The sequence below is a fragment of the Myxine glutinosa genome, chromosome 3, assembly GCF_964187855.1.
Source record: "Myxine glutinosa chromosome 3, kmMyxGlut1.1, whole genome shotgun sequence".
NCBI lineage: Eukaryota > Metazoa > Chordata > Myxini > Myxiniformes > Myxinidae > Myxine > Myxine glutinosa.
In genome coordinates, this window is record NC_136263.1 from 160,698,238 (window position 1) to 160,842,416 (window position 144,179).

At 47.7% G+C, this 144,179-nt stretch overlaps 1 protein-coding gene across 2 annotated transcripts; it reads right to left on the minus strand.

Moving 5' to 3' along the window:
- Positions 1-18,435: 18,435 nt before the first annotated feature.
- Positions 18,436-98,353, minus strand: ZER1 (zyg-11 related cell cycle regulator). Of its 2 annotated transcripts, none has more exons than XM_068102856.2 (17): positions 98,171-98,353; positions 95,564-95,727; positions 94,792-94,939; positions 89,922-90,074; positions 66,806-67,053; positions 58,024-58,188; positions 49,875-49,989; positions 49,613-49,759; positions 49,302-49,475; positions 48,266-48,481; positions 47,039-47,080; positions 46,638-46,757; positions 46,244-46,359; positions 45,862-46,050; positions 36,620-36,717; positions 28,673-28,775; positions 18,436-19,086 (listed from the first exon to the last, which is right to left on the minus strand). In XM_068102856.2, the coding sequence occupies exons 2-17, from the start codon at positions 95,722-95,724 to the stop codon at positions 19,044-19,046; spliced, it is 2,238 nt and encodes a 745-aa protein (XP_067958957.1). In that variant the 5' UTR covers positions 95,725-95,727; positions 98,171-98,353; the 3' UTR covers positions 18,436-19,043. The 2 variants fall into 2 exon arrangements, with proteins under 2 accessions (XP_067958957.1, XP_067958956.1); XM_068102855.2 differs by having other exon boundaries at positions 47,009-47,080; positions 98,171-98,302.
- Positions 98,354-144,179: the final 45,826 nt, after the last annotated feature.

Here is a 144,179-nt window from a genome sequence, read left to right on the forward strand (position 1 = left end):
CCAAAAGTGCTGAATAGAGAAAATTGAGACATGGCTCATTGTAAAGATCTCTCCATGGGGAATAAAATATATTAATGATGATGTCATAGGTGCCTCCATTATGACGTCATAATTCGACAAGTACAAAACTTAATCCGATCAAGATGAAATTTCTTGAGCATCATCAAGGAATAAATTAGTTTAGAAAACAAATAATGATGACGTCATCGGTCACGTGGTTCGGCCGCCATATTTGTCCAAAATGGCCAATAAAAAAGTACATTCCGGGAAGTCCTCGGTCTCTGACCAATTTTTCATCTGTTTGTCTGTTTGTGCGCAGTACTATGTCTACACCGTTGCACATAGAATCGCCATACTTTACACACATATTTGTCTTGCCCTGGAATAGACTGTGCCCAATTTTTAACTCTCTCGGCCCAAGGCCTCCATTATGACGTCATAATTTGATAATTCGACAAGTACAAAACTTCATCCAATCAAGATGCAATTTCTTGAGTGCCATGTCGGCATAAACTGGTGGAGAAAAAAAAATAATGATGACCTCATCGGTCAGGTGGTTCGGCCGCCATCTTGGAAAAACCGAAAAACTTTGCACCTCTATTTCTCCTAAAGTGCTGAATAGAAAAAATTGAAACAAGGCTCATTGTAAAGAACTCTCCATGGGGAATAAAATATGTTAATGATGATGTCATAGGTGCCTCAATTATGACGTCATAATTCTACAAGTACAAAACTTCATCCGATCAAGATGAAATTTAATGAGCATAATCTAGGAATTAATTGGTTTAGAAAACAAATAATGATGATGTCATCGATCACGTGGTTTGGCCGCCATCTTGGAAAAACCGAAAAACTTGATCCAAAATGGCCGATTTAAAAAAAGTGAATTCCGGCAAGTCCTCGGTCTCTGGCCGATTTTTCATCTGTCTGTCTGTCTGTTACTTGCCGGAAAAGATTCCGGCAAGTATGTTGGTCGGTTGGTTTGTCTGTCTGTCTGTCTGTTTGTCTGTCTGTTTGTGCGCAGTACTATGTCTGCACCGTTGCACATAGAATCGCCATACTTTACACACATATTTGTCTTGCCCTGGAATAGACTGTGCCCAATTATTAACTCTCGAGGTCCAAAGCCTTCATTATGACATCATAATTCGATAATTCCACAAGTACAAAACTTCATCCAATCAAGATGCAATTTCTTGAGCGCCATGTCGGCATAAACTGGTGGAGAAAATAAAACAATGATGATCTCATCAGTCAGGTGGTTCGGCCGCCATCTTGGAAAAACCGAAAAACTTGATCCAACATGGCCGATAAAAAAGTACAATCCGGCAAGTCTTCGGTGTCTGATAGATTTTTCCATTGTTTGTTTGTTTGTTTGTTTGTGAGGGGTATGAGGGAGAGGAAGGGAGGAGTACGAGGGCGAGGAAGGGAGCAGTTTGAGGGAGAGGGAAGGAGGAGTATGAGGGAGAGGGAAGTGTATGAGGGAGAGGGAGGGAGGGCTATGAGGGAGGGGGAGGGAGGGGTATGTGGGAGGAAGGGGTGTGAGGAAGGGAGGAGTATGAGGAAGGGAGCAATATGTGGGAGGGAGGAGTGTGAGGGAGGGTGGGGTATGAGGGAGGGAGGAATGGAGTGAGGAGTATGAGGGAGGGAGTGAGGGGTATGAGGGAGGAAGGAAGGGGTATGAGGGAGGGAGGAGTATGAGGGAGGGAGGAGTGTGAGGGAGAGTTGTTAGGGAGGGGAGGTAGGAGTGTGAGGGAGGGAGGAAGGGGGTGTTAGGGAGGAAGGGAGGGGGTGTTAGGGAGGAAGGGAGGAGAAAGTGGTGAAAGAGATTTTCAGAGATTCGAAGTTTGATTAATCTGTTGGAAGCTCTGTTATTATTAATGGCATGAACGCTCTCTTCCTTACCTCCTTGCGTCTTTCTGTCATTCCTTTCGCTTCACTTTGCTGGGTACTTTCTTTCACTCTCCTTTGCACTTTACGCGAAGCAAAAACAGGGTTAGGCCATCGGGTGCGTACATACGTGTGTTTGCATTTTTAAAATTCATTTCCTGGGCAACCGTTGGTCTGATTCACACGAAATTTTACCATAAGAGCACGTCTCCCTGTAGAATTTTTGTATTCACAATAATGACGTCTTCGGTCACGTGGTACGGGCACCATCCTTGAAAAACGTTACACCTCTATAATCACTGAAACCACTCAATTGAAACAAGGCTCATTGTCCAGTTCTCCCCATGGGGAATAAGATATGTTGATGACGATGTCATCGGTGCCTTCAGTATGATGTCATCATTCGACAAGTACAACGCTTGATCTGATCAGTATGAAAAAAAAATTCGTCTGCAACTGTTCGTTCGATTGGCACGAAATTTTCAGAATATGAGCGGCTCCTCCTGTAGATTATTTTAAAATGATAAGTATGACGTCATAGGTAATGTGGTACAGACGCCATCTTGGAAAAATAAAAAAACGTTGCACCTCTATATTTCCAAATCCTCTCCATGGAAAAAATTGAAACATGGCCCGTTGTCAATTACTCCCCTTGGGTAATAAGATATGTTAATGATGATGTCATTGGTACCTTAATTATGACGTCATAATTCAACAAGTACAACCCTTGATCCATTCAGTATGATTTTTTTTTCTCTGTAATTGTTCGTCTGATGGACACGAAATTTTCATCATTGGATCATCTCTTCCTGTAAAATATTTTAATGGTAAGTATGACATCATAGGTCACGTGGTACAGCCGCCACCTTGTAAAAACTGAGAAACGTTGCACGTCTATATCTCCGAAACCGCTGCATGGAAAAAACTGAAATGTGGCTCATTGTAAAAAAAAGAAACTCCGCATGAATGATAAGTGTTGCTAATGGTGATGTCATTGGTGCTTTAATTATGACGTTGAAGTGCGGTGCTATGCGCACGACTTGTTAGCCAAGAAGAGAAGCAACAACGCAGGGAACCAAAAAGAGTCTTTATTTCAAAGCTCAACTATAGCACTGAGGTGCTCGGGGCTGTGCGCCCCGTGTATATCCCGAGGTCACGCCTACCCCTCGGGCGTGGCCGACACCCTCTTGGTGCGCGGAATGATGTCACCGCGCCAGCGCCATCGTGTCCGTCACACGCGCCCCCCCCCCAGAATTCCCACGCACCTGAAGGGTCAGTATGCGGGGCAAACGGATGACCCGGCCGAAGCGCCCTCTGGCGGCTGGCGGCGGCTGGGATGCCGGGATGTCATCTGGGATGCCTCCGGCGGCACCTGGGATGGGTGCAGGCACGGGGGGGGGGGGGGGGTGCCGGCGGGGCCAGGCGGTGCCGGCGGTCCGCCCGCCGGGGGGCGGCCCCGCCGCGGGGGCCGAGCCACTGGCGGGGGGTGGTCCACGTCGAGGTGGGCCAGCTTGAGGTGGTCCACGGAAACGCGGTCAGGAGTACCGCCGATGTCGTGGGTGAAGTGTTTCGCCCCGGTCTCCAGCACGCGGAAGGGCCCGTCATACGGGGGCCGCAGCGGTGTCCGGTGGGCGTCGTGGCGGACGAACACGTACTCCGCCGTGCGAAGCTCCGGGGCGACGTGCGTTGGCGGGCACCCGTGGTGCGCCGTCGGCACCGGGGCGAACCTCCGGGCGGTCTCCTCAGTGCGGAGCGCTGCTGCGCCGCGGACCATGGTGCCATGGATTCGGAGAGGAACTCGCCCGGCACCCGCAGCGGTTGTCCGAAGACCAACTCCGCCGCAGATGCGCGCAGGTCGTCCTTGGGCGCCGTCCGGAGGCCCAGCAGGACCCAGGGGAGCCTGTCGACCCAGCCGCCGTCGTGGAGGGTGGCCCGGAGCGCAGCCTTCAAGGAGCGGTGGAAGCGCTCGCACAGGCCGTTGGCCTGGGGGTGGTAGGCCGTGGTGCGGTGCAGCTGGATGCCGAGCCCCCGCGCGACGGCCCCCCAGAGCTCCGAGGTGAACTGGGGGCCGCGGTCGGATGAGATGTCCGAGGGGGCGCTGAACCGGGCAACCCAGGTGGTGATGAGCACCTGCGCGACGTCCGCCGCCGTCGTCGCCGCCAAAGGCACGACCTCCGGCCACCGGGTGGTGTGGTCCACCATGGTGAGGACGTGGGTGAAACCCCACGAGGGGGGCAGAGGTCCCACCAAGTCCACGTGAATGTGGTCGAACCGACGTTCGGGCTCCGTGAACGGGGCCAACGGGGCCTGGGTGTGGCGGTGCACCTTCGCACGCTGGCTCGAGAGGCACGTCATGGTCCAATCGCAGACGGCCTTCCGGAGGCCATGCCAGACGAACTTGTCGGCGACCAACCTCTGGGAGTCCTTCGTGCCCGGGTGGGACAGGCCGTAGATGGCGTCAAAAACCCGGCGCTGCCAGCCCGCGGGCACGATGGGGCGAGGCCGCCCGAGGGAGGCATCGCACAAGAGGGCCGTGCCCACGCCGTCGAACGGCACCTCGGTGACGCGGAGGCCCGTGACGGCGGTCCCCAAGGCCTGGACGTCGGGGTCGGCGGTCTGGTCCGCCGCCATCTGGGCATAGTCGATCCCGAGGTGGACCGCGTGGGCGACGGACCGGGAAAGGCAATCCGCCACAGGGTTGTCCTTTCCCGCAACGTGCCGGATGTCCGTCGTGTACTCGGACACGGCCGAGAGGTGACGCTGCTGCCGGGCCGACCATGGCTCGGCGACCTTGGCCATCACGAAGACCAGGGGCTTGTGGTCGACGAAGGCCGTGAACGAACGGCCCTCGAGCAGATGGCGGAAGTGCCGGACCGCCAGGTGGAGCCCGAGCAACTCGCGGTCAAAGGTGCTGTACCGGCGTTCGTGCGGGCGAAGCTGCCGGCTGAAAAAGGCCAGCGGTTGCCAAGCACCACGCACCCATTGCTCGTGCACCGCGCCCACCGCGTAGTCCGACGCGTCGGTGGTGAGGGCGATCGGTGCATCGAGCGCCGGGTGCGCGAGCATGGTGGCGTTAGCCAAGGTGAGCTTCGCGCCCGCGAACGCCGCGTCCATCTGCTCGGTCCAAACAATGTCACCTTTGCCCGGCTTCCCCCGGAGGGCCTCGTGCAGGGGGCGCAGAAGCTGGGCGACGCGGGGCAGGAAACGGTGGTAAAAGTTTATCATGCCCAGGAACTCCTGGAGCCCCCTGATCGTGTGGGGGCGCGGAAACCCCTTGACCGCCTCCACCTTTGCCGGCAAGGGGGTGGCCCCGTGCCTGGTGACGCGGTGCCCCAAATCGATTTCGGCGACGCCGAACCGGCACTTGGCGGGGTTTACGATCAGGCCATGCTGGCCCAGGCGTTCGAAGAGCGTGCGGAGGTGGCGGAGGTGCTCTTCGCACGACGCGCTTGCGACGAGGATGTTGTCCAGGTAGACGTACATGCAATCCAAATCGCGCAAGACGCTGTCCATCAATCGTTGGAACGCCTGAGCCGCATTCTTCAAACCGAAGGGCATCCGAAGAAACTCGAAGAGGCCGAATGGTGTAATGACGGCCGTTTTCGGTACGTCCTCTGGCCTGATGGGGACCTGGTGGTACCCGCGGCTGAGGTCCACCTTAGAAAAGAAGGACATTTTCGCCAACCGGGCGGAAAAGTCCTGAATGTGAGGGACCGGGTAGCGGTCGGGGGTGGTGGCATCATTGAGGCGGCGGTAGTCCCCGCACGGCCGCCATCCACCGCCGGGCTTCGGCACGATGTGCCGTACGATGCCCAGCCGCTCCAGCATAGCGAACTCCGCCTTTGCCACCACGAGCTTCGTCGGCTCGAGGCGGCGTGTCCGGGCGTAGACCAGTGGCCCGACGGTGGGGATGTGATGTTCCACCCCGTGCTTGACGGCCACCGCCGAGAAGGTGGGCCGCGTGAGGGCCGGGAAGCTGGCGAGGAGGCGGGTGAACTCGTCCGCTGCCGAAAGCATGCAGACCAACCTCGCCGGGATCGAACCGCTCAGCAAGCCGCTTGGCGAGCCGCTCGGTGAGCCGCTCAGGGAGCTGCCCAACGAACTGCTCAGCGTGCAAGCAAGCGAGCTGAACGTTTCTGCCTGGACGAGGCATCTGTTCTTCACATCCACCAACAGCCCATTTGCACATAGGAAATCCGCACCGAGCAATGCCATGGGCACGCTGGCGGTTACGAACATCCATTGAAAGCGTTGCCCTCCGAACCGCAGGGAGAGGCAGCGCTTCCCGAATGTGCGTATGGGTGTACCGTTGGCTGCAAGCAACGCGGGGCCCCGGCCCCCGGTTCGCTTGTCGGACGTGGAGGCGGGGATAACGCTCACCTGTGTGCCTGTGTCGCAGAGGAAGCGACGCCCGGACAAGGTGTCCATGACAAAAAGGAGGCTGCCGGAATGGCCGACGCTCAGGGCCGCTACCGAGCGCCGGCTTGCTAGTTTCCCGACTTGCCAAACGAGCACGGCGGGCAACAATTCCTAGCCTTGTGGCCAAACCTGGCGTGGAAACGGCACCAGGTTTGCGGCGAAGGCGGAGGCCGCGGTTTTCGCGGTGGCAGTGGGCGGGGCGTGGCGGCGGCCACGCGGTGTGCATCGGCATCCGCCTCGGGAACCACGAGGTGTGCATGCGCATCAGCCTCGAGATCCGCGACGGCCGCACCGAAGCTCGCCCGCGTCTCACAAGCCGCGAAAAACTTGTCAGCCGCGCGGGGTTCCTTTATTTTGGAACCGGCAAACGCGAGGCGTACCTGTGCCGGCAGCTGGCGTAGAAAGAGCGCCCGGAATAAAAAAAACGGGGCTTTGTCACCCAGTAGCGAAAGCATGTGGTCCATCCGGACCGATGGTCGTGTGTCGCCGAGTTCGGGAAAGTCCAGGAGGCGGTCGGCCCGCTCGCACTCCGTGAGGCCGAACGTGGCGATGAGGAGGCGCTTGAGCGCCTCGTACCTGTGGTCGGCTGGTGGGTTCCGCAGGACGGACACGACTCGGGCGGCTGTGCCGGGCCCGAAGGCGGCGATGACGTGGTAATACCGCGTCTCATCTGCCATTATGCCTCGAAGTCGGAACTGTGCCTCGGCCTGCACGAACCATACTTCGGCCTGAGCTTCCCAAAACTCGGGGAGCTTCACCGCTACCGCGTTGTTGGCCATGGTGCGTTCTGTTGGTCAGCGGTGGCTGAACCAGTGTCGAGGTCACCAGTGAAGTGCGGTGCTATGCGCACGACTTGTTAGCCAAGAAGAGAAGCAACAACGCAGGTAACCAAAAAGAGTCTTTATAACAAAGCTCAACTATAGCACTGAGGTGCTCGGGGCTGCGCGCCCCGTGTACATGCCGAGGCCACGCCTACCCCTCGAGCGTGGCCGACACCCTCTTGGTGCGCGGAATGATGTCACCGCGCCAGCGCCATCGTGTCCGCCACAACGTCATAACTCAACAGGGACAACATTTAGTCTGATCAGTTTGAAATTTATTGAGCGTGATCTACGCAATAATTATATTGGAGAATATAAATTTATAAATTTATAATGTCATCACTCACGTGGTCTGGCAGCCATATTGGATGAAAGAAAAAAAACGTTCAAAAACAGAAGAGTTGGCTTGCACCAAGTTAACTGCCCAAGGTAAGTATTCTATGAATACCTTCTAGTTCTTTCTTGCATCTTCCATCGCCATCCTTTCACTCTCTTCCTCATTTATTTGCATTGCACACCTTTGCTTTTGCATTCCCATGTCCGATAGCTGCGTTGCTGGACCCTCTGCCTCATCTACAGAACCCAAGCATCCTGCCAGGAAATGCATTAAATATGTGCATGGAGTGACACCACTACCCCACAGGGAAACACTGGTGTTGCAGCTGTGCAAAGAGCAGGAGGGGAGCGGAGTGCGAGCAGGAGGGGAGCGCACTTACACTCACGACGTGGGAGCCAGAGTCAACAAGTGTAAAGGTGTGCAGGGGGTCCGTTCTGTCCCCATCTATTTCTCTTTGTTTATCCCATCATTCTTTGCCAATCTCCCATCTCCCTTCCACATCAGATGCATGATCACAGTGTAGAGTGCATATTGTACTGTAGAGTGTTAAGTCATTGATAAGGTTCCGTAAGCGGGTCTGTCGCGTAGGGGTTAAGGGGGGATGAACACGTAGGCCGACTTTGATTAATTGTTGTACATATATCATTCCAGTTTTCTCTGCTTGTAAATACCTGTTTGCCTGACATTGTAAATTTATAGTCTTACCCCGACATTCTCGGTCCCAACATTCATGGGTTCCATATTCGTGGTTGATAAATTGTGAACTGCTTCTGCATTCACGGTCCTGTGTCCAGCATATTCGTGGTTGATAAATTGTGAACTGCTTCTACATTCACGGTCCTGTGTCCAGCATATTCGCAGTTTTTTGCAGGTGCAAAAAAAAGAAATCTCCCACCAGCCTCTCACATGACACTTCTAAAATCATTTTGCACGCTTCACATAAACCGCTTGCAGCCACACATAAACCATCTTCCACCAGGTGTGCACATTAGTTCTAAAAGCATCTTCCATGCATAAAGCAGTCCACCTGCGCAGCCACGCAATTTGACATTTCCTTCGTGGGTGTATTCGCGGTTTTTCGCTGGCATATTCGCCGTTGTTCCTCGACATTCGTGGAATTTTCCACAAATCAGGAACCACCAGGAACCAATCCCCCCTTTTCCCATTGAAACAATGCCCCCACATTTGCGAATTTAATATTGCGGTATTTTCCAGGAACATATCCCCTGCGAATGCCGGCATTTTTATTAATTCCACTAAATACAAGGCGATTTATTTAAGAACCCGGGTCCTGACTTATTTTAGTCGTTCTGATGGTGGCATAAGACTGTTGAGGCATTTAGCCAGCTCAGATTCGTTATCCAAGTTCATCCTCAGATGTGGTTATGTGCCGTTGGTTCCACTCCACCGACTGACTAAAGTGTGTTGCGTAACCGCCGACAAGGTAGCCGCTCGCACTCAGGCTTTTGCGTATGAGAACACCATTCTGAGTGTGGGATCCTATGAGAAGTTCTGGGGCGACTGGCCATCGTGGTCTCTTAGATCCGCCGTCCTCTCGGAATCCAGAGGTGACGTCCCAATCCAGAGCCAGGTACCTCGGCTACTGAATGAATATATCAAGTGCAATGTGCATGCTCCTAAGATCTCCTGTCACACCAATTACAAATGATGTCAATTATTTCTTGAATATTCTGAATTATAAGTCATGCGATAAGTTCCATCATCGCATTTGTAACATTATCAGTTGAAAAATACCCCCAAAACGTCTCTTACCTGTATGTATAGTAAATATCAAGTGGCACATTATTGAAGCCTGGTGTTGGCTTAACGGTGAAGATGGCTGGCTTGAGATCTCAGGGTCCTGAGTTTAAGCTCCTGTCATTCCGTTTAATTCACAGCAGGTGATTTGACTCGGGCTGCAATCCTTCCGAGGTCGGAAAAATGAGTACCAGCTCACAGAGAAGAATGAGCCATTCGAGTATCCTGCATCGGATGTCTGATGCATCCAGAATTGTGCCCAATGGCCTTGACAACTGGTATTTTTTTGTATACAAAGTCGAGGCTCGTGTAAGAGCTAACATTAAAAAAACACATAACACATAAACAGAGACATATACAGTCACATGAAAAAGTAAGTACACCCCATGTAAAGTTTTGACTTTTTCAACATATTTGAACATAGAGCTATTTGATCTTCATTTCAACAATGTTGATAGATAAAGGTGATATAATATAACAAATATCATGAAACATTTACATTTTGTAGTCCATTGTATAATTTAAATAAACATAAATGCAAATTTCGCATGTGGAAAAAGTAAGTACACCCCATGTAAAGTTTTGACTTTTTCAACATATTTGAACATAGAGCTATTTGATCTTCATTTCAACAATGTTGATAGATAAAGGTGATATAATATAACAAATATCATGAAACATTTACATTTTGTAGTCCATTGTATAATTTAAATAAACATAAATGCAAATTTCGCATGTGGAAAAAGTAGATACACCCCCACATTTATCACGACTTCAAATACCTAAAATTAGAATCAGGTGCACCAGCTCAGGTGCAAATGATTAGAACATCGTTGGAGAGGATCTTGGAGGAACCTATCTTATTTAAACCTCAGACATTTCGTTTGGTTTGCTCTTTGTTGTTGACGTGTGCGGCGTCACCATGCCTAGATCAAAAGAGCTCTCTGAGGCCTTCAGAAAGAAGGTTATAGATGCCTACGAGTCTGGGAAGGGATTTAAAAAGATCTCCAAACAATTTGAAATCAATCATTCGACTGTCCGGAAGATCATCTGCAAGTGGAGAAGATTCCAAACATCTGCCAACTTGTTCAGGTCAGGCCGCCCCAGCAAGTTCAGCCCGAGAGCAGACCGCAAGATGCTGAAAGAACTCTCCAAGAACTCCAGAATGTCATCACAGGACCTACAGGTAGCTCTTGCCCCTGTTGATGTCAAAGTGCACGAGTCTACCATTAGAAAGAGGCTGCACAAATTTGATCTACATGGGAGGTGTGCCAGGAGGAAACCTTTGCTGTCCAGAAAGAACATCAGGGCATGACTAACGTTTGCCAATTAACACCAAGGCAAAGACCAGCACTTCTGGAACAATGTGCTCTGGACAGATGAATCAAAGGTAGAGCTATTTGGCCACAGTACCAGAAGACATGTTTGGCGAAAACCAAAGACAGCATTTGACCACAAGAACCTGATTCCAACTGTAAAGCATGGTGGTGGAAATATTATGGTTTGGGGCAGCTTTGCTGCATCAGGGCCTGGGCAGCTCACCATCATAGAATCCACTATGAATTCTTCATTGTACCAGAGGGTGCTTGAGGATAATGTGAGGCCATCTGTTGGAAATTTGAAGCTCAACCGAAGGTGGACCTTGCAACATGACAATGACCCTAAACATACCAGTAAATCCACCAAGGAATGGCTGAAAAGAAAGAAATGGAGGGTTCTGGAATGGCCAAGTCAAAGCCCGGATCTAAATCCCATCGAGATGTTGTGGGGGGATTTGAAACGAGCTGTGCATGCAAGAAACCCCTCAAACATCGCACAGCTGAAAGAATTCTGCATGGAGGAGTGGGAAAAAATTTCTCCCAGTCGATGTCAGAGACTGGTAGACAGTTATAAGAAACGCCTACTTGAGGTTGTTTCTGCCAAAGGGGGCAATACCACCTCTTCGAGCCAAGGGTGTACTTACTTTTTCCACATGCGAAATTTGCATTTATGATTATTTAAATTATACAATGGACTACAAAATGTAAATGTTTCATGATATTTGTTATATTATATCACCTTTATCTATCAACATTGTTGAAATGAAGATCAAATAGCTCTATGTTCAAATATGTTGAAAAAGTCAAAACTTTACATGGGGTGTACTTACTTTTTCACGTGACTGTAACTATAACGGCACTCAGTAGAGAATAAACCTCCGCCTGGTTGACCATATCACTCAATGGTGAAGAATCACTATAAAAATTCTAGTAGACGGATCCGAATCCGGATCTTCACCAAAATCTAATCATTTCGTCCTTGTCCCATGCACTACCTCTCTGCCAAATTTCGTCCGAATCCGTCCACAACTCCGAGATATTTTGTTTCACAAATGGACAGACATGGGTGAAAACATAACCTCCATCCACCTTAGGTGGCAGAGGTAATAAAGGAAGCACGATACAAGAGGGGGAAAGAGAGAGGGAAGCACACACAAGCAACAGTAAAGCAGGGATATTGGGAGAGCTGTGAAAGGGAGAAGGCTGGGGGGGGGGGGGGGGGCAGGGGAAAGGTACAAAACAAATGGACACGAACAGGAATTTCAGGAAAGAAGTCGGAATTTGAAAAAGGTGGATTTGGGGTGTATTAGCGGGGGTAGAAAAGATCAAGGTTTTGGATGGGGGAAGATGGTGGTGAACAGCTGTTTTAAAGACCTGGAGGGAGAAATGCGATTGAAGGAGTTTGTTCCATAAGCGGGAGAAAAGAGGAATGAAAGAGTGAAGGTGAACAGTTTTTTTTGGCAGTTTAACCATAAGAGGGTTGCTGGCAGATATTGTGCGTTCTGAAGGAATATTTGGGGGACAGATCACAGATAGAGCATGGGGAGCAAGGCCGGAGAGGAGTCGGTAGAAAATAGAAAGACCACAGACCTACCTGCGTGAGAGAGTGAAAGGCCCTCAGAGTTGGCTTCATCGCGGGAGATACCGATGATCCTAAAAGCCTTGGTTTCCACAGCGTGAAGCCGATAGTCCATGAGCTAGAGGGGCCCACCCAGCACCCCCTCCCCCCCACAAATCAACGAAACTATATATTTTTTAAACTTTGAAATGTACTGTTTGAGAAATTATATGTTAACATGCGATAAATTGGGACTCAGTATGGATTTTGAGAGACTGAAAGTTGCTATTTCCTCTGTTATGATGGTATATTGGTTATATTGGATGTCATGATGGTTATACACGATGCTTTACAAAAGCAGAGGATTTTGTTTTTTAATCCAACCAAAGATGGCTGACTGGCGGCTTTTAACTACAGTGCATTCAGAAAGTATTCAGACCCCTTTACTTTTTTCACATTTTGTTATGTTGCAGCCTTATGCTCAAATCCTTTAAATTCATTTTTTCCCTCATCAATCTATGCTCAATACCCCATAATGACAAAGAGAATTTTGGAATTTGGAACAAAGAATTTGGAACAAATTTGTTGGAACAAATTTGGAACAAAAAAAATTTGGAATTTGGAACAAAGAATTTGGAACAAATTTGGAACAAAGAGAATTTTGACAAACAGGATTTTAAAAAGTTTTGCAAATTTATTAAAAAGAAAAAACTGAAATATCACATTGACGTCAGTATTCATACCCGTTGCTATGACACTTGAAATTTAGCTCAGGTGCCTCCCATTTCTCTTGATCATCTTTGAGATGTTTCTACACCTTGATTGGAGTCCACCTGTGGTAAATGCAATTGATTGGACATGATTTGGAAAGGCACACACCTGTCTATATAAGATCTCACAGCTGACGATGCATATCAGAGCAAAAACCAAGCCATGAGGTCGAAGGAACTGCCTGCAGAGCTCAGAGACGGGATTGTTTCGAGGCACAGATCTGGGGAAGCCTACAAAAAAAAATTCTGCTGCATTGAAGGTTCCCAAGAGCACAGTGGCCTCCATAATTCTTAAATGGAAGGAGTTTGGAACAACCAGGACTCTTCCTAGAGCTGGCCGCCCGGCCAAACTGAGCAATCGGGGGAGAAGGACCTTGGTAAGAGAGGTGACCAAGAACCCGATGGTCACTCTGGCTGAGCTCCAGAGATCCTGTGTGGAATGAATGAATGAATTTAGGCCATTGAGTTTTAAGGCCATTTTCCCCGCTGGAGCGTGGGTTGGCCTTGCGGGCCCCATGACAATCATGGTTCCCTGTTTGAGGCAATGTTTTATGGCCGGATGCCCTTCCTGACGCCAACCCTCAGTCGCCTTTTACGAGACGCAGGGATACGGTGTACCTATTCTAAATCGGGGTACACACCGGGACCAGAGATCCTGTGTGGATAAGGGAGAAACTTCCAGAAGGACAACCATCATTGCAACACTCCACCGATTTGGGCTTTATGGCAGAGTGGCCAGACAGAAGCCAAACAGTTCAATCTTGGTTTCATCAGACCACAGAATCTTGTTTCTCACAGTCTGATAGTCCCTTAAGTGCTTTTTTGCAAACTCCAAGCGAGCTTTCTGTGTCTTTCACTGAGGAGAGGCTTCCGGTATGATAGACCTGAGCCTCGTCCTGGTAGTGGGGTTGCTATCTTTATCAAAAACTCAAAAACTGTTCTGCCCTCTCTCCACCCCACCCCCAGGAGTACCTCTGGCTACGGCTTCCTCTCTGCTCCCCCCTTTTGATCATATGTGTTCTGTACCGTCCTCCAAACAGTGATGACTCCATTAACATGTCGCTGTCTGACAACATGGACCAACTTCTATCAACTCATCCCAACTCTCCCTTCCTCATATGTGGCGACTTCAACTGCCATCATGCCAGCTGGCTGGGTGTGGGTTGCTCTCTCACCAGCCATGGCACCTCAGCAAAGGACTTCTGTGACTCATTGGGACTGACACATTCTGTCAATTTCCCGACCCGGATCTCAGTCAATGGAGTATCTTCTCTTCTAGACTTGGTTATGACAAACTTCCCTGCAAATGTCTGCTGCTCTTCTTTTGCTCCCATTGGCTCTTCTGGTCATATACTTGTTAAAGTGGACATCTCTCTGGCCATTCTCAGAGAGCCTCCTCAGCGTCAACGAATCATCTGGACTAGTCTCCCATCTCGACTGCCTCTGACTTCAATTCTTCCTGGGAATTCTTCCAAAGCAAACTGCTCTCTCTCATGCACAGATTTATCCCATCTCGTCTTCAGTTGTCTTACCCTTCCTCCCATCCATGGTACACTGAATCTTGTGGTGAGGCAGTTGCCCTGAAACAACTTGCCTTTGCCCCTTGGAAGGCAAATCCAACTGAAGGTAATCTCATTTCCTTCCACCAAGTTCGGAACAAGTGTGTGTCTACCCTCAGGAGTGCCAGAAAGCACTATCTCTCCACACTCAAGAATGAACTCTCAAACCTGTCTCCTTCCTCCAAATCCTGGTGGCGTCTGGTCAAATCCGTTTCTGGTGTTTGTTCCCCCTCCATCCCATCCCTCACCTCAAATGGCTACAGTTGACACCACACGTGACAAAGCCGAATGCCTCAACTCTGTGTTTGCCTCAAAATCCTGTGTCCCAAACCCATCTCTCTCTGTTCCCACCTTACCCAGTCGAACCCAACTGCTCCTGGACTCTGTTTCCTTCTCTCCTGACAAGGTGGAGAAGTTTTTGTCAAACCTCGACTCTGATTCTGCAACTGGACCAGACGGCATCAGCCCACAGGTCCTAAAATCCTGCTCTGCCACTCTATCTCACCCTCTCTCTGTTCTTTTCACCCTCTCTTTTGCTCAAGGTCATCTGCCAGCATCTTGGAAATCAGCAAACATTACCGCTTTACACAGAAAATGTGCAAAAACAGATCCTTGCAACTACAGACCAATCAGCCTGCTCCCAATTATCAGCAAAGTCATGGAATCCATCATTGCTTCGGATATCAAATCCTTCCTCTTCTCCAATGGCTTGATCTCCGATCATCAATTTGGATTCAGACCAGGTCATTCTACTCTGGACATGTTGCTTCTGCTGTCTCAACAATGGATGGAGGTCCTCAATGCCAAACAGGAAATCAGAGCTGTCTCCCTCGACATATCACGTGCCTTCGATACGGTCTGGCACCCCGCTCTGCTTACCAAACTCTCCTCCTATAGTATCCATGGAAATCTCCACGCTTGGCTTGTGGACTTCCTCTCTGGTCGTAGTCAACGTGTGGCCCTGAATGGGTTTCTCTCATCTCCTCTTCCTGTTCTGGCTGGAGTTCCCCAAGGTAGTGTTCTGGGCCCTGTGCTTTTTCTAGTCTTCATCAATGATCTCTCCGACTCTCTGGAAAATCCTCTCTATCTCTTTGCTGATGACTCCACTATCTGCCGCTCCATTCCTCATCCCTCAGATCGGCAGCCTGCAGCCTCCACACTCTCTGCAGACCTGGACAAAATCGCAGACTGGTCAAACAAGTGGAACATGTCTTACAATCCTGACAAAGCTCACACTCTTACGATGTCTCTCCGAAAAGACCGACTGGAAAACCCTCCCATCTACTTTCTCAACAATCCTCTCCAAGAAGTTCTGTCGCTCAAGCTTTTGGGTCTCACTATCTGCCATGATCTTTCTTGGAAAAACCACATTGCCAAGCTGGCCTCCAAAGCAAGTCGCCGACTGGGCATCCTCCGTCGTGCGAAGTCCTCCCTTGGCACACCTGAGCTCCTCACCACATACAAGGCGTTCATCCACAGCTCAATGGAATACTGTTCCCCCCTCAGGGCCGGTGCTCCTGCCTCACACCTACCTCGGCTTCACGCTGTTGAAGCCAAAGCTTTCAGAATCATTGGAATCTCCTGCGATGAAGCTAACTCCGAGGGCCTTTCACTCACCGCAGGCAGGTTGGTGGTCTTTCTGTCTTCTACCGACTCCTCTCCGGCCTTGCTCCCCCAGCTCTCTCTGTGATCTGTCCCCCAAATATTCCTTCAGAACGCACAATATCTGCCAGCAACCCTCTTATGGTTAAACTGCCAAAAAAAACTGTTCACCTTCACTCTTTCATTCCTCTTTTCTCCCGCTTATGGAACAAACTCCTTCAATCGCATTTCTCCCTCCAGGTCTTTAAAACAGCTGTTCACCACCATCTTCCCCCATCCAAAACCTTGATCTTTTCTACCCCCGCTAATACACCCCAAATCCACCTTTTTCAAATTCCGACTTCTTTCCTGAAATTCCTGTTCGTGTCCATTTGTTTTGTACCTTTCCCCTGCCCCCCCCCCCCCCCAGCCTTCTCCCTTTCACAGCTCTCCCAATATCCCTGCTCTACTGTTGCTTGTGTGCTTCCCTCTCTCTTTCCCCCTCTTGTATCGTGCTTCCTTTATTACCTCTGCCACCGAAGGTGGATGGAGGTTATGTTTTCACCCATGTCTGTCCATTTGTGAAACAAAATATCTCGGAGTTGTGGACGGATTCGGACGAAATTTGGCAGAGAGGTAGTGCATGGGACAAGGACGAAATGATTAGATTTTGGTGAAGATCCGGATTCGGATCCGTCTACTAGAATTTTTATAGTGATTCTTCACCATTGAGTGATATGGTCAACCAGGCGGAGGTTTATTCTCTACTGAGTGCCGTTATAGTTACAGTCACGTGAAAAAGTAAGTACACCCCATGTAAAGTTTTGACTTTTTCAACATATTTGAACATAGAGCTATTTGATCTTCATTTCAACAATATTGATAGATAAAGGTGATATAATATAACAAATATCATGAAACATTTACATTTTGTAGTCCATTGTATAATTAAAAAATAAATTGAAGCAGGAGTCGATAAAGGCTATAACGCCAGCCAAGGGCGTTAAGATTATTTCAAAGCTGCCTGCAACCCTCTTCTGGTTAAACTGCCAAAGTCTAGGCTCTCTGCTCACCTTCACTCTTTCATTCCCCTTTTCTCCTGCCTCTGGAACGAACTCCCTCACTCTCTTCAATCCCACTCCACCCTCCAGGTCTTCAAAACAGCTGTTCACCACCATCTCTTATCTTCCCTCATCCAAAACCATGATCTTTTCTACGCCTGCTAATTCACCCCAGATACACTTTTTCGAAATTCCAACTTCTTTCCTGGAAGTCCTTGCAGTGTCCATATGTTTTATACCTCTCCCACCTCCCCCCAAGCCCTCTCCCTCCCACAGTTCTCTCGATGTCCCTGCTCTCAAATGTTGTGTTTGTGTCCTTCCCCCTCTCTCCCCATCTTGTCTACCGCTCCCCTTATTTTGTGTTTTATGTGTCGGTTTGACTTTTTGTGTGATTAATGTTAGCTCTTTCACGAGCCTCGATCTTGTATACAAAAAAAAAAAAAAAAAAAAATTCTCAAACTACATTTCAAAGGTTAAAAAAATATAGTTTCGTTGATTGATGGGTTGGGGGTGCTAGGTGGGCCCCCCTAGCTTATGGACTACAAGCTAGGTGAGATGCAGGAGCACCATCCCAGATGGGAGCGCAGTACTCCATCTAGCTGCAGATGAAAGCTTTGTAAATGGTGAGGAGCTCTGGTGTGCCAAGAAAGGACTTCAAAAGATGGAGGATGCCCAGTCGAAACTGGATTTGGAGGCCGGCTTGGAAATGTGGTTTTCTCAGGAAAGATCATGGCAGATAGTGAGCCCCAAAAGCTTGAGTAACAGAACTTATTGGAGAGGATTGTTGAGAAAGTAAATGGGAGGGTTTTCCAGTTGTCCAGTCGGTCTTTTCGGAGAGACATAGTGAGAGTGTGAGATTTGTCAGGATTGATAGACATGTTCCACTTGTTTGACCAGTTTGTGATTTTATCTAGGTCTGCAGAAAGTGAGGAGGCTGCAGACTGCCGATCTGAGGGTTGAGATATGCATCTGAAGCAAAATGAGTGGTCTTCACACCATTTATTTCAGGAAATAAAAATAATGTGAACTACCGCCGTACCAAGGACGGAATCTTGGCAGAAAGCTTCAAACAACGAGAACTGAACTCCATGGTGATGCACAACAACAACAACAACCACAACGCATGAAATTCATCCAACAATATAATTTCTGCAATTCTCACGAACACTGTCTTTCGTGAGAGATAAACTGTCTGTTTAAATGACTACCTGTCAAACTCAATAACTGAAAAGCTGGAAGTATTTATTGGGCCATCAACGTAAAGCTTATGACAAGAATGCATGAACTGGATTAAATACCGAGTTCTAGTGGTAACGCCACAAAACAGTGATTAAATTCTACAAAAAGAGGAGCAACAGCAAGTATGTCCGATAAAAGTTTATACACAACAAATACAATGTATGCACAGCAAATATAACATAATTCTGGAGAAACCCGACCATCAGCTCACTCAATGAAACATTCAAGGGAAGCATTTTGCAGATGGTACAGTGCTATAAAAAGTTCAGATAACTTGGCCGTTAATCATACGCAATAAATTCCTTTACATTCCATCAAACTTCACTGGAGAGCAAGCTCTTCACAGTGACACCATGGATACAAGAGGCAGTCGCCTTAACGTACTGAATAAATTGTTCAACACGAGAGATTACAGATGTGTATGTGTGTATTTACATCTGTTTTTTTTATTTCAGAAAAAGTTTGCTTGATGCAAAACCCCTCTGCTTCCTGATTTTACTGAGTCTTATGTATAATATTTCTTTTTCGAAACCATCTGTACCCTTAAAACCTTTTGCTGCTGCTCTTCCTGCCACACATTGCTTTTTTCCCTGTGATCGATCCGAGAACTATCTTATTCGCCGTCCTCATCCAATCTCACGCACAAAATTCACAACGTATTTGTATCCCACCATCATCTCAGTTTATTTCCTCATAAACGCCATCATCAAGAAGCAGTCACTCCCTCCCTCTCAAAAGTCCTTAGAGAATGGCTTGCACGCATCCACCACCCGCCTATGGAAGGGGATAGAGTTAGTAGTGAGGGGGAAAGAAGACAAGGCAAGCATGGTGCAACGTTAGGCCCATGGAAATGAATTATGTACCGTACCATAATCAAAGTGAAACCACCACGGTCTTTCCAATCACAAGGTTGAAAAACAAGAGTCCAGATTGTTTTGAGTAGCGAACCAATGTGTTATAATCTGTGATCAATCTGCGTCAGCAGCCAGGTAGAGAAATGGGTGAAAACAGAACGTCGATAGTGGTATGCTAACCACCATAGAAAGCGAGAAGTTGACGTTTTGGACATTGGTCCACTGTCAGAGCAAAAGATCCTTCGGAAGTGAGGAACTCTTTTCGCTCCGATGAAGGGTTAACGCCCTTCTAACTAACCGCTAACCCCCGCCCCAACAGGGAAAATGGCCTTAAAATTCATTTTGTTGTTGTTTGAAGGGTTAACGCCCGAAAAGTTAGCTTCCCGCTTTCCACGGAGTTTAGGATACCTCGATCAACGTTCTGGTGATTGCATCCATTTCCCCACTGAGCATCACAATATAAAGGTGAATGAATGTATTACCCTTTCTGTTGGATATGTATCTGGATAGCACAAAATGTACAGTCACGTGAAAAAGTAAGTACACCCCACGTAAAATTTTGACTTTTTCAACATATTTCAACATACAGCTATTTGATCTTCATTTCAACAATATTGATAGAGAAAGGTGATATAATATAACAAATATCATGAAACATTTACATTTTGTAGTCCATTGTATAATTTAAATAAACATAAATGCAAATTTCGCATGTGGAAAAAGTAAGTACACCCCTACATTTATCACTACTTCAAATACCTAAAATTAGAATCAGGTGCACCAGCTCAGGTGTAAATGATAAGAACATCGTCAGAGAGGATCTTGGAGGTTATGTGAACCTGCCTTATTTAAACCTCAGATATTTAGTTTGGTTTGCTCTTTGTTGTTGAAGTGTGCGGCGCCACCATGCCTCGATCAAAAGAGCTATCTGAGGCCTTCAGAAAGAAGGTTATAGATGCCCACGAGTCTGGGAAGGGGTTTTAAAAAATCTCCAAACAATTTGAAATCAATCATTCGACTGTCCGGAAGATCATCTACAAGTGGAGAAGATTCCAAACAACTGCCAACTTGTTCAGGCCAGGCCGCCTCAGCAAGTTCAGCCCGAGAGCAGACCGCAAGATGCTGAAAGAAGTCTCTAAGAACCCCAGAATGTCATCACGGGACCTACAGGTAGCTCTTGCCACTGTTGATGTCAAAGTGCAAGAGTCTACCATTAGAAAGAGGCTGCACAAATTTGATCTGCATGGGAGGTGTGCCAGGAGGAAACCTTTGCTGTCCAGAAAGAGCATCAGGGCAAGACTAAAGTTTGCCAATGAACACCTAGGCAAAGAACACCTAGGCACTTCTGGAACAATGTGCTCTGGACAGATAAGTCAAAGGTAGAGCTATTTGGCCACAGTACCAGAAGACATGTTTGGCGAAAACCAAAGACAGCATTTGACCACAAGAACCTGATACCAACTGTAAAGCATGGTGGTGGAAATATTATGGTTTGGGGCAGCTTTGCTGCATCAGGGCCTGGGCAGCTCACCATCATAGAATCCACGATGAATTCTTCATTGTGCCAGAGGGTGCTTGAGGATAATATGAGGCCATCTGTTGGAAAGTTGAAGCCAACCGAAGGTGGACCTTGCAACATGACAATGACCCGAAACATACCAATAAATCCACCAAGGAATGGCTGAAAAGAAAGAAATGGAGGGTTCTGGAATGGCCAAGTCAATGCCCGGATCTAAATCTCATCGAGATGTTGTGGGGGGATTTGAAACGAGCTGTGCATGCAAGAAACCCCTCAAACATCGCATAGCTGAAAGAATTCTGCATGGAGGAGTGGGCAAAAATTTCTCGCAGTCAAAGTCAGAGACTGGTAGACAGTTATAAGAAACGCCTACTTGAGGTTGTTTCTGCCAAAGGGGGCAATACCACCTATTAGAGCCAAGGGTGTACTTACTTTTTCCACATGCCAAATTTGCATTTATGTTTATTTAAATTATACAATGGACTACAAAATGTAAATGTTTCATGATATTTGTTCTATTATATCACCTTTATCTATCAATATTGTTGAAATGAAGATCAAATATCTGTATGTTGAAATATGTTGAAAATGTCAAAACTTTACATGGGGTGTGCTTACTTTTTCACGTGACTGTATGTACTATATAAAGCAGCATATTGTTGCGTCGCCGGGGATTAAAACCCCCGGGTGACCCAAACGAGCTTCAACTCTGAGGCGTATTTCAAACTTGGTGGGATTATCTTTTCGCGCATGCGGGAAAGGGCCCGAAGCCTTATCTGATCAGACGGCCAGCACGCAGGGGTTATCCAATCCCCACAGACACAGAAACGAATATACAGGAATGACAAAGAAACGCAATAAGTAATGGGTTGAATAAAAGTAAATGCAATAACAATGAATGGTGAGGTAAAAACTAATATCCTAATGCGAGACGTCTCCAATCCGACTCATATGCAGACAGGGGGGGGAAATAAAATAAAATAAATAATGGCCTTTTGTATCGTGCCGGCATTTATCTCTCTCAATAAGGTCATGGAATGAAATGGCAGTTCTAGGTGGCCTGAAACCGTTCACGCGGGAACCACTCCAACAATGGCGTAGAGTCGCTCTCGGCAGCGCCACGTACATGAGGTAATTCGGGCGGGTGCTCCTCCTTCGCTCCCCACATGGTCCGAAGCGCCAAGAGCCCCACAAACTATCGGCCCCACCTTCTCCTCACGGTCAAACTGAAAGCCGGCCACGAAGGCTAACACTGCTCTTTCTCAGCACCAGTGCACTGAACCAGAACAGCCACAGCCGAACGACCCGAAGTACAAAAAACGACCGTCAGACATGAAGCCAGGACCATAAGAAAGATAGATGTGCTTCTTCTTCTTCTTCCTTTCTCGTCAAAGCTCACAAAACCACGACTCAGCCAAACAAGGAACTCATTTTGCAATAAATGTTCGTTTCCCATAAATCGTACACTTTCAAAAATCCAATCTCACCCCTCCCCTCCAAATCTTCCCCATAACCCCTCCCCTCCAAATCTTCCCCATCACCCCTCCCCTCCAAATCTTCCCCATCACCCATCCCTTTCAAATCTCCCCCCTTGCCCCCTCCCTCCTAAACTACCCCCTCACCCCTCCCCGCCAAGACGCCCCCTCGCCCCTCCCCTCCTAGACTCCTGCCTCACCCCTCCCCTCCAAATCTCCCCCATATCCCATCCCTTTCAAATCCCTCCCCTTGTCCCTTCCCTCCCAAACTCCCCCCTCACCCCTCCCCTTCAAATCTCCCCACCCTCATTGCTTCTCAATTTCCCCCCTCTTACTCCCCCTCCTCAAAGCGTCCTCCCCGCTTCTTCCCCCTTAAAACTCTCACCTCCATCTCCCCCAACCTTCTGCCTCGCTCTTCCCCCTCCTCAAATAACACCTCATTGTGGCTCACCCAATCACCATCAAACCTTTTGTCCGCCCCATCCTTCCCTTTCTCCGAGCTATTCTGAAATCTCTGACACACCTTCAACAGCTCTCCCTATCTCTTCCACCTCTTCCACATCTTACCCTACCCCTCCTCCCCCCTGTTCTGTATCTGATGCTCCCCCTTCCTCTTCATTAACGGTATGGACCTCAAACATCCGGGGCCTTCGTTCAAACTTAACTGATCTCTCCATACAGGTTGCTTCTGTCAAACCAGACGTGATCTGCTTAACAGAAACTTTCCTCCTTTATGATGTCTCTGATTCCATAGTATCTCTCCCGGGCTACTCCCTCCTCCGGTATGATAGACCTGAGCCTCGTCCTGGAGGCGGGGTTGCTATCTTTATCAAAAACTCTCTTCCTCACTCGCCCTGCACTGCACTCTCTCCACCTCACCCCCAGGAATACCTCTGGCTACGGCTTCCCCTTCGCTCCCACCTCTTGTTCATATGTGTGTTGTACCGTCCACCAAACAGTGATGACTCCATCTACATCTCGCTGTCTGATGATATGGACCAACTTCTATCTACTCATCCCAACTCTCTCTTCCTCATATGTGGTGATTTCAATTGTCACCATGCCAGTTGGCTGGGTGTGGGTACCTCTCTCACCAGCCATGGCTCTTCAGCAAAGGACTTCTGCGACTCACTGGGACTGACACAATCTGTCAATTTCCCGACCCGGATCTCAGTCAACGGAACATCTTCTCTTCTGGACTTGGTTATGACTAACTTCCCTGAAAATGTCTGCTGCTCTTCTTCTGCTCCGATCGGATCATCTGATCATGTCCTTGTTAAAGTGGACATCTCTCTGACCATCCTCAGGGAGCCTGCTCAGCGTCGACGAGTCTGGCATTTCACTCAGGCCAACTGGCACGGTCTTCAAGCAGCCATCAATCATCTGGACTGGTCTCCCATCTCTACCACCTCTGACATCAACTCATCCTGGGAATTCTTCCAAAGTAAATTGCTCTCTCTCATGCACAGATTTATCCCATCTCGTCTTCAGTTGTCATACCCTTCCTCCCGTCCATGGTACACGGAATCTTGTGGTGAGGCTGTTGCCCAGAAACAACTTGCCTTCGTCTCCTGGAAAGCAAATCCAACGGAAGGAAATCTCATTTCCTTTCACAAAGCCCGAAACAAGTGTGTGTCCACCCTCAGGAGAGCCAGGAAACAATATCTCTCCGTTCTCAAGACCGAACTCTCTTATCTGTCTCCCTCTTCCAAATCCTGGTGGCGTCTGGTCAAATCCGTTTCTGGTGTTTGTTCCCCCTCCATCCCCTCCCTTACCTCAAACGGCTACACAGCTGACTCCGCACGTGAAAAAGCTGAATGCCTCAACTCTGTGTTTGCCTCTAAATCTTGTGTCCCAAACCCATCCCTCTCTGTACCCACCATACCCAGTCGTACCCTGCTGCTCCTGGACTCCGTGTCCTTTCCTCCTGACAAGGTGGAAAAGTTTCTGTCAACCCTCGACTCTGATTCTGCAACTGGACCCGACGGCATCAGCCCACGGGTCCTAAAATCCTGCTCTGCTGCTCTATCTCACCCTCTCTCTGTTCTCTTCACCCTCTCTTTTGCTCAAGGTCAACTGCCATCTGCTTGGAAATCAGCCAACATCACCGCTTTGCACAAAAAAGGTGCAAAAACAGATCCTAGCAACTACAGACCAATCAGCCTTCTCCCAATTATCAGCAAAGTCATGGAATCCATCATTGCTTCGGATATGAAATCTTTCCTCTTCTCCAATGGCTTGATCTCTGATCATCAATTTGGTTTCAGACCAGGTCACTCTACTCTGGACATGCTGCTTCTGCTGTCTCAACAATGGATGGAGGTCCTCAATGCCAAACAGGAAATTAGAGCCGTCTCCCTCGACATATCACGTGCCTTCGACACGGTCTGGCACCCCGCTCTGCTCACCAAACTCTCCTCCTTTGGTATCCATGGAAATCTCCACGCATGGCTGGCGGACTTCCTCTCTAGTCGTCGTCAACGTGTGGCCCTGAATGGGTTTCTCTCATCTCCTCTTCCTGTTCAGGCTGGAGTTCCCCAAGGCAGTGTTCTGGGCCCCGTGCTTTTTCTGGTCTTCATCAATGATCTCTCTGACTCTCTCGAAAATCCTCTCTATCTCTTTGCTGATGACTCCACTCTCTGCCGCTCCATTCCTCTTCCCTCAGATCGGCAGTCTGCTGCCTCCTCACTCTCTGAAGACCTGGACAAAATCACAGACTGGTCAAACAAGTGGAACATGTCTTTCAATCCTGACAAATCTCACACTCTTACTATGTCTCTCCGAAAAGATCGACTGGACAACCCTCCCATCTACTTTCTCAACAATCCTCTCCAAGAAGTTCTGTCGCTCAAGATTTTGGGTCTCACTATCTGCCATGATCTTTCTTGGGAAAACCACATTTCCAAGCTGGCCTCCAAAGCCAGTCGCCGACTGGGCATCCTCCGTCGTGCGAAGTCCTTCCTCGGCACACCTGAGCTCCTCACCACATACAAGGCTTTCATCCGCAGCTCAATGGAATACTGTTCTCCCCTATGGGCCGGTGCTCCTGCCTCACACCTAGCTCGGCTTCACGCTGTTGAAACCAAAGCTTTCAGAATTATTGGAATCTCCCGCGATGAAGCTATCTCTGAGGGCCTTTCACTCACTCACCGCAGGCAGGTAGGTGGTCTTTCTGTCTTCTACCGACTCCTCTCCGGCCTTGCACCCCCAGCTCTCTCTGTGCTCTGTCCCCCAAATATTCCTACAGGTCGCACAAGATCTGCCAGCAACCCTCTGATGGTTAAACTGCCGAAATCTCGGCTCTCTGCTCACCTTCACTCTTTCATTCCTCTTTTCTCCCGCCTCTGGAACAAACTCCCTCACTCCCTTCAATCCCACTCCTCCCTCCAGGTCTTTAAAACAGCTGTTCACCACCATCTCTTATCTTCCCCCATCCAAAACCTTGATCTTTTCTACCCCCGCTAATTCACCCCAGATCCACCTTGTTTGAAATTCCAACTTCTTTCCTGGAAGTCCTGGCAGTGTCCATATGTTTTATACCTCTCCCACCGCCCCCTTCCCATGCCCCCCCCCCCCCAAAGCCCTCGCCCTCTCTCAGATCTCTCGATGTCTCCATGTCTCTCGGTCCCTGCTCTCAAATGTTGTGTTTGTGTCCTTCCCCCTCTCTCCCCATCTTGTCTACCGCTCCCGATGTTATATGTTTTATGTGTCGGTTTGTCTTTCTGTGTGATTAATGTTCGCTCTTTCACGAGCCTCGATCTTGTATACAAAAAAAAAAAAACAAAAAAAAAAAAAACAACAATGGCTAGCACCCTGCTCGAGGCCATGGGCAAAATCGTTTTTTTTTTTGTTTTTTTTTTGTATACAAGATCGAGGCTCGTGAAAGAGCTAACATTAATCACACAAAAAGTCAAACCGACACATAAAACATATAATAAGGGGAGCGGTAGACAAGATGGGGAGAGAGGGGGAAGGACACAAACACAACATTTGAGAGCAGGGACATCGAGAGATCTGTGGGAGGGAGAGGGCCTGGGGGGAGGAGGCATGGGAAGGGGGGGAGGGTGGGAGAGGTATAAAACATATGGACACTGCAAAGACTTCCAGGAAAGAAGTTGGAATTTCAAAAAAAGTGGATCTGGGGTGAATTAGCAGGGGTAGAAAGGATCAAGGTTTTGGATGGGGGAAGATAAGAGATGGTGGTGAACTGTTTTAAAGACCTGGAGGGAGGAGTGGGATTGAAGGGAGTGAGGGAGTTTGTTCCAGAGGTGGGAGAAAAGAGGAATGAAAGAGTGAAGGTGAGCAGAGAGTCTAGATTTTGGCAGTTTAACCATAAGAGGGTTGCTGGCAGATCTTGTGCGACCTGCAGGAATATTTGGGGGACAAAGCATCGAGAGAGCTGGGGGAGCAAGGCTGGAGAGGAGTCGGTAGAAGACAGAAAGTCCACCTACCTGCCTGCAGTGAGTGAGTGAAAGGCCCTCAGAGTTATCTTCATCGCGGGAGATTCCAATTATTCTGAAAGCTTTGGTTTCAACAGCGTGAAGCCGGTTTCTTTGGTTTCAACAGCGTGAACCAGCACGAACAAAGGAAAATGGCGCCCTTCTTGTTTGTGCAAAGAGACCGAGTCAGAGCCACAGACTCCTTCTCCTCCTTCCTTCCTTCCACGATCGCACACGAGCCAAGAACCGCCAGGCCAGGGACAAAAAGCGACCGCCTTCCCTGAGAGCCAGCATGAGAGCCTACCTCTTTTCACCAGTGTCCCAAAAAGGCCAGCCCTCCAGTCCTTCCTTCCAACAGCACAACAGTCCTTCCAACAGGCGCAAACCAAAGATCGCCAACCTTCCTCCTCAAGCAAAAACCACGGAGCACCCGATTCTTTTGTCCAACTCTCCTTTTTACGATCCCGAACTTTCTCGCTCTCTCACGTCATGCCGTCCAAACACCGAGCATGTTTGTGTCCACCAGTGCGTATGAATTCAAGAACGAAGATCCTGCAGGTTTGCTACCTTGGTGTTGTCGACAACATATTTGACAAACCCCCGCAGAAAGAAAAAAAAAATCAAGGAGGGTTACGTCTGGTGATAGTGGGGGCCAGATGGTTGGTCCATCTCGGCCAATCCAGCGACCTGGAAATTTTTCATTCAGGACGGCTCGAATGACTAAGGCCTAATGAAGGGGAGAGCCGTCCTTTTGAAAAATTATATCGGGTTACAGGTCTTCCATCTATGGGAAAGTGAATCCTTCCAAAATGTTCATGTAAATTGTCGAGGTCACTGTGTCCTCCACAAAGAAAAACGGACCTACCTAGCGGTGATGGAGAAGGCCACCCCACACATTGATCTTTTGACTGTCATGTGTGTGGTCAATGACCATGTGGGGGTTTTCAGATCCCCAGATTCTCACATTGTGCCAGCTGACCTTCCCCGATACAGGAAAGGAAGCTTTGTCTGTGAACACTACCTTTTTCAGGTATTTTTCGTAATCCTCTATGTAACTGAGCATTTCCAAGGCAAACGCCTTGCATTTGGGTCCATCATTTGGTTTGGGTTCCTGCAGAATCTGCACCATAATCGGCATAAAGCTTCAGTCTTTTATGTAAAATCCTGTGCACAGTGGTGGTTGTTAGTTCCAGTTCTCAGGATGTGCGTCTGATTGATTTTCTGGGACTTTGTTGAAAATATTCACGCACTCGTCTGCGTCTGCTGTACTTGTGCTTGGTCGACCAGTACTTTTCCGTTTGTTTCTGACAACTTCCAGTCTGGTTACATCACTTGTACAACTCTCTGATACTAGTCCGCAATAGCGGATTCCTTCCATACCTTGTATGGAAATTACGCTGAACTTACATGTCAGATCTCGGCTCGCTTTCTCCTAATGGAGTCGCCATTTTATTTTGCATGAAACCACAGGACTTGAAAATAAAGAAACCTTTGAGTTTCTGTATCATATAAAACAAAGGGTATTGTATAATTTGTGGTACTAAATATATTAACACCCAAAATTGTCCAGGTCTTTTTAGAACACTATGTCAAATGCAGACCTCAAGGGTCTGACATCTTGTGCATCTCGGTGACCACATCGGCACTTTAAGTGAACAAAAGGAACACTAAATGTCTGCCCGGCAGCCATGACTTCTGTCATCAGGTCGGGAATGTCTATCCAGGGTCCATTTTCCAACTTTGAACATGACACCATCGATGTATTGGCAGGTGGTTGTGCAATGCTTTTAAAATGTCGATAAAACTTTCTGACCCCTTAACTGAAATAAACAGCCGCTGATTTTCTCTATTGAGACCACAGCAGTCAACAATGGCACAGAGTAATGCCATTCTGAATGCTCGACATTTGAGATAAAATGGCCACCCAGAAATTGGCCCTCACAAAAATAATAATAATAATAATAATAATAATAATAATGATAATTGAGGTCAGGAATTATTGGGGTAGGTTGGGTTACCGTAAACTCAACATTGCTTTTTTTAGGCCTAACGAGGGATGACGAGTGAGCTTACGCTGCCATGTCTCGTGTTTCAGGGTGGGTTCCGGGATTCTCCAGCAAGCTTTGTAGAATTTCTGTCCCCCCTTCTCTCACAAGCAAAGGACAGTAACGGGAAGCTGGAAAAGAATATCAGGGCAAGAAAAGAGAGACAAAAATAAATTCAGTTGTTGACATGAATCATGCCACCTTGGATTGATATATAACTTTTATCACAAACTTTATGGATAAAGCTACAACCACGCATTTGAAAGGGTATTTAGGATTGTGCCCTCTGCATTCGATGCATCAAATGTTGGACATAATGGAACAGAAGGATATCTGTTTATCCAGTAGGGGGACATTGTATGACAAATCACTTGTGAAAGAGGAAAGCAGAAATCTTCACATTATTTTTTTTAACGATATAACACATAGGGAATTGGCTCCTTTTTGTATGAAGATTGAAGCATGATCATTTTCACTGGCAATGAGCATAACTACAGGATGTAGCGATAGACAATGATAGTTTGTAAAAAAAAGAAAAAAGAAAAAAAGAAAAAAAAGACCAACAAAGCTTCACAAATCTACCATATAAAACAGTGTGTGTTTGTACATTTATATAGATGTCTGTACCCCCTCATAAGGACCAACCTGATGCCCATGTACCATGTTCATAAAAATCATGGAGTTGTAGGAATTCGAGAAAATGTGATATTGAAAGAGAGGATGGGTTCGATTTAAGAGAGAATACAAGGTTGTGAAATGCTCAGCATAACTAAACGTTTTTCCCATAAATATGCAAAACTGGATTACAAGGTTAATATGGCTGTGAAGGAACTGCGCTCCAACGCGAGTCGAAAGAATTGACGCGACCAAAGACGGAATTCGTCCGAGTTGCTTTATTGAAACAAAACAGCTCAGGTATTCTGACAAGCCCGTTTTTCGGGCAACAATATATATACACATTTATGTCGGGAAGTTTGCCCGGCAAAAGCTATACCGGGCATGCCCGGGTATCAAGGGCGAGCCTTGGAAAGGCGAGTCTGGACCTGCCCGGGTGTGTTTGGCTGCGGCCTGGCAAGTCGAGGCTGGGCGTGCCCGGGCGCTCTGGGCGAGCACTGGAAAGGCGATAGCGGGCATGCCCGGACGCTCTGGGCGAGCCCTGGAAAGGCGATAGCGGGCATGCCCGGACGCTCTGGGCGAGCCCTGGAAAGGCGATAGCGGGCATGCCCGGACGCTCTGGGCGAGCCCTGGAAAGGCGATAGCGGGCATGCCCGGACGCTCTGGGCGAGCCCTGGAAAGGCGAGAGCGGGCATGCCCGGGAAAGACGAGACCGGGCGTGCCCGGGAGGTTCGGGCGTGCCCGGGAACAGTGAGTCCGGGCATGCCCGGGAGAGGCGCGTCTGGCCGTGTTCTGGCGGGTGCAAGGCGATTGTGTGCATCCAGCGGTAACCGCTACACACGCCCCTCCAGAATCGACCTGCACCGGCAGGGTCAATTTAAGGGGGGTCCGGATGACCCGGCCGAAGCGACCCCTGGAGAGTCGTGGGGAGGGGTCTGACGTGGTGGTGGGTGGTCGAGCGGGGGGAACTGTGGACGGGGGGCGGCCTCGCCGCGGAGGAAGGGCCAACCGTGGTGGTCGGTCGACGTCCATGTGCGCCGGTTTGAGGCGGTCCACAGAAATCCGGTCCGGCCGGCCGCCGAAGTCGACGATGAAAGACTTGTCGCCCCGTCGCAGGACCCGGAAGGGCCCATCGTACGGCGGCCGGAGTGGCCCCCGGTGCGCGTCATGACGCACAAAGACGTACTCCGCTGTGCGAAGCGCCGGGGGGACGTAGGACTGGGGGCCACCGTGGCGGGACGTCGGCACGGGGGCAAATCGTCGGGCGGCCTCCTGGAGGTCCGAGCGCTGGCGAGCGGCGGACCAGGGACTGGTAGCGTCAGGCACGAATTCGCCCGGGACGCGGAGTGGCTGGCCGTAGACGAGCTCGGCGGCGGACGCCTGGAGGTCTTCCTTGGGGGCCGTGCGAAGGCCCAAAAGGACCCACGGCAGCCGGTCGGCCCAACCGTCGTCCTGAAGGCCGGCCATGAGTGCGGCCTTCATGGAGCGGTGAAACCGCTCGCACAACCCATTGGCTTGGGGGTGGTAGGCCGTGGTGCGGTGCAGCGTGACCCCCAACGAACGGGCGACCGCGCCCCAAAGCTCAGACGTGAACTGTGGGCCGCGGTCGGACGAGATGTCCGCTGGTGCGCCGAAGCGCGCGACCCAGGTGGCGATGAACGCCTGCGCCACGTCGGCGGTGGTGGTGGAGGTGAGGGGCACGGCCTCCGGCCACCTGGTGGTCCTGTCCACCATGGTGAGCAGGTGGGTGAACCCCCGCGAGGGGGGCAGGGGACCCACCAGGTCCACGTGGACGTGGTCGAAACGCCGTTCAGGCACGGCGAAAGGTGCCAGCGGGGCCTGGGTGTGGCGGTGGACCTTGGCTCGCTGGCAGGCCGTGCAGGCGTTGGCCCAGTCGCGGATGTTTCGTCGAAGGCCGTGCCAGACGAAACGCGCCGACACCAGCTTCTGAGAAGCTTTCCGGCCCGGGTGAGAAAGGCCGTGGATGGAGGCGAAGATGCGGCGCTGCCAGGAAACGGGCACGATGGGGCGAGGCTGGCCCTGGGAGACGTCGCAGAGCAGGACGGTGCCCGCGAAGGGGATGTCGGCCAGGCGGAGGCCCGTGTCCGCCACGCGGAGTGCCTGCACCGAGGCGTCGGTGGTCTGGTCGGCCGCCATGAGCGTGAAGTCCACGCCGAGGTGGACCGCGTTCGCGCTGGCCCGCGAAAGGCAGTCGGCCACGGCGTTGTCTTTGCCGGCGACGTGCTGGATGTCCGTGGTGAACTCCGACACGGCGGAGAGGTGGCGCTGCTGGCGGGCCGACCACGGCTCCGTGACCTTAGCCATTGCGTAGACCAACGGCTTGTGGTCGATGAAAGCCGTGAACGGGCGGCCCTCCAGGAGGTGTCGGAAATGGCGAACGGCCAGGAATAGCCCGAGCAGCTCGCGGTCGAACGTGCTGTAGTTTAACTCGTTCGGCCGGAGTTGCCGGCTGAAAAAAGCGAGTGGCTGCCAAACCCCGTCCACCCATTGCTCATGGACGGCGCCCACCGCGTAGTTGGAGGCGTCCGTAGTGAGGGCGATGGGCGCGTTGAGCACCGGGTGAGCCAGCAGCGTTGCGTCGGCGAGGGCCCGTTTGGCACTGGCGAAGGCCGCGTCCATGGCCGCGGACCAAACAATGTCATGCTTGGCCGGCTTGCCCCGGAGGGCCTCGTAAAGGGGCTGCATGAGCTGAGCAGCGCGGGGCACGAATCGGTGATAAAAATTCACCATGCCGAGGAACTCTTGGAGGGCCTTGATGGAACGGGGACGCGGGAACGTGGTGATGGCCTCGACCTTGGTCGGCAGCGGCACGGCCCCGGTCTTGGTGATGCGGTGGCCCAAAAAGTCAACGGTCGTCGCGCCGAAGTGGCATTTGACCGGGTTGACAATTAAGCCGTGCTCGCTGAGGCGACCGAACAGTGTTCGGAGGTGGAGGAGGTGCTCGGCGCGGGACGTGCTGGCGACGAGGATGTCGTCCAGATAGACGAAAAGAAACGGCAGGTCGCGCAGCACGCCGTCCATCAAGCGCTGGAACGCCTGGGCCGCGTTCTTGAGGCCAAACGGCATCCGCAAAAATTCGAACAGGCCGAACGGCGTGATGACGGCCGTCTTCGGGACGTCGGCCGCCCGGACAGGTACCTAGTGGTAGCCCCGTATCAGGTCAATTTTCGAAAAGATGACCCGTCCCGCCAAACGGGCGGAAAAGTCCTGAATATGCGGGATCGGGTACCTGTCGGGGGTGGTAGCGTCATTGAGACGGCGGTAGTCGCCACACGGGCGCCATCCACCCCCCGGCTTTGGCACGATGTGCAGTGGCGAGGCCCACGCGCTATCGGAGCGCCGCACGATGCCGAGGTGCTCCAACGCGTCAAATTCGGCCTTTGCCACGGCGAGCTTGGCTGGGTTGAGGCGGCGGGCCCTGGCGTAGACCGGCGGGCCCGTAGTGGGTATGTGGTGCTCGATCCCGTGCCGCACCGCGACGGCCGAAAACGTCGGCCGCGTGAGGGCCGGGAATTCCACGAGCAGGCGAGCGAACTCTTTCGTTGCCGGGAGGGCGCACGCCAGTTCGGTCGGCGCGGAGCTGCTCATTGTGCATGCCAGGGAGCTGAAGGTCTCGGCGTGGACAAGGCGACGTCGTTTGACGTCGACCAGCAGCCCGTGCGCGCAGAGGAAGTCGGCGCCCAGCAAAGCCACGGGGACGCTGGCGGTAACAAAAGTCCATTGAAAGCGCTGGCTGCCGAAGCAGAGGGTGACGACGCGTGGGCTGAAAGTGCGTATGGCCGAGCCATTAGCAGCGACCAAAGAGGGGCCGCAAACTGCGTCCAGCCTGTCCTGCTCGGAGGCAGGTATGACGCTCAGTTGGGCGCCGGTGTCGCACAGGAAACGCCGTCCAGACGCTTTGTCCCGAATAAACAGCAAGTTGCCCGAGTGGCCGGCGCTCATGGCTGGGAATGAACGCCGGCCCGGCCGTTTCCCGACCTGCCGAAAGTGCACGGGGGCCGGCACGTCCGAGCCTTGTGTCCGAACCTGGCGTGGTAATAACACCACGCCCGGTCAGGTGGAGGCCCCGGCCGTCGTGTCGGAAGCGGGCGGTGCGGCGTGGCGGCCGCCAGTTGCACCGGCAGTTCGGCCTCCAACCGCGCAGGGTGCTCGGGCGTCGCCTCGGACGGCGGCAGGCTCCAGGTAACCGCGCCGATGTGCTGGCCCGCCGAGGAGATCTTATCGGCTTCCCTGGCGAGGGCGCGGGAATCCGTGATCAACGTGCCAGCCAGGGCGAGGCGTACCGGGTTAGGCAGCTGACGGAGGAACAGCTCCCGGAACAGGAATGCCGGAGAGTGCTCGCCGAGCAACGAGAGCATATAGTCCATGCGCTCGGACGGGCGCGTGTCGCCGAGCTCGGGCAGGTCAAGCAGGCGCCGTGCGCGTGCTGCCGGTGAGAGGGCGAAAGCGCCGAGGAGGAGCGTCTTCAGCGCGTCGTATTTGTCAGCAGCCGGCGGGTGCTGGAGGAGGCTCAAGGCGCGGGCCGCGGTGGCGGGACCGAGCGCCGCCACAACATGGTGGAAGCGGGTGTCGTCCGCGGTGATGCCTCGCAGGGCGAACTGGGAGTCCACCTGGGCGAACCAAACAGCCGCGTGAGCCTCCCAGAAGGTAGGCAGTTTAAGCGTCACTGCCGTATCCATGTCGGTAGGTCACCAATGAAGGAACTGCGCTCCAACGCGAGTCGAAAGAATTGACGCGACCAAAGACGGAATTCGTCCGAGTTGCTTTATTGAAACAAAACAGCTCAGGTATTCTGACAAGCCCGTTTTTCAGGCACAATATATATACACATTTATGTCGGGAAGTTTGCCCGGCAAAAGCTATACCGGGCATGCCCGGGTATCAAGGGCGAGCCTTGGAAAGGCGAGTCTGGACCTGCCCGGGCGTGTTTGGCTGCGGCCTGGCAAGTCGAGGCTGGGCGTGCCCGGGCGCTCTGGGCGAGCACTGTAAAGGCGATAGCGGGCATGCCCGGACGCTCTGGGCGAGCCCTGGAAAGGCGATAGCGGGCATGCCCGGACGCTCTGGGCGAGCCCTGGAAAGGCGATAGCGGGCATGCCCGGACGCTCTGGGCGAGCCCTGGAAAGGCGATAGCGGGCATGCCCGGACGCTCTGGGCGAGCCCTGGAAAGGCGAGAGCGGGCATGCCCGGGAAAGACGAGACCGGGCGTGCCCGGGAGGTTCGGGCGTGCCCGGGAACAGTGAGTCCGGGCATGCCCGGGAGAGGCGCGTCTGGCCGTGTTCTGGCCGGTGCAAGGCGATTGTGTGCATCCAGCGGTAACCGCTACAGCTGTGTCAAATAGAGGTTTGTCACTCTGTAACCACACACAGAATGGGAACACTTTTCTCCCAATTCAAGTTCAGTCTAATTGTGGATGCACTCACTTCACCGTGGCAAGGTGCAGAGCACACCTGGTAGCGTTTCAAACGCTCTGTCGGTATTGTACTGAAAGTCTTTCCAGAGCCAATATTTACATTCAGGGCCAAAGATGCCTTTCTGAAGGATCACGGCTTTATTAGCAAACTAGCAAGGACCCGTGGAACAGAGTTCCACGGAGAACCCTCCCTTTGTTTGGGCAGTGTTTAGGCAATTCGTATAGTATTAATACGTCATTGCGGTACGATATATTATCTTCAACGATAAAAGTCCTTCTTGGCCATGGGAGATAACATCGTGGGTTCTGAAATACACCCCTTTAATAATGAACTTTAGTTATTACAGTATTATTCGCCTGTACGTACTGTGTCGTTGGGAGGCCCATGACGCATATGCTTTCAATATGATTTTAACAATCGCTTTGTTTGTGTTTCACACTGAATGAAAAATGAAAAGGTAGAGCATAGCGATTGTGATATATGATATATTTTAACCTCCAGTATCTTTGCAGTCACCACAAAGGGATTAGTGTTACGATTAGATTTACTCTATTATTAAAATTATTATTATTATTATTATTACCAAAACGATACTACTGTATTAAGAAACCTGGGCTAATTCCTTACTCCCACAGTTATCAGTACCATACACCGTTTATCATCGATTCATGAAACATACACCACTTCAATCCGGTAACTTTGCATTCACGACATTGGGATTAAAGTGTTATGGTTATATTTACTATTATTATTATTATTGTTGTTAACATTATTATTATTATTATGAAAACAATACTACTGTATAAGAAACCTGGGCATAATTTTTCCGAAGTGGCCTGAAGGTGAGGCATGAAGGCACGAAGCCTAAGGCCTATACATACTGTGTCGTTGGAAGACCCGTAACACCTATGCTTTCAATATTTGATGATAATTTCAACAATCGCTTTGTTTGTGTTTCACACTGAATGAAAAACATAAAGGTAGCGCATGGCGATTGTGATATATAACAGGTTTGACCGCTTTGACGACGTGTTCGGCCTGAATGGCATATTGATTAACATGGCGGTTGGTGGAGTCAGCCGTCGTACGTTGTAATGACATCATAGACATAATGACGCAGCATGACAGACGGACACAAAACTGCCGCTACTTTAATATATAGATCAAGTGTACCTAGGAGGTATTTGCTAATCCAAACAAAACTAGAGGGAGAATTGCCTTGTCATACATGTCCCCAAACTGGTCCCAAATGAATGTTATTGTTCCAAGCACTCAGCAATTGTGAGCCATAAGACAAATTGTTTTTTAGGTATGCAAATCTACAGAACAAGTTGCAGTTTCTGAAACTTATCATCATAATAATGCCATGTACCACGTTTCAGGTCAATGTGTTAAAGGGTTAAGGGGGAAAAGTCTGGAAAACCACATATGGTATGGACAAATGGACGGACGGACAGACGGAGAGCAAACCTATAGTCCCCTCTGATGAAACTGGTTGGAGACCAAGAAACTGCATTAGCCAGCTTCCGTCCCCACCCTCCCCCCACCTCTTGGAGACAGAGCACAAGATAGATGCAAAATATGTGAATGCCTCCGTGTAATACATTTGAACTGGAGTGGTGTCCATACCCGCAGCAAACAGCATGTATGTATACCTGGTTTAACTATGCATTGCTCATACTCTATGACATCCAGACTTCCAGACACTTCACTCAATGTGAAGTAATTCCTTCCTCCTGTGAGTATGTATTGCAAAAAGCTTAATCGCTACAAGTTTAAACACAAAACATGCAAATTATTTGAAAGACAGACAATGACGGAGATATAAATGTTTAAATGCAACATTGGATGTGGAAGAAGGTAAGTAACTCCCACTTAGTTATCCCAATGCCCATAGCTATGGAGCTGTGGCTCCCCTCGTGACGTACGGTCAACAATGGTGAGGTTAAGCAGAGCCCATGTTGCCCAGTGCTGGGCAATGGGGGCAACCATGTGAGGGACCAGGCGAAGGATGGGCTCAAAAGAACTGCAAAACACACACATTCAGCATATTGAGGAAGAGGGGGTGAAATAAATCAATACGAGTTCCAGTTACATTTCTATTACAGGCCAACTCTGTCACAATGCCTTTTTGGATTTGCCTTTTTAGTGGTCCCATATACACACTTAGCTCATTATTCTGGGACTCCAGGTTTTCTGGGATACCTAAAGCACTTTGGTAAACGAAGTCAAAAGTCTGGAGACAGATACCACATAAAAAGTATTGGGAAACAAAAATCAACACAACATTCGGTAAAATCTACTCGATCTGAAACGTTGCAGTAAAAGTTGATGTTGCAGTAGTAGTTATAATATGGAAGATTCTAAAGATGGCATGGTGCGGTCGAGAAATAAAATTGAGGTCGGAAGCCCAAAAACACAAGATTATGTTAATCAACTAGATGGTATTCATAGAATGCTTCACTTGGTGCGAGCCAACTCTTCTGTTTTTGAAGGCATTTTAACTTTGATCCAACATGGCTGCCAGACCATGTGTAGGATGACATCATAAATTTATATTCTCTGATATAATTGTTGTGTAGATCACGTTCAATAAATTTCAAACTGATCAGATGTTGTCCCTGTTGAATTATAACGTCATAATTAAGGTATTGTAGCGACCCATGGGTCCCCCAAAGCTCGAGACCAGCAACAGAATCTCCTGGCCCAAGCCGGTGACGTAACCGGCGGCCAAACCGCGGCGCCGAGGTTATAATCCTTTGCACCTGTCGGTCACATCACCACCAAAGCGTGCCTCGCCTGAGAGGCGGGGCTTTGGTTCTGATGTATGCTTTTTGGTTTGGATATATATATGCGAACCCGATAAACGGGTTTTCAGAGTTCCCGAGATGATTATACAATAAACATCTTCTGGGACGAGTTTGTGTCTTGTCCGTCACTTCGTCCGTCTCAAGCAGGAGCGCTGCTCCTTCACTGGTGACCCCGAGTTTACGACACGCGATGGACACGGCAGTGTCCCTCAAACTGCCCACTTTCTGGGAAGCACATGCCGCCGTCTGGTTCGCTCAGGCGGACTCCCAGTTCGCCCTGCGTGGCATTACGGAGGACACCACGAAATACCATTACGTGGTCGCCGCGCTCGGCTCCGTGACCGCCGCCCGCTGCCTGAGCCTCCACCAGAGCCCGCCCGCTGACGGCAAGTACGACACCATCAAGGCACTTCTTCTGGGCGCTTTCGCCCTCTCCCCGGCTGAACGCGCACGACGCCTGCTCGACCTTCCTGAGCTCGGCGATACGCGCCCGTCCGAACGTATGGACTACATGCTCGCATTGCTCGGCGAGCATCCCTCGGATTTCCTTTTCCAAGAGCTTTTTCTCCGCCAGCTCCCGGCCCAGGTCCGGGTCACCCTGGCAAGCACGACCATCACAAACCCCCGCGACCTCGCCAGGGAGGCCGACAACATCGATTCGGCAAGCCAGCTCGTCGGAGCGGCGAGCCAGCTCGTCGGGGTGGCTGCCGGGAGCCCGCCCGCCGCCCAGTCGGCACCCGCGGCGCAGTTTCCCGCCCACCCGCCCGACGCCCGCGACGCAGCTTCCTTCCCGGAGGCTGCCGGGCCGGCGCGACTGGCAGCGGCGACGCCGCGTCGCCCGGTCCCGACGCGTCGACCGGAGCCCCCGCAGGACCCGGCCTGGTGTTATTTCCACGCCAGGTTCGGGCGGCAGGCCCGATTATGTCGACACCCGTGCACGTTCGGCAAGTCGGGAAACGGTCGGGCCGGCGCTCACTACCAGCCATGAGCGCCGGCCGTTCCGGAAACCTGCTATTCATCGCGGACCAAGCGTCGGGGCGGCGTTTTCTCTGCGACACCGGCGCTCAGCTGAGCGTCATTCCCGCTTCGGCGGAGGACAGGCGGGCCGCCATTTGCGGCCCCTCCTTAATCGCGGCCAACGGCTCCGCCATCCGCACCTTCGGCCCACGCACCGTCGCCCTCCGCTTCGGCAGCCAGCTCTTTCGCTGGGAGTTTGTGACGGCGGACGTCCCCATGGCTTTGCTCGGGCCGATTTCCTTTGCGCCCATGGGCTGCTGGTCGACGTTAAACGTCGGCGTCTCGTCAACGCCGAAACTTTCAGCTCGCTGGCGTGCGCCTTGAGCCGTTCCACGCCCACCGAGCTTTCCTGCGTCCTCCCGTTGGCAGACGACTTCGCGCGTCTCCTCGCGGAGTTCCCGGCCCTCACGTGACCGATGTTTTCGGCCGTCGCGGTGCGTCACGGCATCGAGCATCACATTCCCACGACGGGCCCGCCGGTGTACGCCCGAGCTCGCCGTCTCGACCCAGCCAAACTCGCCGTCGCCAAGGCCGAGTTCGCCGCGCTGGAGCGCCTCGGCATCGTGCGGCGCTCCGACAGCGCCTGGGCCTCGCCGCTGCACATCGTCCCGAAGCCGGGGGGCGGATGGCGGCCATGCGGCGACTACCGCCGCCTCAACGACGCCACTACCCCCGACAGGTACCCCGTCCCGCCAGGATTTTCAGCCCGGTTGGTGGGGCGGACCATTTTTTCAAAAGTAGACCTGATTCGGGGGTACCACCAGGTGCCCGTCCGCCCGGCCGACATCCCGAAGACGGCCGTTATTACACCTTTCGGCCTCTTCAAATTCCTCCGGATGCCCTTCAGCCTCAAAAACGCGGCACAGGCGTTCCAGCGCCTGATGGACGGCGTGCTGCGCGACTTGCCGTTTCTCTTTACCTACCTGGACGACATCCTCGTCGCCAGCACGTCCAGAGCCGAGCACCTCCTCCACCTCCGGACACTGTTCGGCCGCCTCAGCGAGCACGGCTTGATCGTCAACCCGGCCAAATGTCACTTTGGTGCGGCGACGATCGACTTTGTGGGCCACCACATCACCCGGAACGGCGCCGTACCGCTACCGGCCAAAGTCGAGGCCATCGCCGCTTTCCCACGCCCCCGCTCCGTCAAGGCGCTGCAGGAGTTCCTCGGGATGGTGAACTTTTACCACCGCTTCGTGCCCCGAGCTGCGCAACTCATGCGGCCCTTGTACACCGCCCTCCGCGGCCAGCCGGCGAAGCGCGACGTCGTCTGGTCCACGGACATGGACGCTGCTTTCACCGGCGCAAAACGGGCCCTCGCCAACGCCACGCTGCTGGCCCACCCGGTACCCCATGCTCCCATCGCCCTCACCACGGACGCCTCCGACTACGCCGTGGGCGCGGTTCATGAGCAATGGGTAAACGGGGCCTGGCAGGCGCTCGCGTTCTTCAGCCGGCAACTCCTGCCCAACGAGTTGAAGTACAGCACTTTCGACCGAGAGCTCCTCGGGCTGTACCTGGCCGTCTGCCATTTTCGCCACCTCCTGGAGGGCCGCCCGTTCACAGCCTTTGTCGACCACAAGCCATTGATTTTCGCCATGGCCAAGGTCACTGAGCCGTGGTCAGCCCGCCAGCAGCGCCACCTCTCCGCCGTGTCGGAATACACCACGGACATCCGGCACGTCGCCGGAAAGGACAACGCCGTGGCCGACTGCCTTTCTCGAGCCGGCGCCAACGACGTCCACCTCGGCGTCAATTTCGCCCTGATGGCGACAGACCAGGCCACCGACGGCACGGTGCAGGTGCTCCGGGTGGCGGACACGGGCCTCCGCTTGGCTGACGTCCCCTTCGCGGACACGGTCCTGCTTTGTGACGTCTCCCAAGGCCGACCTCGCCCCATGGTGCCGGTCACCTGGCGGCGTCGCATTTTTGCTTCGCTCCACGGCCTCTCACACCCGGGCCGGAAGGCGTCCCAGAGGCTGGTGTCGGCACGTTTCGTCTGGCACGGGTTGCGACGGGACGTCCGCGACTGGGCCAACGCCTGCACACCCTGCCAGCCGGCCAAGGTCCACCGTCACACCCAGGCTCCGCTGGCTCCTTTCACCGTGCCCGAGCGACGTTTCGACCACGTCCATGTGGACCTGGTGGGTCCCCTGCCCCCATCGCAGGGGTTCACCCACCTGCTTACCATGGTGGACAGGACCACCAGGTGGCCGGAGGCCGTGCCCCTCGCCTCCACCACCACCGCCGACGTGGCCCAGGCATTCATCGCCACCTGGGTCGCGCGTTTCGGCGCACATCTCGTCGGACCGCGGCCCACAGTTCACGTCCGAACTGTGGGGCGCGGTCGCCCGCACGTTGGGCGTTACCCTGCACCGTACCACGGCCTACCACCCCCAGGCCAACGGGTTGTGCGAGCGGTTCCACCGCTCCATGAAGGCCGCACTCATGGCCGGCCTCCAGGACGACGGCTGGGCCGACCGGCTCCCGTGGGTCCTTTTGGGCCTCCGCACGGCTCCAAAGGAGGACCTCCAGGCGTCCACCGCCGAGCTGGTGTACGGCCAGGCCCTCCGCGTCCCGGGCGAGTTCGTGCCCGACGCCACCAGCCCCTGGTCCGCCGCGCGCCAGCGCATGGACTTCCAGGAGGCCGCCCAACGTTTTGCCCCGGTGCCCACGTCCCGCCACGGCGACCCCCAATCCTACGTCCCCCCAGCACTCCGCATGGCGGAGTACGTCTTTGTGTGCCACGACGCACACCGGGGGCCGCTCCGGCCACCATACGACGGACCCTTCCGGGTCCTACGACGGGACAACAAGTCCTTCGTCGTCAGCATCGGCGGCCGGGCGGACCGGATTTCGGTGGACCGCCTCAAGCCGGCCCACATGGACGTCGGCCAGCCGCGACGGCTGGCTCTCCCACCGCGGCGTGGCCGCCCCCTGTCCACTGCACCCCCCGTACGGGCACCCGCCACCACACCAGACCCCCCCCCCCCCCCCCGCGACCAGCCAGGGGTCGTTTCGGTCGGGTCATCCGGACCCCCCTCAGGTTGACCTTCCTGGACCAAGTCGATTCTGGGGGGGCGTGTGTAGAGACCCATGGGTCCCCCAAAGCTCGAGACCAGCAACAGAATCTCCTGGCCCAAGCCGGTGACGTAACCGGCGGCCAAACCGCGGCGCCGAGGTTATAATCCTTTGCACCTGTCGGTCACATGACCACCAAAGCGTGCCTCGCCTGAGAGGCGGGGCTTTGGTTCTGATGTATGCTTTTTGGTTTGGATATATGTATATATATGCGAACCCGATAAACGGGTTTTCAGAGTTCCCGAGATGATTATACAATAAACATCTTCTCGGACGAGTTTGTGTCTTGTCCGTCACTTCGTCCGTCTCAAGCAGGAGCGCTGCTCCTTCTGTATCAATGACGTCATTGTTAACAACACCTATTTCCCATGTAGAGTTCTTTACAATGAGCCATGTTCAAATTTTTTCCATGGAGCGGTTTCGGAACAGTCAAAATGACTGCTGGAATGGTTCCAGGTAGGAAAACTTTCCAGCCTTCCTCGTGTTAAGGGAGTTGGTTTAGGAAAGGTTAATGGTGCAGGAGGAGGAGGGGGGCGGGGGGGAAGATAATGGGTTAGGATGGGGATAACATGAGGTTACGGTGAACTGCCTGCTTGAAGCTCTGTAGGGAAGAGTGGGAAAGAATGGTCTCCGAAAGGCAGTTCCATCGACAGGAGAACCGAGGAACAAAGGAGTTGAAGTGTCCATTCAGCCTGGACTTTGGAAGTTTAACTAGCAGGGAGTTACTGGAAGAACATATGCATCCTAGAGTTTCTGGGAAGGGTTAGAGAACAGAGCAGCAGAGGGAGAAATATCGGAGAAGAGGCGAAAAAAAACCAAAACAAAAAAAACAGAGACCACCGACTTGCCTGCAATGCGAGAACAACAGACCTTGAGCTTCGGCCTCATCACAGGAGATTTAAATAATGCTGAGGGTATTAAATACCACAGAATCCAGGAGAGACCCTGAAGTGTCAGCCCATAGGGGAGAGCATCATGCCATTGAGCTATGGACAGGAGCCTTGTAGACCGAGGACCCAGGGACCCAGGAGCCTTGTAGACCGAGGAGCTCTGACTTTAAGGAAAGACTTGGATCGACGGAGGATGCTCAGTCTGTGGCTGGCTTTTGAGGCTATGCTTTGCGATGTGGTTGGCCCAGGAACAGTCATGGCAGATAGTAAAGACCTAGAAGTTCAAGAGACTGAACCTATTCCAGTGTCTGACTATGGAAATAGGCAGGAGAGTTAGTTTGACAATCCTTTCGGAGTGAAACGGTGAGACAATGAGGCCAATGGTGAAGCTGCATTGTGTCACCAATTACCAGATCGCAGTTTGTTTGAGTTTGAGGAGGACCTCGTGACATGCTGCCAGCCATTGCTGTTGATCGTGACTGCTGGGATTTTGGGAGACACATTTTGCTGAGACCTTAGACATGTCCAATTGTTCATGAATGATGGTGAAACATTGCCTTGAGAGATTCACAATTATTTGGATATTTTGGTGAGCTCAACAGCGATTCTTCACAATTAATGCCTCAAACTGGGAAACAGTTAATGGGTCGGTTAGATCTGCCATTTGACCTCACCTGGGGTCAAGTTGCATGCTCTACCTCTTGGCAATACCTTGCAACTGAACATCGTGTTCAGATGTTAAACTAAACCTTCATGACAAGGTTGTACAATGTACATATTTAGAAAAATAATTTAAACAACCACATGTTCATGAACTTGAGCTTTAATTTTATGCCATTAATATGCATCTTGCATGCGTTTCCTCAATTCAAACATCCAAGATTTTTGTGAATCTCTCCTAAGTAAGACAAGTCCATCTCCAATGACGGTCATGAACAGTCTGAAGAGAGAGTCAAATAATTAATATATATTCGATGCCCAATGGAACTTTCGGATAGCATTTTAAAACTTCTTGCCAGAAAGTGAGAAACTGTCACTTCATTCGTATGCAGCACAAGTCTGTGGGGCAGCATCATTGGCTGAGGGTGCGGCAGCACAAGTCTGTGGGGCAGCATCATTGGCTGAGGGTGCGCAGCATAAGGCTGTGGGGCAGCATCATTGGCTGAGGGTGCGGCAGCACAAGTCTATGGGGCAGCATCATTGGCTGAGGGTGCGCAGCATAAGGCTGTGGGGCAGCATCATTGGCTGAGGGTGCGGGAGCACAAGGCTGTGGGGCAGCATCATTGGCTGAGGGTGCGGGAGCACAAGGCTGTGGGCCAGCATCATTGGCTGAGGGTGCGGCAGCACAAGGCTGTGGGGCAGCATCATTGGCTGAGGGTGCGGGAGCACAAGGCTGTGGGGCAGCATCATTGGCTGAGGGTGCGGGAGCACAAGGCTGTGGGGCAGCATCATTGGCTGAGGGTGCGGGAGCACAAGGCTGTGGGGTAGCATCATTGGCTGAGGGTGCAGCAGCACAAGGCTGTGGGGCAGCATCATTGGCTGAGGGTGCGGCAGTACAAGGCTGTGGGGCAGCATCATTGGCTGAGGGTGCGGGAGCACAAGGCTGTGGGGCAGCATCATTGGCTGAGGGTGCGGGAGCACAAGGCTGTGGGGCAGCATCATTGGCTGAGGGTGCGGGAGCACAAGGCTGTGGGCCAGCATCATTGGCTGAGGATGCGGCAGCACAAGGCTGTGGGGCAGCATAATTGGATGAGGGTGTAGCTGTGCTGCTGATGCAATGCCCTCTGCTGGTTATGGCACGAACTGGAATTTGTTCATTGCACCGGCGATAGCTCGACTACTCTTCAAGAAGGACACGATGGGATCTTCAACGTCCACCAACGAATGCTGCTGTATGGGACGACCGTTTAACGTCCATCCGCGGGACGACACACACATTGATGAATCACCCTGCCTGCGAAACACCGGAATGACAGTTTATAGGTGGGCTTGGAATTCTAACCCAGGGTAGACAGCCTAGAGGTGAGTGTGCGTAGCTCTCGGCCATCATGACAGGTCAGAAACTGTGACTGAAGTCATGTGAAAATGATCTAAATTATTTATTTTTGGAATTGGTAGAATTGAAACGTTGATGGAAGTAGGAAGAAATCAGAGATTAACATTTGGCCAATATCAACGGGGTAAACTAGCGCTTTTCAATAATACGAGTTACGACTGATGGTGCAAGGTGGTGAAAACCACCAAAGATGCACTTGGGTCTTCGAATCTTTGCTTCCCACCAATCTGAAATGAGTTAGTTCAATGAAACAACAAGTAATCCTCTATTTACGCTCATTCTGTGTATGGTTTTTCAACTTAATGCCATTAACAAAGTACTGAACACTTTTCTATTTATGCTTCAATTTTCACTCGGTGTAACTTTGCCAAGCCGCACCACAACATATACGCTGCTTTCCCATGCTGCACACACAACCAAATAGGCGCATGTTTTGCTCCGTGTGCCCAGGGCAGCATCGGGTCGAGGATGTTCCAATCGGTCTCACTCGGTTTTTCGCCAAACATTTCAAAAATCCTTCATCACGAGTGGAAACCGACTAGCAAATACTCCGCCAAAACGGCTCGTAAAGCTATTAGTTTGGACATCAAATTCGATGTTATGAAACGGCACGAGCGGAGGGAGCGTCTCGTCGACATAGGCCGCGGGGTCGGGTGACCTGCCTTGATGGTGAGGACAATTATTACTAAAAGCGCAAAAATAAAGTTAAGTGCTGAAAGTGTGACCCCAGGAAGTGCTGTTAGAATTGTGAAGCGATGGAAAATATGAAGGAACCCTCAATAATTTGTATCGAGGATCAAAGTTAATGAAATGTGCTCATGGATGAGTACGATAATGATCCAGGCTGTCCAGGTGCATGGGAATAACAATGTAATACATTTGTCTTGTAAGCATTGGAAACTTCAAAGAAAATTCTTCAAATCTTGTTTTTGGTTTTTGGGATAGAACAAAGGAATTTGTGATCCTTTCAGGATACTTGTCTTGTCTTGTTCCACCTTGCAAACAAAAAACAAAAAGCATCGTTTGTTTGGGATAATAAGCAACTCTCTTCATTAACCCCTCCCCATCCTCCTCCATTCGAGCACATGACTTGGTGCACGTGTTTGATTGGTAGTTTCAGAGCGTGCTGGAACTAAAAGCTATTTCCACAGTATAGCTTGAACAATAGTGCACTAAAAGTTTTCATCTCAACCATATGGATATTTTAATTCACCCAAGGTAGGATTTTGATTCAGCACAAGGTGGCACCACACAATTCTACTACAATGGTCACATAATCTTCCACGAACATGGAAATGCTTGCATGCAAATCTCACCGGTAGTTGATGTTTCGGGATGCATGCACATCCCACGAGGTGATGGCTGACCACATCCTGTCCTCCACTGCTTGACGAGAAGGCTCTTCGATTAGCCATGCCTCAGGTCCATCCGCCATTATGTGCGAAAGCACTCCACAGGCATTGTACGATACCTCGATCCCATCAGTCGTACTTTCAAGGAGTTTGCTGAGGAATGAGAGGGGAGTTTAAGCAGAAGGCAAAGCTTCCTGACTATCCAGCTTGATAAACAGAAAATTGGTCTCATCAAATAATCTTGGGGGTGGAGGTTAGAAACGAATGAGTTAGTAGGACAAAATGTCGCTAGGTTATTCGATATACAAGTCACCAAAAACCAATGAAACAAGCAAAAAAAGCAAACCTAAAAATTGAGATGTACTGTGTTGTGAGGAGATGAGGTCGAAGTTCATGAACTTCCGCCACATTACCCAAAAGTCCAAGCAAGTTTGTATGCAGCACAGGCTTGTTGGGAAACACCTGACGAAAATGACAAAGCAATGATGATGTATTCAGATTTGATAATCGGGTCGACTCTCGCAATTCCAACACCTCGTCTAGATTCTAGAACGAAGAAATTGAGTGAAAAACGTCTGGACACAAGTTCAAGGAAAACTGTGATGTACTCACAATAATTTCATTATTCACGTCATTAAACGATGGAGGAAAAAATAAATCGATGGGTTTTCTTCATCTTTTTACATTAAATGGACCCCCATCTTGGCACGACAGACGATTCACATTCCGGCCAAACTCACCGAAAGACAAGTCAAGAAGTAATCCATCCCTCTGAGATGAAGGAACAGCTCGCAGTTAGACGGCGTCTCGTCTGTGATGTTCCACAGGGCACTCCATGACAATTCCATGACATGGTCACACTGGCACCACAACCCGTAACCAAACATCAAACTTCGCATAAAAACTATCCAACAAAAAGCAAGTCAAATATACTTTCGATACATTTCATAACCCAAAGATGTGAATGCTCCTAAAAACTAATCCTGGTGCGGCACAAGAAAGGCGCAACATTTAACATCAAGAGGTAAGAGCAACCCATCACATACGTCTACCAGAGCAAATTCAAATTGGAAGTCTCTCCATGTTCCACTCACTGTACAATTCCACATACCCTGCTTGCATCATCACAATGCACCCTCACCGTGTTTTTTTCAAGTCGGCCATTGATCAGTGCCAGCATCACCTGATTCGAAACACGCACGAGATACAAAATGTGATTTACTTCAGGTCAGTTTTGTTTCAATTCTTTAATCCCTTACTTTCTTTGCTGAACTCAGATGTCCTAATTTAATGTTACATGTACCAAAATCTCACAGAATAACTTTCGTACTTTTAATCTTTTGACCAAGCCAGGCCTCATCCTGCACAGCACGACTTCATGTCATATGTATATAATAACATCCAGTGGCTGTGTCATTTTTGCATCTCCTCCAAAACCACTCGTCACACAAAGTTCAAAATGGCACCATATTTACTCGCCAAGGCCCCAGCCAGGTGGTTTTTTTTTTTTTTTTTTTTGATTTGGACAAAAGCATTTTCATTATTCACATCGATAAATGCTCAGACAATGCAAACGTTGACTTGGAAATAAGTCAAACAGTGACGGCATTGATTGGCTGTGTGATGCTTGGTGTACTGTGATTGGCTCCTGGCGAATGACATCAATATGCTCCAACGGTACATATTTTTCTGCTGTGGCAACCTTCCCCATTCTAAGAATTCTGTAATTTAAAAAAATTTGAGCTACAAACAACGCAACAAAAAGTGTAGTTGGGGTCCACGGTCTTGCTTGTATAATTAAACTAGCAGAAGTACCCGGCGTTGCCGGGTGGGGAAGGGATGGGGAGGACGGGGGCAGGGGGGGAGGGGGTGGGAAGGTAGGGGGAAGGGGAGGGGAAGGGGGGAATGGGGCGTAGGGGGCGGGGGGGTGAAAGGGGAAGAGGGTGGGAAGGGAGAGGGAGGGGGGGAAAGGGGAGTGAAGGGGTAGGGGGAGGAAGGGGAGGGGAGGGGAGTGGAGGGGGGAGAGGAGGAAGGGGGGGGGGGGGAAGCGGGGAAGCACTATCAAGTTTTTTTTTTTAACTCCAAAAAAACGATCTTTTTTTTTTTTTTATAATTTTTTTTTTTTTTGCCTAAAAAACTCCCAAGCACTCACTGATGAACCTCTGAAAGATTGACGAAGATCCGTTCAGCCATCTCTGAGAAAAATGGCGACACAGACAGACAGACAGACATCTCTCTTCTATAGTAGATTACGATTTACACTCTATTTAAATTTGCTTTCCAAAAAAAGTATTTGCCATAAAGACTTCTGTTATTCAAAGGACTTCCATGATGATAGATTCAGATCTCAATGCTTCCCATCCCTTACCTGCACAAAGCCCATGCGGCCGACTTCGCACTTGCGTGCACTGTCCAACTGGCACACTAGCGCATTGCACAAGTGCACAGCTATGCGATGTGTGGCCGCATCACAACCTTCAGTACGAAGTACCTCAAGGAGCACTGTACTCGTACGTGCGTACCACGGACACAGCTCATCCGAAATAGAGAAGTTGCAGAGAGTGAGACACCAGTTCTTTTGGAGCTGGAAAGTTGAAAAAATAATAATAAAAAAGAGAGAGGTTAACATGATGAGAGAATGGCTGTCATTAAAAGAAAAATCATTTTGACATGTCACATTATCTGTTTAACCAAACTCAGGAGCCTCGTGGTTAGAGGATTCGCTCTGAGTTTGGGACATCAGCAATTCAAATCCAGGCAAAGTCGTACCAACCACTAGTACGTGCTGCTTCCTTGCTTCACGTCCAGCATTAAAAAAAAAAAATGGGGGCAATACTACTGGGCACTCACCTGGTAGAATAATCCCCCCCCACCCCCACAATCCGTTAAACCCAGATTTTTTAAATGCCGTGAACAATCTCATTGATGCATCACAGGTGATGAAGGTTGTGGTCAAGTTTCATCAAAATAGTGTGTGTAGTTTCAGAAAAGAAAGCAAATACCTATTTTGGGGGGAGGGTCAAACCTGGATCCACTTTGACCCCCCAGTAGACCCCTTAGATCCTGATTTTTATTGCCATGAACAAACTTGAATTGCCACATACCAAATATCATTCGTACCAAGTTTGGTCACAATACCATCAGCAGTTTCAGAGATCTTGTAACAAACCCAAACTGTCCACTAAGTTTTGTCTGAATCCATCCCTATATTTTGAGCTATCCTGGTCACAGACAGACAAACAAACAAATAGGGGTGAAAACATATCCTCCGTCCACCTTATATAGCGGAGGTAATCAGTAGGTAATAACACCATCAAAAGGTATTAATTGAAGACTGAGTTTTCTTCACTTTCACACGGTAGTCTTATCCCCAAATATCTCAATGTTCTGCCCCCTTTTCTTACCATGATGTCAGATGCATACTTCAGGCCAGAGAGTAAAGTGGCTAGGGCAGCACGGCGTGCCATAGGCCCCTGAGCAGCACGGTACTCCAAGCATGTGAGGTAGTACAGCACACCTGAGCCAAGAGTTTGCACTGCTGGATCGGTATGGTTCCGGTGCAGGACAGTTATCACCAGCTAAGGTGGAAGAGAAGGGTTTAATGTTGTATTTAAGTATAAATGGTAGTTGTGACATCACAGGTTGAGGGAAATATGGTATTGCAAGATGAAAAGGTGATAGATAAGGTTGCTGTTGTAGTTGGTGCTTTATATACCATGAGGGCTCTGTGGGGATGGTTACAGGTTCCATGGCAAACTAGGTTGAATAAACACTTGAGCGCAGCAACAGTGACACTTGGCCACAGGCTTGAGTATGCGTCCAGAGCATTCAGAATATGCACTTCGCACTCATCCCCTGTCACCTGGAAATAAGTATGAAGAAGAAAAAGTAAGAGTCAAGGAAGAGGTCAGTTTCCGGCCAACAAGATGGACGAGTGCAATATTGATGTATAAAATGCAATATGAACAATACACTACCACATGTGCAGGGAGGTGTGGAAATTCACATCCATTGGAGTGGAACAGGCCAAGAAAGTGCAGTGGCCTCTTAAGAACGCGCAGAGGAAGTAAACTGCTCATCGCTGGCTCTATGCTGGGAAATAAATAATAATTTAGTGGTTATTAATAGCCATCAGGATCACAAATACATAAAGTAGATTTAAAAAATCACAATATGGAACTGGAAAGAAAGAGCAAAGTACAGAAAAACAAGAAAGAGCAATCAGAGATAGCAGACCCTCGCCAGGACGCGTTTTCAGTGTTTTTTTTTTAAGGCCTTTGTATTAAAACAAATACGGCGGCCAAACCATGTGACCGATGACCTCAACATTTTTTTTTTCCTCCACCAATTTCTCCCTCGAAGATGCTCAATAAATTTCATCTTCATCGGATGAAGTTTTGTACTTGTCGAATTATGACGTCATAATGGAGGCACCTATGACATCATCATTAACATATGTTATTGCACATGGAGAATTCTTTACAATGTTCCATGTCTCAATTTTTCTACGCAGCGCTTTCGGAGATATAGAGGTGCAAAAGTTTTTCGTTTTTTCCAAGGTGGCACCCATACCAGGTGACCAATGGTGGTGAATAATGAATAATCAATGGTGAATAATGACTACAAATTCTAATATCCGGATCCAGATCCAGATCTTCACCAAAATTTAATCATTTCTTCCATGTCACACACCCAACCTAGCCACGGAATTTCAACCGATTCCATCCATAACTTTTAGAGAAATCCTGTTTGCAGACAGAGAGACAGACAGACATTGGTGAAAACATGAAATGAAAAAGCTCGTACAGCCATTTGCTTTGCCAGCACAATATTCTTTATAAAACATAGTACATGCAACATGATCGAAACGCCTACAATGTTTTTACTTTGAGTTAAATGAATTTCATTGCTGAGCAATTATCCACAAACAACAGATTAATAAGCTATTACTTCTTCTTAAATATCTTGATCTTAAATATCGTTCTTAAGTATGTGAATTATTGAATTGGACATGTGGTTTTCACATGACGCAAGCGGTAAATGTATGCTTTGTAACAATAAATCACTATCACCGTAATTTGTTGAAACATCTGTATTTGCCCTTAAAATTCTCATTTCAAGATTCCTCATCTCATCTGATGTGTATCTCGCGAGTAATATTTGTATCTCAAACTTTATCAAAAAACAACTACAAACAAAATGTAGATGGATAATCTAACTGCAAGCTGTTAGAAAACACGTGTAAATGTGTGTGTTTGACATAACTTTGTCTTTTCTAGGCACAACCATTATTCAAAGAAAGATGTAGGGATGGTTTCACATAATAATTTCTTGTGATCATCCCTACCTTGTTTACATACTTTTTGGAGTAACATCCCTACATCCTTTTACATTAAAAAAAAATGCTTTACAACTTGTTTCTTTCCTTTTTTAGAAATATATACTTAGATAGATGTTGTACTACCGATTTACAAATGTTGTAGTACAAACTTTATAGACGTGCTCATTGTAAAGGTACTGTTGTAGGAGCTATGCTCCAACGTAAATTGAAAGAATGTACGCGACAAAAAGCTGGAATTCGTCCGAGTTTCTTTATTGTGTCAAATCAACTCGGGTACTCTGAAAAGCCCGTTTATCGGGCAGCAATATATATAAACATTATCCCGGAGCGTTTGCCCGGGAAAGGCGAGAGGAGGCGTGCCCGGGCGTCCTGGACGCGGCCTGGCAAGTCGAGAGCGGGCATGTCTGAGCATGTCTGGACATGCCCGGGCGTCCCGGACGAGGCCTGGCAAGTCGAGAGCGGGCATGCCCGGGCGTCCTGGACGAGCCCGGCATGGTGATCGCTCCGCGTCCTCGGTAGGTGCAAGGCGATTGTGTATACCCAGCGGTAGCCGCTACACACGTCCCCCCAGAATCGACTTGCACCGGCAGGGTCAATTTAAGGGGGGTCCTGATGACCTGGCCGAAGCGACCCCTGGTGGGTCATGGGGGGGGGGGGTCCGGTGTGGTGGTGGGCGGTCGAGTGGGGGGCACTGTGGACGGGGGGCGGCCTCGCCGCGGCGGAAGGGCCAACTGTGACGGTTGGTCATGTCCACGTGCGCCGGCTTAAGGCGGTCCACCGCAATCCGGTCCGACCTGCCGCCGATGTCGACGACGAACGACTTGTCGTCCCGTCGCAGGACCCGGAAGGGCCCGTCGTACGGCGGCCGGAGTGGCCCCCGATGTGCGTCGTGACGCACAAAAACGTACTCCGCTGTGCGAAGCGCTGGGGGGACGTAGGACTGGGGGTCACCGTGGTGGGACGTTGGCACGGGGGCAAACCGTCGGGCGGTCTCCTGGAGGTCCGAGCGCTGGTGAGCTGCGGACCAGGGACTGGTAGCGTCGGGCACGAATTCGCCCGGGACGCGTAGCGCCTGGCCGTAGACAAGCTCGGCGGTGGACGCCCGAAGGTCCTCCTTGGGGGCCGTGCGGAGGCCCAAAAGGACCCACGGCAGCCGGTCGGCCCAACCGCCGTCCTGAAGGCCGGCCATGAGCGCGGCCTTCATGGAGCGGTGGAAACGCTCGCACAACCCGTTGGCTTGGGGGTGGTAGGCCGTAGTACGGTGGAGCTTGACCCCCAGGTTGCGGGCGACCGCGCCCCACAGCTCGGAGGTGAACTGCTGTCCGCGGTCCGACGAGATGTCCGCCGGTGCGCCGAAGCGGGCGACCCAGGTGGAGATGAAAGCCTGCGCCACGTCGGCGGTGGTGGTGGAGACGAGGGGAACGGCCTCCGGCCACCTGGTGGTCCTGTCCACCATGGTGAGCAGGTGTGTGAAACCCCGTGATGGGGGGAAGGGGCCCACCAGGTCCACGTTGACGTGGTCGAAACGTCGTTCGGGCACGGTGAAAGGTGCCAGCGGGGCCTGGGTGTGTCGGTGGACCTTGGCCTGTTGGCAGGCTGTGCAGGTGCTGGTCCAATCACGGACGTCCCGTCGAAGGCCGTGCCAGACGAATCGCGCCGACACCAGCTTCTGGGAAGCTTTCCGGCCCGGGTGGGAAAGGCCGTGGAGGGAGGCGAAGATGCGGCGTTGCCAGGTAACGGGCACGATGGGGCGAGGCTGGCCTTGGGAGACGTCGCAGAGCAGGACAGTGTCTGCGAAGGGGATGTCGGCCAGGCGGAGGCCCGTGTCTGCCGCCCGGAGGGCTTGCACCGTGGTGTCGGTGGTTTGGTCCGCCGCCATAAGCGCGAAGTCCACGCCGAGGTGGACCGCGTTCGCGCTGGCCCGAGAAAGACAGTCGGCCACGGCGTTGTCTTTGCCGGCGACGTGCCGGATGTCCGTGGTAAACTCCGACACGGCGGAGAGGTGGCGTTGTTGGCGGGCCGACCACGGCTCCGTGACCTTGGCCATTGCGTAAACCAACGGCTTGTGGTCGACGAACGCCGTGAAGGATCGGCCCTCCAGGAGGTGGCGGAAATGGCGAACGGCCAGGTGTAGACCGAGGAGCTCACGGTCAAACGTGCTATATTTGAGCTCGTTCGGCCGGAGTTGCCGGCTGAAAAAAGTGAGTGGCTGCCAAACCCCGTTCACCCATTGCTCATGTACGGCGCCCACCGCGTAGTCGGAGGCATCCGTGGTGAGGGCGATGGGAGCGTTGAGCACCGGGTGAGCGAGCAGTGTTGCGTCGGCGAGGGCCCGCTTTGAGCTTTTAAAGGCCGCGTCCATTGCTGCAGACCAGACGACGTCGTTGGCCGGCTTGCCCCGGAGGGCTTCGTAGAGGGGCCGCATGAGTTGAGCAGCGCGGGGCACGAAGCGGTGATAGAAATTCACCATTCCCAGGAATTCCTGCAGGGCCTTTATGGAGCGGGGACGCGGAAACGTGGTGATGGCCTCGACCTTGGTTGGCAGCGGCACGGCCCCGTTCTTGGTGATGTGGTGGCCCAAAAAATCAACGGCCGTCGTGCCGAAGTGGCATTTGGCCGGGTTGACGATGAGGCCGTGCTCTCTGAGGTGCCCGAACAGTGTTCGGAGGTGGAGGAGGTGCTCGGCCCGGGACGTGCTGGCGACGAGGATGTCGTCCAGGTAAACGAAGAGGAACGGCAGGTCGCGCAGCACGCCGTCCATCAAGCGCTGGAACGCCTGAGCCGCGTTCTTGAGGCCAAACGGCATTCGCAGGAATTCGAATAAGCCGAACGGCGTGAGGTCGGCCGTTTTTGGGCCGCCGGCCGCCCTGACAGGTACCTGGTGATATCCCCGTATTAAATCGATCTTTGAAAAAATGACCCGTCCTGCCAAACGGGCGGAGAAGTCTTGGATGTGCGAGATCGGATACCTGTCGGTGGTGGTAGCGTCGTTAAGGCGGCGGTAGTCGCCACATGGGCGCCAGCCGCCCCCTGGTTTTGGGACGATGTGTAGTGGCGAAGCCCACGCGCTATCGGAGCGCCGCACGATGCCGAGGTGTTCCAAAGCGTCGAACTCGGCTTTGGCCACGGCGAGCTTGGCTGGGTCGAGGCGGCGGGCTCTGCCGTAGACCGGCGGGCCCGTGGTTGGTATGTGGTGCTCGATCCCATGTCGTACTGCGACGGCCGAAAACGTCGGCCGCGTGAGGGCCGGGAACTCCGTGAGCAGGCGAGCAAACTCGTTCGCCGCCGGGAGGGCGCATGCCAGCTCGGTCGGAGCGGAGCTGCTCAATGTGCATGCCAGGGAGCTGAAGGTCTCGGCGTTGATGAGGCGTCGCCGTTGGACGTCCACCAGCAGTCCGTGTGCGCAGAGGACGTCGGCGCCTAGCAGAGCCATGGGCACGCTTGCGGTTACAAAAGTCCAATTAAAGTGTTGGCCGCCGAAGCAGAGGGTGACGTTGCGTGGGCCGAAGGTGTGGATGGCCGATCCGTTGGCCGCAACCAAGGAGGGGCCGCAAACCGTGGACTGCCTGTCCTGATCGGAGGCGGGTATGACGCTCAGTTGGGCGCCGGTGTCACACAGGAAGCGCCGTCTGGACGCTTTGTCCGTGATGAAAAGTAAGTTGCCCGTGTGGCCGGCGCTCATGGCTGGTAATGAACGCCGGCCCGGCCGTTTCCCGGCTTGCCGAAGGTGCACGGGGGTCGGCATGTCCGGGCCTTCTGTCCGAACCTGGCATGATAATAGCACCACGCCTGGTCAGGTGGAGGCTCCGGTCGTCGTGCTGGAGGTGGTCGGCGCGGCCGCCAATTGCGTCGGCAGTTCGGTCGTCGACCGTGCCGGGTGCTCGGGCGCCATGGGCGTTGCTTCAGACGGCGGTGGGCTCCAGGTCGCTGCTCCAATGCGTTGGCCTGCCGCGGAGATCTTGTAGGCTTCCCTGGCGAGGGCGCGGGGATCCGTGATCGTCGTGCTTGCCAGGGCGAGGCGTACCGGGCTAGGCAGCTGACGGAGGAACAGCTCCCGGAACAGGGATGCCGGAGAGTGCTTGCCGAGCAGCGAAAGCATGTAGTCCATTCGCTCGGACGGGCACGTGTCGCCGAGCTCGGGCAGGTCGAGCAGGCGCCGTGCGCGTTCCACCGATGAGAGGGCGAAAGCGTCGAGGAGGAGCTTTTTAATCGCGCCGTATTTGTCAGCGGCTGGCGGGCTCTCGAGGAGGCTCAGGGCGCGGGCCGCGGTGGCTGAGCCGAGTGCTGCTACCACATGGTGGAAGCGGGTGACGTCGGCCGTGATGCCTCGCAGGGCGAACAGGGAGTCCGCCTGGGCGAACCAAACCGCCGCGTGAGCCTCCCAGAAGGTAGGCAGTTTGAGGGCAACTGCCGTGTCCATGTAGGGTCACCAATGTAGGAGCTATGCTCCAATGTAAATCGAAAGAATGGACGCGACAAAAAGCTGGAATTCGTCCGAGTTTCTTTATTGTGTCAAATCAACTCGGGTACTCTGAAAAGCCCGTTTATCAGGCAGAAATGTATATACACATTATCCGGGAGCGTTTGCCCGGGAAAGGCGAGAGGGGGCGTGCCCGGGCGTCCTGGACGCGGCCTGGCAAGTCGAGAGCGGGCATGCCCGGGCGTGTCTGGGCATGCCCGGGCGTCCCGGACGAGGCCTGGCAAGTCGAGAGCGGGCATGCCCGGGCGTGTCTGGACATGCCCTGGCGTCCCGGACGAGGCCTGGCAAGTCGAGAGCGGGCATGCCCGGGCGTCCTGGACGAGCCCGGCATGGTGATCGCTCCGCGTCCTCGGTAGGTGCAAGGCGATTGTGTATACCCAGCGGTAGCTGCTACACTGTACATATTTTATAGACGATCTAATATTCTAAAGAGTACGTCCTTTATAGAAATACTAGTAAAAAAAAAAAAAAGGCAGTCAAAAATGACGGGTTGGAACAGTTTATTCGAGGGTGGAGCCTTGTTAGCATGCCAAAGTCTGAAGCCTTGGCCTAGTGTCAGGTGTGCTTATATCTTATTTATTTATTAGACATCCTACGGATGTAAATGAATGCTTGTTTTACTCTGCACGCTTTGCACATCATGTACAGCAAATTTCACCTCCCTGCACCTTGTATTTATTGGTATATATTTTTTAGACCGCTTCTGTACACCACCCTCGAGGCTCGGTTTTCAAGCCACCGTCTACAATTCCATTAGACATAATTACTCTTTTATGGAAAATCTTTTTCGAGTTTGTTTTATCCTCAAAAATAGACCGTAGTGAACAAACATTAGTGTTAAAAGATTGGCCTTTAAAACTTACCCTTATGAAGGGGGACAGACATCTGTACAAACACACAAACTAACATTTTGTTAATTCATATAGGAGATGTGCGAGTTGTTACTGTTACCGATTTCCTGATAATGTTCCACTGTTAAACACATCTGTATAAGGTATGATTGGCCCTAGGGCAAATGTGTCTCGCGACCCTGCACCCATCCGGCTGATTGACAGTCGTAGTCTCGTCCACCCATCTGATTTCTTCCTATTCCTTTACAAAGGAATGCAGGTTTGCGTACTTTTCAGGGAATCCTTTCAAGTTACTAAAATTTACGATAGCAAAGGATGCTGCACCAAGTAAAACTCTGTCGGGTGGTACCAGGATCATTACCATTGAGAGGCAGCTCGGAAATACGCCGTCTGAAGATTATTATTATGATGAACGAGTTGATTTCCCGGTTTTTACCGATCTCAGTTTTTTTTTTTTTTTTTTGCTTTTGCTATGGTCTGGAGTATTGAAAAGTGATCCCTGCCTAGACAATCAGCTGACCAGACCAGATAGGCTCTCATATGTAGCCTAAGCAACTTTTTGAAGAAGATACTCCAACTTTAGTTTTCTATGTAGCGGATAGGACTGACTTTTATTTCCGCGCGATCCTTACAGAGTACTAGCGCACTCTCTGATGTTGCAGATATGAACAATGTTCCAACATTTCTGATGCATGCAATACCTAGTTGACAACATGAGATGCTTTAAAATGAGAACAACAGTAAGTTTCATCTGGCAATCTAAGGTGTCATCCGAGGATCCCAAAGAAAGCTGGCGCATTCCTTCCACAACAAATTTATGAATCAATCCAAGTAATTCATACAAAGTGTGGTTGAGTGGTTAAATTTTTTCATTTCGTTCTCCAATGGCTGGTGTGGATCTGCAAATACACAATCTCATCAACTTGGACTTACTATGCATGACAAGCATGCCAAACACTCCTCATCATTAGGTGAGGGAGGCCTTTGTCTTACAGTGCACTCAAATAGAATTGCTGTTTTTCACTAGTGGTTTGTTTCAATGTTTACATATTACACAAGGAGTCAGTTACAAGATGGACCCACGGACATGCTCCATTCTCAAAGGGCCAAAGTTGGGCCGCAGATGTAGTGCTTCCTGTAGTTTTGGGTAATAATTTGTCATTTGCTCAGGGTGACAGCAATAGCTCACATTCTCTTCAAAACGAATACCATGGGATCTTTCACGTCCACCAACTAATGCTGGCAGATGGGACGCCCAGTTTAACGTCCATCCAAGGGTCGACACACTGATGCTTCGCCTGCCTACGAAACACCAAGGTGACAGCTTACAGCTGGGTGGGATTCAAATGCAGGCTAGATGGCTTAGCGGCGAATGTAACCTTGTGCAACTGTCTTATCCTGCAATTGCGCTTTTGGGTAATGTCTGGACAATCATAATTACATGTCATCAGTACCTGGGCTCCTCTTTCCCTGGTGCTACAAGCCAGTCATCACGTAGCAACTGCCCAGAGAGGTCGAGGGATTGGAGATGAGGCAACCGAGACAAGAGCTCGGAGAACAGGCCAGCATTCAGTGGTAGCTGCCTTGTCTTGTCCTTTTCCACAGACAGGTCCAAGTGCCTAACAGGTTCAATAAAGGCACACATTAGGATGCGGTACACATTAGGATGCAGTACACATTAGGATGTGCAGACCAGTACAATGCAGATATGTTCAAGATATTGAGAGGAGGTCAGACTAACAGGTTCTGCTTCCGGTCCCTCGAGCGACGGGGCTTGCTTTGATCTCTCCACGGCATCAAAGTTTGAGTGTTTTCCCGTTCGTTTCTTTGTCAAATTTCCGCTGCGTATTTTGTTGTGTATGTGTTATTGTGTGTTTCTATTTGGTTTTGGTTTTGTAGTTGTTGCAAATTTGTGTGTAATTAGTCGTTTCTTTGTCCGCGCCTCGTGCGGCCTGGTGTCTCGTGCGGCCTCCTCGTCTCGACTTGTGCCCTGCCCCCTATATTCTCGTTTATTCTTTCACCTCTGCTCCTGCTTTCTCAAATCCACGTTCTCACTTAGAGACTTTTCCCAGATTGTTTTCATGGTTTTGTTTAAATATTTATTTAAATATGTTTAAACCGCAGCGGTGATCCCCCCCCAGGATTTCCATGTTTAAAACGTTTCCCAGTGTGTACCCTGGATAAGAATAGGTACGCCGTATCCCTGCGTGTCGTAGGAGGCGACTAAGAGGGTTGGCGTCAGGAAGGGCATCCGGCCATAAAAAACATTGCCTCAAAAAGAGAACCATGACAATTACAACTACATGTGGGCAGGGTACAGCCCGAAGTGATCGGTTTCTGAGGTTTGGGACATGGAATGTAGGGACAATGACAGGGAGATCAGGAGAAGTGGTGGAAGTATTGGTCAGAAGAAGAGTGGACATATGTTGTGTGCAAGAGACGAGATGGAAGGGAAGTGGTGTGAGAATGGTGAAGGGTAGGCAGGGACAGAAATACAAGTTTGTGTGGCAAGGGTGCCTGGAGGGCGTGAATGGTGTTGGTGTCCTGGTTTCTGAGGAGTTTATAGACAGTGTGGTGAGTGTGACTAGAGTGAGTGATAGGTTGATGATGGTGAAAATGATGATTGGAAAGCTCTTGGTGAACGTCATCTCGGGATATGCTCCGCAGGTTGGTCGGAGCGATGAAGCGGACAAGTTCTGGTGTGCGATAGAGAAGCTGATGGAAAACGTGAAAGATAAGGAAGTTGTTGTGGTAGGAGGAGACCTAAATGGACATGTGGGAAGGAGTATGGATGGTTTTGACGGAGTTCATGGGGGTTACGGATATGGTGTGAGAAATGGAGAAGGTGAAAGGATTTTGGAGTTTGCTGATGGAGCTGATTTGTTGATTTGTAATACTCAGTTCCAGAAAGAGGATAATAAGCTCGTTACATACACGTCAGGTGGGTCGACGACAACCGTTGACTACCTGATGGTGCGTAGGCGAGATAGGGGGCACCTCCGAGACACAAAGGTGATCCCGGGGGAGCAGGCTGTTTCACAGCACCACTTGGTTGTCTGTGACGTAAGGGTGAAACGTGCGAGGAGAGCTCGGCGGGTGAAGTACCAACCGAGAATGAAGGTGTGGAGGTTGAAAGAGGTGACAGTAAGGGAGGCATTAAAAGAGAGGCTGAGTAGGGTCGAGGATGATGTGGTTGAGCTTGAACGTGGTTGGATGTCAATGAAAGCTAGTCTGTTGGGAGCCGTTGGTGAGGTATGTGGATGGACAAAAGGACCACCGAGGCACTCGGAAACATGGTGGTGGGATGATGAAGTTGGAAAGAGGATTGACGAGAAGAGGAAGAAGTTCAAGGAGTGGCAGAAGGCGAAGGGTACGGGAGCAGAAACAGCAGAGCATGAAAGTTATAAGGCAGCCAGGAAGGCTGCAAAGAAAGAGGTAGCAAAGGCGCAGGAGGCATGTAGGAAAATGTTCGGAGAACGCTTGGATTCGGAAGAGGGTCAGAAAGCAGTATTCAGGATTGCAAAGCAGATAGCGAAAGAGAGGTGTGATGTGATGGGGGTGGGCTGCTTGAAGGATGAAGTGGGACAAATCGTTGTCGACCCAGATGGAATTAAAGGAAGATGGAAAAGCTATATGGAAATGCTGTTGAATACAGAGAATGAATGGGATGGCAACATAGAGAGTAACCCAGTTTTAGGACCGGCAGAGAAGATAACTGAGAAGGAAGTTGAGGAAGCGATAAAAGCAATGAAGGGTAGAAAAGCGGGAGGGCCGACGGGAGTTGTGGGAGATATGTTGAAGGCAGCAGGAAGTTGGGGTGTGAAGAGAATGACAGAGATCTGTAATCTGGTGGTGAAAGAAGGCCGCATTCCAGTGGTTTGGGAACTGAGTACCCTCGTCCCTCTATACAAGGGGAAAGGTGACCCTCTGGAGTGTGGCTCGTACTGAGCGATAAAGTTATTGGAGCATGGAATGAAGGTATTGGAAAGGGTGTTGGAGAGGAGGATAAGGAAGAAAGTGAAGATCGACGAAATGCAGTTTGGATTTATGCCAGGAAGAGGAACGACAGACGCGCTTTTCATTGTGAGGCAGTTGCAGGAGAAGTACATGGAGAAGAGGAAGAAGTTGTTTCTTGGGTTTGTTGATCTGGTTGATCTCACCAACATGGATGCTGTGAAGAGGAACAGGTTGAGATGGTTTGGTCATGTGTTGAGGAAGGATGAAAGTGACTGGTTGAGAAGAGTGATGGAAATGAATGTAGAAGGAAGTAGAAGACGGGGAAGACCGAGAAAGACTTGGCTAAAGATGGTGGAAGAAGAAATGCGGGCAAGGGGGTTAACAAGGAGAGATGCAGAAAATAGGGCAAAATGGAGAAGATTGTCATGGCGACCGCAAGGCTAACCCCCGCTCTAGCAGGGAAAATGGCCTTTAAAATGCATGTTGTTGTTGTTTGTCAGACTACATTACATCTACAGTCACGTGAAAAAGTAAGTACACCCCATGTAAAGTTTTGACTTTTTCAACATATTTCAACATACAGCTATTTGATCTTCATTTCAACAATATTGATAGATAAAGCTGATATAATATAACAAATATCATGAAACATTTATATTTTGTAGTTCATTGTATAATTTAAATAAACATAAATGCAAATTTCGCATGTGGAAAAAGTAAGTACACCCCTACATTTATCACGACTTCAAATACCTAAAATTAGAATCAGGTGCACCAGCTCAGGTGCAAATGATTAGAACATCGTTAGAGGGGATCTTGGAGGAAACTGTCTAATTTAAACCTCAGACATTGAGTTTGGTTTGCTCTTTGTTGTCGAAGTGTGCGGCGTCACCATGCCTAGATCAAAAGAGCTCTCTGAGGCCTTCAGAAAGAATGTTATAGATGCCTACGATTCTGGGAAGGGATTTAAAAAGATCTCCAAACAATTTGAAATCAATAATTCGACTGTCCGGAAGATCATCTACAAGTGGAGAAGATTCCAAACAACTGCCAACTTGTTCAGGCCAGGCCGCCCCAGCAAGTTCAGCCCGAGAGCAGACCGCAAGATGCTGAAAGAAGTCTCTAAGAACCCCAGAATGTCATCACGGGACCTACAGGTAGCTCTTGGCACTGATGATGTCAAAGTGCACGAGTCTACCATTAGAAAGAGGCTGCACAAATTTGATCTACGTGGGAGGTGTGCCAGGAGGAAACCTTTGCTGTCCAGAAAGAACATCAGGGCAAGACTAAAGTTTGCCAATGAACACCGAGGCAAAGACCAGCACTTCTGGAACAATGTGCTCTGGACAAATGAGTCAAAGGTAGAGATATTTGGCCACAGTACCAGAAGACATGTTTGGTGAAAACCAAAGACAGCATTTGACCACAAGAACCTGATACCAACTGTAAAGCATGTTGGTGGAAATATTATGGTTTGGGGCAGCTATGCTGCATCAGGGCCAGTGCAGCTCACCATCATAGAATCCACGATGAATTCTTCATTGTACCAGAGAGTGCTTGAGAATAATGTGAGGCCATCTGTCGGAAAGTTGAAACTCAACCGAAGGTGAACCTTGCAACATGACAATGACCCTAAACATACCAGTAAATCCACCAAGGAATGGCTGAAAAGAAAGAAATGGAGGGTTCTGGAATGGCCAAGTCAAAGCCCGGATCTAAATCCCATCGAGATGTTGTGGGGGGATTTGAAACGAGCTGTGCATGCAAGAAACCCCTCAAACATCGCACAGCTGAAAGAATTCTGCATGGAGGAGTGGGCAAAAATTTCTCCCAGTCGATGTCAGAGACTGGTAGACAGTTATAAGAAATGCCTACTTGAGGTTGTTTCTGCCAAAGGGGGCAATACCACCTATTAGAGCCAAGGGTGTACTTACTTTTTCCACATGCGAAATTTGCATTTATGATTATTTAAATTATACAATGGACTACAAAATGTAAATGTTTCATGATATTTGTTGTATTATATCACCTTTAACTGTCAATATTGTTGAAATGAAGATCAAATAGCTATATGTTGAAATATGTTGAAAAAGTCAAAACTTTACATGGGGTGTACTTACTTTTTCACATGACTGTATGTATGTTAGAAGCAACCTTCTTCCATTCGAAGGACCCTATATTGTGTCATCAAAAGGAATTTATGCATTCTCTCATTCTCTTTAAATATGGATAGCTTAAAGGTGTTGCCCCGACCACTGTCCATGGTATGTCTGCAAATGGTGAGTCATATCCCCCTCCCCTCCAAGGTATCGGTGCAAATGGTGAGTCATCGCTTTCAACTCCGCTCCAGCCAATCGGAACCCAGGACAGTGGAGACTGAGTCAACCAAAGGGTGTTCAGATTACCAATTACGTCATGACTGATGAACCAATCGGTGTCGCTCTTCCATAAACATGCTTATATATGCACAACATTTGACTTTCTCTTTCTCTTGCTGTGAATTACCTTGAGGAGTACAGCACAAAAACCTTGGGTTATTCTTATTATGTCATGTTTGTTTTCTTGTATTTTAAAATTTCCATTTCCTCAAGCATCTTGAGTCTCACAGTCTTCTATCTGACCATCAATATGGCTTTTGCAAGGAAAGATCTACCAGTAATATCCTTTTTTACATTACAAATGTCTGGGCCTCTTCTCTGAGAGAGTTTGGGCAATCCTTTGTTGTAGGCATTGATATCTCAAAAGCCTTTGACAGAGTTTGGCATCGGGGTCTGATATCCAAGTTTCCCTCTTTCAGCTTTCCTCCTTCACTCTGCTTTCTCATATTGAGCTTTCTCTCTGACCGCTCTATCTCTAATTGTTGATGGTTCAACATCTTCCTCCTTCCCCATCAACATCAGTGTCCCCCAGGGTTCTGTCCTGTCTCCAACACACTTCCTTCTTTTTATCAATGACCTTCTTTCTTCTAAAAACAACCAAATGCACTCGTATGCTGATGACTCAACATTACATTCCTCCATATTTTTCCCATCTGCCCCATATTCCCTCATTCGATCTACATCTTGTTTCATCACAGACACCTCTTTAAATTCAGATTTGGAGAAGATTACCCAGTGGGGCAAATGTAATCAGGTTAACGTTAATGCTTCTAAAACTCAATTTCTTCCCATCTCTTTCTAAAACTCCTCTCAACTTTCCAATCTCCTTTGAAAGTTCCACAATTACACCATACGATTCAATAAACCTACTAGGTATTACCCTAACATCAAATTTATCCTGCAATCCACACATTACACAAATAGCTAAGTCTGCTTCGAAGAAACTAGGAGTCTGTTCAGAGGTTGAAGAATCTTCTCTTCTCAACAGTTGTTTCAACTATATAAAGGATCGATTCGTCCTTGTATAGAGTACTGCTCTCATATCTGGGGAGGTCCTAGTTCCACATACTTACTGGACAGAATTGAATCCAAAGTAATCCGACTTATCAACTCTCCCAATCTTACCTCAAAACTCGACCCACTTCAATTACGCCGCAAATTTGGCTCTCTTTCTCTTTTCTACAGATATTGCTTCAGTTTCTGTTCGCAAGAACTTGCTGCTTGTATACCTCCGCCATTAACGAGACCACGGAATACTCGACAAGCCACTACATCTCATGATTATTGTGTGGCCATTGGCAACTCAAGGGTGGGTCATTTTGATATTCGTTTCTTCCCCTCCACTGTCAAACTATAGAACTCTTTACCTTCCCATGTATTTCCAAACACATACGACTTTCCCCTTTTCAAAACGCAGATTTTTTTTTACTCCCTCAAAAACTCTTGGACTAGTCTATCTTTCTTCACATTTCTATCAATGCAGCCCTTATATTTAAGGCGTGGCCTCGATGAGGGCTATATAGTCAGTGACTGGAGCCTTCAATATAAAAAAAAACAAAAAAAACACACACACACACACACACACACACACACACACACACACACACACACACACACACTATCGTGTTCACGGGCCGGTTAATACTGCCCTGAACGGATGGACTAAACAAACTTTAACCCCCTCCGAGGCTCTGTTCAATTCATGGCAATATTATGCCCGCACGCACGGGACTGAGGAGAATCACGAGAACCTTATAGTTATAGCTTTTAGAAAACCAAACGGGTCTATTCCCAAACAACAAAAGCAGCAGAAAATGAATTCAATAATAACGATATACAATGAGGTAAAATAAATCCTATAAAAACTAGAATCCGGGCACTCGGTAGAGCGCATACCTTCGCCGCAGCTACTGTTCTGTACTTGGCATGGGAGTGTATGCGATGTGAAACTTTATGTGAAATGCGATCGATTTTTAAAAATCAGAATTTGAGCAAATCTGTTTCATTCGTCTGTTAATATGCCTCCCCGATTGACAAATCTGCAATTTGAATTTCATTTGAGGTTGAAATGATTGCGGGAGATCGCGTTATAGTGATGACGTCTTGGATGGACATCCTCTTCTTCAGTCGCTCATAACTTTGAGTGAAATACGATCGAGTTAAAAATAGTCAGAATTTGAGCAAATCTGTTTCATTCGTTTTTTTAATATGCCTCATCTCTTGACAAATCTGCAATTATAATTTTTTTTGAGGTTGAAATGATCGCGGGAGATTGCGTTATAGTGATGACGTCCTGGATGGACATCTTCTTCTTCAGTCGCGCATAACTTTGAGTGAAATACGATCGAGTTAAAAATAGTCAGAATTTGAGCAAATCTGTTTCATTCGTTTGTTAATATGCCTCATCTATTGTCAAATCTGCAATTATAATTTTTTTTGAGGTTGAAATGATCGCGGGAGATCGCGTTATAGTGATGACGTCCTGGATGGACATCTTCTTCTTCAGTCGCTCATAACTTTGAGTGAAATACGATCGAGTTAAAAATAGTCAGAATTTGAGCAAATCTGTTTCCCAAAATCTAATCAAATGTGTCCCGTATAATAACCAATCATCCCACCAAATTTCATGCAATTCGGTTGAATACTTTTTGAGTTATGCGATTAACATACACACACACAGACATACAAATAAATACACAGCGATCAAAACATAACCTTCCGCTTTTGCGAAGGTAACTAAGGCGCCTCATTGCAGTCAAAAGCACAGATGGGGAAAGGTACAAAACCGGGTGACTTATCCCTGTCTGGTGGTGGTGGTAACGGAAGAGGATGATGGCAGTCATGAAGCAGGTGATGAGGAGGGATGATGAGAAAATCAGGACGACAAAGAGGTGATGAGACGAGGACAATGAACAAGCAAGGTGGAGGGGGTGGGGGAGGAGGGAGTAACGAGAACAGCACCATGCCCAAGGCAGGCAGGATGACCTTCTTAAAGCTCTCATTGGTCTTCACCCCCTTCAGGAGATGATCATAGTCCCCCCCCTATCTCTTATCTCATACAAGCACCGTAAAGAGGCATCCCCGATAGTTGCTGAGTAAAAAGGTACTTTGTTGTGTACCGTACAGCATTGGAGTTTTGAGTTACTGTTTTTGCTTTGACTTTGAAATAATCTCAAGATTGGAGTTCACCCGCCTGTGAGTTTCACTGATCGATTAAGGATCCTTAGGGTTTTGTGGCAACAAGGTTTCTGAATTGAGGCTGGGAAATAATATATTTAACTTAACGTGCACCACCATCCGGCTTAGTGCATTCAGAGAAAGACACAAAATCACCCGGTGTCAGCTGCTACACAGCTAACCACAGTATTTGTCAGCCTGGAGGCTTTTAAAGCCTTTCTGGTGATTATTCAATGTACGGTAAGTCCACACAGGACAACTTTCAGCTCAAATGTTTGGGGGTAGGGGAGGGGAAGGGAGGGTTAGGGAGGGGGAATCTACTCGGCACTTATGATGCCTGGTGAGCCAGAAACATTTGTGGAATGGGGTGGAGGGGAGGTGGCCTGCCATTGTTGCAAAGGCATGTGCACGCTCACATGCAAAACATCCGTCCTGCATTCATTGACGACGACGTCAGTATCAGTACATTCTTGAATCTGCAAATGTGTGGGACTGAGGAGACCAAGTAATGTTTTAAATATGAGGCATGCAGGACGGATGTTTCACAGAATGCTTTATTACACTGTTTGCGAGCCAAACGTAAACAAGACTAAAGTAAATGAACAATAATGGAGAAAATAAACAAAGACAGTGAGTGAGCCTCAGGGTGAAGACTTACTCAAACTAAACCCCAGGGTGAAAACCTGCCCGAATAACTGCCAGACCCCAGATTAGCTCCTCATACCTCAATTGCTCGAGCAAACGAATGATGTGTAGATATGCTACAGGTATGTCACAGTTTGCGAGAGACAGAGACACAAGCTGAGTCCGCCAACGAAGAAGGAAGGTCGGCTGATGGGGAAGAGAAATGTCAGACAGGTGCAAAGCCAAGAGCGAGGGCAGGGAGCCAAGCGTTGTGGCCAAACTCCTTCCGGGAGGCAGTAGGCTAAGCCACAGCTCCCGCAGCCTGTCAAAACCTTCAAAGGTGAAAGCCTGAGACAGTGAGAACATGCCTGCTATTAGCAAGAAAAGAAAATTAAAAAATAATTCATACAATGACTAAACATGAAAAACAAGTTGTTTTCTTTTATTTCCTCCAATGATAGATATGCCAGGTATGACATCAGACCATGGGGAATTCAAATGACTGGTATTTCCTCCAATACCCATATTAGGGGGCATCAAGTACAAAGTCACCTACACTTTTGTAGCCAAAATATCATTCACATTTATCAGCATTAGCCTACCTGAAGTGCAGGCAGAACAACACCCTCCCCCTTTCTGGAGTGTGTCTCAAGCCTCCATCACTCGTGCTCTGTTAATCCTTTAAATTGTTTCCCTTTGTAATCTGTCCTTTTTTTTGTTTTTTTTTAGAAAGCGCTCTGCAGTTCCACAACAAGCAAGTCCCAGATAAGAGATGTAAGAGACAAGCCTGCAAAGTGGCAATCCCTTCGGAGACTCAAAGCCGCTACGAGCACTCTTGAGGTTATAAAAAGCGAGATGGACGGGACAAGCTCGGTGAGCACAATAACCACAGTGATGTGCAAGTGAAGTCACATGCTGGGTGGTGAAGGACAGTCGTGGAAGGAGCGGTGGAGTACGGTCACACAGAGGGTGGTGGAGAAGCGAGTCCCAGAGTCGGATTCTGTAAGTACGCGTGTGAGTTGAGATCGAGCCACGAAGCCTAACCATGATGCTGCCTGCCATCTCCCTCCCATCAAGACAACCGCCACGAATCCATCACCAACCAGGGCAAGCATTGCATGTGGAGAAGGCTTCATTCAGTCTCCTGACCTTTAATCCTGACTCGGGACATGCGAGTGTGAAAGGGTCATTAAGATGTCGCTTCAAGCAAGTGAAGTATCGTGGAGAAGTTTCTGGCACCTTCAGTTGTGATTCTGCAACTAGACAGGCCGGCATCAGCTCACGTGTCCAAGAAAACTGCTCCGCTGCTCTTGCACATCCATCCTCTTTCTGCTCTTTTCACCCAAACATTTGCCCGAGGTCCATCTGCTTGGAAGTCAGTCAACATAATCACATTACGTAGGCAAGGAGCAAAAACCGAGCTACTTCCCAATCATCATCATCATCATCAAGGTCATGGAATCCATCATCGCAGTTAATATGAAATCCTTCCTTTTCTCCCATGGCCTCATCTCATCAATTGGGATTTAAACCACTTCTAAGTTTCTAGTTTTTCCTTTCTGAGAGTTTGCGGCTGTTTCCATCCTGTCCATACTGTGTCCTCCCCGACCCTGCTTTCCTCCCGGCTTCCCTTATTTGTCCATATCTCCTTCTATTTTATGCTTTAACTCTGCCGTTGATGTTTCCCTCCTTCCCCCACCCCTTGTACTTTTTATACAAGGGCAGAGTCTCATAATCAAGCTGCCACTCACACATACAGTGCCATCAGAAAGTATTCACACCCCTTGACTTTTTCACATTTTGACGGCAGAGGGTGGAATCATCAGCAAAAACGATATAGGACAAACTCAAACTTATAAGGTGACTTGAGAATGTTGAAAGTTCAGCATACACATCTTTAACATCAATCTTCACACCAATGGCTGACATCTCATGTCTCTCCTGCCTCACCAGTTTAAGATGTGTGTATGTACAGTGCCTTCAGAAAGTATTGACACCCCTTGCCTTTTTCAAATTTTGTTATGTCACAGCCTGAATTAAAAATGGCTTAAATTGAGATTTTTTTTGTCACTGATCTACACATAATATCAAAGTGGAATTTTTTATACAGACATTTTTACAAATTTATTAAAAATGAAACAGAAATATCTAATTTACATAAGTATTCAACCCCAAGTCAATACTTCAAATAAGCACCTTTGGCAACGATTACAGCTTAGTCTCATTGGGTATGTCTGTATCAGCTTTGCACATCTGGATTTGGGGAGTTTATCCCATTATTCATTACAGATTTGCTCAAACTCTGTCAAGTTGGATGGGGGGTGTCGGTGAACAGCAATCTTCAAGTCTTTCCACATATTCTCAATGGGATTCAAATCTGGGCTTTGGCTGGACCATTCAAGGACTTTCACATTCTTGTTCTAAAGCTATTCCAATGTTGCTTTGGCTGCATGCTTAAGGTCATTGTCCTGTTGGAACACAAATCATCGCTGCAGTCTGAGGTCTTTTGCATTCTGAAGCAGGTTCTCCTCAAGGATTTGCCTGTATTTGGCTCCATTCATTGTTCCCTCAATCCTTACAAGTCTCCCAATCCTTGCTGCTGAAAAACATCTCCATAGCACGATGCTGCCACCACCATGTTTTACGGTAGGTACGGTGTTAGATGGGTGATGAGCTGTGCTCAGTTTCCACCAGATGTAGTGCTTTGCATTCAGGTCAAAGAGTTCTTTTTTTGTCTCATCAGACCACAGACTATTTTGCCTCATGCTCAGAATCTTTCATGTGCCTTTTTGCAAACACCAGGCGTGCTGTCATGTGCCTTTTTCTCAGAAGTGGCTTCCGTCTGGCCACTTTTTTTTTTTGTATAACAAGTCAAGGGTCATGTAAGAGCTAACACACAGAACATATAATAAAGGGAGCAGGAGCCAACAGGGGGAGAAAGAGAGGGAAACACAACAACAGGAAAGAACATGGACATCGGGAGATCTGTGGAAGGGAGAGGGCTGCGGCGTGGTAAACAGGATAAACAAGATGGACACTACAAGGACTTTCAGGAAAGAAAATGGAATTTGAAGGAGGTAGATTTAGGGTGGATTAACGGGGGTAGAAAAGATCAAAGTTTTTGGATGGGGCTTCCAACAGGACATAAGAGATGGTGGTGAACAGCTGTTTTGAACACCTGGAGGGAGGAGTGGGATTGAAGAGAGTGTGGGAGTTTGTTCCAGAGGTAGGAAAACAGAGGATTGAAAGAGTGAAGGTAAGCAGAGAGTCTTGGTTTTGGGAGTTTCACCAGAAGAGGGTTGCTGGCTGATCTTGTGCATCCTGCAGGAATATTTGCGCAACAGAGCACAGACGGAGCAAGGGGTGCAAGGCCGATGAGGAGTGGATAAAAGATAGAAAGACCACCAACTTGCCTGTGTGGTGAGCGAGTTAAAGGCCCTCAGAATCAGCTTTGTCGCAGGAGATATCAATGATGCTGAGAGCCTTGGTTTCTACCGCATGATGCCGAGCTAGGTGTGAGGCAGGAGCACCAGCCCATAGGGGAGAGCACTATTCCATCAAGCTGCGGATGAAAGCTTTGTATGTGGTGAGGAGCTCAGAGGTGCCAAGGAAGGATGTTGTTGCCTAGTCGGTGACTGGCTTTGTAGGCCAGCTTGGAAATATGGTTTTCCCAGGAAAGATCATGGCAGATAGTGAGACCCAAAAGCTTGAGAGACAGAACTTCTTGGAGAGGATTGTTGAGAAAGTAGATGGGAGGGTTGTCCAGATGGTCTTTTCGGAGAGACAGTGAGAGTGTGAGATTTGTCAGGATTGAAAGGCATGCTCCACTTGTTTGACCAGTTTGTGATTTTATACAGATCTGCAGAGAGTGAGGAGGCTGCAGACTGCCGATCTGAGGGTTGAGATATGAAGTGGCAGAGGGTGGAGTCATCAGCAAAAAGATAGAGAGGATTTTCCAGAGAGGTGGAGAGATCATTGATGAAGACCAGAAAAGGCACAGGGCACAGAACACTGCCTTGAGGAACTCCAGCCTGGACAGAAAAAGGAGATGAGAGAATTCCATTTGGAGCCACACTTTGACTATGAGGGGAGAGGAGGTCCACGAGCCATGCATGGTGATTTCTAAGGATACCATAAGAGGAGAGTTTGGTGAGCAGGGCGGGGTGCCAGACAGTATCGAAGGAATGATATATGTCAAGGGAGACCTCTCTGATTTCCTGTTTGGCATTGAGAACCTCCATCCATTGTTGAGACAGCAGAAGCAGCAGGTCCAGAGGAGAATGGCCTGGTCTGAATCCAAATTGATGATCAGAGATGAAGCCGTTGGAGAAGAGGAGGGATTTAATATCAGAAGCGATGATGGATTCCATGAGGGGTGAGGGTGGAGTTTTGAAGGGGAGGTGTGAGGGAGAAGTTTTGAAGGGGAGGGGCAAGGAGGGAGATTTGAAGTGGAGGAGTTAAGGGGAGGAGTGAGGGGGGAGTTTTGATGGGGAGGAGTTTTGAAAGTTTTGAACGATTAATGAAAAATCGAACATCTATTACAAACTGGGTTTCTTGAGATTTTCAAGTCAGAGATATGTTTGAAAACATTAGAGGAGGGGTAGAATGAAGGTGAGTGTAGATAATGTAGAAAGGAAGAACTGGAAGTGTTGCAATGATAGAAGGCTTTATTTGAAAGCAAACTTTTGAAAAGGAAGAAGAACAGTGAATTGTAAGAGAATAGAGAATTCAACACAGGAGAAAGAGAAAGTTTGAACATTGCGAAGGCACCGTGAATAACATTTCGGTTAGTTGTGGTGTATATAAGTAAATGGTTGGCACGGTGGGAGCAAATACCTTTTTTCAATTATTATTATTTATTTATGTTGATGGTTAAGCAAAAGAGGAGAAAAGCAACTGGTTGAAGAAATAAAGTTTAGTTATGTGATGAAAACATTCATGATAACAGTGGGAAATGCCGAGTGGAAAACGGCAAAAATTGTAGAGAGCAGGAAGTAGGGTGGTCCATAAGGTTTCAGGTTGAAGGTAAGGAAATTGAAAAAAAAAAAAAACGGGGTTATTTCAGAGAAATTGAAGGAGAAGTAAGGGGATTGAGGAGAAAACAAGAGGACCGAGGGTGGAAGAGAGAAAAGACAATAAAAAGCCAATGTGGACTGAAACTAGGAATAGTTAGGCCTCAAATAATCCGCTTCAAAAAATTCAACGAATACTCACAAATTGGCAGAAATTTGAAAACAAAACCGAACTCAGAGCACACAGCAAAGACAGAGACAACAAAATAAACAGTAAGAATGCAATAAAAACGACCGGGAAAGACTTATCTTTGAGGAAGTTGGCAGAGGTGAAAAATCACACATCCACAAATCAGACGGGAACCGGAAGTCTCCCATAAAGCCTAGATTTGTGAAGGGCTGCAGAAGCAGGTCTCCAATCTCAGCCAAGGAACTTTATAGTTCTGTCATCGTGGTCATTGGGTTCTTGGTGACCTCCTTGACCGAGGTCCTTTTTGCCCGATTGCTCAGTTTGGTCAGACGGTCAGCCCTAGGAAGAGTCTGGGTAGTTCCATATTCTTTCCATTGCCTAATGATGGAGCCCACTGTGCTCTTGAAAACTTTTAACACTAGTAATTGTTTTATACCTTTCCCCAGATCTATGCGTCTTCAGCATTCTATCTCAGAGTTCCACAGACAGTTCCTTGGACTTCATGGTGGAGTTTCTGCTCTGACATGCACTGTCATCTGTGGGACCTTATATAGAAAGATATGTTTCTTTCTAAATCATGTCCAATCAACTGAATTGGCCACAGTTTGATTCCAATAAAGTTGTAGAGACATCTCAAGGATGATCAAAGGAAATTGGATGCACCTGAGCTCAATTTGAAGTGCCATAGCAAAGGGGTTGAATACTTATTGACAAGACATTTCAGCTTATAATTTAAAAAATTCCACTTTCACATTATGGAGTATTATATGTGTAGATCAGTGACAAAAAAAAAATCACAATGAAATCCATTTTAAATTCAGGATAAACAACAAAACGTGAAAAAGTCAAGGGATGTGAATACTTTCTGAATGCACTGTACATGGACATACTGACGATACAAACACTTAACAGAGTCACTGAGCTTGGAGGGACGTGCCGTCACTTCCCGGGATACTCTGTGTATCAGCGAGGTCATAACAATGGCGTCGATTTTCTCACTGCACTTAGCGGGGTATTTCCTAATGAGGAATTTCCTCCCCATGGATGTCAACCTATCCTGTTCCTTTTGTTCTGTTACTTTCTGATCCATTCCATGCTCTAGCTCTGACATGAGGCGCAAAATTGTATACAAAAAAGGGAAGAACTGATGTAACGAATAAAATCCTCAACAAGGAAATGAAGGCAACACATGATGGCAAAAGTTTAATTGCCACGTAAAACAAATATTTTCGAAATTACTGCGGCCGTCACTTAAACATATTTTTTTAAATGTGTAGAATGGTCAGGGGGAGAGGACATGCGAGGTAACTACCCCAGAGTCCAGATCTAACAGGGACCCGCAATTATTCCTTCAACTTTTTGTTTCATATTGTTGCGGATATGGGATTTGCATCCATCCATATCCGCTTGTAAATATTCCCCTATTTCCTCAATACTTCCCAACTATCCCCAATCCCCCATTCCCCAGTCCCATTTTCTGTAAACAACACTCTGTAGATCCGACCTCCCCCTATTTCCCCCATTAAATGTCGTGCCCAGGTTCACCGCATCTCATGTAAGACAACTATAGGACATCTTGCTAGTTATTCTTAGTCTATGTCAGTTAAGGACTCGTTTCCATTAATTCTGACCCTTCGTTGCACCAGAATGTGATTGTATGGCACCGTTAGGAAGTGTAGGACCTCCCAATACCTCCCCGCAGCTCTTCCTCACGGTTCAGCAACTACAACAACAACAACAGCAACGGCAGCGGCGGGCACGGGAAGTGCGCGTCCTCACTCCGGCTTGGTTGGTAGGGGGTGTTGGGAGGGCACCAGGCCTCCCCAACGAGCTGCCATCGAACATGTGCTCGACGGGGTTACCAAATAGGGGCTCCCTGTCAGCTCCTCGTCAAGGGCGGAGCCCGGTAACCCCCGCACCCAATGGAAGCGGCGGACCGGCCCCAGTGGGGCGGAGCCAACCAGCCGAGGGCGTGTCACTCCCCGCTGAGCATGCGCAGGAAGAGGGAGGTGACGTCAGATGCGCGCTGAGCTTGGAGCAAGCAAGACCACCTCCGAGCGCTGTGAGGCCTCCCCGCATCTTCTGGACTGGACCGTGCTTTATCCTGTCCCCGAGCCAAGGTGCACCTTGTGCCATCGAACTACCTGTCCCTCCCTGCCATCAATCCCTGTGTAAGTCAGCCTTGTTCCGTTTGTCTGTGGTCTGTCCGGGAATAGATAAGATTGTATTTAAGTGCCCATCTCTTCTGTGTCTTTTACCTCACTCTGCCGTGTAATCTACCCCCTTTTCTCCACCACTGTAATTATACCCTCCTCCAGAGGTCTTGAGAACTGTACCCCTTGCGTCGTTTCCTCTTTCCCAGTCGTCATGTCCTTTCCATCATTGATTTGGCATAGCGCGATTTGGTCAACGTCTGGGTGAATCGGGTGAGTTGGGGAAGAATCGGGGGAACTGTTAGGTCGCGGCAATACCACCGCTCGGTAAATAACATCTAAACCGCGTCCGTAACAATTGGTGTCAGGAGTGGGATACGGACCCGAAGCGCACTTAACGCGCTCAAAATTCCAAGTCACCGAAATTTGATTTTGTTTTACAAAAAACCCGAATTTTGAAAGTCGCGCTATGGGAGATCACGACGGCTGGGTTCCGGTAGAGGAGAGTGAGGCAGGGTCGATCCAGGACCAAATTGAGGGACATGAGGAGAGCGTAGCAGTGAGGGCGGCAGGTTCGCAAAATGGCGTCCTCGCGCACGAGGTTATGGGCGCGCAAAATGGCGCCTCGCACATGGCTACGGCGACCGCGCCCGTGACCGTAGCAGCGCCGCTGGTGGATTCGAACCTTTTTTTTTTCCTGCAAATGAGGGCCCTTATGGGACAAATGGGAGACCAAATTGGAGGTTTGAAAAACAGTATAGAGGCTCAGAGTGAGCAAATGGGGGTAATGAGGGCTGATAGTGAGCGATTGGGGAGCGAAATGGGGAACCGGATGGATGCTCAGAGTGAGCAAATAAGGGCTCAGAGTGAGCAATTGGGGGTAATGGGGGGCGAAATGGGGGGCAAAATGGGAGAAATGGGGGGCAAAATGGGAGAAATGGGGGAACGGCTAGAAGCTAAATTTGAGGGGTTAGACAATGGGATCAAAGGGGTGAAACATGGGTTAACGGGGGTAGAAAACAGAATGGCCGCTCAAGAGAATCAAATAGAAGGGGTGAAACCTGGGTTAACGGGGGTAGAAAACAGAATGGCCGCTCAAGAGAATCAAATAGAAGGGGTGAAACATGGGTTAACGGGGGTAGAAAACAGAATGGCCGCTCAAGAGAATCAAATGGAAGGGATGAAAAAGGGGTTAGAGGGGTTAGAAAACAGTATGGAAGGCAAATTGAGGGACATGAGGGACCAAGCGGAAAGGGAAGTTAAACAAATGGGGCAGCAGATAGAGGGGGTCAGAATGGGGGTAGAAACTAAATTGGATGCTCACAGGGAAGAAATGGAGCAGATGAGGGTGGCGTCTGGGCAGGAGATGCAAGTGATGGGAGAGGAGATCAGAAGAGGTGTGAGTGAGGAGGTCGGAGGAGTGCGCGAGGAGGTGAGGCACTGTGAGGAGCGCATGGAGAAGGAGGTGAGAAAGGGGACTCTAAAATTGCAAGGTGGTATAGAGGAGTTGACGCTGGGAGTAGAACAACTGACAGTGGGACAAAAGGAGTTGGGGGACCAGGTAAAGAAGAACACAGCGGTAATAGAGGGTTTAAAATCGACACAGAAGGAGATGAAAAAGGACGTAGGGGTAATTAAAAAAGAGTGTCAGACGGTACATGAGAACCTGACGAGGAAAATGAACAAGGTGGTAGAGGTAATGGAGACGAAGGACCGGCAGATGAGGACGCACATAGAAACGGTCAAGGGGGCCTTAGAGGACGAGCTTGAGGAGACGCACCGGGAAATAAAAGAGGTGAGGCAGAAATTAGAAGAAGTGGAAGAAGGGGTAAGCGAAATTAAGAAGCGACGGAGAGGGGATAAGAAAGAGATAAAAGAGGAAGTAAAAGAATTGGTCCAAAGTCTGTGTTCGGATCGTGATGATGTGCTCATTAACCGGATGAGGGATTCGCAGGTGATGGAGGAGAAGCGAAGAGAAAGAGGACCCGGTGTAAGTGGTGACCAATATGGTCGTGCGTGTGATGCGCCAGGTGATTTAATAAGCTTGGGGGTCGAGATGGACCCGGGTGTTCGTGAGAGGCCGTTGGTGAAGTGTGCGACAGGTCTGGTGTGCGAAAAAGGAGGTGTGTGAGAAAGTCCGACTCTGGGGTGCATGAGGAAAGAGTGCGCTGTCAAAAGTAAGGAAGAGTGTACACCTGTGGTGAGTGTTACGGAGGAAGTAACGAAAGAGTGTGCGCAAGAAAGGTGTGTAATGGACGGGTGCATGAGGAAAGAGTGCGCTGTCGAGAGTAAGGGTGAGTGCGCTGTCAAGAATGGAGGTGAAAGTAGTGAGAGTGACACGGAGCGTGAGTTGGTTGTGACAGGTGAGCGAGGATGTACACCTGGAATGGAAGTATGCACACCTGGAATGGTAGAGCGTGTGTGGGAATGCACACTTGAGTTGGTCGTGAGGCACGTGGTTGGGTGTGCGAGTGAGAGCACACCTGTGATTGTCACAGAGGAGGTGACCGAGGAGGGGGCGCGAAGAGGTGTGTTGGTGAGGTGTGCGAGCGACGAATGTGTGCCAAGGTGTTCGGTGGTCAGGTGTGTGACCACGTCTGTGAGCGGAATGAGTGTACCTGGGTGTGTTGGAGAAGGTACGACGAGGAGCATGGAAACAGCTGGATGTATGAGCAAGAAAGGGGTAGCGTATGCGTGTAAGCATGCAGGTGAGGCATCGACGGTAACCAGGTTAGCGGTTAGAGCGACCTATAGCCGAATCGGGCCCTCGGTGCGTGCCGGGCTTCGCGTGCCACGAGAACCAGCGGGGATCCGAGCCACGGCGGGTTCGAAAGGACCGCCGTACGCGATCCATGCCGGGCCGCGCTTTGAACGGCCGCGTCCGTGCTCCACTAAGCGGAGCGGGCAGCCCGATAGGAAGGGTCGTCATGGCGACCACTTTTTGTTGAGGCATTCCGGCAGGTCGAGATCGGGCCATGGGATGGGTCCGTGCCGAGATGGTGCGTGGGATCTCGGCCCGGGTAAACCTCCTTCCCTGCACCGAATGCGGGACGTATCCAGCCGCTGGCACCAAACAACCCGCATTCATTGATTTATTTTCCGTTTGATTTTTGATTTTGATTGATTTTCAATTGATTTTCAATCAAAATCAAAATTTTCAAACAATCAAATTGATTTTCCGTTTCCGGTCCGGCCGTGAGAGGACGCTGGCGTCACTTGCTCGCCGCTTCTCTGACTGGACCATTGTCCGTATCTTGCTTTCCTGGTGGTCGTGGCGGATTTTTGGCCATTGAGTCTGCCCTCTGCACGGTCCCGGCTCTGCTCTGCTGCTCCTGGCTTCACCTGCTCGGCTCCTTCGCTGTTTCCTCGGGCTCACTCTCGTGGGTTGTGCCCATTGTTTGCAGCGGCGGTGGTGGCGGTTTGCCGCCGTGATCTTGATTAGCGGCGGCGGTCGTTTGCCGCTGCATTTGCCGCTTTGCCTCCTCAACCTTGGCCTCGTGCTCGTCTCTTCGCTCCTGTCTGCCCTCTGCATGGTCCCGGCTCTGCTCCTGGCTTCACCTGCTCGGCTCCTTCGCTGTTTCCTCGGGCCCACTCCCGTGGGTTGTGACGATTGTTTCGCCTCCTCACCCTTGGCCTCGTGCTCGTCCCTTCGCTCCTGCTGGCATGGCTCTGCGGTACTCCGCCGCAAGGCTTCTCCTGCTTAAGACCCGCTCCACCCCATCATGCATCTCTGCAATTAAATCGAATGGACTCCTGTGTCGACCCAGGTACATTCACCGTGGCTCCGGTCGTAAGTTTGTTTATTTACAATCAGGTCACTCCATCCCCATCCTCTGGTCGGCTCAGCGCACTCCCACTCATCGTCCCAACACACCTGGTCACAACAATGCACAAAATCGCACCTCCTGTCTGCGAACCCTGGCCAAATCACCTGGATTCATACCCGCCGTACAAAACAACATCAAGCTCACCCTGTTCAATACCCGGTCCCTCAACAACAATTGCCTCATCCTGAACGACTACATCCTGGAAAATAAACTGGACTTTCTCTGTCTCACTGAGACCTGGCAACAACCACTGGACTACTACACGCTCAACCTCGCCACACCCAATGGATATTCTTACATCAATAAACCACGCTCGGAGGGCCGAGGTGGTGGAATTGCCGTTATTCACTGACAAGACATCAAGACCAACCTCATCTCCATCTCATCTGCTCCATCATTTGAACACCTGGCTTTTAAACTCTCTGGTCACACACAGTCAGTCATGGCTGTTGTCTACCGCCCTCCCAAACCACACCCATCATTCCTGTCTGACTTCTCCTACTTTCTGACCCAGCTATGTTCCCTCTCCCCCTCAATCCTCCTCCTTGGTGATTTCAATATCCACATGGACTCCACTGACTCCACGCTAACCACTGACTTCACTGATTTACTCACCTGCTTTAACCTCACTCAACATGTCAACTTTCCTACCCATAACCGTGGTCACATTTTGGACCTTGTCTGCTCTACTGGACTAATTTTGCACCATCTCTCTGGCTCCGACCTCACTCTCTCTGACCACCTAGCCATCACTCTGACCATCAACATCCCCACCCCAGCACCAAGGCATTATCGCACTATCAACTTCCGTAAGCTAAACGCTCTTTCACCTACCTCATTCTCATCGACCCTCTCTGAAAAAATGTCCACTTCTCCCTTCGTTGACCTCCACACCCCTTCTGACCTCACTGACTACTACAACCACACTCTCTCCTCCTGCCTTGACCAACTTGCGCCTATAAAAACCAAAACAGTTTCTTTCACCCATTCTGCTCCCTGGTTTACCCCTGAACTCCGCCTGATGAAAACTCGTGCTCGCCAACTTGAAAGACTCCGCAATAAAACAGGTCTCACAGTTCACTCCCAGGCCTACAAGGACCACATACAACACTATAAAGATGTCCTCTCCCGCGCCCGCTCCGCCTACTACTCTCAAATTATCCACTCTGGCTCCGGAAACCCAAAAGCACTCTTCTCTACAATAAACAAACTCCTCAGCCCCCTGAACACCACCACCCAGTCATTCACAATAGACAACTGCATCTCCTTCCTTTCATTCTTCCAACGCAAAATTGAAAACATCTACAACAGCTTGACCACCGCCGCACCCGCTCCCCCTCAAACCACCTGCCCCCCCTTATCCTGCCATCCCCTGTCTCAATTCTCCCCAGTCTCCCCTACTGACCTCTCTGAACTCCTCATCGGAATGAAAACTGCCACCTGCACTCTTGACCCCATCCCCTCCAGCTTTGTCAAGGCCTCCCTTCCTGCTCTCTCTCCACTTATCATTGCAACAATAAACTCCTCCCTGTCTACAGGCATCGTCCCACCATCCCTCAAAATTGCTGCTGTTACCCCCATTCTGAAAAAACCTGGACTAAACCCTGACACCCTAAATAACTTCAGACCCATCTCCAACCTACCCTTTCTGTCAAAGGTTTTGGAACGCGCTGTAGCCACTCAACTCAAACATCACCTCTCTGCCAATAACCTGTATGAAACATTCCAATCCGGATTCCGCTCCAACCACAGTACTGAAACGGCTCTCCTCAAAATCACCAACGACCTTCTCCTCTCCTCTGACGCTGGCAACCTCAACATTCTCATCCTCCTCGACCTCAGCGCCGCCTTTGACACCATCGATCACACCATCCTCCTCACCCGACTTGAAACCACCTTTAACATTACCGGCACTGCCCTCTCTTGGATTAAATCATACCTCTCTGACAGACGTCAGTTAATCTCCATCAATAACTGCAAATCCCCCACTGCTCCCCTCCCCCAAGGTGTCCCCCAAGGTTCAGTTCTTGGCCCCCTCCTCTTCATCCTTTACCTGTCCCCCCTCGGTCACTTAATCCGCCGTCATGGTCTCCAATTCCACTGCTTCGCTGATGACATCCAGCTTTTCATCTCCACCAAGTCCATCTCCACCGCCACCCACTCTATCCTGACAAACTGCATCACTGAAATAAAATCCTGGCTTCAAATCAACTTCCTCAAACTTAACTGTGATAAATCTGAAATAATCATCATTGGCCCAAAAACGCTCACCAAGTCCACCCATAACTTTGCCCTCAACATCGACGGTTTCCCAGTATCCACCTCCCCTCACATCCGGAATCTTGGCATCATCTTTGACCAAACCCTCTCCTTCGACAAATACACTAAACAGATCACAAAGACAGCCTTCTTTCACCTGAAAAACACCGCCCGTCTCCGTCCATCCCTCTCCTCCGTGGCTGCAGAAACCCTCATCCACGCCTTCATCACTTCCCGTCTGGACTACTGCAATAGCCTCCTTTATGGTTCACCCTCAACAATCACCAATAAACTCCAATACATTCAGAACTCCGCTGCCCGTCTACTCACCCATTCCCGGACCCGTGACCACATCACCCCCGTCCTTTACAAGCTTCACTGGCTCCCCATCTCCCAGAGAATCCAGTACAAAATCCTCCTCTTGACCTACAAAGCCCTCCATAACCTGGCCCCATCCTACCTGGCTGACCTCCTCTCCAGACACACTCCCACCCGCAACCTCCGCTCTGCTGGTACCAACCTCCTGACCCCACCCATCCGGACCAAATTTAGATCCTGGGGGGACAGGGCCTTCTCCATCGCTGCTCCCACCCTCTGGAACTCGCTACCTCACACCATCAGAGACTCCTCCTCACTCACCACATTCAAAACATCACTCAAGACCCACCTGTTCAACACTGCATTCAACATTTAACCCACAGCATCTAACCCCTGACTATCTCCTCTCCTTCTCCCTCCTTTGTGCTTTGAATATTTCCCTATTGATTCTTCTTTTTTTGCAATTGTTTTTATGTTTTGCGATGCATTATGTTTTGCACTCTGTCAAAGCGTCTTTGGGCTTCCTGAAAAGCGCTATATAAAATAAATGCATTATTATTATTATTATTATTCATTGCTCGGCTGTACGAAGCCGGGCTTTGGAAGGGAATTGGCGCACCGAGAGGATCTAATAAGTAGACGGGTGATGAGGTTAGTGTTTTGGACCCAAAAATTAGAAAAAGGCAAAATTTGATGATTGGTAATGGTACAGTGATTGGCAGATGATTGGCAAATTTTTGATTTGTTGGATTCGGTGTGCAAAATTGATAGTGGGACCTCCCCGATGTGGTGGGATGGGCAATCCACCATCCCTCACAGAAGGGGGGGGCAAAGGAGCACTAGCTTATGGGGTTGATGGCAGTGAAAACTAGCCCGGGAGGGTTAGGATATATCGTGTGTAGGGATCTAGAGATTGACATTAGGTAACGTTAAGGTTAGTTAGTGACTGATACCTGTAGTGGGGACGCAGGTAGATTAGTGTGGATGATAATGACGTGGGAGCGCTGAGTGTAAGGGAAGACGGAGGAGCGCGAGTTTTAGAAGGGAGTAGACAGGGCAGATGATGCAGTGTGAACGGAAGTGCTGGTGAGCAGCTTCAAATGAGGCATCGGTGAGGCAATGCTCCGAGGTGTGTGTGAGTGTACAAGTGATGAATGAGAGAGCATTGCGGATGAGTATCATGGTGAGTAGTGAGTGTTGTGGATCAGCGCGAATGCGCTTGGGGGAGAGAAGGGTGCAGGCGGCACCAAGTATGAGAGCACAGGTGTGCAAGTACAGGTGTGTGGAATATATGGAGCAGAGAATGAGTGGTGTGGAGAGAGTTGGAGTAAGTGGTACTGAGTGGTGTGCATGGTGCGAAGGTGTGGATGGGGGAAGAGTGGACCCCTTTTCACGAGTACCCGGGGAGGGTAGTTTAAAGAATAGTTAGAAGGTATAGGTAAATTGTGGTTGGATATTGGCATTTGTGGTGCGGTTGCAGAATGGTATTGTGGATGGGTGCATTGGTGTGGTGAAATTGGCTGGTCGTGTGGCCTGTTAGTATGAGTGTGAATGGTTGGGCACTCCACCACTGTTAGATGTCGGCCAGGTGAGGCCGCAGGTGGGCTCTGGGAGCCGTTAGTGTCAGTGGGTGCCTGAGGATCCCGGGTGTGGATCGGGCAGCCCGTGCCAGAGAGGGCACTGAGGGGGTGAGAGTGCGAGAGGGCCTTCCCCAGTTAGTTAGGTTAGGGTGAGGAGGAGGTGAGCTCGGAAGGCAACAACAGTGGTGGAGGTGTGCAGGTGGGCGGACCAGCTGGGAGCGTCACACGACCCTGCCACCGAAATTGTGTGGGGGCACCGAGTGTTGAATCAGGGAGTGAGACCCAAATTGATGGTGTGCACCACAGATGGTCAATGGGATTTTGGTTCTTCGAACCACATAGAGTAATGAGGGCCAATGGTTTGGCAGGAGAAAGACCCCGGGTAATGTAAAGTTGTTAAAGTCATTTAGGAAATAGTTAGGATTGATGAACCTGTCGCACCATACGCAGCCACTTACCTGAGGTGATGATGATGACTCCACACCAGTGTTTTCTTTGTTTTGTGTTGCAGGAAATGAGAATTGCTGTTTGGATTTGTGAGACGCATCACGACGTGGATAAGACATTGGGGTGATTCCATCTCTCCCTCCTTAGGAGGGACTGATGATGAATTGGTGATTGCAGATTTTGATGTTGAGTTGGAGATGGAAGATTTTGATGAGAGTTGGAAATGGCAAATTTGATTGGTTAGGAGGGAGAGAAGACGAATTTGTTTTTTTTTGTTTGTTTGTTTTTGTTTTTTTTGTATACAAGATCGAGGCTCGTGAAAGAGCGAACATTAATCACACAGAAAGACAAACCGACACATAAAACATATAACATAGGGAGCGGTAGACAAGATGGGGAGAGAGGGGGAAGGACACAAACACAACATTTGAGAGCAGGGACCGAGAGACATGGAGACATCGAGAGATCTGAGAGAGGGCGAGGGCTTTGGGGGGGGGGGGGGGCGTGGGAAGGGGGCGGTGGGAGAGGTATAAAACATATGGACACTGCCAGGACTTCCAGGAAAGAAGTTGGAATTTCAAACAAGGTGGATCTGGGGTGAATTAGCGGGGGTAGAAAAGATCAAGGTTTTGGATGGGGGAAGATAAGAGATGGTGGTGAACAGCTGTTTTAAAGACCTGGAGGGAGGAGTGGGATTGAAGGGAGTGAGGGAGTTTGTTCCAGAGGCGGGAGAAAAGAGGAATGAAAGAGTGAAGGTGAGCAGAGAGCCGAGATTTCGGCAGTTTAACCATCAGAGGGTTGCTGGCAGATCTTGTGCGACCTGTAGGAATATTTGGGGGACAGAGCAAAGAGAGAGCTGGGGGTGCAAGGCCGGAGAGGAGTCGGTAGAAGACAGAAAGACCACCTACCTGCCTGCGGTGAGTGAGTGAAAGGCCCTCAGAGATAGCTTCATCGCGGGAGATTCCAATAATTCTGAAAGCTTTGGTTTCAACAGCGTGAAGCCGAGCTAGGTGTGAGGCAGGAGCACCGGCCCATAGGGGAGAACAGTATTCCATTGAGCTGCGGATGAAAGCCTTGTATGTGGTGAGGAGCTCAGGTGTGCCGAGGAAGGACTTCGCACGACGGAGGATGCCCAGTCGGCGACTGGCTTTGGAGGCCAGCTTGGAAATGTGGTTTTCCCAAGAAAGATCATGGCAGATAGTGAGACCCAAAATCTTGAGCGACAGAACTTCTTGGAGAGGATTGTTGAGAAAGTAGATGGGAGGGTTGTCCAGTCGATCTTTTCGGAGAGACATAGTAAGAGTGTGAGATTTGTCAGGATTGAAAGACATGTTCCACTTGTTTGACCAGTCTGTGATTTTGTCCAGGTCTTCAGAGAGTGAGGAGGCAGCAGACTGCCGATCTGAGGGAAGAGGAATGGAGTGGCAGAGAGTGGAGTCATCAGCAAAGAGATAGAGACGATTTTCGAGAGAGTCAGAGAGATCATTGATGAAGACCAGAAAAAGCACGGGGCCCAGAACACTGCCTTGGGGAACTCCAGCCTGAACAGGAAGAGGAGATGAGAGAAACCCATTCAGGGCCACACGTTGACGACGACTAGAGAGGAAGTCCGCCAGCCATGCGTGGAGATTTCCATGGATACCAAAGGAGGAGAGTTTGGTGAGCAGAGCGGGGTGCCAGACCGTGTCGAAGGCACGTGATATGTCGAGGGAGACAGCTCTAATTTCCTGTTTGGCATTGAGAACCTCCATCCATTGTTGAGACAGCAGAAGCAGCATGTCCAGAGTAGAGTGACCTGGTCTGAAACCAAATTGATGATCAGAGATCAAGCCATTGGAGAAGAGGAAAGATTTCATATCCGAAGCAATGATGGATTCCATGACTTTGCTGATAATTGGGAGAAGGCTGATTGGTCTGTAGTTGCTAGGATCTGTTTTTGCACCTTTTTTGTGCAAAGCGGTGATGTTGGCTGATTTCCAAGCAGATGGCAGTTGACCTTGAGCAAAAGAGAGGGTGAAGAGAACAGAGAGAGGGTGAGATAGAGCAGCAGAGCAGGATTTTAGGACCCGTGGGCTGATGCCGTCGGGTCCAGTTGCAGAATCAGAGTCGAGGGTTGACAGAAACTTTTCCACCTTGTCAGGAGGAAAGGACACGGAGTCCAGGAGCAGCAGGGTACGACTGGGTATGGTGGGTACAGAAAGGGATGGGTTTGGGACACAAGATTTAGAGGCAAACACAGAGTTGAGGCATTCAGCTTTTTCACGTGCGGAGTCAGCTGTGTAGCCATTTGAGGTAAGGGAGGGGATGGAGGGGGAACAAACACCAGAAACGGATTTGACCAGACGCCACCAGGATTTGGAAGAGGGAGACAGATAAGAGAGTTCGGTCTTGAGAACGGAGAGAGATTGTTTCCTGGCTCTCCTGAGGGTGGACACACACTTGTTTCGGGCTTTGTGAAAGGAAATGAGATTTCCTTCCGTTGGATTTGCTTTCCAGGAGACGAAGGCAAGTTGTTTCTGGGCAACAGCCTCACCACAAGATTCCGTGTACCATGGACGGGAGGAAGGGTATGACAACTGAAGACGAGATGGGATAAATCTGTGCATGAGAGAGAGCAATTTACTTTGGAAGAATTCCCAGGATGAGTTGATGTCAGAGGTGGTAGAGATGGGAGACCAGTCCAGATGATTGATGGCTGCTTGAAGACCGTGCCAGTTGGCCTGAGTGAAATGCCAGACTCGTCGACGCTGAGCAGGCTCCCTGAGGATGGTCAGAGAGATGTCCACTTTAACAAGGACATGATCAGATGATCCGATCGGAGCAGAAGAAGAGCAGCAGACATTTTCAGGGAAGTTAGTTATAACCAAGTCCAGAAGAGAAGATGTTCCGTTGACTGAGATCCGGGTCGGGAAATTGACAGATTGTGTCAGTCCCAGTGAGTCGCAGAAGTCCTTTGCTGAGGAGCCATGGCTGGTGAGAGAGGTACCCACACCCAGCCAACTGGCATGATGACAGTTGAAATCACCACATATGAGGAAGAGAGAGTTGGGATGAGTAGATAGAAGTTGGTCCATATCATCAGACAGCGAGATGTAGATGGAGTCATCACTGTTTGGTGGACGGTACAACACACATATGAACAAGAGGTGGGAGCGAAGGGGAAGCCGTAGCCAGAGGTATTCCTGGGGGTGAGGTGGAGAGAGTGCAGTGCAGGGCGAGTGAGGAAGAGAGTTTTTGATAAAGATAGCAACCCCGCCTCCAGGACGAGGCTCAGGTCTATCATACCGGAGGAGGGAGTAGCCCGGGAGAGATACTATGGAATCAGAGACATCATAAAGGAGGAAAGTTTCTGTTAAGCAGATCACGTCTGGTTTGACAGAAGCAACCTGTATGGAGAGATCAGTTAAGTTTGAACGAAGGCCCCGGATGTTTGAGGTCCATACCGTTAATGAAGAGGAAGGGGGAGCATCAGATACAGAACAGGGGGGAGGAGGGGTAGGGTAAGATGTGGAAGAGGTGGAAGAGGTAGGGAGAGCTGTTGAAGGTGTGTCAGAGATTTCAGAATAGCTCGGAGAAAGGGAAGGATGGGGCGGACAAAAGGTTTGATGGTGATTGGGTGAGCCACAATGAGGTGTTATTTGAGGAGGGGGAAGAGCGAGGCAGAAGGTTGGGGGAGATGGAGGTGAGAGTTTGAAGGGGGAAGAAGCGGGGAGGACGCTTTGAGGAGGGGGAGTGAGAGGGGGGAAATTGAGAAGCAATGAGGGTGGGGAGATTTGAAGGGGAGGGGTGAGGGGGGAGTTTGGGAGGGAAGGGACAAGGGGAGGGATTTGAAAGGGATGGGATATGGGGGAGATTTGGAGGGGAGGGGTGAGGCAGGAGTCTAGGAGGGGAGGGGCGAGGGGGCGTCTTGGCGGGGAGGGGTGAGGGGGTAGTTTAGGAGGGAGGGGGCAAGGGGGGAGATTTGAAAGGGATGGGTGATGGGGAAGATTTGGAGGGGAGGGGTGATGGGGAAGATTTGGAGGGGAGGGGTTATGGGGAAGATTTGGAGGGGAGGGGTGAGATTGGATTTTTGAAAGTGTACGATTTATGGGAAACGAACATTTATTGCAAAATGAGTTTCTTGTGACCTTCGAGTTAAAAATACGTTTAAGGACGCTGGATGGAGGATGGAGTGCAGGAGAGTTTAGGGAATGTAGAAAAAAGGCACTATAGGAGATGGATTTTTTTTTGGGATGAATTGATTTGGTGAGCAAGTCGAAAGCAGCCTTTTAAAGAAGAAGAAGAAAAAGGTGTTATAAAATATGACGGAATACATAACTTGAGGGGAAAGTGTAAACATTGAAAGTTAATGAGTGAAAACTATCTGGGGAAATGGGGGAGAAACACGTGGTCGAAGAACGAACGAACGAATAAGAATGGTTTATGGGAGGAACGGGGAAGACAGTAGGGACGTTTGTTGATGTGTAAAGTAGATGTTTATGGGTAGTGTTGTGTTTTGTGGATACAGTAAGGGGTAAGGGAGGGGCAATGTAGGTTACCTGGTGGGGGGGGGGGCATACGGTAGGAACGTACCTGTCTCACCTGGTTCCCATGTGCCCCCAGTGTGCATTACCTTGTATTGCGTGCACTTTTGCGCCCTTACCACCTTACTCACTTGTCTTCTTTTGTCTCCCACCTCCGAGGATCTGGCTTTGGGGCAGAGAGAGAGGAGAGAGAGGTGCTGGCTCCGCAGTTGTGGGCCTGTACTTCCGCTGCTTGCTGCCTGGATCGATACACCATATGGACCGCAATTTTTGTGGCCGCCCACAATGGACCGCAGTTCTTTTGCGGTCAAGCACCACCCGTGGATGGACCTGGGTCAACGTGGCACCTATGCCATACAGGTGAACCACTTTTAGTTGGCCCCCTGACGGCCACAATTAAGAAATGGACGCGGTTGGCGCCTTTCTTTATTTCTAAAGAAGCCAGAAGGCCAAGTGCACTCCATGAAGGCAAGACCAGCGGCAGAACATCGGCCGGCTGCGACACCACCGGTGACCATGGACACTTAATTGTGCATTTTTATGAACACTTTATTGGTGCACCGGATGGTGCTGACTGTGCGTAATGGGGTGGTGCTTTTGGTGCTTGGACGGGGTGCTCTGCACATTATTAAAGGCTGTAGGGCCACAGGGCACTCGTGGGTTGGTGTATCGATGCTGGCATGCGTGCTCTCCCTATGCATAACATCTGCATGTGTTCCTCAAAGAACAGGTCCTGGATCGTAGTGTAAATATCAGTGTAGTCTTGTATAAATGATGCTCCCTACCGGCTGTATGTTTAGTTTGAGGATGCTTTCCGCGATTCGGTTATCCTGTGGGTGTGTTTCTGTTAGGAGAAGGGTGCAACGTCGCAGGGGGACATATTTACTCATTTGTGAACATCTGTAAAACTGTCGCACTCAGGGTTGAGTTAATAGCAGAGGGAACTACATCTGAGTGCCACACTAAAGTAGGTAAAAATTTATCGGGTCGGGCCGCCCCGAGGTAGAGAAGGGTGCAATGTTGCGGATATGGGATTTGCATCCATCCATATCCGCTTGTAAATATTCCCCTATTTCCTCAATACTTCCCAACTATCCCCAATCCCCCATTCCCTAGTCCCATTTTCTGTAAACAACACTCTGTAGACCCGACCTCCCCCTATTTCCCCCATTAAATGTCGTGCCCAGGTTCACCGCATCTCATGTAAGACAACTATAGGACATCTTGCTAGTTATTCTTAGTCTATGTCAGTTAAGGACTCGTTTCCATTAATTCTGACCCTTTGTTGCACCAGAATGTGATTGTATGGCACCGTTAGGAAGTGTAGGACCTCCCAATACCTCCCCGCAGCTCTTCCTCACGGTTCAGCAACAACAACAACAACAACAACAACAGCAACGGCAGCGGCGGGCGCGGGAAGTGCGCGTCCTCACTCCGGCTTGGTTGGTAGGGGGTGTTGGGAGGGCACCAGGCCTCCCCAACGAGCCGCCATCGAACATGTGCTCGACGGGGTTACCAAATAGGGGCTCCCTGTCAGCTCCTCGTCAAGGGCGGAGCCCGGTAACCCCTGCACCCAATGGAAGCGGCGGACCGGCCCCAGTGGGGCGGAGCCAACCAGCTGAGGGCGTGTCACTCCCCGCTGAGCATGCGCAGGAAGAGGGAGGTGACGTCAGATGCGCGCTGAGCTTGGAGCAAGCAAGACCACCTCTGAGCGCTGTGAGGCCTCCCCGCATCTTCTGGACTGGACCGTGCTTTATCCTGTCCCCGAGCCAAGGTGCACCTTGTGCCATCGAACTACCTGTCCCTCCCTGCCATCAATCCCTGTGTAAGTCAGCCTTGTTCCGTTTGTCTGTGGTCTGTCCGGGAATAGATAAGATTGTATTTAAGTGCCCATCTCTTCTGTGTCTTTTACCTCACTCTGCCGTGTAATCTACCCCCTTTTCTCCACCACTGTAATTATACCCTCCTCCGGAGGTCTTGAGAACTGTACCCCTTGCGTCGTTTCCTCTTTCCCAGTCGTCATGTCCTTTCCATCATTGATTTGGCATAGCGCGATTTGGTCAACGTCTGGGTGAATCGGGTGAGTTGGGGAAGAATCGGGGGAACTGTTAGGTCGCGGCAATACCACCGCTCGGTAAATAACATCCTAATCCGCATCCGTAACAATATAATGTTTGTTTGACGATAAAAACCTGTTGGCAGCTTTATTTTGTCTCCCCCTCAAAGCCACTCAGGGAGATTCCTGGGCATGCCCATTCTCATGGGGGAGGTGGGGATAACACCCTCCTTCATAAAATAAAGTACTGTGAGACTAATTTACATAATGATAATCGCAGTTATGATGTAATGACATAAATGAACACAAGTGTTGGTCACACCCCCATCCGGATGATTTGGGTTAAGAAACGAATCCGCATATAGGAATAAGTAACTAACACCCCAATTTCTCTTAAACACGGCATGTGTTTCTGACGCGGAAATACGGAAACCTGCGTATAGGTCGTTTAAAAAAATAGAAACATTTGAAGGGCGCCCTTAACTTCGTATTGCCCCGGTGCCCATTCTGGCTCTCGGCGGTTCTCAGCCCTGAGAACCGTACCATTATTCGACAATGTTGGTTCTACAACAGTGCAATACAAAAAGGTGTTATAGCCGGCTTGATCGAAACGGAAACCATCAATCTTATTAATGTCATAATCAATAAATAAAAAGCTGCTTCAATATGTTTGTAGAGGATCATGATTGAGCTGCTGCTCTGATCTGGAATACACCCTGCATTGTTGTTTAACCAATTAAATATGGTATTTCAAAATACCATGAATGGACAATAACTTGATGTGCAAACGTGGTAAAAAAAAACAAAAAAAAAACTATCTTCTCTGCTTGCGACATCCCCAGCGGTCTCACCTCATTTGACATTTCTTCTTCTTCATCCTTATTAAACCTCGGTGTGCACCCATAAAGAGACAGCACAGTGAGAGATCCACGGAGAGTAAGGAGATACCGCCAAGCTCTTAGCCCCACGTTATCACACTGTGTCAAGTCCAGCACTGTCAGTTCCTATGAGAGGGAGATAAGGGCGGTATAATCGAATATCAAGGGTTCACAAAAGGCATCAATCAAAACCTCTTTTGTTTGATGGGAAAAGGCTGAGAAAATGATAACACCATTGAGGTTCAAGATTCATTGGAAAAAAGGAGAACAAGTACAGATACATTCAAAGCACACCGCCCCCATGCCAAATAAATAAATATCCTCCGGCGCCGGGCAATACCGCCGTGCAGCTCAAAGAGACTGCATTGGGTGGGAGAGGTGTTCAATAATTGATTGATTAATTGCAAAATTAAAATCAATAAATAATATTCATAAAATATTTTCTTAATCAATTGGCCAATAGCATACCTAAACCACCAGTGCTTCATCCGAAGCTGTAACTTTTTGAAAATTAATTTAACTCGCAACGGTACCCGCCCTATGGGCGGGGCTTCAATTGGGAAGCCGAAATGAAAAGGCAAAATATCAGAAATTGAAGGCAGAAATTTTTTATTTTAAACGATTCATATAAACATCCGTCAAATCATATCACACGTAAATCATCAAAATCAAAACAGTATCTTTAGAATTTCAATAAAAGCCACATCACTGTTCATATCGGTAAATATTATTCCATTGTGTTTCAAATCGTGTTTTCAAACGCGCGCTACACTGGCCCGTCCAGTGTAGCGCGTGTGGGGCCCCGGACATCGAAGAGCATTAAACATTCATTAAACATTAAATGTTCATTAAAGGATTACGAAACTAAAAACATTACGAAATTACGTTCACACCGTTACGTCAAACACTACCGTGAACACATACATCGTCACAACATCGTCACAATGAGAACATCGTCACAATGAACGTTATGCGAACGCGAATGTTATGCGGGAGTCCAAACCTGAGAATGCTGGAGACCAAAGCTGAAATTGGGAAAACTAAATAGCCTATTTTACTCCCAGGGGTCCCAGGATTACCCACCCAAAATATCTTTGCGATCGGTTCAGCAGTTTTTATGGTACCTTCGAACAGACAGAAGGACATTCGGTGAATTATAGTAAGATGGGTCATTAATCGGGAATTTTATTTATTTACTAATTAATTAAAAAATAATTAATCGATTCATTGATTGATCAATAAATCAAAAATACCCTTTACAGTCAAATCACTTGGTCATTGTCATGTCCAAATATCAGCTTCCTAACTCAAAAGGTTCCTGAGATATTGCCCAGATGAGAAAGAAAATAAATAAATAATAGTCATAAAATAATGAATCAATTGGCTAATAGCATACCTAAACACAAGGGCTGCATCCGAAGCTGCAACTTGTAGAAATTTAATTAAATAAGTCATTAATCGGAAAAATGAAATAATTAATTTATTAATCAATAAATAATTAATCGATTAATTGATTCATCAATAAATCAAAAATATCCTTTATAGCCAAATCACTTGGTCATTGGCATGTCCAAATATCAGCTTCCTAACTCAAAAGGTGCCTGAGATATTGCCCAGAAGAGAAAGGAAATATATAAGTACTTAATTACAAAAAGAAGAACCAACTATAGAGGCCATTTTTCCCCACAAAGCAGGGGATGGCCTTTTTAGGGCACCGTGGTCCCCTTTTTTGAAGCAATGTTTTATGGCCAGATGCCCTTCCTGCCGCCAACCCTGTTAGTCGCCTCTTGCGACACAGGGAATTACCAGTGAACTGGTACTGAATTTGCCGACCTCGGAAGGATGAAAGGCTGAGTCAACACCCCTGGTGTTAATTCAGCGATCGACCGGGATTCAAACCCAGGATCCTAGGATCCCAAGCCGGCACCCTAACCGCTAAGCCAATACCAGGCTTCATATAAGTACTTAATTATAAAAATAAAATAAAAACCACCTTTCGAGGCCATTCGCGGGGGTTGGCCTTTTTCGGGAACCGTGGTTGTTGTTGTTTTTTGGTCCCCTTTTTGAAGCAATGTTTTACGGCCGGATGCCCTTCCTGATGCCAACCCTTTTTGCCGCCTTTAACGACAAACAGGGAATTACCAGTGAACTGGTTCTCAATTAGCCGACCTCGGAAGGATGACAGGCTGAGTCAACCCCCCTGGCGTTAATTCAGCGATTGACCGGGATTCGAACCCAGGATCCTAGGATCCTAAGCCGGCACCCTAGCCGCTAGCCCAACACCAGGGTTAATCGATCATAAGTAACTAATCAATTAATTGATTAATCAAAAAACAAAAAATACTGTTTTTGCCAAAGTACTTGCTCACTATTGTGCCGAAATTTCAGCTTCCTAGCACAAATGGTAGCTGAGATATCGCTCGGACAAACAAACAAGAAAGAAAACAAACAAACAAACTACCAGAGTGAAAACTGAGTACTCCCTTTCAGCGTGCGTCATTGCCGAGCCCCCTTCGGTGCCCGGCAATGACATTATGCAGCGCCTGGAGATGGCATAGGAAAGGAGCGGTGTACAACAAACAACCGGAGTGAAAATTGAGTACAGTGAAACCTTGACTTACGAGTGCACCAACTTACGAGTTTTCCGAGATACGAGCCGTCGCTCGGTCGATTTTTTGCTTTGTGATGCGAGCCGAGATCTGAGTTACGAGCGAGCGAGCTTGGATATAAAACACGTAATCGTCGAAAAACATGAGCGAGGTGTGCGTGTTGTCGACTTGGCGAGGCAGTACGATCGTAGTACTTCTACGATATGTACGATTTTGAAGCAGGAGTCGATAAAGGCTATAACGCCAGCCAAGGGCGTTAAGATTATTTCAAAGCTGCCTGCAACCCTCTTCTGGTTAAACTGCCAAAGTCTAGGCTCTCTGCTCACCTTCACTCTTTCATTCCCCTTTTCTCCCGCCTCTGGAACAAACTCCCCCACTCCCTTCAATCCCACTCCTCCCTCCAGGTCTTTAAAACAGCTGTTCACCACCATCTCTTATCTTCCCCCATCGAAAACCTTGATCTTTTCTACCCCCGGTAATTCACCCCAGAGTCCTTGCAGTGTTCATATGTTTTAATCCTCTCCCACCTCCCCCCAAGTCCTCCCGATGTCCCTGCTCTCAAATGTTGTGTTTGTGTCCTTCCCCCTCTCTCCCCATCTTGTCTACCGCTCCCCTTGTTTTTTGTGTTTTGTGTGTCGGTTTGTCTTTTTGTTGTGATTAATGTTAGCTCTTTCACGAGCCTCGATCTTGTATACAAAAAAAAGAAGAAAAAAAAAAAGCTCCGGACCTCTGTCCATGAAGAGATGGAGAAGTTGTTGTTTGTGTGGTTGACGGAGAAGCAGCTCGCAGGAGATACCGTGACCGAGAGCATCATCTGTGAGAAGGCACAAGACATTTACGGGGATTTGGTGCAGCAGACGGCGGGAACATCAACGGACGAGGCATCGGAAGAGTCATTCAAAGCCAGTCGGGGATGGTTTGATAATTTTAAGAAGAGGACCGGCATTCACTCCGTCGTCAGGCATGGTGAGGCAGCAAGCTCGGATGTGAAGGCAGCTGAAGATTTTATTATAACTTTTGCCGAACTGATAGAAGCCGAAGGATACATCCCCCAGCAAATCTTCAACTGTGACGAGACAGGGCTCTTCTGGAAAAAGATGCCGAGGAGGACGTATATAACGGCAGAGGAGAAGAGCATGCCAGGCCACAACTTGTTCAGAGTGCCGGCGATAGCTCGCCTTCTCTTTGTGGAAGACACGGTGAGATCCTTAACATCCAACAACTAATGGGACGCACACGGGGCGCCCAGTTTAGCGGTACACACATTGATGAATCACCCTGCCTGTGAAACACCGACATGACAGGTTATAGCTGGGTCGGGATTCAAACCCAGGCTGGAAAGTTTAGAGTCAAGTGTGCGTACCTCCAGTCCAGGCCATCCTGCCAACTTGTATGCTGCATACAGGTGAAATATAAAGCGCGAGATATTTATATACAGTATATATATATTTCAAAAAAAATTGGTGTGGTTTTTGGGGGGCTGGAACGGATTAATAGCATTTCAATTCATTTTAATGGGGAAATTTAATTTGAGAAACGAGCAAATTGAGTTACGAGCTCGGTCACAGAATGAATTAAACTCGTAAGTCAAGGTTTCACTGTACTCCCTTTCAGCGTGCGTCACTGCCGTGCCCCCTTCGGTGCCCGGCAACGACGTTATGCAGCGCCTGGAGATGGAATAGGAAAGGAGCGGTGTACAACAAACAACCGGAGTGAAAACTGAGTACTTCCTTTCAGCTTGCGTCATTGCCGGGCCCCCTTCGGTGCTCGGCAATGACGTTGTGCAGCTCCTGGAGATGGCGTGGGAAAGGAGCGGTGTACAACAATAAAACAAACAAGAAAACAACCGAAGTGAAAACTGAGTACTCCCTTTCAGCGTGTGTCACTGCCGAGCCCCCTTCGGTGCCAGGCAATGACGTTATGGAGCACCTGGAGATGGCATAGGAAAGGTGCGGTGTACAAGAGCTGGCATAGTAATTGGAGATTGATAAAAGGGATCCATCTGACTATCATATATGCAAAGGCAAAATGGAAGGAGCGGTAAATGAGTTCTCATACAGACTTTTCACCTGAAAAAAATGATAAATTTGAATAAGCCCTGGTAAGTCTCCAATTCCTCTCTCCTGTTGGAATTTCACATGGATTGAAAGAATCCTAATAAATACCACTAAAAAATGTTTTTTTAAAGAAACATCATTGAGAGGTATGATACAAAACTTTTATGTGATCCATGCCTGATTGCTTAGGGCATCCAGGTCTTTCTCTTGGAGGTCAAAGTTCCTTAAGCAGAGCCGCTGAAGCCGTGTTGATTTGGGATCGGAAAAAAGTTCCAGGAAGCCATCGAGCCAATCACCAACATCGAGGACGAATTGCTGCACGTATCTGCATGGAAAGAGGACAACTGCTTTATTTCCAAGATGTCTTACATTTGTACTGTACAAGCGTTGTTGTAGGATATCCACAGATCTCATGGGGAGGGAGTGCAGAATCTACTAGTTAAACAGTCTTTACAAAAAGTAGTAAATAATTTGCACTTTCTTGATCAGTATTATTTCGTATGCAGCCTGTGGCTGCTGGTTGCATCATTGCTGGGAGCGCAACTGTGCCACTGATACAGTTCCCCGTTTCCAGTAAGCTGGTGCTCATTTTGCAGACCTTGGAAGGATGGCAGGTTGAGTCAACCCATCTGGTGGTATTTAACGGCTCGACAGGGGCTAGAGCTGAAGACCCTATGATCTTAAGCCAGCAATCGTAATCGTTAAGCCAACACCAGGCTTACTTTATTTATGAAAATGCTTGTTATAGCTTTTGAAAACCTTATCAATGATATTATTAAGTAGAGTGCAAGATGAAAGACCTCTGTGCCCCCCTCTCCTCGGTATTCTCCCCACCTGCACAACCCACAATGCTGTGATAGACAAACGACCTTCCTGAGGATATGCAGAATGTGTATAATTAAAGTATGGCTAACAGTGTAGAGAGAGGTGTGGACTAAGGAATACATACGAGTTCACTAAACGATCACATATGTCGCTAGGTAGCTTGAGCCCCGGGTGCAAACACAGCGTATTTGTATGGTCATATCTCGCCAAGGCAGGGACAGTTTGTACAAGGCAACATTGTACACACAGCTCAGCTAGAGACCGGAGCTCCAGCCCTTCCGCCATCACCTTTGGGGAGACAGAAGAACAAATGGTGCCAAAAGAGAACAATTACTTTCTGAACTCACAACCTAAAGTTTTAAAACTTCTGGCCCATGTTTCACTGCACAGGCTCGTTGAGTTGACCGAGTTGTTTGAGCGTTTTTCTCGAATCAGAAGTCAGGATCTTAAGACCCTCTTGACTCACTTGGTTTTTGCTTGGAGGCGACCACTCAATGTACTCGCCAAGCCAGTCAGCATGTGGAGTGCTTGCATACTAACATGCGAAGTGCTAACTTGCATACATACATATACACCGAACAAACCAATCAGCATGTGCAATGCAACTTGATCCTGGATGTTTTTTTTACTTTATGCAAACCAGAAATAAAATGGAAATTACCCATTTTTTGCACAATAATATACTAGATACTTTTTTTTCTTTTTCTTTGAACCTATCTTCATAGCCATTTGAAGGATGCTTTGTAAACTCTAAAGTTAGACTCACAATAGTTAGCCTCACCCTTTCCTAAAAAGACGGGAGAGGGTATTGTCATCTGTCTGTTTTAATGAATCATTCGCATGAGTGAGAGTCAGTGAGTGAGTGAATGAGTGATGAGAGTAAGTGAATAAGTCAATGAATTACTGAGTCAGTGAGTGAGTGAGAGTCAGCAAGTGAGTGAATGAATGAGTGAGAGTCAGTGAGTGAGTGAATGAGTGAAGAGAGTGAGTGATTAAGTCAATGAATTACTGAGTCAGTGAGTGAGTGAATGAATGAGTGATGTCAGTGAGTGAATGAGTGAGAGTCAGTGAGTGAATAGGTGAGAGTCAGTGAGTGAATAGATGAGAGTCAGTGAGTGAATAGGTGAGAGTCAGTGAGTGAATAGGTGAGAGTCAGTGAGTGAATAGGTGAGAGTCAGCAAGGGAATGAGCACAATGGTATAAAGGATACAACGGGCTGAGCTTATCGAGGGGTTTCAGTACCCATGATGCAGTGCTCAGGCACCATATTCGTTGGCAAGCTAAGCAAGCGAGAAAAGGTAAACACGACCTAACAAGACCAAATAATTAGTGTAACCTCCCATTGCAGTGTCAGAATCTATATTATAAAACAGGAGTGTCTGTCTGACCATCCGTATGTCCGTCCCCAAACTATTCCCTCAGTTTTGGGGCTATCCCCACCGAACCTTTTGTGGAACGTTTTGGGGTCCTGGCGGGTGTCGTAAGGTAGGTGGGAGCGTTCATAAGTTCCTCACTAAAATTAGGATTTTTAAATACCATTGTTACGGAGTTCCTACTGATCTGGAAGTGAACAAGATGACGACGATTCGCCGATTTGGTAATATCTCAATACAATTGTGATTCAACAGTATATTTTGATATATTAATACAACAGTATTAATTTCTGATCGGAATGATGAATGATGCTGTTTGGAATGAAAACGTCGAGATATTGAGTTTAAAACAGAATGAGGAAATGACGTAAGGGTTTCCATCCGTGACATTCGCGGATTCCCCATTTGCAGTTTCGCTATTGCAGGGATATAGCAACATTCAGGCTGGGTACGTTTTTATTTGTCCAAGTCCTTCACGAACCTGCTGTCAATTCCCGACGTTCGACTGAAGGCGACACAAGAATGTGGGATGTATTGGTTCATGGTTTAGCATTTCCACATTGTTTACTTTTGGCTTTCCACCTGTGTGTAGCACGGGTACCTCGCTAGCAACGAGATACATGCGCTGGTCTGCTGGATTGTAGAGCTACTGATGCCATCGTTGCCAGGGAAGCGAGTATAACCAAAATGGTGGTGCGCACGGCATTGTGGGATAGCTCTGAAAATCTATATTCAGATATCCAAAATTGCTCATCGAGATGAGGAAATTATTTGTGATTGAAGGAGAGCTCGATAACCAGAAAGGCACGATGTGAAGATAAGGAAACAGCTCTGTAGACCTCAGGCAAGAAAAACTCCTTTCTCTGTCATAAAAGCCAACAACTGGAATGCACCGCCGGGATACGTTGTCAAGGCAACTACTATTAACCAGTTCAAGTGGCACTGGAGATACATGGGGCTGGAAAACATCATTTGAAGTCCAGACATTGTGGTAAAAAAAATGGCCTTTCCTTTGATGGAACGAAATATTGGAATTTTTCAAAGCTTTCAATTCAGCTTTCACTACATTAACGATCGGTATCGAAAGTCATATTGTGAAATGACAAATCCACGATGCTTAACTGTAGTGTAGGCCTACCGCCTGATCATGGGAACTAAAAACGCATCACTTTGTTTGTCTTTGGTTTGGTGGTTGTACTAAAACCGACGTGCTGAGGAATCGCTTTTAGGGCACAAATTCTGATTCCAAAGCTAGGAAATGAGTACAAATTAGGTGCGAGCGAACTATCACTGCTGCCAAATGAAAAAAGAAAGGAAAAAACCCTCACAAGTCACAATAAACAAAAACAGCAACTTACGAAACCACGATCCTTTTAACACCACCCAGCACCTCCCGTGTTTAAGTTCCGGGTTCCAGCGATGACGTCAGACGTCACGAATGCCCGCATGCCGTCACATTGCGTCTTGTTTTCATTTGCATGTTAACCACACGCAAACTGCTTCGTCAATGACGTTTAATAAGTGACGGGTACAACTCATGCGTCCAAACACCGGAAGGGACCAGAAGACGCCGAATCGGGTAAAACTAATACTTGAGATTATTTCAAACGACCCTTTCTAATACAGGGGAGCATTGGTCTTCAATTCAAATCTTCAAAATTGTTAAAGGGAGTTAAAAGACAAGAAAAACTACGTCGATTATTCGGGTTATTTTGCAACTCAACGGAGATTCGAGTACAAACAAAGCAACAGGATATGTGTAAAGTAGACATTTTTTTTTTTTGAACGAAATATTAAAAGATGTACCTTAACCGCGGTTTAAAAATATATATTGGAGAAGCGACATCTGGAGCACCTTCAAATAAACAATGACTTATTAAGAATCTTTTCCTGTTTTACGTACGTGCTACTGCTACGGATTACTCCGCCAGGGATGAAAACACAGCTTAATATTTTGAATTATGTAATGTACATTTTCCAAATCAGTGTTTGCATTCGAGTAAATATTTCATGTGTTTTCATGCAGCTCCTGTAATGTTTACGCAACAAAGTATTTTTTTGAATTCGTGTTACTAGGAAAATCCTTTGTAATTTCACCGAAATGTCTTTCTGCCCCCGATCCAGCAATGTAATGACGTCTTCCTAGGAACGTCACTTCCCGTTGGAAACTATCCCAATGCAAGGCAGTCAATAAAACACAAAATATTTCACATCCGCCGGAATAATAACCTTTTTCAATCGTTTCTCCATTTTCATCTACGACAATATCCAACGTGTTTACTTACAGCGGATTTATGATCGAGGCTTTCCCTTTCCGTTGACATTTTGTAATCCGAGCTGTATTTCACGTGTAAATTCGCAAACCGGGCACGAGGGGGGGATAGAACACCGCGAAATGATCCAATCAGGTTCACCTGGCGACTGGATTCGCCTGCCGTTTATTAATATTGCATAAATATCTAAATAGAGCAATTCAAGATGATGAGCAATTCAAGATCCCCACATTCTGATATTTTGCAAAGATTTAAACATTTTTGTCGCACATTTTCTTTTTATTTAACTCCTCTGCCATGCCCCTGGATTTAACTGTCTGATTTAATGGAGGTAGGTTTATACCATATTTCGATTTCAAAAAGAAGACACAGAGGATAAATAAAAAGAGGGGGTAAGGGGAAGGGATGTATGATATCTGCATCAGTATCACCAAACTCATGTTCTATCAATCAAAATAAAGACCAATTACTGAACTGTAGTTACAAGAAGGAAGCCGGACATTAACAATACACACACACACACACACACACACACACACACACACACACACACACACACACACACACAGTCGTGGCCAAAAATATTGGCACCCTTGCACTTTTTTCAAATAATGCACAATTTCCTCGAGAAAATTGTTGAAATTAAAAGATATTTTGGTATCCGCAAATGTATTTATTTGGTTTGCAGTGGAACAAAACAAAAAAGCTGAAAAAATTACTAAATCTTCGCTTATTCCACACAGAAATCCTAAAATGGCCTGGACAATATTATTGGCACCTTTTAGAAGTTGTTAGAAATAATTAGATTTCAAGCAGGTGATTCTCCTTTGCTTTGGAATTGAATTCACCTGTGGTGAGTTGAGGTGCCTCCAATATAAAAATCACTCATTCAACCAGTTTGAATTGAGAAAATAAGTCATTCTGCCGTTTTGTGTCACTGTGTGTACCGCAATGAGCATGGAGAAAAGAAAGAAAACTCGAGAATTGTCTGAGGAGGTCAGACAGAAGATTGTAGCCAAGCATGGACAATCTCAAGGCTACAAGTCCATCTCCAGAGATCTTGATGTTCCTGTGTCCAATATTACCAGGAAGTTTAAGACCCATGGCACTGCAGCCAACCTACCTGGACGTGTCAGCAAGAGAAAACTTGATCGAAGATTACAGCAAAGGATTGTTTGATTGGTGGAGAAAGCACCTCGATCAACAGCCAAACAGATTAAAGCTGACCTTCAGACACAAGGTATGACAGTTTCAACTCGCACCATCTGTCGGCAACTCAATGAAAGGGGGTTCTATGGTAGGAGACCCAGGAGGAACCCTCTGCTGAGAAAGCCCGACTGGAGTTTTCCAAAACACACCTGAACAAGCCAAAATCCTTCTGGGAGAATGTCCGGTGGACAGATGAGACTAAATTAGAGCTTTTAGGTAAAGCACATCATCTCTATGTTTACAGAAAACAAAATGAAGCCTTCAAAGAAAAGAACACCTTCCCTACAGTCAAACTTGGAGGAGGTTCAGTGATGTTTTGGGGTTGCTGTGCTGCCTCTGGCACTGGGTGCCTTGAATGTGTGCATAGCATCATGAAAGCAGGAGATTACCAGGGCATTTTGGAGCAATGTTCAACCCAGTGTCAGAAAGCTGGGTCTCTGTTGAAGGTCATGGGTCTTGCAGCAGGGCAATGACCTCAAACACATTTCAAAAAGCACCCAGGAATGGTTCAAGACAAAACGCTGGACTGTTCTGAAGTTCCCAGCATTGAGTCCAGATCTAAATCCCATTGATCACCTGTGGGGAGATCTGAAATCAGCAGTTGGGACAAGGCACTCTTCAAATCTGGGAGAACTGAAGCAGTTTGCACAAGAAGAATGGACCAAACTCCCATTAGAGAGGCATAGAAAGCTCATTCATGGCTATAGGAAGCGTTAGACAGCAGTTATTTTGTCCAAAGTCTGTGCTACCAAATATTAAGTCGAGGGTGTCAATAAATTTGTCAATGCCATTTCTTTTTATTCTCTGATTTAAAAGGATCTATTAAGTTCTGAATCAAAAACAAAGGTTCTGTAATATGAACAGTAAAATAAAGAATTGTGGAGACCAAATACCTTTGTCAATTTCAACTTATTTTCAGAGAAAATTGTGAATTCTTTGAAAAAAGTGCAAGGGTGCCGATATTTTTGGCCATGACTATACACACACACACATACATACATACATACATACATACATACATACATACATACTGTTACGGACGCGGTTAAAGATGTTATATTTGCCGAGCGGAGGCTCCGCGACTGAACAGTTATTCCCCGACTCTAACACCCGATTTACCCCAAACTTTGGCCGGATCGCGCCACCGCTATTCAATCGGGAAAACTCTAAAGCGACCGAATGCAAAGAGGAAAAGGAATAAGACGAGAAAAGGGTTGAAAATACTACTAAATTTATTTACTATTTACAGGCTCAAAATAACCAAGGAAGAAGGAAGGATAAGAAAATAATTTACAGAAGATATTAGAGACACAGTGCAACGCTAGCTTACCTACAGTCTTAATTAACCCAGGGACAGAACAAACAAGGACAGACTCACGCGGGGAATGATGATAGGACTGGCAGGAGGTGAATGGCTGGAGGGAGAGGAAGGTCCACGGGTACTGCCGCACGATCGGCTCGTTGGGCAGCCGCCGTTCCTTTGCGGCCCTGCTCCAAACTGCCGTCCAGGCCCACGCTGCTGTGGCTGCAGTTTCGGTGGCTCGAGCTGCTGTAAACGCAGTTTCGGTGGCTCGAGCTGCTGTAAACGCAGTTTCGGTGGCTCGAGCTGCAGCTCAACTCTGGACTTCTCTCGGACTCGACTCAAAGCGCCTCTCTTGGACTCAACTCAAAGCGCATCTCTTGGACCCAACTGCTTGGACTCCCTCTCGTCTGCTTGGACTCCCTCTCGTCTGCTTGGACTCCCTCTCGTCTGCTTGTAAAAGCTCATCTCTCGTCTGCGCTTGGGCTCCCTCTTGTCTGCGCTTGGGCTCCCTCTTGTCTGCGCTTGGGCTCCCTCTTGTCTGCGCTTGGGAATGCCCCGCCGGCGGGTTATATACGCCCCGCCCCTCAACCTTTTCGAACCTCCCCCAAACGTTCTCTCTCCGCCCTCTCAAGCCAAACCCCTGGCTCATGGTTTGTCGAGTGGGGCTGGCTCACTCCTCCCCTCTATGACGAGGTGGAGACACGCCTTTCTTCTCCGACCCTGCCTCGTGGTCAATGGTGGCATTTGGAGGGGAGGTAATTGCCAATCGACGAAAGGGGGAATGGAGGTTTTGGGAATGGGAATGAAGGGAATCTATCTCTTTCACTTGGTGCAATGGAGTACTTCAATTAATGGGAGACACAGCCTTACCCTAAAACACATAATAAGATATAAGCTACTGAACAGGGGTATTCTATGATTGGCTGACGTGTATGCTTTTGGACTAATTATGGGACGCCCTTTGACCTTTACACAACTCCGGAGGCAGGAGGCGCAGAATAAACAATAATAATAATAAAGCACACAATAAAAAAAAATACAGTCCTCATATCCGCAACACTGCACCCTCCTCCTCTTAGGCACGGCCCGGGCCTACAACTTAAATTTAGTGTGACACGTAGGTGTAGTTCCCTCTACTTTTAACCTGACCCTGAGTGCGACAGTTTTTAAACATAAATAAATGTGTCCCGCTGCTCCATTGCACCCTGCCTAACAGACTTACGCCCACAGTTAACCGAATTGCGGAATGGTCTTCAAACTATACATTGACGGTGGGGAGCATTATTTACACTTGACGCTACTTTTATTTACAAGACTAACCCAGGACCTGTAATTGTTCTTTCTGGGGGGGGGAAAGTCTGCTCTGCATCAATGCACCATGAAAGCACCTATAACGCACCAACACACCCTCAAGCACCAATCGGTGCAGTCACCACAGTTCATCAGTGTTCAATGCATGAAAATAAACTCAACAACCCCTAACCCTGCAGGTGGTCTCTTGCTCTTCGGCTCCCTCTGCTGGTTATTATTATTGTCTTCCAGTTGTTGTCTTTCTTTCATTTTCTTACTGGCGGCCTATTTGCAATAAAGCTTGCCAAAACGTGTCCATTTTATTTATTTTATTTATGGCCCACAGGGCCGACTACGTGTGGTTCACCTGTGGGGCATCGATGCCCTGTGGCCAAGGTCCGCCAGCAAGATTTCGGGCCCTCATGGCCGGTTCCAGCAGAGGGGCCATGCCCCAACCCATGGGGTCCATAAGTGGTGCTTGGCCACAGGCATGTGGTCCATAATGTGGTGCATCGATGCAGACAGCTGGTTCTGAGAGTTCCGGGCGCACAATGGCCGACTCACGCACGCTCCCCTCGGCGCCCAATGGCGCACAGGTCATGTGGGAGACAAAAGGGGAAAGACAAATGAGCGAGGGGTAAGGTCACAAGGGTACACATCAATAAGGCAATGCAAGGCGAAATGCGTACGGAGAGCGAAATGAGAAAGCTTGTCCCTACCGTACGTCACCCCCCCTGTCACCTACACTACCCTTGCCCTTACCCCATATTTACAAAATCTACACATTTACAAATTCGTCACTACTGTCACGTCTCCCCATATTTCCCTTATACCAAATTCGTCTCCACAATCCCTCTACTTCAAAATTTGCCAACACCCAATTCATCATCAATCCTCAAAAGGAGGAAGAGATGGAACAACAAAGCACAATGTCACACCCACGTCATGATGTGTCTCACAATCCAAACATTTGCACAATAAAAATAATAAAACAACCTGGCATGGTGTGGAGGTACCTGTCACCTCAGGTGAGTGGATGCAGATGGTGCGAGGAGACTTCATCCTAACTACTTTCTAAATGACATTAACACACGTTACACTACCCGGGGTCTTTCCCTGCCAATCCATTGGCCAACTTACACTATGGGTTCTAAAAACCAATTCCCATTGACCAATTGTGGTGCTTCTCAATTTGGGGTCTCACTCCCCCGATTCATCTCCCGGTGCCCTTGCACAATTTCTGGGCTGTGACGTGTAGCTCTCCCAGCAAGTCTACCCACCTGCACACCTCCACCACTGTAGTTGCCACCCGAGCTTACCTAGCTCCTTAACCTAACCTAACTAACTAGGGAAGGCCCCTCCTGGCTCTGTCACCCCTTGGTGCCCTCTGGCACTGGGCTACCCGGGTCCGTCCTCCGGATCCTCGGGCCCCATCCACAACAACTACCGGCTCCCATAGCCCACCTGCGGCCTCACCTGGCCGACATCCTCACAGTGGTGGAGTGCCCAAACCAACTACACACACTAACAGGCTACACGCCCAGCCATTTCCACAACACTAATGCACCCATCCAACATCATTCTTCCACCCGCACCACAGATGCCAATATCCAACCACAATTTACCTGTACCCTCTACCTAACACTTACACTACCCGCCCCGGGTATTCGTGATGGGGGTCCATTCTTCCCCCATTCACACCTTCGCACCATCCACTCCACTCCACAATTTCCATCATACTCACTCCACGGCCATCCATTCCAATACTCCATATATTCCACACTACCATTTATTCCACACACCTGTTGGTGCACACCTGTGCACTCACACCTGGTGCCACCTGCACCCTCCTCCCTGGACCATTTGGTCAACACAATACACATCACTATCACCATCACTCATACACTGCTCCACACACCTGTTCAGTTGCACACCTGTGCAATCACACCTGTTCACCATACACTTTTCACAATACACTTCCGACACTCACACGGCATCATCTGAACTACCTGTTGCCCTGCTAACTTAGTGCTCCCCGTCTTCCCTTTAAACTAAGCACATACCACGTCATTATAATCCACACTAATCTACCTGCGTCCCCACTACAGGTATCGTTGTCACTAACTAATCTTAACGTTACCTAATGTCATCTTCGCTAGATCCCTACACACGATATCCTAACCCACCCGGGCTAGTTTTCACTGCCATCAACCCCATAAAACTAGTGCTCCTTTGCCCCCCTTCTGTGAGGGAGGACAGAGCTGCCATCCCACCACATCGGGGAGGTCCCACTATCAATTTGGCACACCAAATTCCAACCAATCAAAAATTTTCTATTTACTGCCAATCCTAATCACTTTTCTAAATTTCGTATCAAATCACTATCACTATCACTATTACCATCATCATCACAGTCCGCTATATCCTAGCCTCGGTGCGCCATGACATCATTAAAACCCGGCTTCGTAAAGCCGAGCAATGAATTCGGGTGGTTTGGTTGCCTGCAGGTTGAATCCGTCCGGCTTTCGGTTCAAGGGAGGTGGTTTGGTCGGGCTGAGATTCCACGCACCATCTCGGCGCGGCACCTTGCGGTCCCGGGCCCGATGGCTCAATCTCCCCCGGTCGGAACCCCGTCCCCACGAGGGGGCACCGTCCGCTTCCTCCCACTTGCCCTTGAACCGGACCGGTCGCCTCGCCCGCCAAGGCCCGGACTCGACCGTGCGGGGCGGGGCCAAGCCCGAATCGGCAACGACGCTTCGAAGAGAAGCGACGCAGCATCGATCCGCGCCGGGCCTTGCACCCAACAAAGCACATCGCGCCCCGAGTGCTCGCATCGGCTATCCGTCGCCCTAACCGCTAACCCGGTTACCGTTGATGCTTCACCTGCATGCTCACACGCATACGCTACCCCTTTCACCCTCACCAAACCCGGCGTTCCAACGCCGTCCGTACATTCCACAAACGCTCTCCCTGTTACACACCACACCTCTTGCGCACACTCTTGCGCACACCTCGGTCCACACCTCTCCTCCGTTACGTCCTCCGTAACACTCACCATGGGCGTGCACTCTGGCATCCACCCACTAACGCGCTCACATGGGCTCTGCCACACTCGCGCTACCACCAACTCAGGTGTGCTTCCTCGCACACGTTCCACCACCACCTTACTCTCCGTGTCACACTCCGCACACTCTGTTTCACACAGACCCTCCGACGTGCATTCTCGCTCGCACTCGGTTTCACTCCCACACTTTATAACACACCCACTCGCCGACGCACACTTTTTCCTCACACGCGTGCCATTTCCACTCACACGGGACCCTTTACCAACGCCCGGGTGCCATATCGATCCCAATCGCGCGACAATTCTTTTGTCGCTAAACATCCTTTTCCAAAATCTCCCCGCACAATATACAGCACGACTCACCTGGGGGATTCTTTTCTCCACGCGCACCTGCAAACTTCCATTCGGGTTAAGCACAGCATCGTGATGTGAGCAGGGACTTTGCACATTTTCCATTTCTCCCTGCAATTCCCGGGCTACCTCCGTCATCTCTTCAATTTTAATTCCCAGCACTGCTTTGTCTTTGTTCCCCTCGACGACCGTTGGCTTTAATAAAATTCCCTCTACCTCATCGGTCGCCGGCTTTTCCAAACCCCGTGTCGCGATTTCTACCCCTGTCATTGTACCCGTGCTTTTCTCAACTTCGTTCAACCAGCGCTTCTCGACCCGCGTTACCTCCTCGTGCACCCCTGGGACCCTTTCGCCCACCATGCGATCCATGGTCTCCCCACATTTTTGCATGCGGTGACCCATTCTGTTCGCAATTTTTCTGATTCGCTCCATTTTGCTTCCTAGCCTCTCAAATTTAGCTTCTAGCCGTTCCCCCATTTCTCCCATTTTGCCCCCCATTTCGCCCCTCATTGCCCCCATTTGCTCACTCTGAGCCTCCATTTGCTCACTCTGAGCCTCCATCCGGTTCCCTAATTGCTGACTATTAGCCCTCATTTCGTCCCTCATTTGCTCACTATTCTTCTCCATAAGGGCCTTCATTTGTATTAAAAAAAGGTTCAAATCCACCGGTGGCGCTGCTACGGTCGCGGGCGCGGCAAAATTTGGTGCCGCTACACCCACGTGCTCGAGGACGCCATTTTGCGCGCCCGAAACCTCGTGCGCGAGAGCGCCATTTTGCGCGTCTGATACCCCCTCAACCACATCCTCCATATACATTTCCCCGAGGTCCTGGGTCGATTCCACCCCGTCTATCTCTAGCTCACCCACCGGCATCCGATCGCCTTGACCAGCCATGGCGCGATTTCAAAATTCGGGTTTTTCTTTAAAACACAATTTTTCAGCAGCTCGTAATTTTGAGCGCGTTAAGCGCGCTCCGGGCCTCGTATCTCACTCCCTGACACCAATTTGTTACGGTACTAACACAATTGGTGTCCAAAATTTGGGCTAAATAAATTTAGTCCCAGATTCGAATCCCAACTCCTGACTACCAATTGTTACGGATGCGGTTAAAGATGTTATATTTGCCGAGCGGAGGCTCCGCGACCGAACAGTTATTCCCTGTCTCTAACACCCGATTTACCCCAAACTTTGGCCGGATCGCGCCACCGCTATTCAATCGGGAAAACTCTAAAGCGACCGAATGCAAAGAGGAAAAGGAATAAGACGAGAAAAGGGTTGAAAATACTACTAAATTTATTTACTATTTACAGGCTCAAAATAACCAAGGAAGAAGGAAGGATAAGAAAATAATTTACAGAAGATATTAGAGACACAGTGCAACGCTAGCTTACCTACAGTCTTAATTAACCCAGGGACAGAACAAACAAGGACAGACACGCGGGGAATGATGATAGGACTGGCAGGAGGTGAATGGCTGGAGGGAGAGGAAGGTCCACGGGTACTGCCGCACGATCGGCTCGTTGGGCAGCCGCTGTTCCTTTGCGGCCCTGCTCCAAACTGCCGTCCAGGCCCACGCTGCTGTGGCTGCAGTTTCGGTGGCTCGAGCTGCTGTAAACGCAGTTTCGGTGGCTCGAGCTGCTGTAAACGCAGTTTCGGTGGCTCAAGCTGCTGTAAACGCAGTTTCAGTGGCTCGAGCTGCAGCTCAACTCTGGACTTCTCTTGGACTCGACTCAAAGCGCCTCTCTTGGACTCAACTCAAAGCGCATCTCTTGGACCCAACTGCTTGGACTCCCTCTCGTCTGCTTGGACTCCCTCTCGTCTGCTTGTAAAAGCTCATCTCTCATCTGCGCTTGGGCTCCCTCTTGTCTGCGCTTGGGCTCCCTCTTGTCTGCGCTTGGGCTCCCTCTTGTCTGCGCTTGGGAACGCCCCGCCGGCGGGTTATATACGCCCCGCCCCTCAACCTTTTCGAACCTCCCCCAAACGTTCTCTCTCCGCCCTCTCAAGCCAAACCCCTGGCTCATGGTTGGTCGAGTGGGGCTGGCTCACTCCTCCCCTCTATGACGAGGTGGAGACACGCCTTTCTTCTCCGACCCTGCCTCGTGGTCAATGGCGGCAATTGGAGGGGAGGTAATTGCCAATCGACGAAAGGGGGAATGGAGGTTTTGGGAATGGGAATGAAGGGAATCTATCTCTTTCACTTGGTGCAATGGAGTACTTCAATTAATGGGAGACACAGCCTTACCCTAAAACACATAATAAGATATAAGCTACTGAACAGGGGTATTCTATGATTGGCTGACGTGTATGCTTTTGGACTAATTATGGGACGCCCTTTGACCTTTACACAACTCCGGAGGCAGGAGGCGCAGAATAAACAATAATAATAATAAAGCACACAATAAAAAAAATACAGTCCTCATATCCGCAACAATACATACACACATACATACACATACAATATATAGATATACACTACTCACAATAAGTTAGGGATATTGGCAGGTTCTTCGGTGTGGTTGATTTTGTGTATTAATTATGTTGAAAAAAGTTGTTGGTCCTAATTCTATGGTTATTAATGAGTGTGAAAAAAACACAGCATTCTTGATTTCAATACCATAACCCTAACCCCGATATAAAAAAACTCACTCCCACAATATCCCTAACTTATTGTGAGTAGTGTATATTCATATAAACACATACATACATACATACATACATACATACATACATACATACATACATACATACATACATACATATATACATACATACATACATACATTGCATTCAGAAAGTATTCAGACCCCTTCACTTTTTTCACATTTTTGTTATGTTGCAGCCTTATGCTGAAATCGTTTAAATTCCTTTTTTCCCTCATCAATCAACACTCAATACCCCATAATGACAAAGAGAAAACAGGATTTTAGAAAGTTTTGCAAATTTATTAAAAAGAAAAAACTGAAATATCACATTGACATAAGTATTCATACCCTTTGCTATGACATTTGAAATTTAGCTCAGGTGCCTCCCATTTCTCTTGATCATCTTTGAGATGTTTCTACACCTTGATTGGAGCCCACCTGTGGTAAATTCAATTGATTGGACATGATTTGGAAAGGCACACACCTGTCCACATAAGGTCTCACAGCTGACAATGCATATCAGAGCAAAAACCAAGCCATGAGGTCGAAGGAACTACCTGCAGAGCTCAGAGACAGGATTGTGTCGAGGCACAGATCTGGGGAAGCCGACAAAAAAATCTCTCCTGCATTGAAGGTTCCCAAGAGCACAGCGGCCTCCATAATTCTTAAATGGAAGAAGTTTGGAACAACCAGGACTCTACCGAGAGCTGGCCGCCTGGCCAAACTGAGCAATCGGGGGAGAATGGCCTTGGTAAGAGAGGTGACCAAGAACCCGATGGTCACTCTGGCTGAGCTCCAGAGATAATGTGTGGAGTTGGGAGAAACTTCCAGAAGGAGAACCATCACTGCAACACTCCACCGATCTGTGCTTTATGGCAGAGTGGCCAGACGGAAGCCTCTCCTCAGTGAAAGACACATGAAAGCCCGCTTAGAGTTTGCAAAAAAGCACCTAAAGGACTCTCAGACTGTGAGAAACAAGATTCTGTGGTTGGCAAGCTAAACAAGTGAGAAAAGGTAAACAAGACTTAACAAGGTCAAATAAGTTGTGTAATCCTCCATTGCAGAATGCCACAATAATGAGATAACTGTGCTTGGTTGTAGAGCTATCGTTACCAGGTAAGTGAATACAACCAACATGCCAACGTGCACGGCATTATGGGATGGCTCTGAAAACCCTCTTAGCGAAATCAGTGTTATTCATCAGACAATCTCAAAATTTGTTGACCCATTCTTCCAGGCAGTCTGCCAATGGCTATTCAAGATGAATAAATCAATCTTTTGAAAGGAATAGAGTTCGCAAATATTTATAGAATGACGAACTATAGACTTGATGGTGAAAGATCGTGTTGATCTGCATCGGTGGACAGGTAAACAATGCCCCATTTTGGTCTCGAAACGTCAGCTCGCTTCCCATGGTGGTCAGCATACCTTGAACAACGACCTTTTGATAACATCCACTGTTCTGCAAACATTTATTTTGAAAACTACGATTACGATCAGGATAGTTCCATTAGGTATAACCTATGGAAGGATCATCAATAAAACTGACCTATCTATTTCCTTGGTCAATGGTCATCCACTGGAAGAGGTTCAGTTTCTTCAACTTGTAGGCCTCACCTTCACCCACGACAGTTCCTGAGTTGACCACTTAGCTAAGCTGTCCTCCAAAGCCAGATACAGATAAATTGGGCATCCTCTGTTGATACAAGTGTTCCCTTGGAAAAACAGAGCTACTCAGTCTACAAGGCCGTTGTCTGTAGCTCGATGGAGTCCTGCTCTCCTCTGTGCTGGCCCCCCAGCATCACATCTCTTTTCTCCTCCATTCTGTGAAATAATTTTATTTGAATCGTTATTGAAATCTCCCACAATGATGGTGAAGCACAAGGTCTCCTGCTTTCACACCGCGGGCAGGTCAGTATGTCTCTGTTTTATACCATCTTTCTTCCCTTCTGCCCTCTCAGTGCTCCCTGTGCTATCTGTCCTCTGACCCTCCCTGTCTACTCCAGGATGCACACGTTCTTGCAGTAACCCTCTCCTGGTTAAACTTCCAAAATCCATGCTGACTGCACACCTCAACTATTTTATGTCTTGCTTCAACCGTTCCTGAATCTGTGGAGGAAGGTCTTTCTGCGGAGAAGGTAGTGAAGTTGGTGCATCATAAACTGATGGAGTTGAGTGTTCCACATCTTTGAACAATCTCACAAAGCATTTGCGTACCTGGTCTCGATGCGTTATCATGAAACCACCACTGCTCAGCTCCACAACAAATGAAACAGGGCCGGTTTGCGAAAACATCACCCCAGGTAACAATCGGTCACCTTTATGATCGTTTCACGCAAAGACCAGAGCACCAGTTGACAATGCACACCGAATTGTGTGTCTATCATGCTGCAGTCTCTGCTTCATCGGTCAGCCATCCATATGAGCAATAAGGTCAGGATGAAGATGATCAAGTGAAGCATTAAGTTGACACCCGTTGTGTAAGTTTGCAGGAGCCTCATTGGTGTCGACATTTGTGAAGTGGTTTGATATATGACATGCTTAATACCTTTTCATGCCATGAAGCTCTCAAACTCAGCACTTGTGAAATGTCATGCATTTTCAGAAAGCACTATCTCAGGTAAGCCATGGGTGGCAAAGGCAGACACCAGTCTCTCAATGGTTGACGTAGAAGAGGCAGTAGTAGAAACATGCACGTCAATCCACTTGGAATACACATATAAGATGACCAACAACATTTTGTTTCCAGGAAATGGACCAGCATATTCCATGTGAATCCTGCTCCATGGATGTACTCCCGAGGAAGAAGAGGTGCTGGTGCAGGAGCTGGATGAGCACTTTGACATGCTTCACATGTCTGCACCATGTGCTCAATGTCACCGACCATATACATGCCCAAAAAACATAGTTGTGAGCAAACATCTTCATTTGACTATGCCAGGGTGGGCATCAGAAAGCACAGCGTGAACAGTGGACCATAAAGCAGTGGGTCTCTGCATCCTCTCCCCCTGCAATACAGGATGTTTTGGCCTCCACAGAACGTTCTCCAAGCAACTTACTGGGTTTGGCCTAGCAACTCTGCTGTGCTGTGAATTCTTCTTGTCTTATGTCACGTGTCTGATGTCCTAAGGACTGAGGTTCTCCTATTCTTGCACACCAGAAACACCAGAAAAGGAGACCCCAAGCAGCACACATATCTGGGAAAGACGATGGATGATCTAAAACCAAGGACTCACACAAAAGGACCACGAGACAAACCCAGGACTACTACGGGCTGTACGGGACTGGGGCCAATCACTTCTTTGAGTCTCTGAGCAGAGACTAGACTCGGAGGCTCAAGTCGTCTCAATTCCATCGACAGCTCACGTGTGTCCCTCTTTATTGCATCCTCTCCCCCTGCACCCTCCCCCCAATCTTAATATTAGAGTTGTGAGAGTTAAGGGTCCGCTCGCCTCGTGCAATTGGCATGCCATGTTGCTCATGCCCATTGTCGCCTCCACATTGGTCCTGCGGATTTGGGGTGTGTGGGTATTTTGTATCCAACTTTTGACGATTGTTACAGGTTGATGAAGATTTATGGGCCATCTGTTGCGGAAAAGCCGACAGGAAGTGGGCTGGCCGGTTTAAGCCGGTTTTAGCCGGTTTATGGGCTAATTAGGACGCGAAAGAAGGATGTGAAGGTGTTTCTGTGTTGAAGTGTATGCGAAAGTTAGAACCGGAGGTGTTATAGATGGGAAGATAACATGAAAGGACATCTATCTAACACATATGCAACATATATTTATCCACATGTGATACAGTACGCTTAACAAAACAACTACTTGGAAATAATTATCATTCTATATACTAAAGATGCATTATTGTACCCTCTAGGAGCCACAATAAACAACTAACCAAATGCAGCACTCGAGTAGCGGGAGGAGCGCAAAACGACAAAGATGAAGTTATCCGGAGAAAGCTGCATAGGATTCGGGTTTTAACTGCTACTTCTGAACCCATCTAACCCGTGCAGTCAGGGTGACCCTACAAAAACTATTTGTAGGATTCACCCCTCCATGAACATAAAAATGAGACGGAAAGAAAGGAGAGATGGAGGACAAATGAACAAATAAATCATGCATAACTAACACACACACACACACACACACACACACACGCACACACACATACACACACACACACCTAACCAAATCTAACCATTCCTAACCACACCTAATCTCACCCAACATCTAACCTCACCAAACATCACCCTAACCTAACCACAGAATGGACACAACCAACAAGCACACAAATCAACACACAGGCCCTCCATTTGTAATGAAATTCCCCTTCCTGTAAACATTAACGACTCACATGTGGGTTTTTTTGGTATACGAAGTCGAGGCTCGTGTAAGAGCGAGCAGATAAAACACATCAAAGCAAAAACGGAAACACATAAAACACATAATAATAAAATTCAAAAAACTTTTAATGTAATTTTTTTTTATTTTAATTTATACAATTTTAGCTCTTACACGAGCCTCGATCTTGTATACAAAAAAAAAGGGGGAGCGGGAGACAGAGGGGGAGAGAGAGAGGGAGGCACAACAACAGTAGAGAACAGGGACATTGGGAGATCTGTGAAAGAGAGGGTGGGAGAGAGGTGCACGGTATAAAACAAATGGACACTACTAGGACTTTCAGGAGGAAAGAAAACTGAATTTTAAAAAGGTGTATTAACGGAGGTGGAAAACATCAAGGTTTTTGGTTTAAATAATTAATTAGCAAAAAAAACCAATAAAGACCCAATCATGTCTCTAATCCTAATTGGAGGGAATAAGCAATCAGCTCTGACATAATCAATTAACCCAGGTGGCTACGATTTCCATAAATAACCTCCATGCTCTTCCAGCCTAAGAATGCTGCGTAAAACAACCAAGAAAAGCTACACCAGGTAAGCCCTTTGCTGTTTCAAACGCTACTTGAGTTCCTCTACAGCTGCAGACATTCACAAGTAGCACATGCATGAAAAACCCAATCCTAGACGCCCCCTCAGCCGCCGCTGGTCCAGTTTCATCACTTGTTGGTGAGTCATCAGTTGCAACGTAGACAAGAACTTGAACGACGGAGGACTAGGAGGACTATGCAGTCCGTAATTGCTGGAGCCTTTAGCATAAAAAAACAAGACCGAAAGTCCAACAATGGCGTAGCCGGGCTTGTTTGATACTTTAGTTGAAGAGGATAGTATGACCTGGGTGGGGATACCAGTTAGCAGTAAACAAATAATGTAAGTATTAAAACAACTTCAATAAATTCCACATTCCTGTGCCACCTTCAGTTGAACGTCAGGCATTGACAGCAGGTTCGTGAAGGACTTGGACAAAAAAGTGTACCCAGTCTGAATGTTGCTTTATCTCGTCAATAGTGAAACTGCAAATGGGGAATCCGCGAATGTCTCAGATGGAAACCCTTACGTCATTTCCTCATTCTGCTTTAAACTCGAGATCTCTGTATTTTCATTCCAAACAGCATCATTCATCATTCCAATCACAAATTAATACTATATTATTAATATATCAAAATATAATGTTAAATCATGATTGTATTGAGATATTATCAAACCAGCGAACCATCCTCATCTGTTCATCGCATTTCAAAATCCATGTCGCATTCCATGTCGATCGCATTTCAAAATTATAATTGTATTGATGAACTTCTGAAACCTCCTTCCGACCTTACAACAGCCACTGGACCCCAAAACGTTCCACAGAAGGTTATTATATTTCCTTTTCGTAAAATATGCAACTGTAATGGTTACTAAACGCTGTCCCCCTGTCATGTGACGAGATCCTCAACAATGATTGGTGGACGTTTGCGGAGACATATGGACAGACACACACTGGACAGACAGTCAAACGCTGTTCCTGACAGTATTTCCGTACGGGTTACGCCGTAAAAAGTTGGTCTCTTGTCCAATTACTGTGCCGCTCTTTAATTCCCCTCTTCCATGGTTTACTTCCCTTTCCCTGGCAAGGAATTTTGGTGTCCCTTCAAGTTCCCTCTGTTTCACGAATATTCCCCCTCAATCACCCCTATCGAATCAACTCTGCCATTTGTCACGCTTGAGTTCAAGTCACCATGACAGTCCATTTGGCTGTGCCTCAACACTCCAACTCAGTGGTTCCCAACCCCATGGTCGCGACTCAAATGACGGTCGCGAGCGTGTTCCTGAGGGTCGCGGGACGGTTTCAAAAAAAGAAATATTACAGTGTTATAAGGGGATTACTTCACTTGCACAATTTGAAGGATTATTGAAATAGTAATTAAAGTAGAATAGTTGTGGATAATATAGCATCTGTTATGTTTGGAATTCACGTGTTATAATTCACATGTAATTTATGTTTGGAATTCACATGTTATAGTTCATATGTATGGGAAACGGAAGTGACGGTCGGTTTTGGAGAGCGGGAGAAGCAAAGGAAAGATGGGGTTTTTTGAGGCCTAATGGGCATGCTGTGCTGTGTTGGGATTTCGGATTAAACTGTTGACGTTACCATCAAGTACGTTTCAGGTAATTACTGGATACAACAGCATCCATATACGCTTAATATAATAATGTTCGAGTCCGTTCATGTCCAACACTCATGCGTCAAGCAGACCAGCGAGGAGCCTGTTGTTAAGTAGCATTCTTATCTGAATGCGATATTATACGTAGTTGGTGCTGTAATTTTAGCGTTTTGAGCTTAATTATGGAATGCACTGTTTTTATTCGTTAAACGTTTTTATTTAAATAATTTTTTTTTTTCATTTTTATACATTCATAAATGTTCCAGATGAGTTTTATCATTGGAGTTTATTTTATTACATTCTGCTGGCAAAATTTCTTTTTTATTCTGAATCATTCAAGATTATACTAGAAAACCAATTTTTCGCATTTAAGAAATTCGATTTTCGCATGTGTCGACAGTTCACAATAGGACAGTCGTGCTTTCACTTGTTTACTGGAAGCTGAGATCTTGTTACTACAAACAAAGTAAGTATTGCCTGTAGCTTACTTGTCTTTATTTATGTGTGGTATTTGATGAATGTTACTCTGTGTGTGGAGTCGAATAATATAATAATTAATAATAATTAACTTTACAATTGGTTATTTTTAACTTTTTGAACAATTTCTAATGTTTTCTACAAATTAAATAATTTATAACTCTTTTCATTCCAGGTCTGGTCTTTAACTGGAAAAATGACCCAACGCAAAACACAACTGCTGTATAGGCCTGAGTTTTTGAAATATGGCTTCACGAGATGAGAGAAAAATCTGGGAATGTCCGACCTCAATGTGTTCAGTGCCTACAAGTCCTCGCCAATGAATATATGAAGGAAAACAAATTGAAGCGTCATTTGCATTCAGTTCATCCAAACTTTGTCAAAAAGCCACTGAGTTACTGGGAGGACAAAGAAGAACAGGTAAAACGAAGTCGGATTGATGCTCCCTCGAGTTCAGCCTTTTCTCTGGAGAAAGCTTCCTTGGCGTCCTTTGAAGTGGCATGGTATATTGCAATATGCAAATTTGAGATGATATTTTGGTTCAACTGATTGTGGAACTGAAAAAAAGCAGGAAAATTTTCAGACGGATGAATCAGTAGCAGAAAAGCAGACGGGTGAATCAGTAGACATTGCAGGTGACACTCAGCTTATGCTTTTTGTAAGGTACAGAGGAGAAGACGACATCATGGAAGAATATATTTTCTGCAATGCCCTGTCAAGTACCACCACTGGAGAAAACATCTTTAATATGATGAACAATTTTTTTCAAGAAACATGATCTAGACTAGTTGAATTGTTTGTGTGCACTGACGGAGCTCCATCTATGATGGGAAGTCGTTTGAGTTTTGTTACTCGTGTTAAAGCAGAAAACCCTGATATAATAATTAACTGTTTCTTACATCGGGAAAACCTTGCCACTCAACGTTTGCAACCGGACCTCCATGTAGTTCTCAATAATGCTATACATGTTGTGAATTTTGTCAAGGCTTTGAACTCACTCATTTTCCATAAAATGCGTGAAGAGATGGGATCACATCACTAGGTCTTGCTGTTCCACTCTGATGTTCATTGGCTCTATTGAGGGAAGATTCTCGGAAGAGTTATTGAACTAAAAAGGGTAATTGAATTTTTTATTATTTTTTTTACGTCAGATGAGACATGCACTGGCGGACTGCTTTAAAGATGCTGCTTGGCTGGCAAAGCTTGCCTTTTTGGGTGGCATCTTCATGCACCTGAATGAACTGCATTCAGACATGCAGGGCTGTAATCATACCATGGTGGACATAGGTGGAAATGTCCTCATTCGAGAAAAAGCTTGCTCTTTGGAGAGAAAAACTGGCTAAAGGATAAACAACTGCCTTTCCAAAACTGAGTGCTGTGCTGGAAGATGCGTAGGAAATATCCCTTGTTGATCATCTGAAGAACCTTCAGGAAGAAATGGACAGGTATTTTCCAGAAAACGTCAACCTCAAGAAGCGTAGTTGAATCAGAAATGTGTTCAATGTGGACATCAGTGAAGTAGGAGAAGATATTCCGGGATTTCAAGTAGAACTTTCAAGTAAAAACAAAGTAGAACTCCAGGAAAATCAAGTGCCGTCATTCAGGTGCATGAAGATTTAACGCTTTGAAAAGCGAAATTTTGGACCAAACTTGAGGATAAGCCCATTCTGACTCGGGAGGCTGAAAAAGCTCTTCTCCCTTTTCCAACAATATATCTCTGTGAACAAGGATTTTCAGGTCTTGTTGCAATCAAGACCAAAGCAAGGAACCGCGTGAATCCTCAGCATGACTTGCGTTGTGCTCTGTCCATCAACATAAAACCAAACTTAGAGGAGCTTCTGAGAAAATCTTTGTGTAATAAAGTCTCATTTTCATGTAAATTTGTTTTTCATTTTATCCAATTAAAAACTCTTTGAAAATCATTACGAGTTTGTAATTAATTCAATAAAACTATATGAATAAACACAATGTATCAAATTGATAGGTCAATAACACTGCATGTGCAGCGTTTAGGGTCGCCAGGCCAGGATAAGATTGTATTCACCAAAAAAGTTTGCGAACCACTGCTCTAACTCCTGATGTATATTTACGTAGACCCACTAGGAATTTTACAAGAGCTCATCACTTCAACATTTGTAAGTGCATGTAACCACAGCAATGCAGCAGAGTCACTGGCCTGGAAATCCGAGGCCCCGGGCTAACAAAAGGTGTCTGCAAACAGGTCCCACAAAATGCTTCCATGCACTGATTTTTGCTACTGATGCCTGCAGCTGTCTCTCGAGCATAAGCAAGCTGCTAAGTGTTTATACATTACGGCTATTCAGATTTAAACACATCTTCAAATAACTTTTTCCCATTTCTTTAATTTGTTTCAAATTCTTCACAAATCAAAGTACAACTACAAGACTTAAAAACATAGCAGTAACGCTTTAATTATAACATTTATAATCCGATGTCATGATTAATTATTATGATGTAATCAACAAGTCATTATCTTGTGAGAAAGAACACAATTATTAATTTATAATCAGGATTAAGGGGAAAATTAGATTTAAAAAAATGACCTCAAGGCTCATAGTGGAGCTTGTACATAAATAACATACAGGACATGAACATTAATACATAGACATGTGTTTTTATATTAAATACTTCGGGCATTGATAGACAATGGATCGTATTTTTGTTCATTCATGTACAAGTGTTCTTTAAGGACATTTATGTCCAACAAAGAGATAAGTAGAATGGCACTCGGACTCGGTATAGAGAGCATACCTCCACCTGAATGAACGGTTGACGTTTTGTATCCCACTGATAGGCCGAATCAGGATTAGGACCTGAACCAAAATCGAATAGCCTTGTTCTTGTCACCTAACAAACTCATTCACGAAGTTTTGTCAAAATCCGTCCACAACCTTTTGAGATATCCTGCTCACAGACAGACAGGGGTGAAAACATAACTTCCGTCCACCGCAGGTAAAAATAGCTTGATCAATATGTTGGTGGCCAAATAGAAGTACAACCATTTTTAAAATGGCTCATTGATTATTTTCAAGTTTTTTCTTTTCTCTTAACAATGTCGAAATTCTTCTTCGGTTTGGAACTGCGAGCGAAGAGAAACCAGCAAATAACTTCACTGTGCACGCAAGGAGGTCGAACGACTCAGGACCAAAACGAGATCAGAAATTTGGCCAAAGAATATTTTTCAGATTTGTATTGTGCTAGGAACACAAAGAAGAATGTGATTCTTTCAATGACTGCTTCTCTGCCAACCCTGTCCGAGTCTGCACGGCAGCAACTGGACGAAGAAGTTACCCTAGGGGAACTCTTTGCCGCTTTGCAAACTTTGCCCACCGGCAAGGCTTCGGGGCTGGATGGAATCCCTGCGGAGCTCTATAAGGCCTTCTGGGACCAACTGGGACCCGAACTGCTCGGCCTCTTAATTGAGGGCCTGCATTCAGGCTTATTACCACTCAGTTGCCGTAGGGCTGTACTTGCCCTTATACCCAAGAAGGGAGACCTACAACAACTTCGGAATTGGCGTCCAATTTCCCTCCTCTGCACTGACTATAAAATTATTTCAAAAACTCTCGCAAACCGCCTCAAGCCTGTCATCGGGGATATTGTACACCCCGATCAATCATATTGTATCCCAAAAAGAACAATACATGATTGTATTTTTATTGTGCGTGACGCGATTGATATTTGTACCGCGGAACAAAGAAATGTTGGTCTAGTGTTTTTAGATCAAGAAAAGGCTTTTGATGCCATCGACCATTTTTATCTCTTTGCTGTTTTACGGGGGTTTGGTTTTGGTGAAACTTTCATCGGTCACGTCAAATTATTGTATAATAATATTTTTAGCCTGCTTAAGGTGAATAATATTTTAAGTCAGCCTTTTTCTGTGACTCGGGGTATTCGCCAAGGGTGCCCTTTGTCCGGCCTTCTTTATTCCCTCTCCGTTGAGCCTCTTCTGAATCGGTTGCGCACACGGCTTCGTGGTTTCTGTCCTCTGCCATTGGCAAACCCGGTAAAGACCGTCGCTTATGCGGATGACCTATGCGCGTTTGTTAATTCGGATGAAGATATTTGTGCCCTGGTCGAGTCCACCAATGAGTTTACCTTGGCTAGCTCCGTAAAGGTCAACTGGCAGAAGTCCAAAGCTCTTTACTTAGGTCCCCAGAATGGTATCCCCCCTCCGACCCTGCCAATGCAGCTTGAGTGGGCACATGATGGGATATGCTACCTCGGGGTCTTTCTCGGCACTCAGGATTTCTTTTCTAAAAACTGGGAATCGCTGATTACCAAGACTGAGCAGCGGCTGCAAAAATGGAGCAGACTATTGAGACAGCTTTCCTATCGGGGTCGTACTCTGGTCATCAATAATCTTGCGGCATCGATGCTGTGGCATAGGTTTATGGCACTACAGGCCCCAGGTTCTATTCTTAAAAAGCTCCAAAGTATTTTTATCAATTTCTTTTGGGATGGGAAGCACTGGCTCTGGCCCGGCGTAATAAGTCTGCCCATTGCTGAAGGTGGACAGGGATTGATAGACGTAACAAATAAAGTGATGGCTTTTCGCCTCCTTGCATTACGAAGGCTGCTGTATTCCGATGTACCATGGAAAGCCTTTGCTCACTGCTTGCTCAGGCAAGCAGGGAGACTTGGCTTCGGTGACGAAATCTTTCTTCTTGACGCAGCGAGGGTGGACATAACATCGATCCCCTTGTTTTACAGAAGTATGCTGGAAGCATGGCGGACAGTCGTGTTTTGCCGCGACACCAGTGCCTATACTCTCCAAATGTTTTTAAATGAACCAATTTTCTTTAATCCCTTTTTTAAAGGGGTCTGTAGTGACCGTTCCTTTGTGCAAAAGTTCATTGATGTCAACTTTACCAGGGTCAAGCACCTTAGGAATCCCTTTACATATAGATGGAAGCCAGCTGCTAATGTTGCCGTGGCAACTGGTGTGAGATCCATCAGAGTTATTGGAAGGATTTTCTCTGTGATTTCACGAGCTTTTAAACTAACCGGGCTAAAGTGGGATCCAGAGATTGAGGCTGCCCTCCCTCTGTCCCAATGTCCTTTTCCTCGTCTTTTAATTTCATTTCGGGGTTTTATCTCCTTTAACTCGATGGAGAAATCCTCGGTGTATAGTCTAAGTGTTAACACTCTCATTCCTGACAGACCTGCAGAGCCACGAGCTCATTGGAAAGCGTTGCTTCAAGCTGGCCATTCCGCAACAATCAAATGGCACGTGATGTATAAGGAGCCAATCGTCAAGCGCTCTGGGGATTTACAATGGCGGCTGGCGCACTACATCTTGCCTTGCAATGTTCTGTCCCATCGCATATGTTCTGAAAATTCAGAATTGTGCCCCTTCTGCGATGCCCCTGAAACCATTTTTCATGCCTTCATTGAGTGTTCGAGACTGTCCTCCCTTTTTAATATTTTATTACGTGTGACTCAGGGGCTCGGTTTGATTTTCACACATTGTGTTTTTATATATGGTTTTAATATTTCTCATTTAAGTAAAAATGAATGTTTTTTAGGGAACTTCTTGTGCTCTGAAGCAAAGCTTGCCATTTATCTTTCAAGAAAACGGAAATTGCAGAACATTGATATTTTAGCTGATGACCTTTTAAGGATTTTTAAAGCGTCGGTTACATCTCGTGTCCATTTTGAGTTTGAAACCCATGATTTTGCTGTCTTTGAAAAACGATGGTGTGCCAAACAATCTTTATGTAGCTTGGTCAATGGTGTTCTAGTAATTAATTTATAATCTGGAATCTTTGCTTCTATGTTACCCCATCCACCATGCTCTTCCTCTGCATGTGTTGCATGTATTTTTCTTTGAAGTAAGCCATAACCCTTTTGTTTGGAAATAATTGTCTGGAATCACATTGAATGATACCTTTCAATAAAGAGGAACAAAAATCAAAAATCTCTCTCTCTCTTTCTCTTTCTCTTTCTCTTTCTCTTTCTCTCTTGGATGGTTGTGAGTCGTGCGTGGGTGTGGTAATCATGGCGTCTGTGGGTGTTGAGCTGTGAGTACGGTGCTGTGTTGGTGGTCTTTCCTATCCTCCTTTCACTCCATTTGTGTCCTTGTACGAGTTTGTGAAGTTTTCTCCGTGTTTCCCTTCTGCTCTTGAGACAAGAGAGGGAGAGAGAGACAGCACGGTAACGGTTAGCCACCTGTATTAATTTATAACGTGGGTTGGTTATATCGTGCCGATTATTTATTTATTTACTTATTTAACTAATTTTGATTTGTTTGGTTAGTTTATTGCATTGTTACTGTTTAGTTTGTTTAGTTTATTGCCGATAAATGGCTAATAGGAATAGTCAAAGGACTGCTGATCGTGTTAGTGATGAGGTGTTATCGCGTAAGCACGGGCTGTGCCTTGTTCCGCCGGAAGACGTGCAAATGGACGAGGTTCTACTTGCAATCGGGGATTTGATCGGGGTAAATAACATTCGTGCTGCGTCGCGAATGAACCACAAAGTGGTGGTTTTCGTGTCACAAGTTAGCCTTGCAGACATCGTGGTGCAAAACGGGTTAACGTTGGGGAATGACCAATTTGTCCCGGTATCGTCCATGGACACGCCGGCGGTTAAAGTTATTTTAAGTAACGTTCCGCCCTTTCTGAGGAATGAAGAAATCCTACGTAAATTAGGGGAGCATGGGACTGTCGTCTCACGAATTATCACGGTCCCCCTGCGAACCAGGAACGGAAGGCTGAAGCATGTAGTGTCGTTTAGACGTTTTTGTTTCGTCGTACTAAAGGATGAGGCAAAACAGCTGAACATATCTATAAATTTTAAAATAGGAGATCATGATTACCGGATCTTTGCAGCTACTGAGACCTTGATTTGCTATACATGTGGGGCATACGGACACACTCGGCAGTATTGTCCTGATGTGAGGAAGAGTTATGCCACAGCAGCTGGGGCAGCCCCCCTCCCCCTGTAAATGACTTGAACGACCCTGTAGATGAGCCAGGTGTCGAAAAAAGGTCAACACCGGAATACGAGGGTGCGGGTGACAGTGGTGCTGGTGGAGAAGCCCATACGGTAGTGGAGCAACCATATGTGGAGGAGAGGCTGCAACCTCAAGAACAAAGGGACTTCGAGGAGGTGAAGCTGATGGAGACCGAGTCGAGGAGAAACTTGAAACGCTCTCTTGCGAGCGATGAGAATGGAGGAAAAGGTAACAAAATGGTTCTCGTGCAGGCAGATGGTAATACAGACCAACCTGATGACCATGAGCAAAATGGTAATGCAATAGGTAGAGATGGGAATCTGCCCATTTCACAGGATGAAGAGAATCGAAGCATTACCGAGCGTGTCACCGTGTGTGATGGTGGACACCCTGCACCATGCGACGAGCAGTTAAGGACCCTCATCTCAACGGAAGATGATGAGAAAGAGATTGATAAGTCGGTGGCAGACAACAACGATGGGGTAGTTGGTGCCATGCAGATGCAACAAAAATACCATGGTGACAATGACACAGATGAGGTGCCAGTGCCTGACACACCACTGGGTGAGAGTGGGGTCGAGGCTGATGAGGAAGGATGCAGTCTTGCTGCCCTGAGTGAGTCTCAGAAGGAGCAGATGAGGCAAGCAGAGGTGACAAAAGGGAAGGTCATTGATTTCTTAAACGAAACGTTTAGACAACGTCATGTTGTAATTAGAGATCATTTCCCTGATGTTCAAGCTTTCATTAAGGTTTCGAAACCTCTTTTACAGAAAAATGACCCCATGCTCTCGGAGCCTCAATTTCAACGTCTTCGTAAAGCAGTAACAAAGGCGAATAAGGAATTGCAGGCGGACGGTGAGCTACCACCTTAGAATGACAACGCGAGAAATACATATTGCCTCCCTGAACATCAATGGGGGATGTGCCCCCTTACGAAAAATTCAAGCAATCCAGGCAATGGAGAGGGTAAAAGCAGATGTCATTCTATTGCAAGAGACCCATGCCACAAACAATTTGGCAGCTGAATGGTGTAAACTCTTTAAAGGGCAAAGGTGGCTGAGTGGGGTTTCCACACCCAAGGCGGGTGTTGCCATCGCCTTAAGTCCCAGGCTTCCCACTCAGAGTGTTATTTATAGGTAGGTCCATAAGGCACATTTGATAGCGGTGGAGTTCTACTGCAATACACAAAAGCTTATTATAGTAAATGTGTATGCACCAAGTGAACCTATAGAAAGAAGAACATTCTTTTCCACATTGCGGGACTTTGTAGAGGGGCTGGATCCAGCTGCTCTCACCTGTATCGCAGGGGACTTTAACTGTACAATTGATCCTTCAGTTGACAGGAATGGACATGAACCCCACGGCGCTTCTGCAAAGGTGTTAGCGAGCCTCATCAAGAACTATTGTTTTGAGGATGTGTGGAGGTTGCAGCATCCAACTTCATGGGCCTACACATGGTGCAGATGTCATGATGGCGTCATATCAAGGGCAAGGCTGGACAGGATCTATATCAATAAGCCAATGCTGAATGTGGTGTCCACTACCCAAATACTCCCAACAGGGTTTTCAGATCATAATTTAGTGGCAATGTCCTTTAAATTACCCCTGACATCAGGAGGTAGCGCGTACTGGTCACTCAATACTCGGTTGTTAAGTGATAAGAAATTTGAAGATGCCTTCCAAACAGTGTGGGGGAAAATCCGGTCCTCTAAGCTTGAGCATGCCAACCTTCGCATATGGTGGGACCTTGCAAAGTGTCAAGTTAAAACGTTTTGTCAACAGTATAGTCTGTTTACTACTAAAATGCAAAGTCTCTCAGTTGACTCATTAAAGGCCGAAATTGCAGAATTGGAACAGAATCGTAATGGGGCTGGGAAAGATTTGGGATATGATCAGTTACTATGGACAAAAAGGTCGTTACTGACCGAAATGGTGAGGCAGCGGGCAATGGGTACCTTGGTGCGTATGAGGATGAGTTACTTGACTTTGGATATGCCAAATAAGGACTTCTTTAGTTTGGAGAACTCTGTCAAAAAAGCACAACAGATTCACGGGCTACGTGCTGCTAATGGGTCAATAGTGACCTCCCAACAGGAGATGAAGTCTGTTTTGAAGGGTTTTTATACAAACTTGTACTCCCCCCAGAGCATAAGTAATGAGATCTTGCAGGAGCTGACTACTGGGCTTCCAAGACTTGAGGAGGACCAGCAACGCACATTGAACATGTCAGTTTCGGCTGCTGAACTTGAAACTGCTATGCGGAGCTTGAAGGATGGTAAAGCCTCTGGGATTGATGGTTTGCCTGGAGAGTTCTATAAGACTTTTTGGAAACTTGTGGGACCTGACCTGCTTGAGGTATTTGATGAATGCCTTCATGTTGGAGAGCTTCCCCTGTCCTGCAGAAGAGCAGTCATGTGCCTGTTGCCAAAGGCTGGGGACACTCAACTAGTCGAGAACTGGCGGCCTGTCTCATTGCTGTGTGCGGATTACAAGCTTTTGTCAAAGGCTTTAGCAAACCGTTTGGGAACTGTGATCAGCTCTATTGTGCACCCTGACCAGACCTATTGTGTACCAGGAAGGTCAATTTATGACAATATTTTTTTGATAAGGGATATTATTTCTTGTAATAAGTACTTGCGTGCCAGTTTTGGGTTGTTGTTTCTTGACCAAACAAAGGCTTTTGATCGTGTTGATCATACATATTTGTTTTCTGTTCTGGAGCGGATGGGTTTTGGCGAAACTTTCATTTCATATGTTAAGCTGTTATACACTAACACCTTCTGCATGATGAAAGTAAACAATAGTTTATGTCCCCCTTTTCCTTTCCGACGGGGTATCCGTCAAGGTTGTCCCCTTTCTGGACTTCTGTATATAATTGCCCTTGAACCACTCTTAGCATCCATCAGGCAGCGAATAACTCAGGATGTGGGAGCCGTTTTTAGTTCAAGATTTGTGGTCACAGCTTATGCTGATGATGTATGTGTTCTGATTAAAGGCCCAAGTAGTGTTGCTGCGGTGCAGCGTTGCCTTAAAGACTACTCTGCGGCCTCTTCTGCCAAAGTAAATTGGGGCAAGAGTGTAGCCTTATGGTGCGGTTCAGATAACCTTTCTTTAACACTGCCACCGTCACTCCCACATAATTTAGAGTGGAAAACAGATGGGGTCAAATATCTTGGTGTCTATCTCGGCAACCAGGAAGTAGAAATGAAGAACTGGGAAGGAATGATTGAACAAATTACACACCGGTTGAAACGATGGGAAGGACTGCTGCGATCTCTTTCTTACAAAGGCCGCACTCTTGTTATAAATAACTTGATAGCAGCAAGATTATGACATAAACTAATTGCCTTGCAGCCACCCAAGGAGTTGATACCAGCCATCCAGCGGGTCTTGGTCAATTTCTTTTGGAATGGATACCACTGGCTTCGGCCACAAATACTGTACCATCCTCGGAAGGAGGGTGGACATGGAATTGTGGATGTGTCCACCCGGCTTATGGCTTTTCGCCTACAGTCTGTGCAACGTCTGTTGTATGCTGAAGAGCTGCCCTGGCGCTCATTTGCGTTTTGCTTGTTGCAACAAGCGGGAGGCCTGTGTTATGATAGGCACTTGTTCCTGGTGAACCTTGACCGTGTCAGCTTAGTTTCAATCCCAATTTTTTATTAGGGTTTGCTGAGAGTTTGGAAAGGTTTTGGGGTTCATCGTTGCCTTGAGGCTTATAATTGCCGGATGTTTATCCAAGAGCCTATTTTCTATAACGGTTTTTTTCCATGCATTCCTCATAGTCCGACTTTGATTAGGAAATTTACTCAAGGAGGAATTGGCAAAGTTTGTGACCTGAGGGATACATCTGGGACAAAATGGATGTCTGCTGGCAGGGTGGCGGCCATTCTTGGTTTAAGATCCGTGCGTATTGTCAGCCAAATTATACGCATCGTCAAGAGGAAGTTTAAGGAGTTAAATATTGGCTGGGAAGGTATAAACAATGTCGAGGATTTTCGGCTGTCTTTCCCTGAAATTAAGGTGCTCCCAGCTCTCCAGTCAAATGGTGAACTTGTATCTCCTTTTCATTTGGTAAAAAAGGCGGGTATTCACAAGCTCCTTCGAGAAAACCAAGCATCACCCTTCTCCGGAGTGGCGCGAGTGGCCTTGTGGTCAGAAAGGTTAGGGCCAGGGTCTCCTGCCACGCCACTGTGGCCTAATATGTACAAACTACCTATTTACGGGTTCCTCGCAGATATCCAGTGGAGACTAGCACATTGGGCTCTCCCTACGAACACCTTTGTTCATCACCTTGACAGCTCAGTGCCAGTAGCATGCCCCTTCTGTGTCCAGAAGGAGGATCTCTTTCATGCCTATGTGAAATGCGAAAGACTAATACCTCTTTTCTTGATTCTCACACACCTTTTTGAGCAGTTGTCTTTTCCTTTTACTTCACACTCTTTTATTTTTGGTGTATCTTTCAGACCCTCCTGCAAGGACTCTGGTGTTCTCCTAAACTTCTTAGTTGCTGTAGCAAAATATTCAATATATAAATCAAGGAAAATTAAAATTGATAATGGGCATGGGTTTGATGTTGTTCCTATGTTTAAAGGGCTGGTGTCTGCAAGAATAAGGTTAGAGTTTGATTATTATGTGGCGAATGAAAATGTCAAACTCTTTGAGTGCAAATGGTGTATTAATGAAGCATTATGTGTTGTAAATGAATCGAATTTGTACTTTTCTTTTTAACATTAAGAACTGTTGTTTTTATTTTTATTTTTCTCTCCTGTAAAAATGTAACTTGACCTGGTGTATTTTTTGTGAAATAAATGGTGTTGCAAATTCAATTCTCTCTCCCTCTCTCTCTCTCTCTCTCTCTCTCTCTCTCTCTCTCTCTCTCTCTCTCTCTCTCTATCTCTATCTCTCTCTCTCTCTCTCTCTCCCTGCTGGCCGTTTGTGTGTTGGGCATGGCAAGATGGTGGCTGTGCATGTGTGGTGAGGTGCGAGCTGCTCCGACCTTCGATCTTTCTACCCCCAACCCCCCTTTTCTTGGTCGTTGTATTCACCTTTTCCTTTTCATTTATTTTCACATTGCTTATTCTCTGTCTCCCCCACCACTCCATTTCCATTTTCATTTCCATTTTCATTTTCATTTACATCTCCATCTCCATCTCCATCTCCATCTCCATCTCCATCTCTCTCTTTTCTCTCTCTCTCTTCTCTCTCTCTTCTCTTCTCTTCTCTTCTCTTCTCTCTCTCTCATAATGTCTTTCAGCTGAGGCACTTCTTAATTATGTTTTTTTTTTCTCACCTACTTTACTAAAATATAGCCCAAAGGAGAAACCCCATCAGATATGGAGGAACACCCCCATAGGATAAATAGAAATCCGAGCTGCAGCAGTTCATCTCAACGACATCACCTGCAGTCGGAGCCAAGCCAGGCCGCACTAAGCTCTGCATCCCTATAAAAGCTCGAAGGAAGATGTCATTGCACTGCTTGTGTTTGCAGCATTCAAATTAATTGATCTCTTGTTCAATTCTGATGAATACCTTGAGGGACCTACTTGATATTTGTCGGGATATCTTGCACCATAAAGCCTTTCTCGAAGGCAAACGCACACCAACGACAAACCCCTGAGCTATTGAGGAGACAACAGTGACTTGCATGTAAAAGCACAGAATAAAAAACAAATCTGCATTTAAACTGACGACTACTGTAAAAACGATATTGAGATTGTTGAAAAGGAATGTCTTTGTGGTTTTTTTTGAAGAAAAAAAATTGCTGATGCGGCTTTCTGAAGGAGTAAAAAAACAAAAGACACAAAGGCAATGATGCAATGATTTTAAAATGTAAATTTCATATTGATTCATAATTAATTAATGTAACGAGGCTCATCATGACGCCCAAACTATTTTGTTTGACCAAAATGTTTGTCAGGCTCCATTTTTGTTATGCTGGCCTGTTTCTTGATTGGAGATGCTAATAGCACCATGGGGGCATAACAAGATCTTGCTTATGGAGACAAGGTCTGACAAGCTGCCAAGCAGGTTGCCTTTGCATTTGAAAAAGCTGAACTTCAAATTGTTGCAAGACAAAAACAAACTTGTATATTTTGAGATGCCACATTTCACAACAATGCTTGCTAAGGATTTGGCCTTTTGACCTCCATCACTTTTCTATTGGTGGTAAATCCATGCCGTTCTCTCTCTCTCTCTCTCTCTCTCTCTCTCTCTCTCTCTCTCTCTCTCTCTCTCTCTCGATCTCTCGATCTCTCTCTCAATGATCTCTCTCTCGATCTCTCTCTCTCAATGATCTCTCTCTCTCAATGATCTCTCTCTCTCAATGATCTCTCTCTCTCAATGATCTCTCTCTCTCTCAATGATCTCTCTCTCTCTCTCTGAATGATCTCTCTCTCTCTCTCTGAATGATCTCTCTCTCTCTCTCTCTGAATGATCTCTCTCTCTCTCTGAATGATCTCTCTCTCTCTGAATGATCTCTCTCTCTCTGAATGATCTCTCTCTCTCTCTCTGAATGATCTCTCTCTCTCTCTCTCTGAATGATCTCTCTCTCTCTCTCTGAATGATCTCTCTCTCTCTCTCTCTCTCTGAATGATCTCTCTCTCTCTGAATGATCTCTCTCTCTCTCTCTCTGAATGATCTCTCTCTCTCTCTCTCTCTGAATGATCTCTCTCTCTCTCTCTCTCTGAATGATCTCTCTCTCTCTCTCTCTCTCTGAATGATCTCTCTCTCTCTCTCTCTCTCTCTCTCTCTGAATGATCTCTCTCTCTCTCTCTGAATGATCTCTCTCTCTCTCTCTCTCTCTGAATGATCTCTCTCTCTCTGAATGATCTCTCTCTCTCTCTCTCTGAATGATCTCTCTCTCTCTCTCTGAATGATCTCTCTCTCTCTCTCTCTGAATGATCTCTCTCTCTCTCTGAATGATATCTCTCTCTCTCTGAATGATCTCTCTCTCTCTCTGAATGATCTCTCTCTCTCTCTCTGAATGATCTCTCTCTCTCTCTGAATGATCTCTCTCTCTCTCTCTCTCTCTCTCTGAATGATCTCTCTCTCTCTCTCTCTGAATGATCTCTCTCTCTCTCTCTCTGAATGATCTCTGGAAACAACTTGGATTGTGTATGCACCCGCTGTTCAGAGAGGTTCCTGGCTGAAAGGGTCGAAACCTCAATAATGGGCAGTGCCCGTCTAATGACCTGGGTGGTCATTGAATCAGACGCTCAACAAACTGAAGGAATTTTTCAGATTTATCTGTCTTTCCAAAACCTATTGAACTAATCAATAATGCAAACCGTGGTGTCTGTCCGTGCATTCGGCTGTCTTTAATGACATGCATATTTCTACAACCATCACTTCTACATCAACCATTGATAAACTGATGTCTACCTTCACCACCCATAGTTTATCTGACATTGTGGTTTCTGCCAATGCTTCCAATTTCACAAGTGCCGAGTGTGAGGACTTCATGGCATGAAAAGGTATTAAGCTTGTCAAAATTGCTCTCCACCATCCTGCCTCTAATGGTTTGGCAGAAAAGGCAGTGAACATTGTCAAGTTGGGTGTGACCAAGATCAAGAGCGGTACTCTCGCCATTAAACCCGTTTCATGTGTTGTTCTAGTATCGAACAATTCCACACACGTCTACTAATGAGACTCCTAAAGAGTTACTCAACAGGCATCAACTTAAAAGGAAACTACAGTGTAGGTGACCAATAGTTACCTGGGGTTACCATCTCACAAATAGGCCCTGTTTCATTTGTCGTGGAGCTGAGCCATGGTGGTTTCAGGAGAAGGAATCAAGACCAGCTCCGCAAATGTTTTGTTGGAGAGTCGCATGATAGGGAACAAACAAGTCCATCAGTTGGTGATGCACCAATTGCAGTGCCCTCTCTGCAAACAGATCCTCTAGTTCTATCATGAAATCAGCGAACGAGATCAATGCTATTCTTACTGCTTGCTCGAGTCGTGCAAGTATGCCTCATGCCTCACCTGCCGACAAAAGTTAATAAGGACCATGACCCTTGCAAAGGGAATCCTCAGGCAAATGTTGAGGGTACATCCAGGATCTCTAATGCTGCCGACACTCTGACAACTCTGCATTGACTGGCTCGGGTGCACAAACCCTGCATCACCATGAAACTTTGAATTACTTATCATTAGCTAAACAGGTTCACATCATGTTAGAGGACAGCATAATCCCTTGGTGATGCCATCATAATCCATGATCAATGTCAAACAGGAAATTTGAGCATTCTACCTTGACATATCATGTGCCTTCGATACGGTCTGGCACCCCGCTCTCCTCACCAAACTCTCCTCCTATGGTATCCATGGAAATCTCCATGCATGGCTTGCGGACTTCCTCTCTGGCCATAGTCAACATGTGGCCTTGAATGGATTTCCCTCATCTCCCCTTCCTGTTCAGGCTGGAGTTCCCCAAGGCAGTGTTCTGGGCCCTGTGCTTTTTCTGGTCTTCATCAATGATCTCTCTGACTCTCTCGAAAATCCTCTCTATCTCTTTTCTGATGACTCCACTCTCTGCCGCTCCATACCTCATCTCTCAGATCGGCAGTCTGCAGCCTCCTCACTCTCTGCAGACCTGGACAACATCACAAACTGGTCAAACAAGTAGAACATGTCTTTCAATCATGACAAATCCCACACTCTCACTATGTCTCTCCCAAATGACCCTCTGGACAACCCTCCCATCTACCTCAACAATCCTATCCAAGAAGTTCTGTCACTCATGCTCTTGGGTCTCACAATCTGCCATGATCTTTCCTGGGAAAACCACATTTCCAAGCTGGCCTCCAAAGCCAGTTGCCGACTGGGCATCCTCCGTCATGCGAAGTCCTTCCTTGGCACACGTGAGCTCCTCACAACATACAAGGCTTTCATCTGCAGCTCAATGGAATACTGCTCTCCCCTCTTCTGGGCTGGTGCTCCTTCCTCACACCTCTCACGCTGTTGAAACCAAAGCTTTCAGTATCATTGGAATCTCCGGCGATGAAGCTAACTCTGAGGGCCTTTCACTCACTCGCCGCAGGCAGGTTGGTGGTCTTTTTGTCTTCTACCGACTCCTCTCTGGCCTTGCCCCTCCCAGCCCTGTCTGTGCTCTGTCCCCCAAATAATCCTACAGGTCGAACAAGATCTGCCAGCAACCCTCTTCTGGTGAAACGTCCAAAATCAAGACTCTCTGCTCACCTTCACGCTTTCATTCCGCCTTTCTCCCGCCTCTCGAACAAATTCCCTCACTCTCTTCAATCGCACTCCACCCTCCAGGTCTTTAAAACAGCTGTTCACCACTATCTCGTCTTGCCCCATCCAAAACCTTGATCTTTTCTATACCCATTAATTTACCCCAGATCCACTTTTCTGAAATACCGACTTCTTTCCTGGAAGTCCTAGCTGTGTCCATGTGTTTTTTTTTTAACCTCGACCACCCCCCCCCTTCTTCCTACTCCTCCTCCCCCCAAGCCCTCTCCCTCCCACAGATCTCCCGATGTCCCTGCTCTCAAATGTTGTACTTGTGTGCTTCCCCCTCTCTCCCCATCTTGTCTCCTGCTCCCTTTATTTTGTCTTGTGTCCGTTTGTTTTTTTGTCATTAATGTTAGCTCTTACACGAGCCTCGATCTTGTATACAAAAAAAATGGGATGTTGGGAGTCTCGGCAATGCAGCAAAGTTCGTTATTTGGGCAACTTAGTTTGTGTTGCTCGGTTCAGAGACATTATGGGGGGGGGGGGGGCGGGGGTGGGGGGGAGAAGTCTAATACATTTCTGCAAATGTAATTTTAATGTACTGACGTGTGTTGACGTAAGATCCCGCCAGTTCAGTAATGGTGTTGGAGTGAGAAGCCGTTTGACCATTGAGCTTACCTGTTTCCTTTGTTTGCTTTGTAATCCCTAAACTAATGCAGGTCTTTGACAAAGCCATCAATGTTATTCATTCCTTTTGCTTCTGATACATGACACCATGGCCACTTGTCCAATCTCAACCAAGCTTGAGAGGAAGACCAAGGGTCACACAATGGAAGTGGAGAGACTTAATTTGCACCCACTCCCCTGGGGGTTTGCCACTTTGGGCAAAATCCGTGTTAAGGTGTATAGATAGCTAATCGTGGCATTTTTCCAAGGCCTCTTCTAATAACAAATGTAATAACAGCATTAATGATAATAGCATAATATAAACATTATTACAAAACAATATTAATACTAATAATATCCCTCCCCCAAGTAGTTTTTCATCCTTGGACCAACACTGTGTTAACATGTATAAATAGCTTATCGTGGCATTTTGTGGGGCACCCATACCGGAAGTAAAAATATTATAAACCGCAAACACTTATGAATGCCTTTTTAACCAGTCGCTGCTGCTGTTTAACACCTTTTTTTCTTTATTTTGTATACAGAATCGAGGCTCATGCAAGAGCTAATATTTTAAACATGAAAACATGCACGGATCCATAAAACATACAATAAAGGGAGCGGGAGACAAGAGGGGGAGAAAGAGGAAAGCACACAAGCACAACAACAGTAGAGAACAGGGACATCGATAGATCTGTGAAAGGGAGAGGGCTGGGGGGAGGAGGAGAGAGGGGTGGGGGGGGGGGGGGGAGAGGGGTTGGGGGGGGGGGAGAGGGGTTGGGGGGGGGGGGGGGACGGTATAAAGCAAATGAACACTACCATGAATTTCAGGAATGAAGTCGGAGATTGAAAGAGGTGGATTTGGGGTGTTTTAACGGGGGTAGAAAAGAACACTAAACTGAAAGGGAGGAAACCCAACATTATTGATACATAATATGCTTATCGCTTCCCCCAACAGACTAACAAACCCAAGCCTCTATTTACTGCAATCTATTTACCCACATCGGCTCAGAACTCGGATCATTGCACCAAGCGTATGTCAATCGATCGCCTGGGGGGATGTGTGGCCTCAATCTAAGCTGTAGTGCCACCCGATTACGGTACCAGTTCTTGCACACATTGGCTAATTTTACAATATTGTTTATACTGTACTCCTTTTCTTTCCACTCCACAATTTAACACACATGTTAAATTCACTGGATGTATTTTTGAGTTATTCACTAGGTCTCGCATGTTAACAACCTCCACTCGGGTTCCATCTTGGATTAGGATCCCGATGAGGTGAGGTGCCCAGCGTGCTGCCCGGAGGCCCTTATTCCGGTTCGGAGCATCTCGGCCATTTGGCCGGCACAACCGCTGTTACATTGTAATACCTAGGACACTTTAATAATGTAACAGCAGTCACGCCGGCCAAACAGCTGAGACACTCCGAACCGGAATAAGGGTCTTCATGGCACCTTGGCTCTGAGTGCAACTGGCCAAGTTCGAGTTCAGGAAGTCAGTTCGAATACAGCACTATTGTGGCATACTTTATCATAAAAAAGCATGAGGCACAGGACACATGAGCATTGTGTTGGCCATTAGCCACAAATTGTTGGATATGCAGGAATTTGTGAGCAGTTTGAACAGCCAGCAAATTAGAGAACAGTCAGATTTTCTTTCATTAAAAATTTTAATGCGTAAATTGTACTTGTTAAATAAAATAAGCTCGTCTTTAACGCGTTTAAAATAAGTTCCTGCCTAATGCCGTGACTATATGTGTAAACGGTGGTTTGCAAAGGGTGAAAGTTGCAACGGAAGTTGCTTCCTCTCTAGTCGTAGTCAACGTGTGGGCCCTGAATGGGTTTCTCTCATCTCCTCTTCCTGTTCAGGCTGGAGTTCCCCAAGGCAGTGTTCTGGGCCCTGTGCTTTATCTGGTCTTCATCAATGATCTCTCTGACTCTCTTGAAAATCCTCTCTATCTCTTTGCTGATGACTCTACTCTCTGTCGCTCCATTCTTCATCCCTCAGATCGGCAGTCTGCAGCCTCCTCACTCTCTGCAGACCTGGACAAAATCACAGACTGGGCAAACAAGTGGAACATGTCTTTCAATCCTGACAAATCTCACACTCTTACGATGTCTCTCCGAAAAGACCGACTGGACAACCCTCCCATCCACTTTATGAATAATCCTCTCCAAGAAGTTCTGTCACTCAAGCTTTTGGGTCTCACTATCTGCCATGATCTTTCCTGGGAAAACCACATTTCAAATCTGGCCTCCAAAGCCAGTCGCCGACTGGGCATCCTCCATCGTGCGAAGTCCATCCTTGGCACACCTGAGCTCCTCACCACATACAAGGCTTTCATCCGCAGCTCAATGGAATACTGCTCACCCCTCTGGGCTGGTGCTCCTGCCTCACACCTAGCTCGTCTTCACGCTGTTGAAACCAAAGCGTTCAGAATCATTGGAATCTCCCGCGATGAAGCTAACTCCAAGGGCCTCTCACTCACTCACCGCAGGCAGGTTGGTGGTCTTTCCGTCTTCTACCGACTCCTCTCTGGCCTTGCCCCCCCCCCAGCCCTCTCTGGGCTCTGTCCCCCAAATATTCCTACAGGTCGCACAAGATCTGCCTGCAACCCTCTTATGGTTAAACTGCCAAAATCAAGACTCTCTGCTCACCTTCACTCCTTCATTCCTCTTTTCTCCTGCCTCTGGAACAAACTCCCTCACTCTCTTCAATCCCACTCCACCCTCCAGGTCTTTAAAACAGCTGTTCACCACCATCTCTTATCTTCCCCCATCCAAAACCTTGATCTTTTCTACCCCCGCTAATTTCACCCCAATTCCACTTTTTTGAAATACCAACTTCTGTCCTGGAAGTCCTTGGTGTCCTTGTGTTTTATACTTCTCCCTACCCCCCCCCCCCCCCCTTCCCACGTCTCCTCCCCCCAAGACCTCTCCCTTCCACACATCTCCCTGCTCTCAAATGTTGTGTTTGTGTGCTTCCCCTTCTCTCCCCATCTTGTCTTCCGCTCCCTCTTTTTATATATTTTGTTTATCTGGTTGATTTGTTTGTGAAGTAAATGTTAGCTCTTTCACAAGCCTCGATTCTGTATACAAAAAAAAAAAAACGCCTTTACTTTCTATGAGGAGTAAATTGCATTTACTCAAACAGACAGGCAAAGACAAATTTTGGGTAAATGTTGGCTTGCTAGGTGAGGTTTAACTCTCGGCTTTAAAACTGTAGGCCTGTGTTTAAACATCGGAAGAGGCAGACCAATGAGGACGTCTCTCCTCTGTCATTTGCACATATCTTTAATCTCTCTTCCAAACTTAACTAACAACTGTGTTTCTCTTTAAACCCAACTTACTTCTTTGTCTGCGATAGCAATGGGCAGTAGAACAGCAATTTAGACAGCCCATGTAACTGAAATGTCTGAGCAAATGATGATGCAACGAGTAGATGTAATTTGATTTTGTGAAACTAGTACGCCCGCTCACTACGGGAGAGGAAAAAACGGTCATTCCTCTTTGGAGTATGCAGATTAGAGTCGATCTATGGTCGGATCTCAAGAACATTGGGTGTGTGTTCATTTACCAAGTTTGTTGTGGAGAGTTCACCAAGTGGTTTAAGTATTCAAGCAAGCACTCCATTCAAAACCGTTAGGGAACGGCTGGCTTGGCAAGCGCAAGCTAGCTGCTTGGTAAATGAGCACACCCCGGTCCTCCTCCCTTTGAGTTTCGTATCAAACAGCAGGAGCGAGTTTCAAAAGTTCGCAACGAAAAATGCCACGGCAGCGGCAGAAAGGGCCATGTTATTAACCCAACATTTGTGGGGTATATAGCGTACAGTAGATGCTTTTAAGGCCAGCACCGCAGCCTGCCTTTTTATAATAAAAAAGGTAAAAAAATCAAACATTTAAACAGCCTTGGACGTGCACCTTGACCCCACGGCCAAGGCACACCGTCTATCAAGACTGTCCCATTAGCATACACATGCACTTCAACCCCAAAGCTGAAGCACATGGTCATTCAAAACACATGCATCCTGACCCCGAAGGGCCAGAATGCATGGTCATACAATTGGGCCCCTCTCCATAGGAGTGCGTCCACCGTCCACCAGTGGATTCTACACCCTTAAGATTAAGCCACCAGTGGTTTTAACACAATGAGTATCTTCGCTCAGTTCTGTAGGTAAACCTTACTTCACGGATGTCGGGATTCCTCCAAATTTCTTCATTTAGTGTTATAAAGAGCATTAGCGACTGTTTAAAAAGCTAAGCCTATGTATTTGTGGTTTATTTTATTTTTACTTCCTGTAGAAGCCAGGAAGCCAGTCCCATGGAAACGCCATTATAACTATAAGCTATTTATACACATTATCACTGCAGGAAAAACGGCTTGGGAAAGTGAGACATTATTAGTATTCGTATTGTTTTGTAATAACATTAAAAATATGCAATTATCATTAATTTTGTTATTAAAAGCGTCTTTGGAAAAACGCCATGATAAATCTTCTTCTTTGCAAAAACGCCACGATAAAGCGAACTTAATATGGCTATACACCTCAACACGCAACCCATTGACGGCAATGGTGGGGAAAACCCGCTCGGGGGAGAAAACCCCCTTGGGGAGGGGGCCAAATGAATGCGCTGCAACCTTCATTGTGTAACCCTTGGTCATCCTGTCAAGTTTGGTTGAGATTGGATAAGTAACGACGGAATGTATTGGCGTCAAAAATTCATCAGACGGACGGACAGACACAAATGGTGTATTTTAGTATGATTATAACACTGCACTATAGTTACCTGACATGTACATCACAGTGCTATGAACATCATATTGTTACGGAAACGGAGAGGGCTTCCCTCGTTGCCCTGCGGAGATCAACCCGCCGTTCCTTCTACTAACCACTCTCCGTTCCTGGTCGTCCCAACGCTCTCTCCCGCCCGCAGCGCCGCCAGGGTATTCGGGCCAGAAAGTCGGAATGGGCCTTCCCGGGACCTGAGTGCAACGCTCGGTCGTGAGACAGGGAAGAGACGGCCGTTCGAGCTACGGTTTTAGGTTACCGAGCGGGTTTAGTAACCCGTAGTTCGAACCATTAACAAGCTACACCCGATTATAACGTTGGCCAAATCGCGCTATGCTAAATCAATGATAGAAAAGACACGACGACTGGGAAAGATGAGACGCAAGGGGGTACAGTTCTCAAGACCTCCGGAGGAGGGTGTAATTACAGTGGTGGAGAAAAGGGGTAGATTACAAGGTAGAGTGAGGTAAAGAACACAGAAGAGATGGGCACTTAAATACAGGCTTATTTATCCCCAGACAGACCACGGACAAACGGACAAGGCAGACTCACACAGGGGTTGATGGCAGGAATGGACAGGTATATCGATGGCACAAGGTGCACCTTGGCTCAGGGACAGGATAAAGCACAGTCCAAAGATGCAGGGAGGTCTCACTGAACGGCAGAGGTCTCACAGCGCTCGGAGGGTACGTCTTTCTTGCTTCAAGCTCAGCGCGCATCTGACGTCACCTCTCTCTCTACTGCGCATGCTCAACGGGGAGTGACACGCCCTCGGCTGGTTGGTTCCGCCCCAACTGGGGCCGGTCCGCCGCTTCCATTGGGTGCGGGGGTTACCGGGCTCCGCCCTTGACGAGGAGCCGACAGGGAGCCATGTTCTGCCCCTGTTTGGTAACCCCGTCGAGCACATGTCCGATGGCGGCTCGTTGGGAAGGCCTGGTGTCCTTCCACCACTCCTACCAACCAAGCCGGAGTGAGGACGCGCACTCCCTGCGCTCGTTGTTGTTGTTGTTGTTGTTGTTGTTGTTGCTGCTTAAGAGAACTGTGAGGAAGAGCTGCGGGGAGGTATTGGGAGGTCCTAAACTTCCTAACGGTGCCATATAATCACATTCTGGTGCAACGAAGGGTCAGAATTAATGGAAACGAATCCTTAACTGACATAGACTAAGAATAACTAGCAAGATGTCCTATAGTTGTCTACATAAGATGCGGTGGACCTGGATGCGACATTTAATGGGGGAAATAGGGGGAGGTCGGGTCCACAGAGTGTTGTTTACAGAAAATGGGACTAGGGAATGGGGGATTGGGGAGAGTTGGGAAGTATTGAGGAAATAGGGGAATATTTACAAGCGGATATGGATGGATGCAAATCCCATATCCGCAACAATATGATTGCATGTTTTTAGAAGTTCAATGAATAGTGAATAAATGTGTTCGAGTCACGTGTCTGTTTTTGATGTCATATACTCACCTGTGGATATGAACGTTTACCGTGTAATTGCTGGAAGGTACTCGTGCCTCGAGACTTCTCGGCTAACGCTACAAATAAGACTGTTGAGGCATTTAAAAATCTGCAGCCTACTATGGAATTTTTAAAAATCAAGTTTTCTGAGCTTACAGTGCTTGTTTATCCAGAAGCAAAGATAGAAAGGCATGGGGTGAGGGGGTTGGCAGAGAATATTATAATGCCAAGTGATGGGGGCAATTTGGGTAGTTTTAATGAGGCCAAAGCAACATGAGTATGGCTGCCCAATCATGACCGTAGAGCTTCCTGCAAAATTTTCTCTAGAAAGTTTAAATGGGAGAAATTCAACTGCTGAAGAGACATCCTGCAATGGGGACCATAATTAAAACGCTGAAGAGAGGCTGAAAGGCTGCTGAGTAGACCCTGGAAAGGCTGCGGTGGAGAGTGCGGTGAATCACACTGTGGTTATACTGCCGTGAATTGTTTCAAAAGCTATATCTAAATATACCAAAGATTGTTGAGATGGAATTGATATTCACTTTTATTCTCGAGTAGTTTTTGGTCATTCATAAATTCCAACATTTTCAAGTTCTGTCAATTGTTGAGACGTTTATCGATTATGCAGGGATTTTGGTCCCCCATGACACTTTCTCGAAGGCTGGCAGGAAGGCCTAGACTAGAGATAAGCACACTCGCCTCTCAGCTGTCTAGCCTGGGTTTGAATCCCGACCCAGCCTGGTGTTTCACAGGCAGATCGATTCATCAGTGTGTGTGCCATCCCTCAGATGGACGTTAAACGGGCGTCCCATCTGCCACCTTTCGTTGGTGGATGTTGAAGATCCATGAAGTGTCCCTCATGAAGAGTACGCAATCTATATATTGCCAGCACCCTGGTAAAATTCCAAATTCCTGCCCTAACCAGCAGAGGGCATTGAATCAGCAGCACAGTCGCACGCTCAGCCAATGATGCTACCCCGCAATATGCTGCATACAAGCAAACAAACTTACTCGAAGATCAAGTCTTGCTCAACACATGTATCTGGACTTTCAGATCGATTGCCCACGAACATGTAATATCACACCTTCATTGTGGACTCCTTATATGGGTACGAAAGGGCGGAATCAGGCCAACGCATCCATCTTCATTTTCTCGGTCTACGTTTCGAGGAGAAAGTTGGGAGTGTAAGCATAGAAAAGTTTCCAGTTGCTCCACATCATCTTAGCTCCAATCCTGGAGCTCATTTAAGGATTCTCACCTGAATCTGGCACAGCTTCCCTTTATAGCTCATTTGTTGTGATACTTTTTGATATCCCTTTCAAACACTCCAAACCAACCAAATATAGCTCCAATTATCACTGGTATATGTCAATTGTTTTCAGTTTCCAACTTCTCTTCATTTTTCAATTCCTTGTTCTAAACCATTTTTGTTCTTTAATTCATTTAGATCAAATTCATTGGGAATAAATACTTCAATTAGCAATGCTGTCCTCTGTTTTCTTTTTCTCAGTTTGTGTCTGCAGCGTTGTTTACAATCTTCACACTAGATGTAAATAGGACTTCCCTTACGAGGAACTTCAATGCATGAGGAAGCGATGAGGCCCTTCAAGCTTTAACAATGGTTGCTTGTCCATGCTGTATCCGATTTAAATGATGAGTGTTAATTAAGGAAGCAGCACATACCATCTTTAAGGTCTGATATGACTCGGTAGAGGGTCAAACCTAGGGCTGTGTAAGGCGAACCTTTAGCTTTGCAATTAAATTGCATTAAATCACTTTTTCCACCTTTATTTACACATTGTAACCCACAGATTCCAAATGAAAACAAATTCTACAAATTTCAGAAAATTAAACATGAAGCACAGAACTTATCTTGGACTTTATCTCTTATCACAGAAAATACAAAACTAGAATATTTTGGTTGGATAAGTGTTCACCCCCCCCCCCCCAACCCCCTTAAGTTATTCCTTGGTGGAAGCAGCTTTGACAGCAATTACAGCTGTGAATCTGTTGGGATAGGTCTCTACCAACTTAGCACACCTCGATTGCGCAATATTTGCCCATTCTTCTGCACAAAACTGTTAAAGCTCAGTTAAGATGTATGTGGAGCGTTGATGGACAGCAATCTTCAAGTCATGCCACAGATTTTCGATTCGATTTAGGTCGGGGCTCTGACTGGGCCACTCGAGGACATTTATCTTTTTGTTCCTTAGCCACTCTAGTGTAGCATTGGTTGTGTGCTTTGTGTCATTGTCATGCTGAAAGTTGAACTTGCGTCCCAATTTCAGCTTCTTGCAGAGGGAAGCAGGTTTTCCTCTAGGGTTTTTCTGTATTTTGCTTAAATCCTTTTCCCTTCTATCCTGACAAGTGCCCCAATCCCTGCTGATGATGTGGGCATGGTGTTCTTTGGGTGATGTGCTGTGTTGGGTTTGCGCCAAATGTAATGTTTTGCATTTAGGCCAAAAAGTTTATTCTTGGTTTCGTAAGACCACAACATTTTTTTGCCACATGGCTTCAGAATCTCCGGAGTGGTTTTTTGCATACCTCAAACAGGACTCAAGGTGGATTTTTTTGAGTAATGGCTTCCTTATTACCACCTTACCGTACAGGCCAGGCTTGTGGAGTGCTTAGGATATTGTTGTCACATGCACACAGTGACCAATTTTTGTCATAAAGCCCTGTAGCTCTTTCAAAGTTGCTATTGGCCTTTTGGTGGCTTCTCTGATCAGTCTCCTTCCTTGGTCATCCCGTTTGGAGGGACGGCCTGATCTAGGCAGGGTCTTGGTGGTACCATACGCCTTCCACTTCTTAATTATTGTCTTCACTGTGCTCCAAGGGATATTCAAGGCCTTTGAAATATTTTTATACCCATCCCCTGATCTGTACCTTTCCTCAACTATATCGCGGAGATCTTTTGAAAGCTCCTTGGTGCTCATGGTTGAGTCTTTGCTGTCAAATGCACTACTCAGCAGAGGAAACCAATAGGAAGAGCTGAGTTTATTCTGAAATCATCAGAATCACTATAATTTAACAGAGGTGGAGGCCAATTAATTTGGTTTGTGATTTGGAAGGTCTGTACTTACACCTGAGCTAATTACCATCACCAGAGGAAAGGGTATTGCATTTGAGTCCATTTGTTAGTCTGTTTGTTTGTCTGTTTGTCCGCACAGAATAAATATGATTTTCTCTCCAACCGTTGGTCCGATTGACAGGAAATTTTCACCATAGGTGCAACTCCACCTGTATAATTTTTTCATGATAATTATGACGTCATAGGTCACGTGGTTCGGCCGCCATCTTGGAAAAATCGAAAAAATTTGCACCTCTATATCTCGGAAAGCGCTGAATAGAAAAAATTGAGACATGGTTCATTGTAAAGAACTCTCCATGGGGAATAAAATATGTTAATGATGATGTCATAGGTGCCTCCATTGTGACGTCATAATTCGACAAGTACAAAACTTCATCCAATCAAGATGAAATTTCTTGAGTATGGTCTAGGAATAAATTAGTTTAAGGAAAAAAATAATGATGACGTCATCGGTCACGTGGTTCGGCCGCCATATTTGTTTTAACACAAAGCCTTAAAAACCACTGAAAATACACCCTGGCGAGGGTTTGCAATCTCTGATTGCTCTTTTTAGCCGCGTCGCAGACGCTGCTCATAGAGTGCCCTCTGCTGTTGTTGTTGTTGTTCTTCTTCTTGTTCTTCTTGTTCTTGCAGAGAAGACAAAACCTCAAAGCTCCACCCATTCTGGGAACCATAGCTCCACCCATTCTGGGAGAGCCTTCATATAAACAAATATCCACCATTTTATTAACTCGCATAGCTTTGAGGCCTGTTTTGTAGGCCCGTGGTGTCTTCCTCTCTCACACAGTTTTATTTCAAATCAAATTCGATATATCATTTCATTTTTCACAGTCGCTAACATAGTTTTAGACTCGGTTGAAAAAAAACGGGAAGAAAATCCAATGAAAGTTGCCCTTTATAGAACGAAATGAATTCTCAAAGGCCTGTAACTTCAAGTCCATTGAGATATATATTTTTTAAATCGCGGCATGGTCAGTCATACACCGCCAGAAATAACAGACGGGAAAATGCCGAGATATATATATATTTTGTTTAAATCGCGGCATGCTCAGTCATACACCGCCTGAAATAACAGACGGGAAAATGCCGAGATATATCAAAAATTCGTCCATTTGATGACAATCGTCACGATGAAATATTTAATTTATACGTCGTCACAATAATGTGGAGAGAGGAGCATAGCTTCGTTCATGTGTCGCCACACACGGGAAATTGCCGAGATATATATTTTTTTAAATCGCGGCATGGTCAGTCATACACCGCCTGAAATAACAGACGGGAAAATGCCGAGATATATTAAAAATTCGTCGCCACACACGGGAAATTGCCGAGATATATTTTCACTTTGCACAAAAATAACATCAAGTAATCGAATCAATAGGAATGTCCTGTGCCTATAACATCGACGTTATAGGCACAGCTGCATCTAGGCATTGTGTAACATCGACGCGGCTTTTGTTTTAATTAAAACTTTTTGTACTTGTTCTTGTTTACAATTGCTATTACAAGGAAGGTGGACACTTATTCAATGAAGATATTGTAGTTATGTATTTGTAATTTTTTTTCTGAAATTTGTAGAAGTTTTTCAATTGGAAGTCGTGGGTTACAATGTGTAAATAAAGGTGGAAAAAGTCTGATTTAATGCAATTTAATTCCAGGCTATAAGGCAACAAAAGGTGAAAATTTTGAAAGGGGGTGTGGACTTTCTATATGCACTGTATAAACATATACATTGGTCAAGTAACAGACCTCCTATTGAGGTTTAGTGCTGATTCCCAACTGTCATGGGGTTATTCATGCCACGGTTAAAATTCGTACTAGAGCGAAGTTGAGGGCACGCCATCAAAAACCCCCACGTTTCCCACCTAGAGTAAATTTGAAAGATGGCAAAAAGTTCAACCAGGAATATCCCAATATCAAATTTTGAGTTTAAAATTTTCCCATTTTTACCCCTGTGACCCCAAGTACCCAATTCTGAGGTAAAACATCGTTACATATTTTATGCATCCCCCATTCCCCCAATGTTGAAT

Excerpts from the sequence above, each read along its gene's own strand:
- ZER1 (XM_068102855.2), bottom strand. The coding sequence starts at position 95,724 with ATGGCGGAAGGGCTGGAGCTCCGGTCTCTAGCTGAGCTGTGTGTACAA. Across the intron at positions 67,054-89,921 it reads AAGAAGAAATGTCAAATGAG|GCTTTCACCTTTGAAGGTTT; the intron begins GTGAGACCGCTG and ends TCACTGTCTCAG. Across the intron at positions 58,189-66,805 it reads CGTTTGCTCGAGCAATTGAG|GCACTTGGACCTGTCTGTGG; the intron begins GTATGAGGAGCT and ends TGAACCTGTTAG.